General features: G+C 37.4%; 3 protein-coding genes across 3 annotated transcripts; 2 read left to right on the top strand and 1 right to left on the bottom strand.

The window, feature by feature from the left end:
- The first annotated feature begins 5,407 nt into the window (after nucleotides 1–5,407).
- Nucleotides 5,408–27,229, top strand: DDX4 (DEAD-box helicase 4). Its single transcript, XM_070935880.1, has 19 exons — nucleotides 5,408–5,503; nucleotides 6,361–6,424; nucleotides 8,420–8,494; nucleotides 9,665–9,706; nucleotides 11,867–11,965; nucleotides 12,239–12,322; nucleotides 12,655–12,690; nucleotides 18,379–18,414; nucleotides 18,757–18,804; nucleotides 19,024–19,166; nucleotides 20,138–20,290; nucleotides 20,495–20,649; nucleotides 21,326–21,455; nucleotides 22,329–22,495; nucleotides 23,873–24,018; nucleotides 24,459–24,558; nucleotides 25,815–26,085; nucleotides 26,173–26,280; nucleotides 27,131–27,229. Exons 1-19 carry the CDS (start codon nucleotides 5,408–5,410, stop codon nucleotides 27,209–27,211), a joined length of 2,034 nt encoding a protein of 677 aa, XP_070791981.1. The 3' UTR covers nucleotides 27,212–27,229.
- A 14,366-nt stretch (nucleotides 27,230–41,595) lies between these two features.
- On the top strand, nucleotides 41,596–77,477 carry IL31RA (interleukin 31 receptor A). The gene is made up of 14 exons (XM_070935879.1): nucleotides 41,596–41,683; nucleotides 43,998–44,118; nucleotides 45,575–45,741; nucleotides 48,544–48,686; nucleotides 50,284–50,449; nucleotides 52,794–52,870; nucleotides 54,233–54,455; nucleotides 56,791–56,973; nucleotides 59,144–59,245; nucleotides 62,987–63,130; nucleotides 72,968–73,108; nucleotides 73,560–73,653; nucleotides 75,790–75,856; nucleotides 76,998–77,477. The coding sequence occupies exons 1-14, from the start codon at nucleotides 41,596–41,598 to the stop codon at nucleotides 77,475–77,477; spliced, it is 2,196 nt and encodes a 731-aa protein (XP_070791980.1).
- Nucleotides 77,478–86,756: 9,279 nt separating this feature from the next.
- On the bottom strand, nucleotides 86,757–112,816 carry IL6ST (interleukin 6 cytokine family signal transducer). The gene is made up of 16 exons (XM_070935878.1): nucleotides 112,730–112,816; nucleotides 103,657–103,737; nucleotides 102,256–102,567; nucleotides 101,304–101,436; nucleotides 100,778–100,938; nucleotides 100,232–100,380; nucleotides 99,092–99,245; nucleotides 98,214–98,296; nucleotides 96,861–97,080; nucleotides 95,112–95,288; nucleotides 92,103–92,204; nucleotides 91,454–91,600; nucleotides 89,783–89,923; nucleotides 89,308–89,404; nucleotides 89,031–89,112; nucleotides 86,757–88,215 (listed from the first exon to the last, which is right to left on the bottom strand). The coding sequence occupies exons 2-16, from the start codon at nucleotides 103,721–103,723 to the stop codon at nucleotides 87,520–87,522; spliced, it is 2,721 nt and encodes a 906-aa protein (XP_070791979.1). The 5' UTR covers nucleotides 103,724–103,737; nucleotides 112,730–112,816; the 3' UTR covers nucleotides 86,757–87,519.
- Nucleotides 112,817–119,482: the final 6,666 nt, after the last annotated feature.

The following is a 119,482-nucleotide window of genomic DNA, read 5'->3' as shown; positions in this document are numbered from 1 at the left end:
TGTTTAATATATGTTAAATTTGACTGAAGCCTACATACTGTAGAAAGTGTAAATATCATGTAAAGTTCCTGTCGCGATCATTTGTTTGACTATTTCTTTTTTTTGATGTATTGTTTTAAATAAATAAAAAAAATTATATATAAAAAAAGAAAAGAATCCCAGAAGCCATGTTTGGTATGCTTTCCCTGATTTTATTACCAGTATAATGAATAATAATTCCAATTCTGTTGTTTGACAAAAGGGAAGATAAATATTTCCTTGTTATTAATCAGCATGGAGTAGAGGATAAGTCAGTTTATAATGCATACAGCCTAGATAACTTTGGTTTCATAATAGAATCTCAATACTACTATTTTTCCCCCATGACAAGATGCTGGACAAGCAATCAGGCTTAAGTTATCTTTGTCCTGCTTACAAACCTTCCGTGGAGCATTTGATTGATCATTGTTTAAGATAAAACACCAAGAGTTAGGTGATTGGATTTGTCAATTAATGCAATATTATATCTGTTAAGTTTCCAAAATAATAAGACAAATGTGTTAAGTTTCCAAATTGTTTTATTCAGGAACATTAGTAGAATGCAGTGGAAAAATCTGATGGTGAAAATCTAATTTAGTCTGCATCACAAGACTTGGAAAATCCAATTACACCCAGTAAAATTAATATCTGACTAGATTTATGAAATTATAGTGCAAGACATCAGGAGATATCTTAAGTAATAAAATCTATAGTAACCCAATTGTATGTTTACTGTTGCCAAGACTGTGCTACCTAAAGTTGAAAAAACACTTTATTCTGCCAGTGTTGTCCTGAGTCTGACTTACTTACAAGCCTGCTAGAAACTTTCTAGTTTCTAGCCTTCTACAGAAGGCTTCAGTCATGTTCTCCCCTCCCAAATCTTCCAGATTATGTGAAGGCAAGTCACATTGGGATTCTGGGAGGGGATAATATAAAGAATATGGTCCATTACACCACCCACACTGTAAATGTCTACCTGCTACCCCATCCTCTGCAGTAACTGATCCACACAAATCAGGTAACTGATGTTTTATTCTGCAGATGCCATCATCCCAGATCACACATTACAAATAATCCATGCAGTGGATAAGGAGTGCAAAGTAGTGTTTTTAAGAAACCTACAGTAAGACCATCATTATCATTCCATCCCATCATTATCCATAAAATAGAGATGATGCCCATTTTTCCTAACCAGCAATTGGGGAGTAGCAACACTGGGGAGAGGGACAACTACATTCGGATACTAGTTACTTGCCTACTGGTGCCTATTGAGGCAGAATTGAGATTGGCTCCTAGGACAGACTTGATTTGCTTTAGAGACTGAAAGAAAGTACATTAAAGTGGCAGTCTGGATGCGCTTTGGGAAGAAGAAAGAACATTACAAAATGAAGTGGATATATAGCAAGGAGAAAGGGTGGCTGGCATGTGGAAGAAGTATTACATTTAGTAAAAAGCTGTCCCTCCCTCAACAATCTGCTTGTTTGGGAGGTGGGATTTTCCTCTTCCTCACAAGTAAATATAGCATGAGACCTGAACCACTGTTCTCTTGGGGATTGGTTCCACTTCTACTCCTTTTGAAATTAAATTCAGTGTTTATGAACTTGTCAGACTTCTGTCTGATTCAATCCTAGCAGATGGAGAGAACCATAACTAGGCAATATATCCAGGCAATGATACCGGTAACACATTCAGTTTGAAAAGATACTGCCCAGGTATTTGTTCCATTCTTCACCTTGCTTGTACATCTGCAGGTAGTCCTCAGTTTATGATCACAATTGAGCCAGCGGTGGGTTCTAACCGGTGTTACCACCGGTTTGCTTCGTGCACGCGCTTTGCATGCGACTGGCTGATAACCATCATAAATCATGGAAGTCATTATTATTTTTATTTTTATTTTATTTCCAATTTATATACCGCCCTTCTCCCTGAGGACTCAGGGCGGCGTACAGCCAGAATTAACATGAAATACAAATATTAAAAATATTAATATATATATATAAATTTGGCCCAAAAATTAAAAATCACAAACCAATTTAAAACTTTTAAAAATTTCTTCTTAAGCCAGCCCGGCTTGGTGGAAAAAGTGGGTTTTAAGGGCACGGTGGAAGGCACTGAGGTCTTGGATTCTCCTTATCTCTGGGGGCAACTGATTCCAGAGGGTAGGTGCCCCCACAGAGAAGGCTCTCCCCCTGGGGGTCACCAGCCTACATTGTTTGGCTGATGGCACCCTGAGGAGGCCCTCTCTGTGGGAGCGCACGGGTCGATGGGAGGTCATAGGTAGCAGCAGGCGGTCTCGAAGATAGCTAGGCCCTATGCCATAGAGCGCTTTAAAGGTGATAACCAACACCTTGAAGCGCACCCGGAAGACCACTGGGAGCCAGTGCAGCTCGCGCAGGAGCGGTGTTACATGGGAGCGCCATGCTGCTCCCATCACTACCCGCGCTGCTGCGTTCTGGACCAGTTGCAGCCTCCGGGTGCTCTTCAAGGGGAGCCCCATGTAGAGAGCTTTGCAGTAGTCAAGGCGAGAGGTGACGAGGGCGTGAGTGACTGTGCACAGGGAATCCCGATCAAGAAAGGGCCGCAACTGGCGAATCAGGCAAACCTGACAAAAGGTCCCCCTGGTTACAGCCGTCAGATGTTCCTCCAAGGACAGCTGCATATCCAGGACTCCCAGATTGCGAGCCCTTTCTGTGGGGGCCAAAGACTCACCCCCAATAGTCAGTGATGGAGTCAACTGACTATATCGGGATGCCGGGAGCCACAGCCACTCAATCTTGGAAGGGTTGAGCTTGAGCCTGTTCCTCCCCATCCAGATCCGCACAGCCTCCAGGCACTAGACTGAGAATGTTCTGCTCTTTCAGAACTACGGTATTATAAAAAAGGCTGGAAGTTGATATTTTTAATTTTTCTTTCTATGCAATTGTTATAGAATTTGGAGCTCTATTATAAAAAATGCTGATTAGGAAAGTAAACTGAATATAAAAATGCCAATAAAGTATATAAAGTACAGCATACAACACTGTTCTTTACTTCCCAAGAAGACTATTATAGAAGTGAGAAAGATGAAGGAAATTCCCCAAAACAAAAAGTTACAAGGTCATCTTTGAGTTTTTAATCTGTATAATTTGAAGTACAATCTAAACTGGTAACCCAATTACACTGGTGTGAAATTTGCTGTCTTCCTCATTGATCCTTATTTTGCTATTCTTCCAAGTCACTTAATTACCACCCCAAATAATGGTAATCATGTAATCAAGTCTAAACGCTCTGTAGAATTCTCGAAATCTGCAGATGATCAATGAGTCCTTAAAATTAGAAATCCCCATATATGGTACCTGTGAATTAAACAAATATTTCATTGGGATTAGAAGTAAATAAAAAATATAAATTTTAGTAAAATTTATTTAGGTAAAATATAATTATAATTAGCTTAAATTTAAAACTTAGTAACATAACAAAAAGAAAATCAAAATTTAAATCTTTTTTTTAATGGAAGGATGAAGATGCTGAGTTTTGCATAATGTCTGAAATAGCTACACTTATTTTGGATCAGTATTTGCTCTTTATAGTAGCAACTATAAAAAATCTTGAATTTGAAGTTGGTTTGTCCAGAGAACACTTCAGGCTTTCCTCCTCACTTTTGCTCAGACAAGTCACGTACTAACTTGCTCAGGTACAGCAGGAACAAATTTTGACAGGATCCATAACTGCTAAGACTCTGTCAGAGAATGTGCTGTGAGCTTTCCCGGTAACTTTGCTTGAAGATAACAGTTTATGTATTTGCCTGTACAAGTACTGGCTTATCCAGGCAGTAGGAACAAGCATGTGCAACAATCTACCTTTGTATACGTAAAGCATCAGGCTACACAAAAAACTGGAGACCTGTCAAAACTTTGTTCTTCACTTTTGTAATAGTGACCCATATCTAGATGTGTGTTTAGTTCAGATATGGAACCAAAACATGTGTCCAGACATGGGACCAAAGGTGTAGGAAAGAAACACTTTCTAAGCAAAACAGAAAAAATATCCAAGACCATTGAGAGAAGTCTGCCCACTTTCTGCAACCCTTCCCTCAGATAACAATGTTCTGTTTTAAGTGCAGTACAATACATTCTCTTGGCTGATCTCCCCAGTTGCCCTAAAGAGAGATGGCGAAAGGGACAAGTGAGCAGGCCATTATATTAGGACTGAAGCCAGGATCCCAGGCGTGGCTGTGGGAATGTAGGGGAAACACAGCAGTGGAAAAATTGGTGGGCAAGCTGGCCCTCAGCTCTAGAGAAAGAGGCATACCAGTCTTGCCCGAAATAAGTCACCTCTTTAGAACATTTTGGATTTTGGCAGGTCTTCCAAACAAGTGGCTTGCTTTGGATTCATAGCAAAGCAGCTCTTCTATTTTATGTCCACTCTTACTAAAAAGATTTTTTTCCCCAATTATGATTTCATAGAAGCCACTGCTCCACAAACACGGTTGTCCAATCCAGTTAACCTACTTAACCTTTAAATAATTAACTTAATCCTATGAATCCAATTTTTGGTACAGGATGAAACAAGCTTAGAGCAGTAGTTGACAAACAACGATCAGTTAAGAGAATCCAGTTAAGCCGTTATTTCATTAATAAATTATATAATTAATGAATATAATTATGTAATCATGAATAAAACATGCCCGTAAGTATTCCAAACCCGTAAGCAAAGGAAACCCTAGGCCACTCGACGGGCATGCCTTCCTTATACCCCAACGAGGCTCTTGGGAGGGGAAAAATGCTCGAAGGGCGTTGCTCAGAGCAAAATCAAAAACTAACACGCCGCTCACCCCGCTATGCCCCCTCCTCACGCGGCCCTTAGGGAAATTTGTTCCCGGGGCTGCGAAAAGCACGAAAGCTAGGCTTGAGGCCCTACTTGAAACACCCCACCCCCCACCAATCGCCCAGCCGCCTCGGGCAGCCGGCGCAGAGACAACCAAGAGGCCGCGGCGGTGGAGACGGCTAGTTAAGCAACGTCCGGAGCACGTGTCGACGAGGCGCTACGTCGCCTTAAGGCTCGAACGCCGTTAAGGTGGGGTACGCTCCAACGAGAACCAACAAGAGCGAAAGAGATACAGCCCTGCTGCCTTTGGGCGGGTCTCTGTCGCCGGGTGGGCCTCAGAAGGGGGAGTCAAGCGGCCGGCAAGCAGGTTGGCTGGGGTTTTTTTTTTGGCGGGAGAGGAGGCAGCAGGAGTAGATGGAGAAAAAAAAAAGGGGGCCTTCTGTTAAAAGGCAGAGCGTCGCCTCTGACTTGGTGGGAGGTCTCCTTTCGGCCATATTAAGGGCTGCGTTTTGTCTCTCCTCGGTTTGACGCTTCGACTTGTTTTCTCCCTTGGCAGGAAGACGTGGAGTTGGCCGACGCTGTCATGGGTGACGAGAACTGGGACACGGAGTTTACAGAAGGTGTTAGTGGAGAGGGAAGCCGGGCCTTGCCAGTTTTCCAGCCCAGCTTCCAGAAGCCGGTGGGTGCCCTATGGAAGTTTTGAAGCGTGCTCCGTTTTTCCAGTATTTGGGTCAAATGCGCGCTGTCTTCCTCAGGCTAGCTTTTACAACGAATGGGGACGTCGGTTGGAATTTGGACCCCAGTAGAAGGATTACGAAACAATTCAAGTCCTTGGAAGGAATAAATTCTAATGCCTGGTTCCCTACTATAAGTTTTCCTATTAGGGATTCACCTAGTCGAGGAACGGTGGCGCCTAATGTTAATGACATAATTAATCCACTCTTCCTCAACTTCAAAAGGTGGTGGTTTTGCTATAGGCAATATCCCAGCACTCCAAAACCTGCTTTTAAAGAGTTCTGGAAACTTCCGTCCCAAATTCTGGGACTTTGAATGAGTTTGGGTGGCACGTGGTTATATTAGCAAACAAACATTGTTTATTACTCCTTTGTAGTCTAAAGTGTTCTAAATCACTTTGCCACTTGATTCTCCTCCTTTGTTGAACAAAGAGTAAATTTTACACCTGCTTCCTGTTTCAAAACAAGTTGCTTGATTAGAGGTTTAGATTATAATTCTGTTTAATTTGTTTGGAAATGAGCCATGATTACAAGTAAATGACTTTTTTTTTTGGCTACATAAATTGCTGTTTCTAAGCCACTGCATTTGTTACCAGTAATCACAGATGGATAGTGAAAGAGAAACTAATATTAATTATATTCTCCAACACTGCAGTACTTAAAGAAATGTTATTCAAAATGTTAAAAGCCAAATTCTGTTTAAGCAGATGTATTTTATTATATTTACAAGATAACTGATTTTTAGAAATTGCTTCACATAAAACTGTTCCTGTATGGTCTGATTCTTTACTTCATGTTGTAGGGCAGCATATCCATGAGAACAAATGAAACCTTGTGCAATTTCACTCAGGGTATAAAACAGCCAGGTATGTGTCAAAGAATATAATAAAGATGCATGTTTTGAAAAAAAAAAAAAAGATGGTTGCAAATAATGAACTTTTAATACTGGCAATCCCTTATCTCTGATATGGCCATGATAGTCCTTTTGTGACAAGTCTCAAAATTACAGCTGTACACATTATCCCGTGATGGTTGGGAGGGGTGTGATGTTTAAATTACTGGTTAGTATTGTGCTATTTCAGTTTTAAAATGAAATCATTTTGGTTGAAAGAAAATTCATCTGATGAGTTAGGAAGTAATATATCTTTGTCAAAGAAAAGACATTCTGAAATATCACAGCAACATTAGCTTATCAAAATGCTTAGAAGGGCTTTGTTTGATAACAGAAAGAGCAGCAGAAATAGCACCTAATGTCATTTTACATTAGGTGTACCTTTCTGCTGAAGGCATTTGAAAGTTGAGAAGTCACTGCTGAAAAGTCACTCCTGTTCCCAGGGAGTCCCAGAACAGGCCTCTAAAGATATTCTTAGGATATGAGTAAGAACACAGAATTTTAAAGGAATTCTTAATAATGAAGGGGTTTACAGTTTAAGAAACATAATTTCCTCATTTTTTTCTGTGAATATAGTTGTTTATCTTTGGTTTAATAAGTGTTGGGCCTTTGATTTTTCTTATCATGATAGAGATTGGGAAAGTGGGGAAAGGGTTTGAATCAGTAGTGGGTTTCAATTTCAGCCGCTACTAGTTTGCTTGTGGGTACGCACGTGACACTTCTGCTCATGTGCAGAGTCCAGGCGGGTGGGTGGAGCCTCCCGCCACCGCTACTGATTTGCCTGATCGGGGCAAACCGGTAGCAACCCACCACTGGTTTGAATATAAGCCAATGAATGGTGAATCGAAAATTTATGTGCTGCTTCTTTCCATTCCTGTAAACTAAGATAAAGTATAGTGTTAAAGTTTTAGGAGGGAGGGCATGATCTGCGGATTCTAATTCAGTGCATCACAGTAAAACAAAAATACCAAGTTATTACCTGCATCTTGTCTTACCAATTTAGGCATCTTGCCAATTTAGAGACTGCCTTCATGTATGGCTGCATAAATCACAATTGTCCAGGATTACAGAATCATATAAATCATGTTGTAGTATTGCACAGTGCATGAGTCCAGGGTGCATTAAAACATTGAAGTACATCAAATTCAGCTTTACAAGCAAGCTATGAAACAAGTAATACCGTGAATGATTATATAAAGGAAGGAATATATGAACTTGGGATGCTTGCTAGTAATTAGCCAAAGTTTAGTTAATAATGAAAACCAATCTATCTAAATTATGGTTTTCAGTATTTTTTTAAATTGAGCTTTCTATACCCTGCTCACATATTATCCAAAACTTAATGTCCATTTAACGTTGGTTTAATTTAATTTAATTTAATTTAATTTATTCAATTTATATGCCGCCCCTCTCCGAAGACTCAGGGTGGAGTTTACAACAATGTTAGGGATTTACAAGTATAAATCCCTCCACTGCACTTTGCAAACCAGGGTTATGGCACCAGATTGATATAACCAGCTTAATTCAGCATACAGACACTTAGCAATAAATATGTGGAGAAGATGCCTGTGTGTGTAAATATACTTTAAAAGCAATGATATATGCAATTTATATACAGAAAGTAATTGCAGAATCCATTTTAATTTTAGAGTTCCAAGTGGGTCTTATAATGTATATTGACCGCTGCATCAGATAGGAAAATAGGAAAAGTCAGTGTAATTAGTGCAGCAACTAATTATAGCTAGATCCTTCTTTTACCAACATTGAAACTTCATCCATTGAACCCTAATTTACTTGGAAATAAGCAGAAACTAGCTGGTTAACCATAGAACATTGGAAGATGAAACTGAGGCTGAGCAATTATATTTGTGGACCTAACTTGTAAATGATTTACATGGGTAAAAAAACTGACTAAAATGCGCTTAACTAGTTAAAATATTTATTATTTACTTTTTATACTTTTTATTAGGTGTCAGAGAAAACCGTAATGGTGAAGAGAAACAAACAGGTGGATTTGGAAGTGGAAGAATTTTTGGAAACAGAGGTATACTATATTGTAAAACTTTTATTTGTCATTTAAAGAAAAGATTATTGATAGTGTTTAATGTTTAATGTGTTTTAATAATTTTTCATTAAGGCGGCTCCCTTGCTACATTTTTGTGCTTTATTTTTTTTTAAAAAAAAAAACCTAATATGACTGTTGGTATTTTTCTCTTTCCTTCTTCCCTCTCCCCTCCCCTCTTTTCCCCTCCCCTCCCCAGAGTCACTTTTTGTGAGATGGGTGGCCATATAAGTTTTATTTAAAAAAAATCTGTACATAAAAATATTTTAGAAAAGGAAAAAGGGGGCTGATTTCTTAAAGTTTGAGTACTTCTGATAAAACAATAGTGTAAATCATAAATGAAACCTATTTTTGCATTTTACATGTTGTATAAAACTAAAAATACTGTTTCGAATTGTGAAACATTCCATTCCATTGAGTTTGGTGAACTGTTTCAGATTGTCCACAGTTCGACCTAAACAAATCTGCAGGGATCTTGGAAGATCTTATGGGGTGAGCAGCGCTAGGCTGGTGTGTGCCACTCCTGCTTTTTCTATGTGCTGACCATCTTCCTTTCCTTGTCTCCCCTCAGCTCCAGTGACCCATTGGCTCACTTGTCCTCCCTCTCCTGTCTCTCCTCCACTGTTGCCAATGTCCCTGCAGGCCATTTCCAGAGAACCCCATCAGCCTTGCCTTCCTTTGCTTCTATCCCCCTCTTGCATGGAAGAACCATATCAGTCTCTGTATAAAGTAGTTTTGCTTGTGAACACATATCTCATTTTAGTCATTAAACTCATAAAACCAGATGTTTCTGCATGAAATGTTTTATGCTCAGAATTTATTATGTAATTAATTCCTTCTGTTCCATCTAAAAGAACTGACTTTATTTCCCTGACTTAATTTACATGGTTTTGGTGTATATGGAAAAGAATGTAGATTATAGAAAATATTCAGGTTTTCAACTCTAGAAAATATGTCCAAATAAATACACCTTCTGCTCAGAAAATAATTGTGACCTAAATATACAATATACAGAAATTAAGAAGTCAGGAAAAAGAATAGTCAATATGGGTACTACTTTGGAAATCTTATTTCCCATGGTTATTTAATTTTTATATAGTTTGAAAAAAGAATATCATTGTCCGCTATATTAATTTTGTATAACTATACTAGGAAATAGGTTTGAAGACAGAAAATCTTCAAGTTTTGTAAGAGGTAAGAATGCAAACCTGTATCAAGTAATAATTTCCAATCCAGCTAACCCTAACTCTACGGTGGAGTAAAACAATTAAAATTTGAATGTTACTAGAAAACCTGCATCAAATATTGGCTTTATCACAGCTAAAACAGTAAAATTAAAATGGAATTCACGATAATCTATGTTCATTATCATAGGCAGGCATAGTCGTGTTAAAGCTGCTTTATGAGCCACAGGGGCGCAGTGGTTCGAGTGCAGTACTGCAGGCTGCTTGTGCTGACTGCAGTTTGGCAGTTCAAATCTCACCAGGCTCAAGGTTGACTTACCCTTCATCCTTCTGAGGTGGGTAAAATGAGGACCCAAATTGTTGGGGGCAATATGCTGGGTTGTAAAGTGGTATATAAGTCTTAAATGCTATTGCTGCTTTAGCAACCTGAGGGCATTTTCTTCATTATTTTTAAAAACAGGTTAACTAACAAAAATATTTTCCCTTTATTAGAGGTGGTCTTTGATTTCAACCATAATGGAGCCTGCCCACTATGGTCGCAAGTTGTAATGGTTGTTAAGTGATGTGGCCACTTGATCACCTCACTTAATGACTCTTATCCCTGCTCTCCCCTATGTAGTTGTTAAATGGAGAATAGGGTTCTTTGGGTGAGAGAGGCAGCGTAAACCTAGTGCAGGCCCAAGCTCCCCCACATCCTAATGTACCCCTGTGTTCCACTTCCCATCTCTTGGGGTCTTTATAGGCCTAGGGCAGTGATGGCTAACCTTTTTGCCATCGCGTGCCAGGAGAGGGGGGCGCGGGGGAGGGCAGTGCGCATGTGCCCACGCACATGCGCACGCAACACTCCCCCTCGCTCCTGGCACACGATGGCCTGGTAGGCCCGTTTTTCTTTCTTACCTGGTTCCAGATCCTCTCTATTTATGTGGGAAGGGTGAAAACAGCCTTTCTCACTCTCTCGGAGGCCCTCCAAAGGCCTGAAACGGTCCATTTCCCAACTCCCGGTGGGACAGGAAGTGACATTTTTTGCTGTCCCCAGGCTCCAGAGACTCCTAGAGAGGCTTCTAGAGACTCCTAGAGGCTCTGGAGGCTGGGGACAGCAAAAAATGTCACTTCCTGTCCTACCGGGAATTGGAAAATGGGCCCTTTCGGCCTTCGTAGGACCTCCAAGGGAGTGGGAAAGGCTGTTTTCGCCCTTCCCAGATAAATAAGAGAGGATCTGGAGCCAAGTAAGAAAGAAAATCAGGCCTTCCCCACCCCCAACCCCCCGGCCCTCCAGAGGCAGGAAACAGCCTGTTTCCCTACTTCTGGTGGGCCCAGAAGGCCCAAAAATCAGCTGGCTGGCATGCGCATGCGCCCCAGAGCTGAACTGGCATGCCCACTAATATGGCTCTGCGTGCCATCTGTGGCACGCGTGCCATAGGTTCGCCATCAAGGGCCTAGGGCATGCTTTTTTACCCCACTGGGTCGCATACCCCAATACCTGTCACTGATTCTTCATTTAACTGTTTGGAGCTGTGGGGGAAGGAGAGCAGGCTGCTCCATTCCTTGGCATCCATGCAGACCACATGCCTGGAAGCAAGTGCCATTTTCTGAGCGGTTTACAAATGTCAGTATATTGCCCCAACAGTTTGGCCTCTCATTTTACCAACCTCAGAAGGATGGAAGGCTCAGTCAATTTTGAGCTGGTCAGGATTCAACTCTTGGCTGTAAGCAGAGCAAAGTTAGCCTGCAATACTGCATTCTAACCACTATGCCATGATGGCTTAGATAATTAGATAATGATCTCTAATGATAAAAATCTCTGGGGTAACATTGCACTTTATTATAATTTGGTTTTGGTTTTGCTTTTTAGAAGTACATACGTTTTTGACTATTAACTTTTTGCATTTTGCATATTGGGGAGAAAAGTACTACTTTATTAAATGTTTGAAACTGTGCTCCAGGTGGTCCTATCCTATATTGGATAGAGGCTTAGTTCATACACCAGATTAGCATATGATTGCTGTATTGCTGAGTTACCCAGTTACATAGTTTTGAATAATGCTTTTACTCATTAACCAGCCCACAAAGCATAGTTTACAAACTCTAGTTTACAAATTAAACCTGATTTGGTTAGCACTGTTCATTTTTGTTTAGTCTTCCTGAAGAAAATGATTTTCCTCCAAATTAGGTTTTCAAAGAACGAATGATGACATTAGTGTTCTTCATAGAGCTGGGAGAGGATCATTCAGAGGTGATAGGGACAGAGGAGGATTTGGGAAATTTACAAGTAAGTATTATAGTTTGGAATAATTCAAACATTGCCTGAGCCAAAAATGTTTAGAAATGAAAGGTAATTAGTATTGTGCCTAAGAAACATTTACAAATGAATACCTGCTAAAAATATATGTGCTAAAAAAAAGTAGAAAAATATTGGACTGGATTTTTGAGGCTTAATAGCTTGAGAATTGTTGTAACATGTTATGTTAGTTTAAATATTGAAACATCTTTTCCATGAAAAATCTAGTATGTAAGATTGAATAAATCTTTGATTATATTATAGCAGATGATGTAAATGTGAAACAAGATAGAAGACAAAATTCTGTCAGCTTAGGTTTTAAAAGAAGAAGCTTTGGTACTCCATCAGGTAAAAATTCATATGAAATTTTGTTATGTTCATTTTTTCTGACTTCATCTGAATAAGATTATTGGCAATTGATAAATTTAAAAATAGTGGAACAGAGGAGAGATCATAGATAAGTTCAACTTTTTGTGAATTTGGGAAGAGAAATCTGGTATAATGCAGATGTTCTACAACTACAGTTTTCTTTATTCTTGACCATGGATTTTCAATGTATCCCAAAGAAGTTAAAGTACAAAAACATCCCAACAGTGTAGATGAATGTTGTAAACTAATGTTGTAATTTGTTTATCACAGTCATAATCACAGTATTACTAAAATGTATGCATTTTTTTCAGGTGAATTTGAAACTAGAAGAGATTTTGAAGCCAGAGGTAAAAATAATTTGTTTAGTTTACGTACAAACTGTTGCCCTCTTATCTCCTTTTGTTATTTTTTGTTATTTTCAGCAGATATGACCTTTGTTATCTGGAAAGCAACAATTTGGGTGATAAAGATACTCCTTTTATAAAGAACACTTGTGAATTCAGTTTATTCTTTGATTTTCTGAAATATAGAATTAACGCTAGAACTTGCATGATATTTCTTGGACCAGAAGTGACGTCCTGGCGATACCAGTTGCAAGGGAACTGAGTTCTCTGACCCTATGCTGGCTGCTTCTTGTTTGTGGGCTTTGAAAAGAGCCAAAACTGCCTTTGGAGGGGTGGTGAAGCTAAGGTGGAGCATCCTGTGATGTTCCAGGAGAGATTACAATTCTCCTGTAAAGCCCTAGGGCTTTTTTCCTCTATGCCACGACGAAAGAAGAGACAGCCTAAGATGGCTGCCACAAAGCCGGAGACAGCTTAACATCTTCAAGTGGCTAATCTTGAAGCGGATTTGGTGAACAGTGTCTGGAACTGGGTGAGAAGAATCCTTTTTAATTTAAAGTGTAACCCCAAACGAATAATCAGGAAAAAGAGACTTAAAACTATTTTTAAAGCGGCGGCCTAGCCATTTTGAGTAAAATTTTAGAACCTTGAACCGGAGGAGAAAAGAATTAAAGGAAGAAAATAGAAAATCTGTTAAAATACAGAGGATTGTATTTTTAAATTGGAGAGGAGTTGGCATTGGATAGGCATTTTAAAATGCTGGAGCTATTACCAAAGCTTATACCAAATTAAAACTTTGGAGTATTACAGTAAAATTGGATAAAGATGATTAAGATTGAAATCTGATTTAAGAATGCTGCCTGCTGCGGGACTTCCGGCTTGCTGCTTGTCCCCGCTGGACGCTCCTTTGGGATCATCGAACCCACTGCCTGTAAGAGCCGCCTTTTTCAGCGGAATGGCGGCTCGAAAAAACTCCGTTTCCATTAGGAAACGGAGATAGAGCCGGCTGGGGTGGGTAGAGTCCTCTGCCTAATCCCAAAAGTTTTTTATTTACTTTTGGGAGGGAGCGGAAGAGACTCCCCGTATCCCCAGCCGATGCTCCGGGCTCTGGGAAATCTCTGCTACACGCAGAGCTAGGGGGCAAAAGCAAGCCTGTAAATCTGTCAAATAAATTAATTAAAGAAGATATGAGCTGGACCTCTGACCCTGAAGCGCAAGTATTCTTTTTATTCTATTTTGCCTAAGAAGTGAAGTGAAGGGAAAAAAAGTTTTTTTTAAAATGGCGATTGCTGCTGCGGCTTGAAGAGAGGCTGAAAGGGAAACTCCTTCCGTTTTCAATTACAAAGTAGCGGAATGAATATTTTTGGCTGTAACTGAGGCAAAATCTCACTCTCACTTCTGTTTTTTTTTTTTTTTTCTTTTTTTTCTTCTCTTTGAGGATCTGATATTGATCTTGGTTGGGAAAAAGTTTTTTTTTTCTCTCTTTTCCAGTAAATTTTGTCTGCGTGGAAAAATGGCACTGAGACTTATAAAACTAGACAAACAGGCAGTGGGGGGGGGGATTCCCCCATTAATAAATTACATCAACAAGTTTTAACTCTCCAGTCTCAGAAACCTGACTTTAATATAATAGAATTTCTTCTTGAGGAGATTGTAAGAAGGGATGAGATTGTGAATCAGCAACTTGAAAAATTTAAGTTGGAAATCAAAGAAATTGGTGAATTGGTGAAATCTAAGTTTGGCTTTTTGGATCGAAAGATTTTAAAAGTAGCTAAAGGCTTAGCAGACTTTATGACACAGTTGGAAGCAAATACTAACTCTAAAATGAAAGAAACTGAGGAGAATTTGGATGACAAGATCCAAAAAATTAAAAAGGATTTGGCAAACATTCAGGATAATAGTTCAGAAGACAAACTTAAAATGGAGGCTGATCAAAAGTCTGTTAATGAAGAAAATGTACAATGTACAAATGTACAACAGAGGATTGAAAGAGAAGTTTTAATGATCCAATACAATTTTACAGAATATGCAATTAGACTGAGAGGTTTGCAGGAAGATGACAGAGATGATTTAAGGAAGATATCTTCTGAAATTCTGGCTGGGATTTTAAAGGTTCAACCTGATGAAGTGTTTTGTAGGATTGACAGAATTTATAGAATAAACTCCTGGTTGGCAAAACAAAGGCAATTGCCTAGAGATGTGGTGATTTATTTTACAGACAAAGAAATTAGAAATAATATTGTCCAGAATTCTTATGATTCTGTTTTGCAATTTCGTGGAAGAAAGATTTGGATTTTTAAGGAACTCCCGCCCAAGATGTTAATGGAGAGGAAGAAATTTGGTTTTCTAGTGAATGAGTTAAAAAAAAGGAATATTCTATTTAGGTGGGACGTCCCAGTTGGTTTAATATTGAGATACCAAGGAGTAAGATACCAACTGAATACTGTCGAAAAAGCGGAAGAATTTTATCAAAAAAATTTAAAAATAAACTTAACATCTTTAGGCATAACACAGGACAAGCAAAAGGAGTTGGAAATAAAGGGAAAACATCAAATTACAGAGGCTGTGGTAGATAAACTGTCTTTGGACTCTTTGGATACCCCAGCTGGACTGTCTATAAATTTGAGAGCAGTGTCATCTGATTCTAATGTGATGAACTATCAACCTACAGACAAGTGCGTAAATCAATTAGTTGATATACAAGTGATGGATAAGACATATGAGATAATAAAACAAAACCAACAAGATCAATCTACAAAGCAGAATGACAACCGAACAGCTGATACACAACTTGTAGGAAGGAAATCTGGATGGAAATGCAACCCGCAAAAGAAAAAGAAAAGAAACAGATCTCGTAGAAATAGTAGTTTCTAAACCAAGCAACAGTGAAGCCAGGGATTTTAAAAAAAATAAATAAATGAATATGTGAAAAGATATTGGTGGCGAATTATTGTTTAATACTATCTTGAGGAAAGTGGCAGATCTCTGCAATGCCGTGATTTTGGGATGTGGAAAGAGCCTTACACTGTTGGATTTGAACTATCTATTTTGGATTTCTTTTACCGATAAATATATTATATCTATTTTGAGTTACAAGGCAAGAGAGTCATGCTGGGGCATGCAGAAGATCTGGCTGTTACCCACTAAGATGATGGGGATTTATAATCCTGATGAAAACCACAATTACAACTATATGGAATATAATTATAATGTCACTCGGGTGGTGGTTTTTACTTTTATATATACATGAGGATATTCATTATTGATGGGGGCAGAAGATGACTGAAGATTTTGAATAAACTGTTGCACCAGGATGCTATGTTACCCTATTATGGATGACGGATTTAACAATCTAGTGGAAAGACATCAAAGAAGATACTAAATGAATTATACATTTAAAGTTATTGTCTTTTCTTTTTTTTATAAAATGGAACGTATATATAGACATATGTATATTTTAGCAGAGTGGGCAGTGGATTATATTTAGAATTGTAGTGCATGGTAATCTTGCAGGAAACTGGGTTGAAATAGGTTAGTTTAGTGATTGATTAGTTTAAGAAAAAGGATTTTTAAGTTATATATTTCGGGGAGTGGAAGAATTGGATAGAACTGAATAAATGTTAAATTTGGAGAAGGCTGCTTTGAAATGTTAAATTAATATATATAAAAGTAAAGGTCATGTTGTTGTAATAATAATAATTTATAAGTTTGGGGGAGGAGAAAAAGGGTAGATTGTGAAAAGCGGAGCAAATCGGAGTTATAAGAACACTATGCTAAGGGTCAGTATTTTGAGGAGTGAGTAAGGGCATGGTAAAATATTATGTAATTAATTATGAATTAGTTTATTGTTGTGAAGAAGAAGTCACAGGGGGGGGGTGGTGAGGGGGGGTTAGGGAAGAAGGGAGGAAAAGGGGGAAAAACTTGTAAAAAAAAAAAAAAAGAATGCTGCCTGCTGTCAAAGGAAGGTACAACATACCCCTGAAATCCTGGAAAGACTTGGCTTTTTATAACTAAAAAGAACCCTAAAAGCTTCGAAATAAGACTGAACTGGCAGAAATATTTATGAAGGTTCCACTTTTGGACTACCCAGGGGACCAGATTGATTAATTTTGGGATACAAAGACTCTTGGACATTGGATATTGAATCATTTGAGAAGTGGCTTTAGGTTTGAAAATAAGATTGTTGGACTGTTGGACAAAAAGAAACAAAACAAATAAAAATAAAAAATGAGTGGAATTTGGGAAGAAATTGCCACATTAATCCAGGATGTTAAGGACACCTTGACAAGAAGATGTGAGAAGATTATGAATAAAATGCAGAGAATAGATGAAAAGCTGGAAATTATGACACAAAAGACAAGGAGAAACCAGGACAATCAGGAAGAGGAGGCGTTAACCAAAAGAGCAGCTGGAAAAATAGAACAGACAAAACAAGCAAGAAGACACAACAAAAAGGAGATTAAAAAAAATTAGAATGATTGATGAAATAAACAAAGGGCAGAGTATTTTAAGGGAAGTTAAACAGGAACTGGAACTGTAGGAAGACTTTTTTGGGAGAGAAACGGGAAAGAGTAGATAATTTGAAATTTAGACAATGGAATACGGTAGAGAAGGGAGAAATATTTAAGAGGATTGGCCAAACAGTGGAAGCAGATTAATTAAAACTTTAAAGCGGGTGAGAGATGATGGATACAAAGGGGAAATACTTCTTAAAAATAATAGACAAGTTAAAATAGGGTTGGAAGTTAGAGAAAGGGGGATTAATGTAATATATATTTTTAAAGTGAATTAATAAGGGAACCTAGATTCTTAAATGATGATAATTTTGAATATGTTTGAATAATATGGTGGCAGCTATAAAAATAACATATAGAAATATTGAATAAGCAAAAGATTGAAGATTATAAACTTAATATAAATATGTGTACTATTAGTATAACTACGTTAGTTAAAATGTAACAAATATCAACATTTATTAGTAAAAGGTACAATATGTAGAATTTGATTGGCATGAAAACAACATATTGAATTATTGAACAAGATAAAGATAATTCAACAAAACGTGAATTATTAGAATTATATAACTTGTCAAACATAACTAAGATGAACATTGTTTTATTTGTTTTAAAATGTGATTAGAAAAGGTACCTTAAATATAACTGGCATAATTAAAAATTAGAAATGGGAGATTATAATTCAAAACAAAGCTGTATATTACTATTAGAATTATATAAGTCTGTTAGACACAACAAATATGATTATTGGTATTTTATTTGTAGCAAAAGAAGTGATATTGAGAATATGGATATTGGCATAAAATAATATATTGAATAAGAAAAGATAACTCAACAAAATATGTGTATTATTACCAAAAGTTTGTTACTATAAGATTGTTAATTTATTAAATATGAAGAATATTGTATAATTTGTACTAAAGTTTAAGACACTCTGGTCCCACACTGTTCACACAACAATATGTTCATAGAAAAATAAACTTTTTTTATGAAATCCGGGGGGGGGGGGAGGAATACAGTTTTCTTTATTCTTGACCATGCATTTTCACATTATGCCAAAGAAATTAAAGTACAATTAAAGTACAAAAACATCTCAACAATGTAGATGAATGTTGTAAACTAATGTAATTTGTTTATCTCAGTCATAATCACAATATTATTAAAACATGCATTTTTTCAGGTGAATTTGAAAGTAGAAGACAATTTGAAGCCAGAGGTAAAAATAATTTGTACTACCTGTTACCCTCTTATCTGCTTCTGTTATTTTTTGTCATTTTCAGCAGATACGACCTTTGTTAACTGGAAAGCAACAATTTGGGTGATAAAGATACTCCTTTTATAAAGAACACTTGTGAATTCAGTTTATTCTTTGATTTTCTGAAATATAGAATTAATGCTAGAACTTGCATGATATTTCTGAGGGTGTGTGTATGTATTATTCCTGAACATTCCTTTTCAAATTTCATTTAAAATTCTTAATTTGAGAATCATCCATATAGCTCCTATGTAACTTCAAATTTCAGTTCTGTTATATGTAATTTAACAATTCTTTTAACAGGGGATTACAAAGAAAACAATGAAGAAGCAAATATAGCTTCTGGAAGAAGTAAGTGTGCTTTGAAAGTAAACAAGTTTTAAAGTTCCTTCTATGTCCTATTTTTTCCCCCTCCAAATCATTTTTTATTTCATCAGTAAAGGGATATGGAAATCAGATGGTAATGCAGGAGACGTAGATAAGTTATATCAGAAAGAATGAAAGCAGATAGGTTTTTGGCTTCACATACAGAACCTTTTGAGAATCAAAATAACTTTCTTGTATTTGCAGATCCAAAGGTGACATACGTACCACCACCACCACCAGATGATGAAAATAGCATCTTTGCACATTACCAGACAGGAATAAATTTTGATAAATATGATAATATTCTTGTGGAAGTTTCAGGGCTTGATCCTCCACCAGCAATATTGGTTAGTGAATGTTTAAAATTTTTGAGAAAAATAAAGAGCTGAAGAAAATGATAGTAGTTATTTTAAGCGATAGAGACATTGCTCATCAGAGTTTCACAATTTATCAATAAGCTTTGTAATTGATTGATGAACAAAACAAGGTATCTAACTTATACATCAGTAACTTGAAGGTTGTTCATGAGATAGGGAAAAAATTGTTTTAAAACCAAAACCAAATTTTTGCAGCTCCCATCTTTTTTATCTCATTGATTCCACTTCCAGTTTTCTAGTGATGCAGGATCCATCTGCCTAGCCCAAATCTTCCCAATGTTGTCTCTCCTTTTCCTCAACAACTTAATCATCTTACTTCCTGATTTTCACAGTGTCTTCTCTCCCTTTCTCCATGCCAAATTGTGTAGCATAGCAACAGCAACAGCACTTAAACTTATATACCGCTTCATAGTGCTTTACAATCCTCTATAAGCTGTTTACAGAGTCAGCATATTGGCCCCAACAATCTGGGTCCTCGTTTTACTCACCTCGGAAAGGTGGTGGAAAGCTGAATCAACCTTGAGCCGGTCAGGGTCAAACTTTTGGCAATGAGCTGAATTAGCCTGCAATACTGCATTCTAACCACTGCACCACCATGGCTCCTATTCCATATTGCAGTGGCCCATCTGTCTTCCTTGGAGGCAGTACAGAATATACAATACAAAATAGAAAATACAATCAATGACTTCTGATTAAAAATGAAAATATAAGGATATGATTAGTCATATGATTAGCCTTGTCATTAAAATTAACAGATAAAATGGGTTGTTTGTTCTGATTTTGTAAAGAATTTTAGGCTTATTTTTAGCTTGCTTTATGAGGCTATGCCTGGGGGTATGGGTTGATGTAACCAGTAAAACATTTAAGTTACGATATGCTAGTGTTTTGAAATTATACTTTTAGTTTTGTTAATCTAGTTTTCTGTTTAATCCATTTTTTAGAATTTTGAAGAAGCTGGTCTATGTGAAACGTTAATAAAGAACATAGCTAAAGTTGGATATTTTAAACTTACTCCTGTGCAGAAATATAGTATTCCTATTGTGCTGGCAGGACGTGACTTAATGGCATGTGCACAAACAGGATCTGGAAAAACAGTAAGCACACAATACAAGATTCTGTTGAGGTTTGGGGTGGATTTATTACTATTTTATCATTTTTTTATTTCAACATTTAAAGTTTAGTTATAAATAATTTTTTTTATAAACATCTAATATTGGATTAGAAAAATGCACTTTTATTTAACTTCATCATGTACTGGAAGTGCAGCATTCCTAAATTGTGATATATTTGCTTTTTAGGCAGCTTTTCTTATACCAATTTTAGCTCACATGATGCGAGATGGAGTGACTGCCAGTCAATTCAAAATGGAACAAGAACCAGAATGTATAATTGTAGCACCAACTAGAGAACTGATAAATCAGATCTTTCTGGAATCAAGAAAATTTTCATACGGGTAAGTATTTGGGCAAACTAAATCACAAGATTGATTAATGGGAGTGCTTCCATTAAAGAATAAATTACGGAAGTGCATATAGATACCTACTCAGTATGTATCTAAAGTTTGCTTTTAAGGTGTTAAAGTGGTTGCGAACATTGGGAAGTTATCTCAGATTGATACAGTGGGATGCAATTTGTTTTAGTTAAGTGATTTTCCATCTTTCTGGGAGTAACCAAAGTTGTTACTGATCCATGTGCAAATAATCAACATTTGATTGTTATATGTAATAGAAAAAGCTGAAGCCATAACTGTATCTACTTAGGAATCATTATAAAGAAATGATAAGTATTCACAAGTTTATAAAACTGCAGACTGGGCTAGAGAAAGGTACACAAGTGAATCTGTCTAGTAAAAATATTAATTATTATATAATTCTTACATAATTGTACTATATTATATCTTAAATTAATATTAATAAAGGGGGGGGGTTAAGTCCACTACGTAATTTTAAAATTGAACTATCTATTGTTATGGCTTAAATATTTCAAACAAGCCAAAAGGAATGTAGTATTAGATCTGTTATTATACCATATCACAGAGATTTAAGGCTTTGTTATTAATAGTAATACAGTGAGATGTGTTCACTGTTTTTAACTGCATATTTTAATTATATATATTTTTTGTTAACTAGAACTTGTGTAAGACCTGTTGTGATTTATGGAGGTATACAAATGAGCCATACAATTCATCAGATAAAGCTAGGCTGTAATATATTGTGTGCTACCCCAGGAAGACTTTTGGATATCATAGGCAGACAAAAGGTAAGATCTCTGGGTCACCATGAATAGAGTGAAATTAAACTTTATGACTGTTCAAACTTCAGATTTAGCATTGTTTTATTGCAAGGGTTAGATACAATTGAAAACAAATTTTTACTGAGAAGCTTATGGAGATGAATTATTCCAAATTGATTCACAAAAAGTACTTCATATGTGATCAGGCCAGTGATAAAATACAGCTGTTGTTAAGGCTAAAAGGGTGAGAACAGGTTCTGGCTGTTATAACATAGTGCTTTGATTTTTTCAAGCTAGGTAACATGATTATTCATAGAGAATTATCTAGAGATTCTGATTCTCCAGAATCTTTATTGTGCTTGCCAATCCTACCATCCAAGTTCATTTAACTTAAACACTTAAAGAGATTTAATACCTATCTGGAATGTTGAACATGTTAAATTAAAGGGAATGAAGAACCATAGAGTGATAGCTATATGAAGGAAGGGGAGAGCAGGATATTAATTACGGATAAAATGAAACTTTAATTATTAAATACTTTCATTTTTAAAAATATAAATCAGTGTCTCAAAAACCATCAGCAAAGTTTTCTCTACTGCCAGTGTAACTGAAATACGTTACATTGGTTGCTTCATTTCTGTTCTTAGCTGGTTCCTCTTCAATGTTGCTGTGGTATGGTAGTTATGTTGTAGGTGTTAATATAGCAGCATCTATATAATCTAAAAAAATTTGTTTTTGTGAAATTAGACCATATTGTTCTTTAAAGCAGGATATGGGGAAAGATGTAAGGTGTCGCATATAAATTTGGGGACTAATTTGAGTTTGTTCAGCTATCATGTAAAAGTACAATTGTGCATTCTTTTTTCAAATTTTTCTTGTATATCTGACTTTTTCTAAAAGATTGGGCTCAGCAAATTAAAGTATTTGGTGTTAGATGAAGCTGATCGTATGCTGGATATGGGATTTGGCCCTGATATAAAGAAATTAATTTCATCTCCAGGCATGCCCTCAAAAGACAAACGCCAAACATTAATGTTTAGTGCCACTTTCCCTGATGAAATCCAAAGGTATGTATTAGCAATTCATTTTAAAAATACAGTTTACAAGTTGTAAATTTCAGATAATTTATTCAGAGTGAAATCATAAATAACACATGCGACCTTGCTAAAAATTTGAATCTCGATTGCTAAGGTTTTTGCATCTATTTTATTTAATCTTGGAGGAATTGACTCTTCATAGAAAGTAGCTTCTGAGTTAAGTAATTGTTTGGAATGGTGCCTGTTATTTTTACAAGTCATATTTGGACAATAACTGTTTGCAATTTAAATAGTATATATTTATAGAAGTGGCTACTGATACATTTATTTTAGATTAATTTTACTAATTACAAGTAGTCCTTAATTTACAATCATTCATTTAGTGACTGTTTGAAGTTACAATGGCACTGAAAAAAGTCCCTTTTTAGATTTTAGGAGCCATGGTAGTGCAGTGGTTAGAATGTAGTATTACAAGTTAACTCTGCCCACAACCAGGATTTCGATCCTGAGCAGCTCAAAATTCCGAGGTCAATAAACGAAGACACAGATTGTTGGGGGCAATATGCTGAAACACACTGTAAATTTTAGTAAACTGTTAAAGAGTGCTGTAAAAGCACTATGGAATGATATATACTATTGCCATTTTCCACACTTACAACTGTTGCAGCATCCCCATGGTCACATATTCAAAATTTGGATACTTGGCAACTGGCATATTTTTATTTATTAAGAGTTGTGGTAGTAGAGTGGTTAGAATGCAGTAATGCAGACTACTTCTGCTGACTGCTGGCTGTCAGCAATTCGGCAGTTCAATTCTCACCGGCTCAAGGTTGACTCAACCTTCCATCCTTCCGAAGTTAGTAAAATGAGGACCCAGATTGTTGGGGCAATATGCTGACTATAAGCCGCTTAGAGAGGGCTGTAAAGCCTGTGAAGTGGTATATAAAGTCTAAGTGCTATTGCTACTGCTATTATGGTTACATGTCCCAGGGTCATTGCAAACAGTCTGAAGTAGCATTGCAGGATGGGGTGAGCTCCCATCCCTTGCCTCCAGCTCTTGCCCTGCCCACCCAGCAGTTGAAAGTATTGTTGTGAGTAGATAAATGGGTACCACTTTAGTGGGAATGGCTAGCTGCGCAAGAAAAACAGATGCTGAACCTGTTCGAACATGAGGTGAGATCAGCAAAAGAGGCCTGGAAAATGTCATTAACCTGAATGCCATTAGTCAGATGGTACATGTTGGTTTTCCCACATGGCGCATCATGAATAAGTGTTCAGGCGTGAAACCAAACGAACAAGCAATTAGGCTGTCAAGACTACTCTGTAAAGTGTAGATCTCCCTGATATGTGCATGCCATATGAAATATATAAATAAAATAAAACTTAATTTTACTTAATTGTTTAAAGACTCGCTGGAGAATTTTTGAAGACAGACTACTTATTTGTTGTTGTTGGACAAGTGGGAGGAGCATGCAGTGATGTTCAGCAGACCATACTTGAAGTGAAGCAGTATGACAAGAAAGACAAACTTGTGGAAATTCTTAATGAAATAGGTAATTGAGGCCTTATAATTGAAATATACTTTTTTAATATTACTAATTATTAAATTGATATAAGGCTGCCAAATGTGTAGTGTAGCATAATATTGTTCATTAATATAAATATGTGCATTATGGATTCTCCACTATGTTCTTTTTCTTTTCCTGACCAGTCATTGTATAGTTCTAGGGATGATTCATCAGTTTTTAGGAAATAAGCTTTCTGAGCTAAAGAAGGTTGCAGGTTGTTTCAAAACGTCATTAACAATTGTTAATTGTAACAGAACCCTAGGGAACCCTCATTTTATGAAGGATCACTGTAAATGTCTCAGAACAACTTTAATCACTGAGATGAAGTTGCGGGAGTGAAGTTGAAGGGAAGTATGCAATGTAAATATCTGGAGTATTTACATTTTTGAAGGAGAGTAAAATATTACTATCTGCTTTATTTATAGGCAATGAACGAACTATGGTATTCGTGGAAACAAAGAAAAAAGCAGATTTTTTTGCAACTTTACTTTGCCAAGAAAACATATCAACCACAAGTATTCATGGGTGAGTAAATTGTGGGGTAGGCAACATTTTTGTAACATTTAAAATTAAGTTTTGAGAAGAAATTGGTGGTCATGGATGACTTCCAAATTGGCTGCCGAGGCCAGTTATGATAATTCTGCTTTCAGAGGTTAAATTGGTGATTGTGTTTCCTGTCACTTTCCACTAACCATAAAAATATGTTGCCCTTTTCTGGGAAAAGGTGGGGATACAGAGTACTTGGTTGCAGCTATTCATATTTCTCAATTCTAATAGTGCCTAGGCTCTAGATAGAACCCAATGAATTCTTAGGAATGTAGAAAGAAATGTTTTATTTTAAAAAAATTAAAAGAATTTTTAACAGCTGGTGGGTAAGGAAGCTAAGTACCAAGAGGGGGTGTGGTGCCTTCCATTAATCTAAACCAAAAATAAACCATGATCTAGTGCAGTGATGTTTAACCTTTTTGCTGTCGCGTGCCAAAAGCGGGGGGAGTGCGGGGAGGTTTCTCTCGCGTGCCCACACCCATAATTCAATGCGTCCCGCCCCCATCCCCCGGTGCATGTACGTGCGACCCCCCCTGCTCTTGGCACGCGATGGCATGGTGGGCCAAGTAGGCCCATTTTTCGCCCTCCCCAGGCTTTCTGGGGAGGGTGAAACGGCCTTCCCCACCCCCCTGGAGGCCAGAAATGGCCCATTTCCCAACTTCTGGTGGGCCCGAAAATCAGATGTTCCGGCGCGCGCATGCACGCTGGAGTTAAGCTAGGGCAACGCTTGCGTGCCCACAGATATGGCTCTGTGTGCCACCTGTGGCACGCGTGCCATAGGTTCCCCATCATGGGTCTAATGATTTCCATAATATTTAAATCATTCTATTTGTCTTCCAATGAATCATTTCCAAGTCTTAGGGACTCTTAGGGCATGAGGCATTCCACATTCCTTATCTTACCACTGTCACAGGGCTACTGAAATGCTTAACTTGGCATCCCCTTTCTGTGTTTTTAATTAAATTATGAGATTGCTAAAAGGTACAGTCGTTTCTTAAAGGACTGTGTGACCTCTAACCAAAACAAAATACAGTAGAGAAACACAAATTTTGGATCACTATCTACAATACTTCAGTCTGCAGAGGATACCCTTATTCTCCCATTCTTGCAGAGTAGAAATATGAATGACAAATTTATTTTTTATCCAATGCACGTATGATTAACTTTACCGTCCACTTCGATATATCTATCTGTTAAAATTGCTTTGCAAATTAAGATTTTTGTTCTATTTTTAGTGACCGGGAACAGAGGGAGAGAGAAGAAGCACTTCATTATTTTCGTACTGGAAGATGCCCTGTTCTTGTTGCTACATCTGTAGCAGCAAGAGGTCTGGATATAGAAAATGTTCAACATGTTATTAATGTTGATCTCCCTTCCACAATTGATGAATATGTTCATAGGATTGGACGAACTGGGCGTTGTGGTAATATAGGCAAAGCAATTTCTTTCTTTGATGCTCAGGCAGACAGTGCTATTGCACAGCCCCTAATAAAAGTGCTTGCAGATGTAAGTTGTCTTTCATTTCCCAATTTTTTAAAATAGTTTTAAAACAGACAATAGTACATATGTAATAATGCAACTTTCCTTTTTAAGGCTCAGCAAGAGGTTCCAGCATGGTTAGAAGAAATTGCTTGTGGTTCAGGTGGGATTGGTTTTAGTAATCCAAAGGGAAATGTGTTTGCAGCTGTTGATTCCCGAAAGGTAACTTTTAAATAAACCTGATTCTTACCTAAACAGTGGTTAAGTATTGTAATTTTAAAAGACCCCTGACTCCAAAACTTACTCGGAACCTTAAATATTTCTCAAACTAAGGTAGAGAAATATTTGTGGCCATGGATATTGGACTAGGCATAGATGAGGAAGCAAGCATTGTAGAACAAGGATAATAAGCAGAGTGATGTATGTGGAAGTAACTATTTTTAAGGTTCTTTACACATAGATTGTTAAAGTAGTCTGTTAAAATGATAATATAGGATATATAGAATATATTAAGTATTATTGATTCTGAGAAAGAAACAATTGGGACAACTGGACTAGAAGTCTGACGGAAAATAGTAATTTTTAGGGCTTTTATACACAAACCAAATGCATTACTCTATCAGTGGAAGCTAATTGTGAGCATCAAAAGACAGAAATGGGGCTCCATAGTTCCTTGTATTTCAGACTATCTGTGATAAATGTTGAAAGGTTGTCAAGTAGGTTTGGAGAGCAAGGATCTGAAAAGTACTTTCTAATACAGACCTCGGCATTTTAGGGCCCACAGGCCACATGCAGCCAGCAGGTAGTCCCAGTCTGGCTCTTGGCAGGGCAGGGGCAGTATCAGAGATGGGGTGCAGGGGTGGTGCAGTGTTAGTGGCAGGAGCAGGGCAGCAAGGGGGTAGGACAGCAGCAGCCCTCCACAACAGTCCTACTTTCTCATGTGGCGCCTTGGGACAATTAATTGCCCACTCGTGTTCTAATACAATCTTGAAAATAAACATAGCACACTGTTTCCTGGCAATATACAATTTTCTTTGTTTTATCTGAAAAATCTGAATTCCGTTTCATATAGGTTTTCTGTAGCAAAGACAGTCATCACAGTGGAGGATTTGCAGCATCGAATGTACTTGTAGCAGATGAGTCCTGGGATTAAATCTACCCTGACAATAGAACAACGTTGTACTATACAAAATCTTCTAAACAAAGTAGTTTTGGGGAAACCTGACTGGATCCCAACGAAATGTATTTGATTGTCTATAATTTCAGTGGGATTTTCTTCTAAGTATATGTGTTCAGGATTATTATATGTTTAAAAAAACCATTGATGTTGCTGCCTTCCCATGTTAAGGAAAGGTGGATTTCAGGCATTTGAGTTCCTTGCTTAGCAAATTTAAGTTTAATGGTTGTATAAAGTAACACAATTTGTTGTAAAAGACTGTTATAAATGACTGTAGAAATTATTAATAAAAACTTGTAATCATGTCCTGTGCTGTGGATTTTATAGAATTTAGCTCAATTCTGGCAGAGTGTTATTCGAAATTGTTGATTTAATGAATGTTTTTAGGATTACATGATATCAATTCTAAAAATACAAACTTCCTTACATTTACCAGTTTATTGATTCTGTAACCTACACAACATACATAGCATTCACAAGGCAGAAAAGGTGTATTCAAGTCTATTTTGCTTTATCATGCTGGTTATTATAAGCAAACTTATTTCCATTTCCTAGGTCAACAACTTTGCATAGGCCTAAATTGCTTTGTTGATAAGAACTATTCAAATACTTTTTAATAACTGGTAAGTTGAAGGCTACATTTTTGAAATAATATTGAGGAAATGTCCAGACAATTATTGCAGTGCATTTTCCTTCTGTTGATTCTTCAGGGACAGGTAATTTCTCAATAAATTGATGTATCTGAGGCAGAGCACTTGAAAGTGTTTTTTTCACATATTTAAGAAGATGAAAATAGGCTGATGGGGAAGATTGGGGGTAATTGGTAACATGTAGAGTCCCCTTTAAACAGTAAGTGGTCTGCTGGCCAGTTTAGGACTTGACAGTCTATCTTTTAATGAGAAGAGGAAGAGTATAATTCTGAAAAAAGAAATGGGAAGGTATTTTTTCCTTCTCCAATCTTGGTTGAGAGTTCTCAGAAATAAAGAGAATAAAGAATTTAGCTCATTAGTTTAGGAATTAAACCCAAAGCCCAAGGCATTTTATGACAACTGAAGCTAATGAGATTAAAGTTGGCAGGAAACCTACAGGTAGCGAACAAGGTAGCCTTTATTTCTCCCCCTCTTTTTTTTTTTTAGTCCTACTTTGCTCAGTTTTGATGACTTTATATATCAAAACAATTTATTTGTTCAGGTTCATGATTACTAACTTTGGTACGTTTTCAGTGAAACACTGAACTCTTAAAGTTTCTTAGGTTGCCTTTTACTCCAGAGATTTTGTATTTAGCACTATATACCCCCAGACAAACCTGAATCTGCTTAAGGGAAAATCTGGAAATAGTTGTTTGAAAAATGTATTCCTGGATAATGGGAATTTATTGTTCTGTTTCACACCAATATCACTAAATTAAAGGTAATGTGACTACTTGCCAGGTAGAATTTTGAGGCCATACCCAAGCAATCTGGAATTTTGGTGGATGACTATGGTTGGAGATTTAAAAGGGATCTGAAATGTTTGGGTCCCCTGAAAGATAAGCTTCAGCTGTGATACAACTTGGACACCCTTTGGCTGTGGTTAGCATGACCAATGAGATGGAGTTACAGATATTTTAGATAACTGGTTTCCCTATTAAAGAGTTAAGCATTTTTTTAAAAAAGTATGGATTGTATCATGGAGTATTCAGCGTTTGGATATGAAAGTTTGTGTGATATTTCATTAGATTGCTTATTTTTTTTCAGTTTGTGGATGAAATAAAGATGGTTAGCATGGGCACCTATTGGGAGCAGAACCAGTGTGGAAACAGCATTACAGTTCATGGATGGGTAGATCTTGTTGAAATAATCTGAGAAGTGATCTGATTTGCAAAGGAATGGTAAGCAAGGCCGGCTGGTGCAGGAATGGATGCAGTTGGCACACAAGATGGACATGTGCAAAGCCCCTCCTATGCATGGCTGCTACCTTAAGCAGGAGCTGAGAACATAGGACCCCCAGATTATGCACCAGTTCTGAAGGGGGGGGGATACAAACTCCAGAGCCAGTGGTGGAAAATCTCTGAAATCAGGTTGAGAAGATCTAAAACGCATAATCACTCAGGTCTTGCTAGGGTTAAACCAAAGCCTGTTTCTCCCCAATCCAGGCTCCCATAACCCACAGACACTTTACAGTGGCACTTGATATACCCCCATAGCGTCCTGGATTGCACAGAGTTCAGGCCCTGGGTCCTCGACTGATGTTATGTAATGCCAGGTCGGTAATTAAAGCCCCCCTCCTTTGTGATCTTATTATGGAGGGGGGTGCAGACCTGGCTGGGATTACGGAGACCTGGTTGGGCCAGGAGGGGGGGGTCCCCTCGTTGAAATGTGCCTTCCAGGCTTCCGTGCATTTCATCAGCCGAGGGCTCTGGGGAGGGGTGTGGGGGGTAGCGGCAATTATTAGAGAAAGTCTTTGTCTGAGGGAGGCCACTGTTCCTCAGATAGCCAGATGTGAGTCCCTTCTTGTGAAGTGGGGTCGTGGGGTGCAGATGGGTTTGCTTACTATGTACCTGGCTCCCTGCCACATGACAGTGACCCTGCCTGAGCTACTCAACGTGATAGCTGGGGTGGCGGTTGATACCATTAGCAGAAGCATGTGCTTGTCATATTCCTTACCCTGGGTTTCAACCCAGGACAGAGCTGTTAAATGGTAACTTAATATTTAAAAAAAAAACTCCAAAGGAAAACAATAATTTTATATATAGACGGTCCTTGAATTATGGTAATTGGGACCAGAATTTTCATTACTAAATGATGTCATAAAACGACGTGTGACTGCATTGTTTAGTGATGGCAATCCTGGCCTTTCCTGTGGCAGCCATAAACAAATCACACCAGTCGATAAGCAATGATGTACCTTAATCTAAGCCACCCCCATCTTGGTCCCTCCCAGCCCTGAGCTTCAATAAGGGAAGGGATTGCTGTCTTTTCCCTCCCCCTCCTTCCCTCCCCCTCCCATCTCTGCCCTTTTGGCTGTCCTGCGCTCCACTGCTTCTGTTGGCCCTGCAGCCCTCTGCTCCACTGGCCCTGCTTTTGGAAGCATCTCAAAAATGGTTTGCACAATTACGAGAACAGCTGGTGTGTGACTTTCTGCTGTTTAGAAGGCCTCCAAAGCACTGTAAGATAGGCAAGGCTAGCCATTGGTGTGCTGGCACAGCTAGCAACTGCCTTGCATAGAGCCAGGCCTCCCGCCTGGACTATTGTAATGCTCTCTACATGGGGCTCCCCTTGAGGAGCACCCGGAGGCTCCAACTGGCGCAGAGTGCGGCCGCGCGGGTGGTAATGGGAGCGTCATGGCGCTCCCATGTGACACCTCCTGCGCGAGCTGCACTGGCTCCCGGTGGTCTTCCGGGTGCGCTTCAAGGTTTTGGTTACCACCTTTAAAGTGCTCCATGGCTTAGGACCTGGTTATCTACGGGACCGCCTACTACCACCAATAGCCTCCCACCGGCCAGTACGCTCTCATAGAGAGGGACTCCTCCGGGTGCCGTCAGCCAAACAGTGTCGGCTGGCGGCTCCTAGGGGGAGAGCCTTCTCTGTGGGGGCACCTACCGTCTGGAATGAGCTCCCCCCAGAGATACGGAGGATCCTGGATCTGCGCACCTTCTGCCGCGCTGTGAAGACCTTTTTATTCCATCAAGCGGGCTTGGCCTAATCTCCCTCTTTTAATATGTAAATTTTAATCTGTTTTTAAATTATTGGGGTGTTTTAATCTGTCCGGGCCAAAATGATTTAATTTGATTTTATCTGGTTTTTAAATTTTGTGTATTTATGTATTTTATTGCTTGGCTGTTCACCGCCCTGAGTCCTTCGGGAGTAGGGCAGTATACAAATCAAATAAACTAAACTAAACTAAACTAAACAGGCTTGGTCCTCATTGTCAGCAACAAAAGAGTGAAAATCAGCTGAGGGCAGCAGACCTGGTGGATTGCAAGGTGGCAGACCAAGGTGGCTAATCGGTAGTGATAAAAACTACAGGTTCGGGCGAACCGGTAGTAAAAAAACCCAACAATTTTGGACAAACTTAGTTAAAAAAGCTACCGGTTCAGGCGAACTGGTAGTTAGCTATCAGTTTGGGCGAACTGGTAATTTAAAAAACTTTCCAACGATCAGCTGTGAAGTGGGATTTAGTTTTGCTAGAAAGCAGGAAATACTGCTTTCTAACAAAGCTAAATAGTGTGCCACAGCTGATCCCTTGCTTCCACTTACCTTCCTGAGCCTCCTTTTGGCGTGTACTGCACATGTGCGTGTGCGCAGTGCACGTTTGGTGCGCACTGCATTCATGCACACTGCATATTCATGCGCACAGCATGCATTTGGCGCAAAGCACGCATGTATGGCCAGCGAACTGGTAGCAAATCAGTTCAGATTTCACCACTGCCCTAGATCTCTACTTCAGCTGGGGCATTGTGCTACTAAGGATCACCATTGTACAGGGCGGTCAAAAGGGCAGAGATGGGAGCTGCAGATAGGCAGTAGGGAGAGTTGAAGTGCCCATGCAGTCATGAGGCAGGATGCCAAGTGCACAAATTTTGACCACATAACCTCTGGGATGCTGCAACAGACAGAACTTTGAAGAGTGGGCAAAGGTACCATTTATTCAGTGCTTGGTCACTAAATGGTCATGATGGCTACTTATACACACGGACTCTGCATATTGCAATTTACACTGTAAGAAGAAAATTGATATGGATGCAATTCTTGTGCCTTATTCGTTATTGGGCGTTGGCGATCATGTTGGCGACCCTATTTTTATCAACAGGTGCACAAAAAAGTGCTGCTGAGTTTTGTCCAAACCAGTTCCTTAGATTTTAAAGCTATGATGTTGTTCTTCTGCCTGGACTTCGTTTGCCTTCATTTTTTTCCTGGAGGATTAAGTGAAGTATGCTGTATTTTTCTAGGTGTCACATCACATGTCCAAAATAGTCTTAACTTTTGCTTTTTTTATGATTTTGTTGATTTCCTTTGGCTTTCCCAGGTGGTTTATCACCTCATTTCTAATTTTGTCAACCTAGTTTATACGTAACACTCGCCTGTAAATCCACATTCATCCACATTTCAAATACTTTTGGATGCAATGCCCAAAGGTATCTAATAACAGTCTGTGAAAAAGTGTTATTTTTGTTTTGACAGTATTTTGAAATTTATATAAATAATTGTACAAACTCTTGTTAGCAGTAATGAAGTTATATCATTCCGCCATAATATCATTTTATTTAATTTTGCCTCAGTGTACAGTACAAACTTGGTTGTTACAGTTTAGTGTATCATGTGCATCCAGTTGATGACAAAAATAAGATTTATACATAATTCAGTCTAAAGTCAAAAACCTTGGAAATCAATTATCCATCCATCCATCCATCCATCCAAGGTACATTAATGTAATCCCTCAACTAACCTGGCCCCATGCCATGCAGGGTTTTAAGGTTCAAAACCAGTATCTTAATTTAAACTTGGAAGCAGATGCAGCTCATGAAGCTGATGTAATGTGTGCCATTCTAGGAGCACAGATAATAGTCTGTGCTACTGCTTTTTGCACTAATTGAAGCTTCCAGATACTCTTTAAGGGGAGCCCCAATTAGAATGCATTATAATAGTCTATTCAGAAGGTGACTAGGGCATGATTAAAGCCTCCTAATCAAAGAAGCAATCCACATATTAGTTTATTCGGTATACCCAGTGTAACATTTTCCATTTCATTCTTTTAGGTTGTCATGATTAAAGCCTCCTAATCAAAGAAGCAATCCACATATTAGTTTATTTTGTATATCCAGTGTAGCATCATTTTCCATTTCATTCTTTTAGGTTGTCATTTTTAAATCCACTTTCAGATCAGACTCAAATCTTGTCAAATAAAACTTATTCCTTTTCCATAACATCTTTTAAACAGAATCTATCTATAGAGGCAGAAACTCTTAAAATTAATTTTTGGGTCTATTGTTCAAAAACATCTTTCAATATGTATTAGGATAAAATATTTCTGAGTCTTGAGAGCTGAATGTTTGAGAAACACTGCTGTAGGAAGGATATTGCAACATCTGTGCTGATATAAAAGAATATATAGGGTTTGTCCCCCTTTTGTGCCTAGATTGTGTTTTCTATCAATTTGTATTAACCAGACATTGAACTGACTGGCCTATGCTTTTCCTTGGGTTCCTTTTTAAAAATTAAATGTTACATTCGCTATCTCCTGTTTTCTGACTCAGTCCCAAGTCCCATATCTTTTTCTAGCAGGGCAGCAATGTCACTTTTGAATATTTGAATCTTCCAGTGGATGCCATCAAGACTTAAAAGTCAGTAGACTTTTCAACGATTCTCTAAAAGGATGCAAATGACCAGCTGTCTGCAAGGAATATAAATCCTTCCATTCCCCACCATCCTGTCAGAGTTGAAGAAGCTTCTTGGATGAGAAGCAAAAATGTTTGCTTCTCATCCAAGAAATGGAATGGAAATTCTTTCAATTCTTTGAAAGAATTTTCAAAGAAAAACTAAGAAAGTCCTGGTGGTGCAATGGACTAAACTACTGTTAAAGTAGTATTTAGCTGCCAGCTGCCTGCAATTACTGCGAGTTCAGTTCTCACCAGGCTCAAGGTTGACTCAGCCTTCCATCCTTCCGAGGTAGATAAAATGAGGACCCGGTTTGTGAGGGCAATAAGTTGACTTCGTATAAAATAGAACACCGCTGGGGGGGGGGGGGGCAAAAGCCCTACTAAGCAGGTATATACAAAAGTATGGAGGCTATTGCTTAAAAGCATTGTAAGCCGCCCTGAGTCTCTGGAGAAGGGCAGCATATAAATCAAATAAATAAATAAATAAATCCAATTGCCTCCTGAAAAAGCACCTTTGGGAAAACCATCAAGACTTTGTGGACTTCTCATAGTACAATCTCTGAAATGTCTTAGCACGTCTATCTTTGGTGAAGCATCTGAAGCCTCTCTGGGCTTTTGCATGCAGCCAGATACATTCGAGTCATTTCTGAGAACTTTCCCGGGCCGAAAACCTGTGAACCGAAGGCCGTTCACAGCTGGCCCGCACATTGTGGGCAACGATGATGAAACCAGGCCCCGATTTCCCCGAAGTTTAATGACGGGAAAAAGCGCTTGGAAGAAGCGGAAAAAACAGGCGGCTCCTCGCAAGGTTGAGCCCAGAGGCGGAACTTCAGCCGTGGTGGGAAAGTCTCACATTTGAGGCTTAGTCATTTCGCCTGTCGGCTGAGAAAAGTGAAGCCGGCTCCTGCGGTGGTTGGAGGTGAGCAGCCGAAATCGGGACGGTAACTGGTGACCGATGGCTATCCGGGCGCTGTGTGTGTGTGTGTGTGTGTGTGTGATCTTTCACCTGAGTCTTGCAGTTTTCTTACGCGTCCGGCAAGCGAAGCAAGTGCGCTTGTGCGCCTCGAACTCTTAATAGCGCGCAGAGAAAGCGACCTCCCCCACCCCATTTTGACTCTCAGCTCTTCCAAATAATTCTTGCTCACTTCCTGCCTGTTGCTTAACGCCCCACCACCGAGCCAGCCTCCTCCTCCCCCCTCCCCCTGTCTTTTCTTCCGATTCCCCTTTTCTTGCACGATCCCTTTCTGCATATTTTTTCCCTCAGCTTCTTGTTCAAGTTCCCTGGAATTCAAGTTCCCTCGAATATCATCTCTTTCGGAGAAACGGAACTCCAATCTCTTCTCCCTTCTTCTACCTCCTCCTCCTCCTCCTGGACTCAGCCGAGAAAGCCTTTTCCCAGAAGGTGCTCCAAGTTAAATTGTAATGTTGGGAAAGCCTTGCATCTCTTCATCTGGGCGTTTGAAGCGATAGCAAATTAAGGACAGCCTGGCCGTTTCCTTTCAAGGTTGGGTTCTTGATGAATCTTCTGAGGAGGAGAAGGAGGAGAAACCGTCTGAAATCTTTTAAAATTGTAGCCCAAAAGATATTTTTGAAAAATGAAAATGAAAACTTACCTCTAGCTTTGTTCTGAGTTGCCCAAGGTGTGGGTGGGTGGGTGTGTATGTGTGCCTATGTGTGCGCCTGGGCTCACACCCATCTGACTGTCCCTCCTTGGATTTTTCAATTGGATGCATTGCGCAAATTTGAAACGGGGAATTCATTTGGGAAGAATTGGACTGTATTCATGGGTGGGAATTTTGGGAATTATAGGTAGTTCTTGATTTATTGCCATTCGTGTAGTGACGGAAGTTACAGTGGCACTGAAAAACAGTGATGGGACTGTTTTTCGTATTTAGGATCCATCCCCATGGATGAAAATTTGGGCACTTGTAAACTGGCATATATTTATGACAGTTGCATTATCCTAAAGACACATGATCAGCATTTGTAACTTTCCCATCCAGTTCCCAACAAGCGAAGTCAACGGAGGAAGTAGGGGGGAAGCCAGATTCATTCAATGATGCTATGTTTCAGTTAACAACTGCAGTGACTCTTAACAACTGTTGCAAAAGGGTTGTAAAATGGGGTAAATCAGCAGCTGCCTGGAGAAGGAAGCCAGATTCAGTTTTAATGATGGCATGTTTCAGTTAACTGCAGTGACTCTCTTAACAATTGTTGCAAAAAGGTTGTAAAATGGAGTAAAACTCGATCAGCACCTGCCTTGCTTAGCAATGGAAATTTGGGGCTCCCTTGTGATCATAAGTCGAGGATTTTCTGCATAGTCCAGTACAGCTGGAGGCCCTTTCTGTAGAAGAAGGTGCTGTAAGAGATTCTTCTGAAGTTGTTTGCATATTCCATTAATTTGGCAATTCATTTTTTTAACAATTCAAATAATTTTAAGGCCATCCCAGGTCAACTCAAGAATCAACAAATAAGGTATAACCTTTTATCCAGCATTTCCCAATACTATTTATTTCAATAAAAAGCAGCATTTTAAAAAATGTTTAAGTTCTCCAGAAGAATTTATTGAATTGCAGAGTGTGCACTGGCATTTAGTATTCTGTATTACAGTTGGAGGGAAAGCAGGCACATTAAATCATTTTATAAAGTCAGTATAAATCTTGTACAGGTAGTCCTCAACTTACAACAGTTCACTTAGTGACCATTCAAAGTTACAACAGCGCTGAAAAAAGTGACATGACCATTTTTCAGACTTATGATCGTTGCAGCATCCCCATGGTCACGCGATTTACATTCAGATGATTGACAACTGACTCACATTTATGACGGTTGCAGTGTCCTGGAATCATGTGATCCTCTATTGCGACTTTCTGACAAGCAAAGACAATGGGGAAACCAGATTCACTTAACAATCATGTTACTAATTTAAGAACTGCAGCGATTTGCTTAATAAATATGGTGAGAAAAGTCGTAAAATGGGGCAAAACCCACTTAACAAATTTCTCACTTAGCAACATAAATTTTCGGCTCAATTGCAGTCGTAAGTCAAGGACTATCTGTACTGTGCATGCAATCATTTTCTATTTTTTTTTCTTTTTCTCTTTGAAAGTATTTACCCATCTACCAACAAATAGGTAGCAGAACCGATAACTAGATTTGGAAGTGTATTACAATTATTTGATGAGTATTCAACATGTAAATGGGACAAATATTTCAACTCATATTTATATTAATCAATTACCTCACTCTCTGCCAGCAGAAACTTATAAAAACAAGTGACAGCACAGAGTTTTGCTATATTAACCCAGCTACAAGTCTACTCAAAGTTAGGTCATACAAAACTCAGTCTCTTATGAGGGAGTTTCCTTCAAGTAGAACTTAAAGTTGAGGAACAAGACTCCCCTCCCCCCCAAAACAACAACAACAACAACCAGCAATGACTGTGGAATCTGCTTGAGCCAGCACAAAGACATGTCACTGATGATTTGTGGAAGACATGAATGCAGAACTTTACGCTCAATCCAATCCCAGCCCACCACAAAAGCAGCTTCTATCCATCTTTTCCTGCTTGGCTTCCAAAGAAATGTTTTTCCTTTTGGCTGACACAACATAGGTCCAGCAGTTTGTAGTGTAGCCTTTGGAGATCAGCTTGGCCTCTCCTGCCCCAGTTGTCCCTGAAGGTCCTATGAGTGCAGCCCCTAGTCCCTGCCACTGATTTTCAGGACCAGTAGGGGAGCTAGGGACTTGCACTAGGTAAAAAGTCATCCTTCCCATTTCTCTGGGCAAGCCCTGGATGGAGATAAGTGGCCCACCATTCTTCCAGAGTGAAAAAAACAAACAAATAAAAAACACCCTCACTTCCCCATGATAAAGCAGGGACAGTTTTACTGCTGAGGTCCCACAACAGAATCTTCAAGCTAAGGATGCCCACATCCTTCATAAAAATCCCCAAACATTATTTATTTCTAGTACAAAAAGACCTACTTCCTGCATAGTCTCTGTAATTCTGGGGAATTAGGTCTTTTTGTACTAGAAATAAATAATGTTTGAGGATTTTTCTAAAGTTTTCCATATGCTGAAAAGCGTATAAAATCAGCCCTTTATTAAACTATGTCTGAACTTGGTAGCTAAAACAATTCTTTATAGCTAGCAGAAATATAAGAAATATAATAAAAGTCCTATGAGTTTTTTCATTAAACTAGCTTGTCCTTTTTTATACAGGGAAAGGGCATATTAAAAGGGGCTCCTATAAACATCCAAATTTTGTCCTAGAATTAAAATTACTATTAGTTTAAAACAGTGTTCTTCAAACTTGGCAGCTTTAAGATGTGTGTTTTCATTTTGGATGTGGAATTTGTTTTTTTTTTAAACATATATTTACAAATAGATGACTTTGATGATTTCTTATATCCAATTTGAGTTCCTTTTAAAGTGAAATTCGACTTAATTGCTGATATCATTTTATGATGTTCTATTAAGAGGAGAATCTCAGTAAACTTTTCTTTCCATTTCCTAGATACTACTACTACTGCTGCTCTAATGGGGAAATATTTTATATTACAATTTTGTAACATAAATATGTACACCTAGTAAAACATATTATTTGAGATAAACTGCTTAGGTAGTTAGTTAGTTTAGTTTAGTTTATTTGATTTGTATACCGCCCTACTCCCGAAGGACTCAGGGCGGTGAACAGCCAACAATAAAATACATAAATACACAAAATTTAAAAACCTGATAAAATCAAATTAAGCTTTTTGGCCCAGACAAATTAAATTTAAGGTAATTTCTGCACAAATTAAATTTAAGGTAATTTCTGCACTGTTACCAAAGTTCAATGCAAAGAAGTTGAAATAATTTGGCACAATATTACAAGTGGCATACCATGGTTTGTTTTCATGTGGCAAATTAGTATTGTAAATTATGGTTATAATTATAAAGTTAAGTAAGAGATTATAAAGTAAAAACTGTAATGATTCTGATTTGAAATTATGATTTAATGTAATAATTATAGCCGTTCCATTTCTGGAAGACACCGTATAATTAAGCAATTCTAGAAGTCTTAAAGGTAAAGGTAAAGGTTCCCCTTGCACATATGTGCTAGTCGTTCCCGACTCTACAGGGCGGTGCTCACCTGTGTTTCAAAGCCGAAGAGCCAGCGCTGTCTGAAGACGTCTCTGTGGTCATGTGGCCGGCATGACTAAACGCCAAAGGCGTACGGAACACTGTTACCTTCCCACCAAAGGTGGTCCCTATTTTTCTACTTGCATTTTATACGTGCTTTCAAACTGCTAGGTTGGCAGAAACTGGGACATGTAACGGGAGCTCACTCCATTACGCGGCACTAGGGATTCAGAAGTCTTACACTGTATTAATATCAATTCATTTTATTTGGATTGTCTCCAAGTAAAGGATTTGGAGACAATACACCTTCTGAAAGAGGTGGAGAAAAACTGTCTGAAAAAGGACAAAGGGACCGAGGCTTCTTAAGAGAAAATAAAATAGTTTTTCCTGCATATATTTTCTAAGAAAAATCAGTCCCTAAGAGTATTGTTTTGTTTACTCATGACTATAAACATCAGTATTACTCTAAGAACTGAAGGGCAGTGAAAACAAGGGGAGATTATTATTAGCAATTAAAGCCCACATAAAATGTTCTGACTGTTGGACAGAATTTCTGCAAGTTGCATTAATTAACGTGACCTCAGTATGTTCTAATAACCTGTAGAAAGTTCTATTTATTGATTTTGGAAATATGAATTTTTAATTGAATTATCTCCAAAGCAGCTTGTGAAAGCAAGTCATTAAAAAACACTCACAAACTCTAATACCCTATCCACTTTTGCAGCTCCAGAACAATTTGCGTAGAGCTTTCAAACTTAAAAAAAATCTGGAAAAAAAATAGCTCTTTCATATGATACAAGGTTCTTTATGATGTCTTCTGATACTTATCATGTATAGACAAGTTATATTGAAGAGTGCTACTGCCAATTCTCTACCACCCCAAAGTACAAGTAATTGTAACTGGTAAGTCAGGCCCATGGGGGAGTATTTGAAGACTGAATAAGGACTCATTGTAGATAAGGGCTGAATGTGGGGAAAAAAGCTTCTTTCAATAACAAGCTGTGTAAAATTAAAAGTTTTGGGGCAAGAATAGAATAGAGTAGAATAGAATAACAGAGTTGAAAAGGACCTTGGAGGTCTTCTAGTCTAACCCCCTGCTTAGGCAGGAAACCCTATACCACTTCAGACAAATGGTTATCCAATCTCTTCTTAAAAACTTCCAGTGTTGGAGCATTTTGTTGGAGCAATCATCTTTGTGGCTCTTCTCTGCACTCTTTCTCGAGTCTCAACATCTTTTTTACATCGTGGCAAACAAAACTGGATGCAGTATTCCAAGTGTGGTCTTAACAAGACATTATAAAGTGGTATTAACACTTCACATGATCTTGATTTTGCTCTGTTTATGCAGCCTAGAACTGTATTGGCTTTTTTGCACACTGCTGGATCATATTTAAGTGATTGTCCACTAGGACTCCAAGATCCCTCTCACAGTCACCACTATTGAGCAAGGTACCACATATACTGTACCTGTGCATTTTGTTTTTCTTGCCTAAGTGTAGAATTTTACTTTTTTCACCATTGAATTTCATTTTGTTAGATAGCGCCCATTGTTCAAGTCTGTCAAGATCCTTCTGTATCTTAAGCCTATCTTCCAGAGTGTTGGCTATTCCTGCTAGCTTGGTGTCATCTGCAAATTTGATGAGTTCCCCATCTATCCCTTTGTCCAAATCATTGATGAAGATGTTGAAGAGTACTGGGCCTAAAACAGAGCCCTGGGGCACCCCACTGCATACCTCCCTCCATGTAGATGTAGTTCCATTGAGGACTACACGTTGAGTGTGGTTGGTCAGCTAGTTACGAATCCATCTGGTGGTGATGCTATCTAACCTATATTTTTCTATTTTATCTATTTTGCCTATAATTTTTCATTATTAAATTCTTACTGTTTCTGTTTTTCTTGGGCAGAACCTTAAATAGTGTGCCTTAATGTTGAAGGAAGAAGGATAAGTGATATTCTTGATGCCATGTTATTACTGGCCATTTCCATGTAATTTATCATTTGTACATATGTTGTGGCATGTAATGATGTGTGGCTTCTGTAAGACTGCCTTGAGTTATTTATAAAAAATAATAAAGGAGGAATTAAAGAAATCTAAACATGTCAACTAAGAAGTAAAATCAGAAGTTCTGTTTTCAGATAAAAGGACAGCAACCATGACAATATCTTGATTCAAGCTATATATAATTAAATCTACTGTCACCTAATGACTCACCTGTACAATAATACATTCATCTTTAAATGTTCTATAAGATCATAGGAAGCAGGTTTTATTCCTGTGAAGAAGATCAATTCATAATCAGAGCTCTTTTTCAGATTCTAGCCTTGAAATACATGGTATTAATAACAAGTTATTATCTTGCAGGAAAGTGAGGCACAATGTTTATTGTTCCCTCCCACTTGTCATAATTTCAAATTCAATTAAGATGTTTAACTGTATATTAAACTACTTGATTTTTCATTCTAATACTTAATAAAATACTGTATGTAGTGAATATTACAGGAGAATTATTCCAACCTACGAATAAGAAATTGAGGTGAGGGGATTGGAACAATTGTGGTGTATTCTATGCATATAGAATACTATCTTATATTTTATGTGATTGTTATATATAAACTTGGTCTGTTGTGTGGATGTTTGGGTGGTTTAGGGGTGGGGAATTGTGGTGGGTGCGAGTGTGTTTGGGGATTGTTATGTGTGTTCAACCTGGTCTTTGGGTGTTAAGTGAATTTTGTTGTATGGGTATACTGTGTATACACATACAATGACAATAAAGTTACTATTATTAAATGCTTAGGTTTTATGAATTCAATAGGCAGAGAACTACTAACATTTTGTGCAAAAAAATCTAACAAGAAAACCTTATATTTTATTACAGAATGTCCAGCCTTTGCAAAATGAGCCAAATTAAAGGATTATTTTTTGTGCTTTGGAACTTGACAGTACTTTGCAAATTCTGCTTAAATGGTAAATTGAATCTTTTATGTGTTTCTTACCATTGGGTTGCAATGCTAAATAAATTTGCAGAAAACGATTACATTTAATTTTTATTTAATTTTTAGAACTGTTAGGATCAGGTAGTATAAAAGTTGGTGGTATTTCTTTCTAGCAATGATTGAGGCTAATAACACAGGTAGTCCTTGACTTATGACACAGTTGTGATTGGAATTTTAGTCATAAATCATTGCAGTCATAAGTCGAGGCATCACATGAGCAGACTCAACTTTTTCTACTGTTTTATGGCGGTCATAAGTGCAAGGTCCCTCTCCCAAATAGGCAGTTTTGCCATTAACCAACTGGTTGTAAGTCAAGGACTACCTGTATAGGTAGTCCTTGTATAGCCCTTGTGTTCCAAATGTTCAAAGCTGCAACAGTGCTGAGAAAAAATAATAATTTCACAACCAAGGCCTTAACAGTGTGACTTTCAGTCACATGTTCACCATTATAGTCACTCAGTGTGTTTTTGTCCTGTGCCTGATGTGGTCTTTTTCTCCCATCCTCACTCGCAGAGTGGCAAGATTGCTTAAACACTGATGGTTTCCTGAGTTGTTTTTCTTTAAAGCCCAGCACTTCCCCAAAAGTTTCCCCAAAAGTTGCAGATTAACAAGATCAACTCTGTGGCCTTAGTTAGCCCCAATTTACTTGTAATTGACAAGACTATTTGGTATCATACCATTTAGAAGGCTTTGTCTGCCTTCTAAGTGGCTTGGGAACATGCAGTAGATAGGCCAGGGGTCGGCAACCTTAAAAACTCAAAGAGCCACTAAGGTCCTAACCAGAAGCCCCTTTTCAATTCTGGAGCCGACTGGAAGTCTAGTTCCCCCATCATAGTCTCCTCCTAGTGCGGTGTCCTTTTTCTTCTGCTGACTGGAAGTTGGTTCCCCCACCATAGAGTCTCATCCTAGCGTGGCCTCCTTTTTCCTCTATCTGTCCTAACCGAAAAGCCCTATCAATTGTGGAGCCAACCAGCAACAAGGAGCCGCAGCAGAGGGATGAAAGAGCCACATGCGGCTCCAGAGCTGCAGGTTGCTGACCCCTGAGGTAGGCCAACAGCCGGCACTAGTGCATTCCTTTGGATGTGTATTTCTCATTGTGTGCCTGCTTATTTATTTATTTATTTATTTGTAACCCCTTCCTCTCAAATGAATGTAAATGCATTCATTAATTCCCCTCTGGCAAATTATCCCAGGACCCAAGTGAACATTTCAAAGGAGGGGGAAAGGAGAAAAGAAAGCCTAATTGGATGTCATGTGATTTTCCATTTAAGGATCAGATCACTTAACAACTGAGTTGCAGGTCCCATTTGAGGTTGCTAAACAAGGACTGCCTTAAACAGTTTAAATTTTGCAATTTTATTCAATTGAATCCCTGGTAAAGGCTAAGAATATTTTTGATATTTGGAATTTGTTTCTTGGAGCTAATTGGGGCAGAAGGAAGATTTTCATTGGCACAGTGAAAAATGTTTTTGTGTGTGTATCCTTTGTTCTGTATGTCATTTATCCTCTTTAACAGAATACAGATAAATCTTGATATCCAAAGATAATTCAAAGCTGATAGACGTGGAACAATATTATTTCCTAATAAAAACGGTGGGGTTATAGTAGGAGTTACAGTATAATGTAAAAGCTAGTCATATTTATTTTAAAAAGCTCTCCCTTTAGAAATGAAAGGTGCCAGTGTGAAATAATGGTTAAAAACTAGAACTGAAGAGGCTCCCCTCAGTCATGGAAACTAACTGAATGGCTTTGGGTCACTCCTTTTCTGTAGCTCAGGGCTGTCAAACTTGCGGCCCACAGGCCAAATGTATCACATGCTGGCCATGCCCATGCCTGGTTTAGCAAAGGGGAAAAAAGTCACGATATGTCACGTGACGCCATCGTGACGATGCAAGTTTGACACCCCTGCTCTAGCTGAACACACCTCACAGTATGGGGGAAATCTACTTACCTTCCTTACCGGTTTGGAAGCACATGCACATGCGCAGAAGGTAAAAAACACATTACTTCCTGGTTAAAACCAGGAAGTAATGACACCTGGGCGGGTGGGTGGAGCTTCGCTCTTCCATTGCTACCTGATCGCCGAACCACTGGCCAAGATTGCTACCGGATCGGGCGTTCCAGTCTGATCCGAGAGCATTTCACCCCTGCCTCACAGGTTATTATTTGAAAATAAAATGAGGAAAATAACTCAGGGAAATACTTGTGCTTTTAGCATTTAAAGGACCGTAAAGCAATTAAATAATGCCTGATGACAATTTTTCTTTTGTTCCACTTAATTACAGCTTTGCCACAGAAACCTGAAAACATTTCTTGCATTTATCATTACAATTACGATCTTAATTGTAGCTGGGCTTCTGGAAGAGAAATACCCAATGGTACAAACTGCAGTGTTACCATAGTCAAGTAAGTGGCAATTGGATGGTGGTCATGGGGTGGAATCAACTAATGACCATCATCTATACCAAGGGTTTCCAACCTTGGCAGCTTTAAGACTTGTGGACTTCAACTCCCAGAATTCCTCAGCCAGCGAAACTTCGCTGGCTGAGGAATTCTGGGAGTTGAAGTCCACGAGTCTTAAAGTTGCCAAGGTTGGAGACCCCTTATCTATACAGTGTAGAGATTATTCATTTGAGAATTTGCCTTTTCTCTGTTGCTGCTGCCTGTCCTGCAAACAGAATTGGCATGCTCCAGATCCCATTCATTAAACAATGTCATCTGATGAGACTCAGGAGGTGCATTTTCTGTCAGAGAGGCTGCTTTATGGAACATATCTTCCCAGATATGTGACGATTGAAAGCTTGCTGTCCATTAACTTTGCCTTGGAGACCTGATTCTTTTCCCAGACTTTGGGCTGGGCTGAATGTAGACTTCTTCTGGGAGGGCTTTACAAGTTATAGCAGATGTTTGGTCCCCTGGGATGTCCATCTTTTATTGGCTCTTATCCAGCCTACCACTGCAGCCAAACATTGCTTTAAAGTTTTGCACAGCCTATTACTGTATATAATATAATAGAGGTTTGCTTCTGTTAGAAAAATGTCAGGTGACAAGAACCTTCCACTCTTCACATGGAAATATTGGTGGGATCTTATTTACCTCTTAGGAAAGAAAATGCCAAAGGAGAAAAATTCCAGGGGTAACCAGGCAAAATGCCTAGTTAAGAAATAGAACTTCTTGTATGTAATGCTGCATTCAGGAACATATTTCTCATGAGTTAAACCAGTGGTGGGATTCACTTACCTTCCCTACCGGTTCGCAAATGTGAGCACATGTGCCTCATCTGCACATGCACATGGCCTTCTGCACATGCACAGTAGGCATGTATTACGTCTGGGCAGGTGGGCAGAGACTCGCACAGTCGCCGCTAGCGGTTTGCTCGATCCGGAGAGAACCGGCTGAATCCCACCACTGATAAATGTATCTGATAACCAAAAGATGAGTCTTGAAGTCTTTAGTTCCTGTTTGCTCAGTTAGCATCCTTGCTAACCTTCCATGCTGGTCTTGCTTTACTTTCTGCCTGCTACAGTGTTGGACACATAGTATTTGACTTTATTTAGAACTTATTTTAATTACCAATTGCAGTTCTGTTTTAAACAAGATGAAACGATCTTTAGTTAACACTTCTACTTTGACCTTAGCAGATTTGGGGGCATATTATTTTGTATGGAAGAAAAACTTATGCTTTATTTATTTAAAACCCATGGGGTTTCATCACATCTGTAAATGAAAGGCAAAATTTGCCTAATTTTTTTCCTAAATTGTGTCAGGTCTAAAAAACTCTATGATTGGTTCATGATAAAATTCTTGATCTTTGACTTTTTTAATTCAGATTTTTTTAATATAACAATCTACTTTTCTTTAGGTATTTCAGCAATGGGAGCAAAACAGCAAATGACAAAAATGGTACAATGAAAAATGGTTCATGTATAGCAAAATACATTCCATCTATGAGTTATGTTACACAAGTCAAAGTACAACTCTTTGGAGAAGAAGCATTCAGCTTGACTCCCCAGCGTGTGAACCACCTATGTAAGTCAACTCTTGACTTAATAAAAGATTTATTTATGAGGAGTCCTCAGTGCTCTCTGAGCTTGTTTTCTTGTAGACATTTCATTACTCAAACTAGATAACATCATCAGTGCTAGTATTGAGTGGCACTTGCTCTCAGTTTATATTCCAGTGGCTTACTCTGTCAGTATTGATAGGGGGGGTCTTGGATGTTCTTTGGTTGAGCTATTTATTGTTAGTGTGTTTGGCCATTCCTTGATTGGGGGTATTTTTGTTGGTCTGATATTAATCTTGGAGTTAATCTATGCTCATCTGGATGTTGATTGCTGGTGGGGGAAGTATTTTGGGTTTTTAGTTCCCTTTTTGGCTTGTTGATTGTCTCTTTTGCACAGTATGTAGAGATTGTTTATGTCTATTGATGCTTAATTTGTCAGAGTGCCAGGCTTCTAGAAATTCTCTAGAATTTCTCTTTTTTGGTCTTGGCTTGGTCTAGGATGGTCACAATTTCTCGGTTAAAATTATTGTTAAGTCAACAAGCCAAAAAGGGAACAAAAAGACCAAAATACTTCCCCACCAGCAATCAACATCCAGATGAGCATAGGACAGATTTACTCCAAGTTTAACATCAATCCAACAATCAACAAATAAACGATTTCCCAAACAGAACTGCCAAAAAAAGCTAATAGCCCCAAAAGACCCTCCAAGACCACTCCCACCAACATTGACCCAACACTGACAGGGCAAGCCACTAGAATATAAATTAAGAGCAAACTTACTAGCACTGATAATGTTATCTAGTTGGGTAATGAAACATCTGCAAGAAAACAGTCATTGTCAGAGAGCACCAAGGACCCCTCATTTCAAACCTGACTACAAATATTCTCCTTTATTAGACTTATTCATTCATTTAAAATATTTTTGTGTTCCCTCTTCTTAAACAGAACTTTGGTAACTCTTAACAACAAAAGCAATAATTATAAAATCAGAAACCATAAGAACAAAACTCAGCATCACAAACATCCCCTTGGGATGCCTTACAACCAGTTCCAGATATTCTCATTCTATCTCAGCATATGGATAAAAAGTCAGGACTTGATGTGAAAAGCTAAAATGTTGGGGGAGGTGGGTTTTCAAATCATTATGGGTTTCCATAAGGTAGTATATCCACAGAAAAAAATATGCTTCTGGAAGTTGGGGCTGTCACTGCGTTTTTATATTTACCAGCTGAGCTCATATTTCTGGACTGTCAGACTTTCCGTAGCTTGCCAAAATTTCTTATCAGTAACTGATACTACACATATCCGCATTCCTTTCTTTCTACTTCACACTTTTCTTTGTTCTCTTGCCAAGAGAAGTCCGGCTGCTGAGAAGTAGCTGGTAGGAACTTTACCATAATGTAACACTTTAATTATTTTAGATTAGTAAGATGTTTTATTTTCTTCTTTGCAATAAATATGAGTTTAATTAGAAGATGTATTCTGGTTTTATTTTTCAAGAGTATACACAAGGAAAATGCCACGATCCAGGCAATTACCCAGGAAGGTAACGGGGCTAATTGCCTCTGACAGGGGCAGATCCATGATCGGAGGTTTTCAAGAAGAGACTGGACAGCCATTTGTCCAGAACCGTATAGGATCTCCTGCCTTGGGCAGTGGGACGGTAGCACTAGAAGACTTTCCAATCTTATTATTCTATATTCGAATTTGCAGTGCTTCCGTTAAGTTTGTAATTTAGGGAATACATATGTGATGTTCAAAATATGTTAAATGTATTTTTTGTCCCCATAGAACAGAGGTCTCCTACCTTGGCAACTTTAAGAATTGTGTCTTAAACTCTGGGAGTTGAAGTCTACAAGTCTTAAAGTTGCCAAGCTTGGAGAGCCCTGCTATAGAGGGATTTGATAGTTTGTTGTTGTTACAATTGTGAAATGAAGGAGCTGATGCAACACTTCCTACAAAAGGAGTCTGTGATGCAAGATCTGTCTCTTGGGTATGGGCACCCATTTGCCCATTCAAATGGGACAGGGTTTATATTGCAACACTCCATCCACAGTCTTGCCAATTTTTACTTCATTGCATTCTCTAGTTGCTGTTGGGATGAAGTATGATAATTCATTCCTGGATATCTGTGCACCCTGGATATCTGTGCAATAAGATGATTTCTAAAACTCTTGAGTGGGATTTAACTATGGATTTGAATGGCATTTCTCTATGGATATCTGGAATACTAGGCAGAACACAGATAAAAATATTGCAGTCCTTCATTGATACAGCTTTGTACTAGGTGAATTTGGTCACTTTGTATAGTTCTTAGGAATGATTGCTACAGACCTGGGTTTCCCATCTAGTTGTTTCACCCTAAATTAAGATGTTTTCTATTTATTTATTTATTGATTGATTGATTGGTTTGTTGGTTCGATTTATATGCCGCCCTTCTCCAGAGACTCAGGGCGGCTTACAATGCTTTAAGCAATAGCATTCATACTTTTGTATATACCTGCTTAGTAGGGCTTTTGGCCCCCCCAAGCAGTGTTCTTTTTTATAAAAAGTCAGTTTATTGCCCCCACAATCCGGGTCCTCATTTTACCTACCTCAGAAGGATGGAAGGCTGAGCCAACCTTGAGCCTGGTGAGATTTGAACTCGCAGTAATTGCAGGCAGCTGGCAGCTAAGTGCTACTTAACAGCACTTTAGTCCGCTGCACCACCAAGGCTCCTTGCTGACTATAGTTAAATTGTAAAACTGTAAAACTGTTAAACTGTTGCTGACTATAGTTAAATTGTACATTAACCTCTGAAAGTTTACCACTCATTTCTCAATTCTAGTGAAACCTGATCCTCCTGAAATAGTGAAAGTAAAAGGGATGAAGGAAATGTTAAGAGTTGACCTGAGAAGAAACCCAGAAGAACCAAATTTTGATCCTTTTATGTGCCAGATTTGGTACCAAGCCACAACAAAAAATACTTCTGTAAGACAAATTTTAATTGATATAAGTTTTAACAAATCAATTAAAAATAGAGTAAGAAGTTTCTTGGATGATGGCAGAAGTAAGTAGTTCCTTAGATGATGGCATTGAGAATGAGGCTCCCAAGTATTTTAATTTCATCCCCAAGTGAGAATAAAGATAGTGGTGTCCCGAACAAGCTAAATGAGGTGATGTGTATATTTGCATCATTTTGCATCATAATATTTAACACAAGTATATCATGATGAAGATGTTCGTATTTCTCTCTTTCTCCCCTCTGGATGCTTTTGAATGAAGATCAACTCCACTCAAATATTAGATGAGGAGACATTCAGTGTTTAGCATTTGTGAAGTGATAATAGGCTTATGGTAGTAAGCTGGAAACTAGATTATCATAGAATGTAAAAGTAGGAACCACCTTGGAAATTATAAAGTCCACCTGTGTCAACTCTAGTGAAATCTATTGTGGATGTTTGACTGTGCTCCAATTTCTCTGTTGCCTGTTGAATCCCCAAATAATGTAGTCATTTCTTTCCACAGTTTTTAACCTTTACAACAGGGGTGAAATGCTCCTGGTTCAGACCCGATCTGGTAGCGATGGCGGCGGGTGGTTCGGAGAACCAGTAGCAAAAATCCCTGCCCCTCCCATTGCCCAGCTGAGCTGCGCAATCATCAGAGGCTTTTTTTTATTTTTAAAAGCATTTTTTCTACAACTTCTTTGACAGAAAAAATGCTTTTAAAAGTAAAAAAAAAGCCTCTGATGATCGCGCGGCTCAGCTGGGATCATCAGAGGCTTTTAAAAGCATTTTTTCTGCAACCTCTGAAGAGGTTGTAGAAAAAATGCTTTTAAAAGGAAAAAAAGCCTCTGCCGATCAGGCAACTCAGCTGGGGTCATCAGAGGCTTTTAATATGGAGAGGATAATTAAAAGATGGAATAAACAGAAAATAAGAATGAAATATTCGTGCTAAATGTTGTAAAATAAAGGAAAGTAATTGGAGTAATTGGAAATAGGAAAAAATAGTTTGAGGAATAAATAAATTTGGAGTAGAGTTTGAAAATAAATTAATGGGAATAATTAATTTGAATAGTCATCAGAAGACACCCAAGCCTGGATGTTGATGATTGTACAGCTCAAAAGTGTTTATGCCTCCAGCAGAAATCTGTCCATAGGCAAATCTATCAGTAATGTTTGTACAATGTGACAAATGGCAAGGAAGAGCTTCAGTTCTTATCATTCAGGATAAGAAAAAACCCCTCCTCCACTACCGGTCACTCTCAATTAGTGAAGTAAAAGCTTGTCTTATATAAATAGAGACCATATTTTCCATTCCCAACTGGACTGAGCTTTCATCGGCTGGAAAAAAAAAAAGCTGTGTCTAGGGAAATCAGGATGTATGACAATATTTATTCTTTTTTATCATGGTTATCGAAACAACAGTTTTGTTTATTATTAGGTATATATCCACATCCAGTTGAAAGAAGATAAAAGAAATCAAACTTTAACTCTCACTGACCTGTGGAATTTTACAAATTATACAGTAGTAGTTCGGTGTAAGCTTTTACCATGATAATTGAAACAACAATTCTATTTATTTTTAGGCCTATGCCGATGTCCAGCTTAAAAGAGTAGAGAAGGAAAAATCTTTAAATCTCACTGGCCTGTGGAATTTTACAAATTATACAGTTGCTGTTCGGTGTAAGGTTAATGGGTTTGGTCAATGGAGTGACTGGAGCAACAGAGTAACAAAGATAACGGAAGAACAAGGTAAGAAAAACAGAGCTAAGTTTGGCAAAGTGATTTCATTTGCAGATTTAAACATCTCTAGCCATAGTTAATAAAGGTTAAAGAACTATCAGTCACCTCCTATTTGAATTACTTTGGATTAAGATCACCCAGAAACTTTGACTAGTCTAGAATGGAGCAGCATACACAGTAATGCAGGCCCCTAAGGTTGCCCATGTAAAAAACTCAGTTGTGTGAACAGCATTGGATTCCAATTTCTTTCCAGGTGCAGGTCAAGGTGTTGGTCATCATCTTTAAAGCCTTATATGGCAAAAGAGCAGGTCTCCCTGTACTATCAAGTCAGAGAGTGTGGGCATGCTCCTTCTCCTAAATATTGACATTTGTTGGGAGCTGTCTGCCCCTGCCCTATGGAATAGTCTTCCCCTGGATGTTTGGCAGGCTCCTGTTGTGACCTAGGCTTACTGAATCATTACCATACACAATTAGTCCTAAGCAAACCTATTTTATTATAACAGCTGAGAATTACGTTCATTCCCAGCTGAGTCCCAATTAATTGCAAAACAAGTCCTTCGGAAGAAGTCCTTCGGGATAATCACCAACCTTTATCTTCTTTGACACCCTGCCAAAGGCCTTACTTGGCAAAACCCCATGAAGTTCAGAAACAAACAAGAGATGCCGACTAGAAACAGAGTTAGCAACATTGCTTTCCTACAAAAGGCCCAAGTGCCTTTGCTTCTCTTTTAAGCATTATGGGAGGTGCCAGTCATCTCCTGGCCTTACTCCCGAGTTGTCCCTTTTGCTTTAGCTGTTCTTGCCTTCTGGCAGCTCTTCTCATGCGTGCACTAGGAACAGGCTCCTCCTGTTCCTCTGCCCCTCTGCTGTCTGACTCTGGGGGCTTCAGAGTCCGCGCATCACTCCCAGATAGCCCTGGCTCCATCTCTGCCTCCGACGCAGAGCTCTTGTCCGGGCCTTCCCCAGACTCCAGGACTGACCCATGTTCCTCCCCAGCCTCCTCACTGTCCGACTGCTGCCAGCTCCACAGGCTGCTGGCAGACCACCACAGCTCCTAGCCTTCCATAAAGCTGTGAAGACCTGGCTTTTTCCTCATATGCTGGGCTAAGATCGGATAATTACAGATTAGATGTTTGACTTGAAGCCGGGGTCTTTATTTATTTATTTATTTTATTTTATTTTTATTAGTCATATTTCTATGCCGCCCACTCTCCGAGGACTCTGGGCGGCTTACACCAAAGACAGTATACTAAAGAGCATATTGCCCCCTAACAATCTGGGTCCTCATTTTACCCACCTCGGAAGAATGGAAGGCTGAGTCAACCTTGAGCCGGTGAGATTTGATCCGCTGATCTGCTGAACTAGCAGTCAGCTGAAGTAGCTGCAGTACTGCACTCTAACTACTGCGCCACCTCGGCTCTTTGTTGCTTTTAATATTTTAACATTGATTTTATAGTTTTAATATGGTTAAATATATTGTTTTAACTTTTCCTTGGGAGCCATCCAGAGTTGATTAGAAGACTGGTGGCTATATAAATGTTTTCAATAAATAGAAAAATAAACTATAAATTATTTAAAAACCTGCATGAATAATGGTATATATATTGTATATTTACAGCGAGCACAGCTTAATTGGGTCTTAGCTGAATAATACACCCACCCACACCCACACCCACACCCACACCCACACCCACCCCCACATATATATTCTTCAGCTAAAACCCAACTAAGCTGAGTTCACTGTATATATACAATATATACAAACGTACATACATACACACATACAAACGTGTGTGTGTGTGTGTGTGTGTGTGTTTATAGAGCACTTCTTCCCAACTGACTACCTTTAGAGCAACTTGTTTGGCAGATGAGATGTAGCTCTTTCGCAGAGAGGCACAGAAGTGACCTTGGAGAAAATATGCAAACGCCATTAAAAGAATATGGGCTCAGAATGGGGGGGGGGAACCCAGAAGAAATAGACCTAAAGTAGCTTTGCCTTGATTCTTTCTGGTATGAAAGGAAGTCAGGGAGAGATACCATTAGTTTTCAAGAGTTCTAGTATTTCTTCTGGTGTCACCTTGTCATCACCTTGAAGAGCTAACATGAATCTTGAAAGATCTCTTTTATTTGGATTAAGTATTTCCAGTTATTCAGTCATGATGGTCTGACATATCCAGTTACTAGAATAACTGGAATGGAGTGTCATTGTGTTCTTGTTAAGTGCAATGTCTGTTTGCTGTTAGAGAAGACTAAGCATTACTTAACCTACACAAGGAAATGATACCAATCCAAGGGATCAGAAAGAATCAGTTCTTTTCATATTTTACAATTCTGTTTCATTTGTTTTTAACAGCTCCTTTGAAAGTAGACTTATGGAGAGTAATTGAAACTTATCCTAATGGAACCAGAAATGTGCATCTTTTGTGGAAGGTAAACAAATATCAAGACATTTAAAGATCCAGTTTCTTTTCTATGAATATTCTGGTTTATTTCTCAGTAGACCTTTAAAACTATATATGTAGAAGTTTTAAACTCAAAGTCTAGTTTATCTCCTTGCTTGGATTAACTTTCCCAGTGAAAGCAAAATTCATATCCATTGACTTTGGAAAAGGAATGAATTTAAATGTCTTATTCTAAATTCCTTTCAACAAGTTATTGGTTTATTTTAAGAATCAAGAAGGGAAGAATTGAGAAGAATTATCTAAGAGGGTATTCATTTCTCATAGAAGCGTACAGCTTTTTTTTTTTTAAAAAAAATGAGAAACAGGAAAGATAAGGAAGATACAGATGGTATTCAAGGTTTATCAAAAGCAGAGAAATCCTGGTTATTGGGATTTCTTAAAATGAAATGATGATATTCACAGTATCATGCTTTAGGCTAAAAAGACTAAGATAACATTTTGTTTAAATAAAAATGGTTTAAAAAGATCCTACACTGATTAATGTTTTAGAGATTATGTAGTTTTTCTGCAATTGCTGATGAGAATATATAGCTACCGGTAGTAGCTACTAGTCCTGGAAGCTGGTGAAGGTGTGGTTGTATGTAATGTTGTAGATACAAATTGGCCTCATTGGAAAACCTGATGATGTTGATTCCTAAGATTCTGGTCCTTTGCATAATTCTTCCAAAGGAAGCTTTAATTTTTTTATTTTTTTTTAAATTAAGGTTTATTATAAAATACAAGGAAACAAAAATCAGAAAATAAAGGGAAAGGAAAAAAGGAAAAGAGCATAAGGATAAAGAAGGGGGAAAAAAGCACTGACCTGATTTTTTTTTCAGTGCAGTAGACTACAAAAAACGTTTCACTTTCAACTTTTTGTTTTACATTTCTAGTAGATACCATTTCTATAACAGCAAATTAATCAAAACCTACAATCAAAGTTTAATTTTTTTTTTCTGTTTCAAGCATAAAACCCAGAAGCGGTTTATCAATTGGAAACAAATTGTTCTCTTTAATTAACAAAGCTTTCACAGGATCTAAATTGACTTCCTAAAGACACCGGAGGGAAAAAAATCCAAATGTTTGTCTTTTAATTTATGTTGTTTAACGATTTAGGTTTTAACGGTTCTGTTTTTTTAAATGTTTAAATGAGTTTTAATCATTTGCACATTTGTACGGTACAAAATTACCTGGAACTGTGAATAACTATAATTCTGCACCTAACATGTGAATACTTTTCAAGTGCCTCTTTTACTATTGTGTGTATTATTCATGCATTATATCTTCAGGAGTCCAGTCCTATACACGTTTAATCGTTTATTCTTCTTAATTGCTACTATGTACTGACCAGATACATAAAGAATTCCCATCTTCAGGAATAATAACTGGCTATACAGTAAAATACATTGCAGAACGTGTCAACACTACTTTTGAAAAAAAATACAATCAGAATGAGCCTGTCATTCTCAGCCTGATGGAGGATGCCTATACTATCAGTTTTACTGCTCATAACAGTGCTGGAGATTCTCCTGAAGCTACTATTAGAATTCCATCAAAACATGAAGAAACTATAGGTATGTTTATGCAAATATACACAACACACACATATATACACAGACTCAGAAAGGGCTTTTTAAATACTGTATACTACATTACTACTTATGTGCTACTGGTGCTTTGTTGCAGTGCAGCAGAGAGAGGGGGGGAGACAGTGGTGGGTTGCCCCCGGTTCGGTTCGGTTCTATAGAACCGGTAGTAAAACTGGCGGGAGGCTCCGCCCACCCACCATGACATCATCACGGGTGATCTGCACATGTGCAGAAGTGTGCGCGCTCCCATTGCAAACCAGTAGTAAAAGTAAGTAGAACCCACCCCTGGGGGGAGAGGAGAGAGGGAGGGAGGGAGAGAGAGGGGAGGGGGGAGGGAGGGAGGGAGGGAGAGAGAAAAAGAGAAAGAGAGAGAAAGAGAGAGAATGCTTGCTAACTATATGGATTCTTATCAGAGAATGACAAACCACTTCTGAAAAAGCTTGCCAAGAAAACTATACAGACAGACTCCAGGAGTCAAAAAGTCAAAAATAAAATAGTAAACTGAAATATATGTATGTATCTCCCCTCCCCAAGCCTCTGTGCGCGCCCTGCACTTACCTGCATCCAAAACGGGCTGTGTGGGGAGGGGCAGGGCGGGATGGGTGTGGCCAGCCAGGACTGGGATTTGGGGGTTCTCCGAACTGCACAGAATCTTAGCTAGAAGTTCTCCCGAACCCCTGCAAACCCCCAGCAGTCCATCCTTGAATCTAGTATATCTTCTTGGCTAAATGAAGAGTAAAGACACCCCATTTGGTGGTCTCTGAGCTTGGTTTCTTGCAGATATTTCATTACCCAAACTAAGTAATATTATTATCTGAAAATAGCCAATGTCAGAGACCACTTAGGACCCCTCATTTCAACCCTGGGTTACAAATATTCTCCTTTATCATTGACCCATTTAGTTTTGCAAATCAGGTATACCCTTCAGTTGATGCTTCACCATGAGTATGACAGAGAGTGCATTCTCATTCAGTGAGGTCCCCTGGCTATTTTTCTATAACTGTGACTACATCACACAAGTTGGTTTCTTATCAGGAGCTAAAGTTCTTTTGATATTGTCTTACGCCTCTTCCTCAAGATATCAAGATCGTCGGTGTCCCTCTTGCTATCTTTTTAGTTGTTTCTTCCTATGTGGTTTAGAAAGAACTTGGCTCTCCTTGCAAAATTTGCAAAAGATACAACGTTTCATTTGGGAGGAAGTTGTTAACAAGTCTAATTCTCTGAACAATATTCAAGGAATATCTGTAGTAGTTTTGTGTGCCTCAGTGTTATTGACCCACAAAACCTCTAGGGAAAAAAGTCACTCGCAAAATTGTCTCTTTTCCTGCTTACTGGGGAACAATTGAATGACCAAACATTTTGCCTTAAGTATTACATTAGTAAAAAGGCTAAAAGAAATTTGTGACTTAAAAATCTGTGCCAAAGAGATATGCAATAGCTTAATATCCTCATCTGAGAGATCAGCTGAGTTGATTTTTTTTAATTTTAATTTTTGCATTTCCCATTCTTAACTTTGGGGTTGTTTTCACCATCAGGATTTGCATAGATTCTGTATGCATGTAAAATGTTTCCTTCCCATTAGATACGAGCAGTCTTGAGTATTTAGAGAAAGATCTCGGTGAAATGCTGTAATCACCTCACTGTTGTTCCGTAATTGGAACATTTTTCACTCTGTAATTGGAACATTTCACTCTATTTACTGTTTATTTTTGCATCCTGTAGTGATAATAAGTACAGGTAGTCCTCAACTTACAACAATTCATTTAATGACCATTCAAAGTTACAACGGCACAGAAAAAAAACGAGTTATGACCATTTTCCACACTTACAACCGTTGCAACATCCCCATGGTCACGTGATCAGAATTCAGACACTTGGCAACTGACTCATATTTATGACGGTTGTACTGTCCTGGGGTCATGGGATCCCCTTCTGACAAGCAAAGTCAATGGGGAAGCCAGATTCACTTAACAACTATGTGACTAGCTTAACAACTGCAGAGATTCACTTAACAACTGTGGCAAGAAAGGTTGTAAAATGGGGCAAAATTCACCTAGCAAATGTTTCACTTAGCAACATAAATTTTGGGCTGAATTGTGGTCCTAATTCGAGAATTACCTGTATTCCAATTTAAGTTGCCACATTTTCTGTAAGGAAACATGAAACCCTTTCTCAGTATTTTAAAATGTATATTATCACGCTATAGTTTTCTGTTTCTGTTTGCTGTAAATCACCCCTGCCATGCATTGCCAATTAACAATCATTGCTTAAATTGCTGTCATTTACTCTACCTAGTTAACTTTGGCAATTATTCTTGTAGAACAAAAAAGAATTACTCGTCTGAAGGCTTCTGCTTTACAAGACAAAATGTTTTTGACATGGGATTCAACAAATTCAGGAATAAACAGTTATATTATAGAATGGCATGATGCGTTGGAGAAAGGTGCAAACAAGCGATCTTGGCATAGGATAACAAATGTCACAGAATGGACTTCCCCCAAAGGTATGATTTTAAGGCTAATTGCGCATACTATGGGAGGTAGTGCTTCTAAATGTTGTCTTTATTTACAGTATGTTTTTTCAATTGTGTCCTATCTTCCCTTCTCATTTTTCTGATACTAAAAATTGTAAGACATTGAGATTTATTTGGGAATTAGCAATGCACAAACATATCCATTGTGCTACTTTTTTTTTTTAAGAGCAAGCAACCTCACCTCTGCCAAGTACAGAGAAGGAGTAAGAAATTAAGAAGTTAAAGGCATGAGATAGGAAAAATGAAAATAAATATAGTTAAGTCTAATTTAAACCAAGATCATCCACTATGCAACTCTATATTTGCAAACCATCCTTACTTTTGCCATGTCCTTCCTCTGCCTTATACCTTGCCTTTTGTTCCTTAAATTTCTTAATAAACTTGTCAATTGTAAACACACCTTTCTCTTGACCAGTGGTCAGATAAGTTAATTCTGCCTAATTGTAAACTTACATTAACAAATTTTGCAAATCTGAAAGTACAGTTCTTCCACTGTCACCTTTACAGCCTGATAACTTAGGGAGAATCCCCCAAGTTTCTTGCTATGCCCATTATGCTGCCTCTTATTTGACAATTCCCTAGACAGCATCTCATTGCTCCATCTCCCAAGGTCATTTTCACATTCCATTACGTTAAATGATTGTTCAGAAAAGAAAAACAAAGAGCAACAAAGATAGAGGGCTGGAGGCTAAAACATATGAAGAACGGTTTTAGGAATTGGGTACGTCAAGTCTAATGAAAAGAAGGACTAGGGGCGACATGAGGCTCTGATATTTCAGAGGCTTCCATCTCAATCTATTTTCCAAAGCACCAGAAGGCAAGACAAGGATCAGTGGATGGAAACTAATCAAGGAGAGAAGCAACCTAGAACTAAGGAGAAATTTCCTAAGAGTGAGAACAATTAACCTATGGAATGACTTGCCTTCAGGGATTGTGGGTGTTTCATCGCTGGAGGCTTTTAGGAAGAGACTGGACAGCCATTGTCTAGAGTGCTTGAGCAGGGGGTTGGATTAGAATATCTCCAAGGTCCCTTCCAACTCTGTTATTCTGAAGTATTCTGAAGATTGAGCAGATTGTCCTCCATTGCTGCTTAAATTAGGTTATGCCGTTCAGTAGACACACAATACTTTTGGCATAAATAAATGGCTGTTTTGAATGTATTGCTTCATGTAATTATATTCTGCTCCACTGCCAAGAGAGTTCAGCAGTTCCAAAAGTGTCTTAGATATCAATCAAAATGGGAAGGACTCTCTGAGTCTGTTGATAGTCTCTTTGGCTTGGGATTCACTTTCCACAGCAGGCATTGCTCTTACTTAGTTCCAGGGAAAAGATAAGGTAAACATCTTCCCAGGCTGTTGTCGATTCTTCAGAAGCTAATAATAGAAGCTTTTGACCTGGTTTTCTCTCAATTTTAAATGCTTTTGGCTTAATTGCAGCTACTTTTGTATTTAAGGATTTTAGCCTTCCATATATCATTTACGAGATTTCTGCTTATCTGCTGCTTGGGGCTGTGGGAACAGCAAGTTTTGGAAAATATGCCTGAAAATATGCGTAAATGCATACGCATATGAATAAAATTAGTAAGAATATAAAGTTAGTCCTAAATGTAGCAACCTAGTTTAGAAGATTTTTCTTGGAAATGGCTTGTTCATCTTGATTCACGCTGCATATTCTACTTCTACCATATTCAGCAGGGAAATGAATATTTGTAAATCATTTTTATGCTAGATTGGTATGTTAACTTATCTGTGTGGCAGATGTAATACAGAGGCAAATTGCATCGGGGGTGGGCAGGAGGGGTCAAAAATACCCTGGTGGTTGCAACTGCATGATTGCAGTTCCTCCACTTTTTACATGCTACGGCACATTTTATAGCATGTATAAAAAAAGCTGTGGCTTTAATTACACAGACATGGCTGCCATTTTGATTCCCCTCCTCCCTATGGATGCCCCCTGGATTTGGGAATACTTATTAGGTACAGTACAAGGGTAAAAGCTTTACTAATGATTTGAAGCTCTCACTCACATGTTTTATTTTTCTGCCTTTCTTGGCAGTGTAGTGTGAAAGTAGCAATTAATAGAATTCTTGCTAGCAACCTTGAAAGAAGGGTAACGTTCTCTTATGTCTGTTTTCTTCCAGGAATCTTTAAAGACTATAGATACTATACTTTTTCAGTATACCCTTTATGTAAAGATGAAATAAAAAAACCAACTTCCATCAGTATCTACTTCCATGAAAGTGGTACGTATAAACAGTGGTCCTGTCAGCCCTGGAGCCATCTTTAATGGAGTCTTCAGGGCTGCCACAGCGGTGGCTGGGCAAGCTGTGGGAATGGGAGGGAGGAAGTGGAGATAACATATGGTGTATAATCATAACCACATTCTTTCCCCTGGGAATCAAGGACGTCTTGCCAGCACCTGGGGAGGTGTGACTGGAAGTTGATCTTGTTATAGTGATCTTGCGAGACCCGGCCACAAATTGGAGTGTATGTGTTTTAACGTTTTAATGTTTTAATGTCTTCTTTTAACTTTTGTATGGGATATTGTTGCATTGTTTTATTCTCTGTTGTAAGCCGCCCAGAGTCCCTTGGGAGTGGGGCGGCATAGAAATGCAACAAAATAAATAAATAAATAAATAAGTTAACAGAGTTGGAACACTGACCAGATTGGACCACTGGACACACATGTGGATTGAGGGGAAGGAACTTTGACTTTACTTTGGGTGGGGAAAATGTGGGGCTTTCAGATTCGGGTTTTTCCCAGATGTGCCAATATGACATCTCTAATAAATCTATACTTTGAGGAAGATGCCTGCCTCGGAGTTTTGATTTTGTTACTTGGAACCCTGACAGGTCCTGGGTTGATATGGTGTGAATTCGTAACAGCTTTAGCGAAGAAGCTTGCATGCATATGTTGTTCAGCAGAAATATCTTTTTCCTATTTTATAATAAGGGATTAACAAATACAAAGGAAGTCTGAACTTGCTTACCTCTGAAAATAGTGGAGGATCACTAGGCAATCAACGCCAAACTGAACTTCTGGTATGGCGCTGCTGCGGGACAGTCATAGTGAGCAGGGCTCTGCGAACCTAGGCTGAACCCTCCTCGTTTGGGGCCCCGTAAAGGGCTAAAGTCACCCTGAAGGGTGAAAAAGAAAGGAGGAGCGCCTTGTAGGTTGCAGAGAGTGGCAACTCTCCTGCTTGATCCAAGGCTTACCCTCCCATCCGACAGCAAAGAGGAGAGGTGGCCGTTATGGCCGCCTTGAAGCTGGGACAACTGAAGAAAGAAATGTGTTGGAGCAGTGTGTGAACAGTGGACTGTCATAACAGATAACACATAACAGATTAACAGAGTTGGAAGGGACCTTATAGGTCATCTAGTCTAACCCCCCGCTCAAGCAGGAGACCCAACACCATTTCTGATGTAGGCAGTCCAATTTCTGATATAGAAATGGCAGTCCAATATTTTCTTGAAGGTCTCAAGTAATGAAGCTCCCACAACTTCTGAAGACAAGCTGTTCCATTGGTTGATTGTTCTCACTGTCAGAAAGTTCCTCCTCATTTCTAGGTTGAATCTCTCCTTGATCAGTTTCCATCCATTATTCCTTGTCTGGCCTTCAGGTGCTTTGGAAAACAGCTTGACTAGATCTGAGTGAGGTGATTTTCAACTTCTATACTAGAGATTAACCCCAAAGAAAAGAAACTCCAAAAAGATAGACTCTTTAAAGTGGTAAAAAAGCAGCAAACAAATACTTAGAGAACGATTACAGACCCGAAAGAAAGTGAACCTAAGAGAGAATATAAAATTCTTTAACATACAGAAAGACTGAACTTGAATACTCTGTTGGCAATATTTTGAAAAGGCATTTTAAAATGCTGGAAACATTTGGTTGATTTTTGGGAAAAAATTGCTTGAACAAAAACAGAAATAGGTTTCTAGCTTTTAAATTGGATATAGCTTTGAAAAGGCGATGGTGCCATCTTTTGGTGAAAGAAAGAAACTACACTATATTTTTACAAGTCTGGAAATGTCCTTGAAGTAACATCTGGAAGATTGTTTTGCTTTCTTTTTTCTTTTTTCTCTTTGCATAATGTCTGATATCTATTTGCTTCATGGCTAAGAAGGAGAATATTTTTGAGACTTTTGAAGATTGCTAAGTAAAGTGGCTTACAAATACCTGGAATTATCATTGAAATCAAAGAGTTGACTACATGGCTTATGAAGACATGGCGAAACCTGTTGGATCATTTAGGACTATAAATGTTGTCTGATAACTGTATAAAGAGGTGAAAGAAGGAAAATTAAAGGAAAAAAAAGACTTATTGGGAAACTTGGAAGAAGTAAACTGACTGGTGGAGAACTACAAAGAACGATACATACTGTGTATCCTGAGGAATGATTTTGAAACTGAGAGAATTGTTTTAATACTGGCTTTTTGGTGTTACAGACAATGGAGAGTTTGTTAGATTCTTCAGTAACTTTGTGACTTAAAATAAGACAAAATGCTTCAACACGGAAAAATAAGTATATTTCAAAAAGAAATATTATTGATGTTTCAAAGTATTCATGAAACCATAACAAAGAACCACAGGGAGATAAAGGATTTGATGCATGATATAGTTGAGAGACAGAAAAAGCTCAGCAATTGAAAAAATGAACAGGTAACCCTGGAAATAGAGGAGAAAATAGAAAAAACAGAGGAAACGATAGAGCTGATAAAACAACAAATGAATCAAAAAGACAAGGAGAAGAAAGAGATAAACAAAATGGATGAAATAGACCAGGCAGATTACACATTAAGAGATCCAAAAATAGAATTGACTAAACAAAAAGACACTCCTGAAGTGAGGATAGAGACACTGATAGACATAGTGAAGGTTTGACAGCGAGAGATAGAGGTAGACACATAGGGAATACTTAGATTAAATATGAATGATGCATGGAGATACAAAATACCAAGGGAGGAGTATGGAAAGCAGGGCAAAAAAATCAACAAGAATTGAAATACTAAAATGAGCAAGAGATGATGGATAGAAATAGAATACCTATTAATATAATTTTTTTTTTTTAATTTGATTTATATGCCGCCCTTCTCCGGAGACTCAGGGCGGCTTACAATGTGCTCAGCAATAGCCTTCATACTTTTGTATATTTTATACAAAGTCAGCTTATTGCCCCCACAAACTGGGTCCTCATTTAACCTACCTTAGAAAGGATGGAAGGCTGAGTCAACCTTGAGCCTTGGAGAGATTCGAACCAGCAGTAAATTGCAGTAAATTGCAGGCAGCTGTGTTAATAACAGGGTGCTTTAAACCACTGTAGTACCAATTTCTGCTAATAAGATTTAAAATAGAGGTAGAAATTAAAAAGAGGGAAAAGATTGGTAAATATAATCTTATATAATATTTTAAAATCAGTAGGTATATGAATAGATTAGAAGTTGAAAGATGATAGTATTATGTATATTTAAATAATGTTATAGTTTTTGGTAATGTGTATTAAAATGTTGAATAATTAAATGATGGATTATATATATGGTGGAGCAAATACTACAATGCTAACAATTTTAATCGTAATATTTATAATGTTACTATAATGATATGAGTTTGATTAATGTAATTTATATAAAATCCCAAGGTGGAAATATGGAAAACATTCCAAAAGTCAACAAGAAATATTAAAACGGGCAAGAGATGATAGAAATAGAACACTTACTAATATAAGATTTGTGTTATTAAGATTTAGAATAGAGGAAGAAATTAGAAAGGGGGAATATTTTTATGCATATCTCTATATAATATTCTAAAATCAGTATGTAAAGGAAAGGATCAGAAGCTGAAAGACGAGTGTATTATATATAATGTTACTATAATGATGTGCGTATGATTAATGTAACTAAGATTACTAAAATTTGTTGGAAGAACTATTTCCTAACCAACTGCTAAGTTATTTTGAAATTGTTAAAGTTACTCTGTATGATTTAGTCCCATCTACAGGCCCTCAGGCTGAAGTGAAAAATACCGGTAAAGATTATGCTATCATAACATGGAAAGAAATTCCAGAAGCAGACAGAAATGGTGTGATTATTAACTATACTATAATTTATGAAGAAGGCAACAAACGTTTTGGTATGTATACAAACTGAAAAAAGAACAACTATTACCAGTGCTTTAACTTAAAATGTATGCTTCCTTACTCTGAGATAGCCTTTATTTAACTTGGTACTATTTTAAAATCATTTCTCGTAGTATCTTTGTCTCTGCCTCTGTCTCTTTGTCTCATCTAGCTATCTTTGTTCAAGTTAATCCTACTTAATCCTAAACCTGTTCTAAAGATACTGTATATTCTGCTTTCTCATCTCTACTTAACATAATGCAGAAAGGGCTGTACATGAACCCCCACTAAGACACATTATAGCCTGGAATAATTTGAGTCAGCTTCTTCTAATTCTTTTTGGTCTTATGTTCTTTGCTTCCATAGTATATTTTTTTGGTTTCCTAATTTTTTTCTAAAGCTTGTAGGAAAGGTGTTTGTGGTTACTCAAGGATGGTCCTGGGGATGTGGTGGCTCATTGGCTAAGACACTGAGCTTGTCGATCAGAGAGTCGGCAGTTAGGCGGTTTGAATCCCTAGTGCCGTATAATGGAGTGAGCTCCCGTTACTTGTCCCAACTTCTGCCAACCTAGCAGTTTAAAAGCATGTTAAAAATGCAAGTAGAAAAATAGGGACCACCTTTGGTGGGAAGGTAACAGCATTCTGTGTGCCTTTGGCATTTAGTCATGGCTGCCACATGACCACAGAGACATCTTTGGACAGCGCTGGCTCTTTGGCTTAGAAATGGAGATGAGCACCACCTCTAGAGCCGGAAATGACTAGCACGCATGTGCGAGGGAGCCTTTACCTTTACCTTTAAGGATGGTCCTAGTTTACACTAAATGACAAACTGAGAACCTCTGCTGAAAAAATATCTAGCTTTATATCCTCAAGGTGCTTTTTCAAAAGGCAAATGGACTTTGTTTTTTGGGACAACCATGACCTGGATTGTCAGATGTAAATGCCTTATTCTATAATGTGTAAATAATATATGAACGGGGTATCAGGGGTTAACTTATTCTTCACTTCTTAATGTATTCATGATTCACCACCCCTCCACATCTAGCTCCACCCATTGTATATATAAGGAGCTGTTTGCCCCCATTTACTTGCTTCTACCTATGAATATTCAGTGAATATAGAATGCCTATTGTAAATAAAAGGAGATATATTTAAACCTTTAACTCTTACTAAATTTATTGAGTCTGATCCTGAAAAATATTGCAACAAGCTGGTAGCAGAGGATGGTTGATTGACTCAATAAAAATTAAAAATGTCTAAGAAAGATAGGCCCAACACCAGGGCATACAGCAAAGAAATAGAAACAGAACAAGAAATAATCAAATGCGATTTCGAGAGAATCTAAAGAATACACCACTGAAGACGAAGAAATAATAGATGAAAATGATGATGAGGAGGAAATCGAAATAGAGAATAACGAACTCAGGTCAGAAATATTAAAACTATTGAAAAGCCAGAAGAATGATGAAAGCCTCATCGCGAACCTCCAAGATATGCTGAAGAACAGCGGAGCAGCGAGAGAGAAGCACATCACTAATGAAAAATCAAAAGACACCAAAATAGTGAGTGATATGACTACAGAAAATATTGTTGTGAAGAAGAAAACCGGTGATCCCGCGCGAAATTTTGAATGGCAGCCATCTTGGTTTCAACAGACCTCCAGGGTGAGCGAAGCAGAGCCAATCAGAAAGCTCAATTCAAAATTTCTGGCGCGAAAAACATCAGACAACGAAAATGAAAAAGAAGACTCTAACACCTCTGAAGAATCAGAATCGGAAAGTGAAGAGGATTCAACAAACAATCAAATAAAATCAGCAATGAAAACGCTTTTTGCTGCCTTTGGACCAAAACTAAAAATAACAAAAAAACTAACGAAGAAGCGAGCGGGCAAGCCAATGCCTCAAGACCTGCCCGCTCCCATTCTGACTACGAGAGCGACGACGCCCGAACCCAGAGAGCCCTGCCGATACCGTCCCACGCCACAGACCGAAGCAAGCACCAACGCCGTCAAAGGAAGAAGAAGAGCAGCCGCCATCGTCAAGACTCCCAAAATCGAGCCAGAGACCAATTCGTCTGAGGAGGAGCAGAACGAGCGAGCCGCAACGAGGAGAACCTCTCACGACGACTCCGTGGAAGAAATGAACAACGCGCATGCGCAAGACTACGCAGACGGTCCGGGAAGACATGAACTGGCGAGGAGACCGTGCAGGCTCGTTGCGAGCATCCCCACGCCGTTTTGTAACTTTCTGCATTTGCGAGACCACGGACTACCTCAGGTTGTAAGTAATGGACCTAATAATGTCGGAAATTTACCCAGTGACTTCCCAAAGCTAAGGGTAGATGGCATTAATTTGCAAGAATGGTATCAGCAGCTCCAGGTTGTCTTTATGAAGGAAAACTTACTGTTTTTTATCACTAGTCCCCCAAAAAGACCTTGGACTCTAAAAATAGACTGCTTACACCATAGAGCATTTTTCTTATTAATATCTAGCGTGTCTCCTGCAATGTATCATAGCATTAAGCAAAATATGACTGTGTCAGAAATTATTCAATGCATGTTCAATTTGTTTTACAGTGACAGTGTAGCTACCACCACAAGGATGTCTAAAGATTTCTTTTCATCTAGGATAAAACCAGGGGTTTCCATAAGTGAGCATTTAATATCTTTAAACAAAATAAGAGCTGAGCTGCATTTAAGGGGGGAGGTGATTTCAGATCAAACAATGAAAAGTGTTATTATCAACTCACTTGATCCATCATGGGACAATTATATGTCACATTTAGACACAATCAATCTAGGATACTTATCCATAGAAAGTCTATCCAATAAATTAATAGCAGAAGACAATTCAAGAAGGAATCGTTCTAACAATCACATAGAACACAAAACATATAGGAAAGTAGCTTTCCAAGAAAAATATAATGAAACATTTAAATGTCATAACTGTGGATCCAGGGAACACAATAGAAGGGATTGCCCCAAAATTTCAAAAGAAAGACATAGGTCAGAATATAGAAACAAATACAATTATAGACAGTCTTCCATGGATAGACATAGATACAGAAGCCCACCAAATTACAAAGACAATAGAGGGGGCAGAGATAATTCAAAGGATAGAAAATCTGGTTCATTGAATGGATTAAATAAACAAGACAACACTAACACACAGCAGAATGAAAATAGTAATTGGCTTATTGATTCTGGAGCAACTAATCACACCACTAATAACAAAGATATATTGTCTTCATTTATAGAAGATAAATTTGTAATAAAGGTAGCTAACCAAGAAAAGGTTCAAGTATTAGGCAGAGGGAATGTAATACTGCCAGGTCTAGGAAAAATAGAGGGGGTATTGCTAATACCTGAAATACCTCATAACATACTAAGTGCCATAAAACTAAGTAGAGATTCTGATATTAACATAGTTTTTTCTAAAGGAAAGGCAACTTTAGAGAAAAATAAAATAGATATAGGCACTGTAATAATTAAAGGAGGCCTACCTTATCTGATAACAAAGGAAAAATGGTTACACAACATTGATTCAAATATGGAAGATTGTATTGAAGTAGATGATGGAAACATTAGCAACAGTGACAATGATGAATGTAAAATATCTCATGATCACAAAGATGTACACAATAAAAAAAAACCAAAAATAGGTAAGCCAATTCATGATGAGTGTGCTCACATCTTACATAGGAAGTTAGGACATGCCAGTTTTCCTGTAGTACAAAAAATGACTGAACACGCAGAAGGTGTCAAAATAAAAAATTGTGAAAACTATTTGGAATGCTCAGTATGTAAATCTACAAAATTAAAGACTAGCCCCAGACCAAGAAAATCCATCAGATCAACCAACCAAATTTTTGATTTAGTACACATGGACTTAGTTGGTCCACTAACTCCATCAATCACTTATAGAAAACGTTACTTCTTAACCATAGTAGACGATTATAGCCGTTATGGATTTGTCTATACATTAAAACACAAAGACGAAACCTTCCAAAAATTTAAAGAATTTTATAAACGCATAGAAACACAACACAATATCAGAATAAAACAAATTATGACAGATAGGGGATGTGAATTCATGTCTAAAGAATTCTCCCAATGGTTAAAGGACAGAGGAATGTTACATTACACGTCTAGTCCATTTTCTGCGTTCCAGAACGGGATTGCAGAGAGGAAGAACTCAACATTACAAACCATGATTAGATGCACATTGGAAGATGCTGGCTTAAGCAAACAATTCTGGTCAGAAGCCTTACATTATTCCAATTACACACAGAATAGAACCTGGTCCAGCATTGTAAATAAAACACCATATGAAGTAATGTATAATAGAAAACCAAAATTGGCACACATGCACATATTTGGGGTCACTGCAGACGTACACATACCTAAGCAACTGAGAAGAAAGGGAGAAAACGTGTCCAGAAGACTCAGATTTATGGGATATGAGACAGGTACTAAAGGGTACAGATTCATTGATAGTAATAACAAATTTATAGTCTCCAGAACAGCTGTATTCCATGAACAGGCCAACTGGTCTAAAATACATCTTAATGAAATATTTCCAAGTGACAACAAAGATACAAAATCTCAAGAGAAAGGGACCATAGAAAAGCAAAACATCAACAAATATAAAAACAAAACCAAAACATGGACAAATAGCCAACACAAAATAAAGACAGACACACTAACTAAAAAGGAAGCAAGATATTTGCATGATAACAATAGTAAACCTGAAAAAACAATTAGAAACACCAGAAATCAGATGCCAAATAAATATAAAGACTATATAATGCATATGGATGATGAGTCAAAGACACCTAATACATATGAGGAAGTGTTAAAACTCCCTCGTGAAGAAAAAGAAAAATGGGAATTAGCAATGAAAAAAGAAATGGAAAGCTTACAAGGACTAAATGTATTTACACCTGCAATCGCACCAAAGGATAAAACAATTATTGGTACCAGGTGGATATATAAAATTAAGAACTTAGAGGGAGGCAATACCCTATACAAAGCTAGACTAGTTGCACAAGGTTATGCACAGAAATATCCGGAGGATTACACTGACACGTATTCCCCCACAGTAAGAACCGAGAGTGTCAAAACAGCTCTAGTGGTAGCATCAGCACTTAATCTCGATGTATTCCAATATGACATACAGACAGTGTACCTACACGCAAAACTAGATAAGGAAATATATGTAAGAGCACCCCACAGTCAATACACAAACAGAAATGAGACTTGGTTGTTAAACAAGAGTTTATACGGGTTAAAACAATCTGGTAAACGATGGTATGATTGCTTAGTAAAAGTACTTAAAACCATGGACTTCAATGCCACCACTGCTGATAACTGTTTTTTCGTTAAAAAGGGTGATGATTACATGGAATTTGTATTGATCTATGTGGATGACATTTTATACATAGGAAAACATAAAGAGAGAAGAGAAACCTTTGTAACTAAGCTAAATGAACATTTTTCATTGAAATCTTTAGGCAAAGTAAACAAATATCTTGGTGTTCAAATTAATAAAACAAAAAGAGGATTCAAACTTACTCAGAGAGATAAGATCATAGAGCTTTTAAATAAATGCAATCTAAGTAATGCCAAACCTTGTGATACTCCTATGCAAACTGACTTTCTAAGAAATACTGATGAATCATCCCCTGAATTCAAAGATAACACATTTTATAGATCAGTCATAGGTTCACTTCTTTATATATCTAATTGGACAAGACCAGATATCGCTTTACCCCTCAATTTATTATCCAGACATGTCAGCAAGCCAACAATGTACCACTGGGAAGCTGTTAAAAGAATATTAAGATATCTGAAAAGTACACTAGACTTTTGTTTAATGTTGGAACCTAACGATAATAAAGAACCAAAGCTTACATGTTATGCAGATGCAGACTGGGCTGGAGACACATCATGTAGAAAGAGTACATCTGGTTATATATTCCTCTTAAATGACTGTCCAGTTTACTGGTGTACTGGTAAACAAGAATTAGTGGCCACTTCAACGACAGAAGCAGAATATGTTTGTTTATCTAAAGCTGCAAATAACCTTGTATGGTTTAATGATTTGATTTCAGATGTTTGGAAAAAACCTGCTTTACCTTTTATTATGCGTGAAGATAATAAAGCAGCTATCGAAATATCCAGATCTGACGCCATTGGACAAAGGTCCAGACACATAGATATAAAATTTAAACATGTGAGACAATTATCTCAGGATGGATTTATTAAAGCTGTGCATTGTGAAACTTCAGAACAATTAGCTGACATATTGACAAAGCCTTTACCTGCCAAGCAGCATAAATACTTAACTTCTAAATTGTATGTTTTGTACTGTCCTGAATCTGAATGTAATTGGTGTTGTATAACGAATCGGCATTTAGAGGGGGATTTGTCAGATGTAAATGCCTTATTCTATAATGTGTAAATAATATATGAACGGGGTATCAGGGGTTAACTTATTCTTCACTTCTTAATGTATTCATGATTCACCACTCCCACATCTAGCTCCACCCATTGTATATATAAGGAGCTGTTTGCCCCCATTTACTTGCTTCTACCTATGAATATTCAGTGAATATAGAATGCCTATTGTAAATAAAAGGAGATATATTTAAACCTTTAACTCTTACTAAATTTATTGAGTCTGATCCTGAAAAATATTGCAACATGGATGACTGAGAATTTCCATAGAACCCTGGCTTTATAGTAATGTCATTATACAATGATGTGCTTTATAGTTTTGGCATTATTTTACCCTATGGGTTGGCTGCTTTTCCCAAGGAATGCCCAGTAAAAAATAATTATAGGAGGAGGCTGTCATTAGTCAAATCTGCAAGGTTAGACAAGGATACCCTTGTGTGTTTAAAATCAAAGGTTTTTGATGGCTCACAGTGTTTATAATAGATGCAATATGGTTGCATATTATTGCAATGACTTAAGCAGAGCAGAAAGGAAGCCTCATTCTAAACTATTTCTACAAACAGACATTCTATCACGAGCTTGGACCTTTCTCATTCTTGGCTACAGCAGATATTAGGTTAATTTTAAAGAACGGGGAGAAAAAAGGCTGTTTACTGATTCTAAAGAAGCCAAATTTCTATTTGACAGTTAGGATGGTAGATATTTTAAGTAGTTTTTGATTCTGTAGCATGTATCAGGAAAACCGCATCAGAAAAAGGACCTTTTGGATGCAACAACAAGCCACTCAATTTGCCACCACACAAAACAAACATAATTAGCAATCCCATCCATGAAACAGTTACTGCAGGGGAAAAAGCTAAGTAGTTTCAAAGGAGAAGGCAGTTTTATCCCAGCAACTTTTCTGTAGCTGAAAATTCTCTTCTCTTTGCTACTTGAAAATTACAGGGGTACACCAATGGATCAACTTGCAGATCTACAAATTGCACGGGCATAGAATAATAGAGTTGGAAAGGACCTTGGAGGTCTTCTAGTCCAACCCCCTGGTGTCCAGTCTCTTTTTGAAAGTCTCCTGTGATGGAGCACCCGTAGCTTCTGAAGGCAATTTTAGTTGTATTTTAAAGCAGAATCAGCAAGGTGAACTGGTTTTTGTCACATACTGTATAAAAATCAGAGAAGTTGTTTTAAAACATGGGTGTCAAGCTCGATTTCACTGAGGGCCGCATCAGGGTTGTGTTTGACCTTGGGGGGCCGGGGTGGGTGTGGCCAGAGTGGGCATGGCCAGCATGACATCACTCATGTTGGGGGTGCCTGTGGTGGCCCGAGCGCTCTGCCTGTGAAAACAGGTTCCCAAGCTCCGTTTTGGTTGTGATGGCCTCCTGCAACCTTCTGACAACAAAAATGGAGCTTGGGAGAGCCACCCGTGGCCCTTGCAAACTTCATTTTCGGCCACGATGGCCTCCTGCAACCCTCTGCCAGTGAAAATGGAGCTTGAGAGGGCCTCACACAGCCCACCTGAGCTCCATTTTCACTGGCAGAGGCACTGCGGGCCGGTCTTTCTCTGTTTGCAGGGCGGCCCTGCGGGCCAGATCTAAACACCTTGTGGGTCAGATGTGGCCCCCAGGCCTTGAGTTCCACACCCCTATTTTAAAAGAAGGTTCAAGGCATAAGGTTCCATATTAAGCACCTGTGAGTAGAATACTAGATCAGCTGAAGCTGAAAATGGACCACTTGAAAGATCTGCAAAGCTTCTGATTAGAATGAGGATTAGATATCATACTTAGATCAGAAAAAGATAAGCTAAATTGTCAAATTCAGGTAATGATGCAGAAATATAAAATTAATGCTGGAGTGCCTCAGTGCTATGTGAAAGTGTCTCAATTGTCACTTTGTTCAAACACACAATATTAGCATACCAATAACATCTCCACCTTTGCAATCAGCAAATTAACAAATCGTGTGGGCAATTGAATTTAATTTTCTGAATCTTTTTGCTCTATCTAACGGCTAACTAGATTTTTTTAGTCCAGCTCTTGAAGCCCAAATATGGCTGAATCCATTTTCCCAGGGATGCCACAATTAATAGGCATGATATCAATATTCCAGTGAAGATAATTGCAAGGACAGCATCTGTTATGCCTAGAGGAAGGGGCAAGAAGGGCAAGCAAAATAAATGTCAGATTCCAAATATTTTAGGACAAGATTCCTAGTGAGCCAACAGTTAAGTGACAAGAAGCTGACTAGTTCTAAGCCATGATTTTGTGAAACTATCTTATTTTGCAGATATCTATTGGGAAATAAAATAGCTCTGAAGGAGTCTGTAGGATTGGGGTATTTAAATTTATTGGGGTTTTAAATTTGAGCCATTTATTTAATTATTTTAAATTTTATATCATTGTTTTGTTTGTGATTTTAAATAGGCTGTACACTGCCCTGAGTCCTTCGGGAGAAGGACGGTATAGAAATAAAATTATTATTATTATTATTATTATTATTATTATTATTATTATTATTATTATTATTATTATTATTATTATTATTATTATTATCCAGGTCATGGTTATCCCAAAGGTGCTTTTTCATGAGGTAACTGGACTTCCTTGTTTTTTTGTTTTTGAAGATGTTTTGCTTCTCATCCAAGAAGCTTCTTCAGCTCTGACGGGATAGTGGAGAAGGGATATCCTTCCATTCCCCACTATCCTGTCAGAGCTGAAGAAGCTTCTTGGATGAGAAGCAAAACATCTTCAAAATAAAAAACAAGAAAGTCCAATTGCCTCCTGAAAAAGCACCTTTGGGACTCTGAAGGAGTCTTATCAGCCAGCCTGAGGGGGTGCTATTGATCATGCTCAATTTAGTGGAAAGGCAGGGTGTAAATAAAATCATTTTTTAAAACGTATGTGTGTTTGTGTGTGCGTGCACATGTGCATCTTCCAATTAAATATCATGGAAGAATGGCTGAAGCGATAGCAGTTGTAAATATCCTGCTCCAGTGTAAACTCAATAGGATATTACTTACAGCACTTAAGTGCTGACAATATGCTTTCCTAATCTGTCCTCTAAACAAATGCTCTTTTCAATAGCCGGGAAGCTGGAAGCTATGCTTCACACTACCTCCCTGTTGATTAGCTTTATACTCCAGAGCTGTTCAGATATGTTTCAGAGAGTGGTGGTTAAAAGGAAAGCAAAGTGAAAGGCAGAGCAAGGAAATGGCCTGTAGAAAGAGGTTTTAGGCATAATTGCTGAGGGAGTTTCCCGTGCCTTTTATTATAAATCACATAGATATGTGAAGTAGCATAAAAGCACTTGGAATGAATGAAGGATGAAAGAGGCTTGAACGGATGGCAGCTCTTCTACGCTGGGTGAGATGACCACTTAACCTTCCATTTATGTCTTAATAGAAGAAACTGTGGACAGCAGTATCCTGAAGTACAACCTGAAGTCTTTGCAGCCCAACACCAATTACAGAGCTTGGATTAAGGCAAACACCATCATTGGAGGAACAAAGGGAAATGAAATGTACTTTTTTACTAAGCTACTTAGTAAGTTATTCAAGGCAAATAGTTTTTCCTCTTCATATATCATTTTTACATAAGACGTGTTTGTGTTGTTTTTAACTAGAAAGAATCCAACGGCTTAAGATGAGTGAAAATGAGACAATGTTAATCTTCGTCTCCAATTGGAAAAGCTAGAAACATTAAACAGCCTGGTGTTTTTAATGTCTTGCTTTTACAGGTTAATGAGCGCTAAAGATTGTGTAGAATAGTTATATTTTAGTCACGATAACCAGCTGAACCAGTTCAAAGTAAGGAGAAGCCAGAGCCATATTCTTAGCTCAGTTATCTGCACAAATATGTATTTCTCTCTTGGATGTGACCTCAAGGGTTCAATCCCATTGGTTTCATTGATTCCTGTGTCTAAAATGTCTCTAGAAAGTTTTGACCTAAAATATTTGGAATTTTGACATTTTAATTTGATTGCCCACTCCTCTAGGTACAACAGACATTATTCTTGCAACTGTCTTCATTGGAATATTCATGACATGCTTTTTAAGTTTTGGACTATTATGGGCTCTAAAATATAAAACGTGAGTATATTTTTAAATGATTGAAAACAAAATGTGAAAAAAACAATAATATGGTCCAGGCCTCTACAAGTATTTATTTTGGCTATTATTTAATCTAATATATAATCTCAGTCTTCAATAGTTCAACGCTGTTTTTTTTTTGTTTTTTTTTTTACTTTTCTTTCATCTGTGAAAGTGCTGCAATTATTTTTCACTTATATCACTTTGTGAAGTGAGCACTGCTTAAATTACTAGGTTCAGATGAGGCTATGTGGCAAAGCTTGTTGCAAATCACAATCCAACTTCTTTGCCTTTTCCCCTTTCATTACTTACATGAAACTCCTTCTTAAACACAATCTAAAGTGTTCATTTTTCTCCAGATGGTTGCAGTTTTCAACTGAAGGAGCTTTGAATGATTCAATACTTTATATTTCCCAAACATAGCTTTCCCATATCCAACTTCCCATGTCCAAATATTGGGTTCCATGGGTTATATACAAAATAATTTTAGGAGCTAGCTTTAAGCAGGGACCAGGTGAAGTCTCCCCTTCCATATTTATTGATACAGTACCTTGAACGAATTGGAACTTCTTCAGAATGTTGGACGATTGTATACATGTCCTCCAAACACCAAGTGAAATATTATATTACATTAATTATATATTATATTACATTAATTTATTATATTATAATTTATTCTATTTATTATATTATCAAGAAGGGAATACCAGTACCCAAAGTTCCCTCAGAATAGTAACAATACCCCAAATATTTCAGTTTAGGAGGACCAAATAAAATCTTTATTTATTTATTAAAAAGATTTATATGGATACTCAACTCACAGTGACTCAGAGTGGCTTATAAAAATAAGATCTCAAAACCCCAAACAATCCCATCTCTCTCCCCTCCCCCCATGACAACATTCAGATAAGTTACTTGATGGGCTCCGTATCAGACTGGGATCTCCAGGCGCGCAGACAAATAGCCTTTCAAAAGACTAACAAGGTTAGGGCCACTCTTATCTCTGAAGAGATAATGTTCAACAGGGAGAGGACCGTTATGGAAAAGAATCTTCTTTTTGGTCCCACTAGATGGACCTCCTTAATGGGGGAACCCATGATAGATCCCGGCTCCTCAATTTGCTGGGAGGATGTAACTGGGAAGAGACAAATAACCTGGCCCCAAGCTCATAGGGCTTTAAAGATGATAACAAAAACCTTTAATTAGATCTGGAAGCAAATCAGCAACCAATGCAGCTTCCACAAGAGGGCAAAGGGTACAAATCTAGACTTGCATGCAGGCCATTGCATTTTAGACCAACTGAAACTTCCAGATACTTTTCAAGAGTAGCCCCATGTGAACCACATTACTCATCTTCATTTAGAGCGTCATGTAGATACAAGCAACCATCTGAGTAGTTACTCTTCTTTTTGTTGTTGCCATTTCCATGTGGACAGTAAGAGCAGTAGAAATATTTGTTTTTCCCTCCCCCCACCATCTACTATACATTCTGTTTGCTGATGGTTATTTCCATTTTCACTAGTAAAGGAAGCTTACATTCTTAGAATCTACATTTTTCCCATCTCCAACAGAAAGAGGTGACTAGGGTATGGATGAATGTGAGCAGGACTGTTGGTCCAGGAAAGGGTATAATTGATGACAATCTGCAATTGTGCAAAAGCCCTCCTAGCCACAAGTGCCACTTGCTTCTCTAGCAGGAGTTGTGAGTCCAAATTATGCACCAGGAACATCTGGGGCAGTGCAACTCCATCAAGGATCAAAGATGACAATTCCCTATAAACCAGAACCCAGTCCCCAAACCATTCTGTTTTGCCAGGGTTCAATTTCAGCTCATTGCTCCTCATCCAGACCTTAACAGCCTCCAGCCTAAAGAGGGAAGTTGTGGCATCACTTAATTCAACATGGTTCGAGATATTCAGCTGAATATCATCAGCATACTGATGATATGTCATCCAATGGTGACGGATGATCTTACCCAGAGGCTTCATGTAGACATCAAATAGAAATGGAGAAAGTACCAAACCATGTGAAAACCCATAAAGCAGGGGTTGAAGATCAAGCCTCTTGGTTCCATTCTTGAGACGTCATCAAATGCAAGTATTAGAGAGCTAAATCTGTTTGCTTTTGTTTTATCAGGATAAAACGAATATGCTGGCCTCAGATTCCACATCCTGTAATAGCAAGTTGTCCTGCTATATCTGAGGTAAGGATTGATTTTTGCTGGGCAAACAGGCTGTGAGAAAATGAGTGTGATGGCCCAGAATTTTCCCTAGTCCTAATGCAACGTGAATGTTGCAGCCAAGGATTTTACTTTGTCAAATCTTCTTCATCTCTACTATTGGAGATAATTGAAAAAAACATGTGCAATTTTGCATAGAAAAAATAGCTAAGTGTAATGTAAACTGTACAGCTAATAGCTAAATGTAATGTAAATCACTGTAAATGATGAGCCTCCAATTCATTTTTAGCCATAACTGTCACAGTCTATAAGCCACAACATGTCTCATGTCAGCCCTTGAGATGTGTAGCCATGAGATTGGATCAGGGGTGGGATTTAACAGGTTCTTACCAGTTCTGAAGAACTGGTAGCCGAAATTTTGAGTAGTTCGGAGAACCGGTAGTAAAAATTCTGACTGGCCCTGACCCCATCTATTCTCTGCCTCCCAAGTCCCAGCTGATTGGGAGGAAATGGGGCTTTTGCAATAACCTTCCCCTGGATTGGGGAGGGAATGGAGATTTTACAGTATCCTTCCCCTGCCATGCCCACTAAGCCATGCTCACCAAGCCATGCCCTGCCCACCAAGCCACGCCACAGAACCAGTAGGAAAAAAAATTGAAACCCATCACTGGATTGGATCAATTGAGGAAATAGCCTCTAACCATTGCATTGGTTGTCCTTGGTAATGCTGCCACCTCCCATTCTTCTTTCTCTACCTTGCCTTCCTTCTGTAAATACAACTTGCCTTGAGACCCAAAGAGTGAGCTTGCAGTATCTTCTGTTCTGGCCACATTAGCTAAATTGCATACTGAAGCTGGTGAACACATGAAGGAATGACCATATCATGTACAGTAAGTAATTAGAGGGCAGAAGGTTGCCTGGGGAACCTTCTTTGCTTGCCTGATGGAATGAAGAAGCAATGGCTCATAGGATACACAAGCAACCATCTGAGTAGTTACTCTTCTTTCTGTTGTTGCCACAACCATGTGGACAGTAACAGCAGTAGAACTATTTATGTTTCTTTTTGTTCTCCTATCTACATCCTCTTTGCTGATGTTTTTTTCCCCTTTTCACTAGTAAAGGAAGCTTAAATTCTTAGAATCTGCATTTTTCCTGTCTTCAACAGAAAATCATATTGGGGAACTCATCTTCTGAGGATGACATCAATATTTTGAAACTGGATACTTGCAGGGAGAATGAGTTGCCACTGCTGAATCCTGAAAACTGCTTCAAACAAGCAAATGTTACTGCAAAAATTGCCGTTGCTGGTCAAGAGACTTTCTACACTGGAGAATACAAAGCTCTAGACTGCTTTCCTCCAGGATCATCGTTGAACCATGACTTCAGCAATCAACCACTTCTAACTATGAAAAGGGATTCTGAAAGTTCCGCAAAAGAAGAAATGCAGTATCAGGAAAATTTTCAGGAGAAAAATGAATTTAATTCATATTTGAAAAACTCTGTTTGTTCAAGAGAGTTCCTGGATTGCGAGACTGTAGGACAAAATACGGAAGAACCTGAAACCAAAGCTTCTTCTTTGGCCTGTTGTAGTGCTGGGGGTCCTTATGTAGCACCAGATACAGTTAAATTACTCTCAAAGTGTTAATTACAAATTAAAAAAAAAACAACTTATGGGACATCCTGCTTGTAACTGCTGTTTTATTAAATAGTAAGCATGTAAGTCCTGCATGGTTTTTTAAAATTATTGCATAAATTTGTTTCAGACTTGATTATTAGGAGGTATAAAATATTCACAGCATGGGTCCATGTTTCACGTTTGCCCTGTTTCCTGATAAAATATAATGATGTTGAAAAGGAAAAAAATGGTCTAAGTAACTTTGGATATAGAGGAAAATGCTGTTAGGAGTTGAATAATATCCACACATCCTTACTTTCTGACCCAAAAAGCTAGTTAACCAATTGGTTAAGGAAACAGGCTAAAAGCTAAGAGACCATGAGTTCTAGTCCTGCCTTGGGGCCAGTCATTCTCTCTCAGCCCAGCCCATCTCAAAGGGTTGTTGTGGAGAAAATAGAAAGAAGGAATAATAATAGGTATGTTCACTGCCTTGTGTTATTTGTAAAGGAATAAAAGCAGAATAAAATCTAATAAAAAAATAAAATATATTTGTTGCATATGCTTTTGCTGCAAATACAGTCAAAGCTATGCCTTCTTACATTTATTTTGTTTCATTACTCTGATCTAGTAAAGAGCCTTGGTGGCGCAGCAGACTAAAAACTGCTGTTAAAGTAGTACTTAGCTGCCAGCTGCCTGCAATCCTGCGAGTTCAAATCTCACCAGGCTCAAAGTTGACTCAGCCTTCCATCCTTCCGAGGTAGGTAAAATGAGGACCCGGTTTGTGGGGGCAATAAGCTGTCTTTGTATAAAATAGAACACCGCTTAGGGGGGGGCCAAAAAGCCCTACTAAGCAGGTATATACAAAAGTATGAAGGCTATTGCTTAAAGCATTGTAAGCCGCCCTGAGTCTCCGGAGAAGGGCGGCATATAAATAGAACTAATAAATAAATAAATAATTGCAGATCTCAAATATGTCACACATGGAGGGGAAAATGAAGTCACACAATTGTCAACCAAAACTATTGAATGTGTTGTACAGATTGATATAAAGGTGATGTAGAAATAAAAATAAATGTATAAAGGCTTTGTATCATTTGTATTTGTATTCAGTGGTTGAAATATTTTTAACCTATCAAAACCTATCAAAAAAAATGTAAAACTAAAAAGGTCACTTTAAAGAGTTCATATTAAAGAAATACCGAGATGACACATGGAAGGACTGATGTATTATTATATGTTTGTTTGTCTTAAAAAATAAAAAAAAAACTTTTTATTAAAAAAAAAGAGTTCGTATTTCATATAATGTCAGAGTTCAAGATTTCTTGGGTAAACGTTGTTTCTAGTAATGCCATAATGCTTTTGCCTGAATAGGTGATTCTCAAAAGTGTCAGTCTCTCTGAATGTTAAACTACTACCCAGTATTGTAGTTTCTTGAAACAGAAAGATTAGAAGAAAAAAATGTCAAATGGTTGAAATGAAGTGATAAGGGTGTTTAGAAGCTCTGAAGTAGCTAAGAAGCCACTATCATATCTTGCTTGTTCTGTTTTTCACTTGACAAAACACTTCCTTATTTTGCATATTATTTACTGCACTGCTGGACACATCTAAATTGAAGAACTGTTAATAGCTTTCAAATCTATGGAATTGTGACCGTGAGATAAATATGACTTTCTTCCTGATAAGAGGAGAAAGGATAGGATCTGAATTCTCCATCTCACAGATGCTGAATGCACAAAGCATTGCAGAAATGTTCAGTGCGGCAAGTAAAAATATCCTTACTATCTGCCAAGGAACGATTCATGTATTTTAGATTACATATTTGTGCCAATTTTTGTTGAGCACAGAAATGCTGATTTTGACTAAATGTATTTAATCTTTTTTTCTCCTTTGGCTGACATTGAGGAACCCTTGTGTTTTCTGGGTAAGTGTTCTGTCCCCGTTGCATGCACACACACAAACAGACAGCCAGGAGTTAATGAATCAAACAGTCAGGAATTCCTTTAAGATAACAGTCTTGGCAGCGACCCATGAACTGCCTGCCAAGAGATTTTACTCACTAAGGGCGGTTTTTTCTCCTCAGTCCGATATACCACAAAGCAAAGAATTGTCAAAGTCCAGTCCGAAGAAATCCAAAAAGAGATTCTAACAGGGTTCTAGAAACACAATATGACTTCTGAGCTTTTCAATTTGTCTGTCACAAGGCCTGAATAGCCGACACACCCCCTTTTATCCCTTATGGGGTGTGGTCCAGTGACTCAGCTCAATCTCTGGCCCGCCCACGCCTCTTTCTCTGCTGCGCACACTTATCCTTCCGACGCTGTCTGGGATCCAGCCAAAACTCATACCGCTTGCTCTCTATCTGTGGCTGCTCCGAAGTGCCTTGCTCCTGGCATATCTCTTGGCCTTCGGAGGAAACCTGAGGCATTGCCAGAGAGGAGGGTCCTGGAGAGGGAGGCCTTGCCAAATCCTCTCCTTCACCTTCTGGGTCCTCTCCCTCTGTTAGGACAGGCTTGGAGTCACAACAGGAAGCAAAAGATGGGTTTGACACATACAAAACAGTATGTGAAGCGGTATATAAGTCTAAGTGCTATTGCTATATATTTGAAAATTATCTATTTATGAAGAAGTCTGGATTTATTAAGCTTGGGCTATGGTTAAATGTGGAATATAGTTCAGTGGAAGACTGCCATACTACCGTATTTTTCAGAGTATAAGACGCACCTTTTTACCCCTCAAAAGGGGGTGAAAATTTAGGTGCGTCTTATACACCAAATGTAGCCCTGCCCACCCACTGGCCCCCACCCTTTGGCCTGTTCCTCGCAGCACTTATCTCCTTGCAAGCAAACAGCAAGAAAAAACAGCCCCTTTCAGCTTCAGCATAGGTTAATTAGCACAAGTTGATTAGATCGGCCTCCCGACTCTCAGCTGATTTGCTCTCAGCTTTTTTGCGCAGGGCTCTCCTGCTTGCTGCAAAGAGTGCTGGAACAGATTTTTCCCCCTAGCTATGCTGAAAAAACGAAACTGAAAGTAAAGCAGGCTCTTTGTTGCAACATGATAAAATGAGGCAGAGAGAGATTTCTCTTTCTTTTTCCTCACCAAAAAAGGTAGGTGCAAACAATGGGAAATTTAGGGCAAAAGAGGAGAGTTCAAGATTTTAAAACACAAAAGAAAAAAAGCTCTATTTAACTAGGGAATTGTAATAATTGAGATACTATTAATTGTATATTGTGTTGAAAGCAGAAATGGTTAAGTTGTGGTTTGGAGGAATATATGGGGAAAATTATTTGATTTATTATTATTGGTAAATATAATTAATTGATTTGTAAGAAATTGGATTGCATGAAAATAATTGGAATATTCATGTTCATATTGATTAATATACAAAAAAAGATAGTTATATAACTAATTTATTTATATAAAAATGTTGAATTTGTATTAAACAACTGTAATATTACATAATTAAGCAATGTGAGGATGGATACAAAAATAGATGACAATGGGAAGGGTATAATATAGAGGGAGAAGGGAGAAGGGCGGTATATAAATTTAAATAAATAAATAAATAAAAATATAGAAGGGAAAAATGGAATTTGATTAAGATTAGAGATGAGAATGAAGGGTAATATTGGCTTTTTTAAAAAAATAGATGAGGAATAAATATGGCAAAAAGGAAATATAGAAATTGTAAATTTAATTGAAATGACTAAACACTGTTTAAATCTGAGAACCAGCCAAATACTCTGTTCAAAGAAAATACATTGTATGTTTGTATGTGTGTTTGGCTAAATAATAAAAAAAAAAACTTAAAAAAACAACAACCCAAAAAGGTAGGTGCGTCTTATACTCCGATGCGTCTTATACTCCGAAAAATACAGTAGTTTAAAATTTTGCATTGATGAAATGTTGCAGTTTCCACTTTTTAATTGTTTAAACTCACATTTTTCTTAAGTATATTACTTATACATGTATATTATTTTACTTTGTTAATTTTTTCTTTTTCAGTTTCCTTTTCTTGCTTTGAAGCAAAACAAAAATTTAAAAATACTTTAAATTTACCATTTTCCTTGGTAATCTCTTGACTATGGAATGTCTTCCTTGCTAGTTATGATAGGACTATGCCTGGTCTTTTTCATTCTCCCAGGCCTTTTGGTAATGTGCTAAATGTTGATTTTAAAAAATGCCGTTTTTTCTTTGATGCTGTTTTATTTTGTAAAACACTTTAGTATGCTTTAACCAACTGTTTAAACTGTAAACCTGTTCCTTAAATGGGAAGTAGTATCAAAATAATTTAAATAAAATAACATTTGTCATTTGGTATAGTAGCATTCAGTGCATGCTTTTGGATATTATAGAAAGAAGTTTTGTACATTGTTTAGAAGCTTTTCCAATGTATCTTGATACATGTATGCAGCCTTAATCCCACCCACTGATTTGCAAATGTATAATTATTATATTAGTAAAAGTAATTCTATTAGTGTAACAAAACATCTGAAAAGAAAGCAACAATAGAAAAATACATGGCATTAAATGACATTAATTTTTTATTATTTTAAAAGCAATAAAAACATAATAAAAAGGCCAACAATACAAACAACGTAATAGCTCTTTCTTCTAACAATTTTGTAATTGTTTATAGATGGATTTCAAAGAAATACGCAAATGGCAACTCAGGGAAAAGACTGAAAGCTATAAATTTAAATGCCAATAAGTGTTTTCACATTTATACAGTAACGAACATGCATTCACATTATGAGGAAGGGGTAATAGGACAGCTTTCTGGAAAGATCAAAGGCCTTGATTACTGGTATATTATTCAAAGTGAATTGGCTATAAAGACCAGACTCTCCAGATTTCTCAGATCAAATAATGAATAATGAATGTGTACATCTTCATTGCAACAGCAGCAGCCTGATTGCCTTATTCATACTTTTGAGATGTATTTTGGTTTCTTTTTAATTTAACTCTTAATTTCTTAGCTATCAGAAGACTACTTGTACAATAGTTAAACTTAGGTCACTTAGAACCGTTCTCTCCGATTCCCGGACAGAAATTCAATCAGCACCATATGTCCACTGAAATTGTTAAACAAGGTGAAGCAACAATGTCTGGCAATGGCAATGTGATCTCTTCCTGGTATAACCAGGTAGTAGCGGCACGTAAACAATATGTGCCAGATAAATGTACTGTAGGCTCTTTCACTTCTTGCAAAAGGAGTGCAAAGAGGATTTTGGCTGATGTAAATGTAAAATAAAGGTAACACACATTCTGTGAAAACATTATGGCTACTTTCAGTAAATTGCACTATTAGTAGATTAAACTGCAAATCAAATACAATACTTTTTAAAATGAGTAATTTCCTATTTCCTTAGTCTAAATCTAGGACTGAATGCTCTTTAACAATATTTGATAAATGCAAATAGTGTGGTTTATAAGCTTCTATGAAGTATGTCCTGAGTACTGCCCTTGTCCTTTCACATCAACCCAACCCCTCCTCATTTCTTGAAGGAAACAGATTTCTCTTCTGCCTTTGGCTTCTTTTGTTTGTTTTAAAACTATTTTTAAGAGAAATCTTTTCTTTTTGGTTTTATGCTTTTCAGTTAAGAGCTGCGTATAAAGGCATCTTCTTTTACAGTTCCATTGTCCATAGAGAAGGAATCTGTTACGTGGAAGGACCAAGAAATAAATCATAAAGATTAATCTAATCTTTCAGTTTACAATACCAGTTGGCTGGATATGTATCTAGTGGATAGAAACAATAGTATAGGAAGCAGGTCTGCGGAAGGTATATTGATCAAGATAGGTATCTACTGAATTAGTTTGCAAAAGTCTATAGTCCTAAATCAGCGCTTCTCAACCTTGGCAACTTTAAGCTGTGTGGACTTCAGCTCCCAGAATTCCCCAGCCAACATGGGTGTTGAAGCCTACACAGTTTAGTTGCCGAAGTTGAGAAGCACTGTTCTAAATGCTACTTTGTCATACAATGGACATTTCCTAATTCCTTTCATCTTAACAATTCCAGATTTTAGCAACATACATGGTCAATTATAATTTACAATTATCAAATCATTTTAAGTATTTTTTTTGTACAATTGGTAATTAGGCAAAAAGAAATAGAAAGTTATCAAGCAGCCATTTTAGGATTTAATACTAATCAAAAGCCCAATGCACCATTTTTAATGAGGCACAGTGATATTGGGATGATATCACAATGCCTCACGGCATGGTGGTGCAGTGGATAGAATGCAGTACTGCAAACTAACTCACTGCTCACTCCAGGTTCAATTCTCACCAGGTCAAAAGTTGACTCAGCCTTCCATCCTTCAGAGATAAAATGAGGACCCAGATTGTTGGGGACAATATAGTGACTCTGTAAACCGTTTAGAGAGGGCTGTAAAGCACTGTGAAGCAGTATATAAGTCTAAGTGCTATTCCTACTTCATGTCACAAATTAGCCTCTTATTTTTAATTAGTTATAGTCATCAATTATATAGGAAACCATGAGTAAATCCATAGTTGTCATCATTGGGTTGTCCACAGGGTGTGATCAAAAAAAGTCAAAATGATGGCCACAATACATATAAAAAAAAAGGCATTGCATTTGTTGTGGTCAACATCGTGTCTTTTTTGACCACATCCTGTGAATAGTCCTACCTGATAAAAGATTTTTTCAATTCTTAATGGATATTTCTGTAAGAAAGCAGACTCTACATTTATTAATAACTGCTTTGATATATACTAATATTTAAGTTAAATTGTTGGTTTCACCTGAGGAAAAGGTCACAACAAAAAAGCAGAAGACCCTTAAAAAGTCATCGTAACTTTTCTTGGATTTTCTTCCTTTCCTACTAATCTACCTTCAACCTTAAAGCATTAAGAGCAGCGTTCCGATTGACATGCAAGGAAGCTGTAATTATAAATCTCAAGACAAAATACTTTCCTAATCATATGAATTACTTTCAGATGTAATAAAAATAAACCTAGAATATTTGCTTCTTCATTGTATTTAAAAAAAAAGGTACAGAATTAAACTATTTTAATTAAAAATGTTATATATGTTATTCTGTACCTAATTTATTCAGTCACAGGCAATTAAGTGTTTTACAATCCAACATTCAATTTATTTGATGAATTTTATTAGCAGAACTGAATACCAAGTCGACTCGAGTGGATGTTCACAATAATGGTAAAACCAAGGGCTAGGTATCATGAGGATATAAATTGCTAGAAAAAGAATTGTTTTCCAGTTCCAACACTGGAGTCAATGCTCAATTTAAAAAATAATTGGCCTGATAGGTAGATTAATTTGTTTCATAGTAATGAAGAAATTGAGGCTTAAAATGTGACTAATAAATTGAATTTGTAAAAATATATTTATGCTGAAATATGTTCCGTGACAGCCTTTTCAATGTTTTTCCAGCTTGGCAACTAAGATGAGGGGACTTCAACCACAGAATTCCCCAGCCAGCATTCCATTCATCAGAAAGCTGCCAAGTTTGAAAAAAATTCTGTTCCAGCAGGAGTCATAGGGCTTATGAAGGGTTAGGGTTAGGGTAGACTGAAAACTTCCTCCTTGGAGATCAGAAAAAACTCCAATCTTGAAGGAACTGAGGCTGACTGTCTCAACTTCCATGATCAAATCTTTCCATCGGGTAATCCATCTTTAGAAAACAAAGTCCAATATTCTGAGCCTTGCTCAGATTGAAAACCTTTTTGGGGAAACTTGGTTTGATGGCCATTTAAAAAAAAAATTAAGCCAGCTTGAGAGCTGGTACTTAGAACCAGTCCTTTTTCCATCCCTTTGCTAGGGGGGATTTTTGAGACATTGTCATAATGTTCTACCCATTTTCCAGATTGAGGTAGTAATTGTGAATTTGAGAAAATGCTCTGCATGCTAGCAATTATATTATACTGTATACGCTAAGTGAGAATTAACAATGCAAAGATTTTCCATCTAAAAATCTATGAGATTAATTCAGGTGGTCAAAAGGTTGGAGAAATTATAAGGAAGTAATACAATTCTGAGCACCATTCTTATATATTTGAAGTTACATTGTTGGGATGTAATTTGTTTTTTGAGTAACACCTTGTCATATAGCATTCTCCAATTTAGATAATAGTGCTTTTGTATAATGTTAATGAACACTCTTGGTGCATTCCACAATTAGAATATAGGAATTATAAAATTAATTGGTGACTTTTAGCTGCTGTATTTAAGAGGAAACATGTTCAAAATGCTTTGTTTAAATGATAGACTGAAAACTTTCAAAAATATAAAGGTTCAGATATGTAGCTAAGAACTGCTATTACAAAAAAAATTGAAAGGGGTTTTCACCTAAAGCAATGATATTTAATTTGATGTATAGAAATATAAAATAATGGACTGGCTACTCCATACGATAGGGAGTCAAATTGCTCTATTATGCTTGGAAATTCTTCCTCCAAGATTTGAGGACAACTTGGCAAGAATTGTGGATTATGTTTACAATTCATTCCGTTTTCATCAATTAACAATTTCTGCTCATAGGATAATTTCAATGATAGGCATTAAACTGTTAACTTTCAAAAAATGATTTGAATTCCTGAGAAAGCAAAAACAAACTGAACAGCCAAATCATAATACATTTGTGATTAACTAGGTGTGCATTGACTTCATTTCCAAGCATGAAAATATTACAATGACAGATGCAGAAAAAGCAGAGTAAGATCAGGCCATTTAAGCAAGAATACATCCATGTTCCGAGCCAATTTCACACTTGAAAACTTTGAAAATGATTAAATGTATTTGTGGTTATATTTTGAGCTTGTGTTGTAAAACTTATCAGCTTGTCTACTGTATAAATGTCAGCTACTACTGATAATATGCTTCTGGAGAAAAAGAACATCATGAAAATGGTCATGGTGATGATTTATAAAGTTTCAATATATACACATACTGAAAATTATCTAAAAAAAAACAATCGAATATGCTTTAATTTTTATACAACTTTAGTGTTCCTGGACTGCATCAAAAGACATTCAAGCTATTAATGCATTGTGGAAATTATTTTTAATAAACTAGTATGACCCAAAAGAACTGAATAAATTTCTTCATAGGTAGGAGAGAACCGAACTGAAAAACAAAGACCACAGCTCAGCATGGTGTCTTCAATAACCCAGCTGCGTGGTTTCCAGCCTTCATAATTATGCACAGGATAGAATACCAGAACCTGGCATTTTAGCAGTTAACAAAAGAACGGTATATATTCCTCTTTAATAACAATTAACCCCTAATTATGATTATATGGTAATAAAAATAAGCATACACACAAATTTAACTTTAGAGGATTGAGTTCCAAATGTTGTATTTACATTTCTGCAGATATGGCTCAAAGTGCAAGATACAAAAGGCATGAAATACTGGTAGTCAAAAGTCAACATGAAATATTAGCAGTCAACTTTTGGACATAATCATGATTCAATTAGCTGATCATTCACTCAATTAATACAGTCCTTAGCTGACACAAATAACATGCTACAGTCAAGAGAAAGAGCCCAAGCAAACAAAACATTTTTAGTTAGTTAATTATGAGGCTGTCCTAGACCCATGTAATGTTTATATTCTGCCTGAAGCAATTACGTTTGGCCAGATAGGTAGTAAACTATTTGCTTCTGCATAATTCTCACAGTAGTTAAAACACTATTTTTGAAATGTCGGTGCTAGACAATCACAAATGGAGCATTCATAATGTACAATTTAACCTCTTATGGTCTTAACTGCAGAGAAGTATTTGCAATTACCAACTCCTGGCCTGTATGTCTTTATGAAAATGAATGTAGCTTTATATTCTATATTAAAAATAAAGTGGAATGCCCAGGACAAAACTGAAATGTAATATAACAAAGTTGAATATATGTAGTGCTTGAAGGAAACATTCAGTAGAAGTCTAAAGTCTTTCCTTTAAAAGTCTATTCAAATTTCCCAAATTCGATGTTGTCCAAATTAGCTTCCATAGATGACTCTGATTTTCACCTGAAGCATGGTTTTTAAAAACTATTTAACTTATCAAAGCAATGGCACAACAGTATTTTCTTTTCACTGGGGCATATAACCACCTTGCCGTACAGTCTGAGGAAGGTAGCTTTTGGGCATCTCTTCACTGGTTACCATATCTGTGTTGTTTTCAAGCTTCCCAGCCTGTTCCATTAGGTTAGGAGAAAATGCACCTATGAAGTCCATTCCCTGTTGATCTTTTTCTGGGCCAGATTCACCCATTTGTGATGCTGGAAGCCTGGTAGTATCTTCCTCACTTACTGGAAAAATCTGTTCCTCCTTTTCAAAATCTGTGGCTGTGTCATCCCAGCTACCATTTTGCTTGAAGTAGCGATGCTTGGGCATTGAACTGTCATTTCCAAGAATCTGTTGATCCTCTGGCCTCTCTTCTAAATCTAAGAGAGGTTGTGTAGATTCAGACCTGGAAAAGACTTGCACTGAAGGAGTTTGATCCCGGTAGCCACTGGGTATTACAGTTGAGTACTGCACGGTGCTGGAAGTGTTCTGAGCAGGTTCCCCTTCATCACTATCTGAAACACTTTGTCGAGGAGAAGACATGCAGGATGAGCCTCCTATACCACTGCTGTGACCTTCTGAGGCATTCTTCTCTTTTCTAAGCAAGTCAAAAGGCTTCAGATCTTGATCTGAAAGGGATTTCTTGTCCTCGGCTTCAATTTCTACAACACTGACATCAGTAAAACTGCCCTCTGGATATATTTCCTCTTTTGAATTAAAATGCTTTTTTAAAAAAAAGACAAAAATGTCATTATAATTATCTGTGATGCAATTTGATTTTAAATCAAAACTACATTCATCTGATTTTTTTGCTGTAAACTGCCGAGAGTCCCTTGGGAGTTGGGCGGCATAGAAATGCGATAAATTAAATTAAATTAAATTAAATTAAATTAAATTAAATTAAATTGTGATCTTTAGTCTGCCCTCATCATTTTCTTTCTGTCAGAAAATCAAGCTTCTTCGGTAGTAAATTAATGCAGTGCCTCCTTGGGCTTTCAGATTGGTCTGTATCTCACTTTAATCTGCATTACTAAAAGACATGATTTGAGAATGCAACTTTTCACATACAGATCATACCAGATGCTCTGCTGAATTTACATTATATTCCGTACATCCTATATATATTTGCATAATATATAGGATTTGTCCGTTTGATTTTTTAAAAATTAGGTTATTATATACTTCTAACATATTAGGATTGGTTTTTTTAAAAAATATATACCATTTAAGAAACTAATTACATTTTTGCATTTAGTTGAAGATTTGGCCTGGATTCCAGTCAAGTTCTTCATCAAGTACAACAGCCTCTTTTCTCCATGTAAACTCTAATTCAACATTAGGTTGACAGAGTGGAAAAGGAGGAGATATTTTGCTCTTTTTCAATTTCCCCAACCAACCCCAACTATGTAGCCTCCATAAATCAACCTCAGGGAATTATGAAAGGATGCCACATCTGGAAATTGCCATTGCCATTCCTTTGTTATGTTTTTGTTAATTATTTTATAATCTCATTTTGTTTTTTTTTGTTTTCCTTTTACCTTAGCTGGTGTCTGCGGTGACCATTGAGCAATTACGCTCTTTGAAGGATCAGGCACATTAGGCCAGATGTGTTTCTTAATCCTGGAGAAAAATAATAAAAAGACAAGTAAAAAAATAACAAGTGACATTCAGCTCAGAATTATTATATGTATAAGCACACACACACAATAGTACATTAGTGTCAATGCAGCGCTCCTTCCTTTGCTCAATCAAGAATGACACGCAGTGTGCTGAATATGTGGTGCTGTACAGGATAGTACCACTAAGGATACTTACATATCTCGTTTGCTGAAGCAAACTAATACACCAAATAAAGTAAATAGAAGAAATGCTATGCAGACAGGAACAACAATTGCTTCTATTTCTCCATCCTCTGAAAAGAAAATGCAAAAGGAAATCAGCACATTTTCTTCAAATGTTTATTAGTTTACCTCAAAATAATTTTAAAAACTCTAAAATCTATTAACTGATAATGAAAATAACAAATGAATCATACCTATCCTTTTGGATCATGCCTATCCTTAATCATTTTTAAATTCACATATTGTGTTAAACAAACAGACAAAAACAAACAAATCACCCGATTTGTGAATTATGCCACATTCCCAGGGTACCTAATACAGAACAAAGTAACGAAATCATCTATACAAGACTTTCAAGTGGTCTAAAAAAGGAGGAACTCTAATGGGTACTTGGGAAGTATCCCAAACTGATTCTTTTCAAAATTGGAATATTTACATACAAAACTTACCAAATCTATTTGTAGAAAATGTAAACTGAGAACCAGCTGTTCCTCCACTTTCTGTGTATGCTGTCATATGCACCATATACAAAGTGTTACTTAATAAGGATGATAGTAGGTACTCTGTTTTTGAAGGATCCACAGTCACAACTAGAAATTAAAAAATGAATTGACAATACTTTACATTAAATCTATCCAAACTAGTTTTTTCTAACCTTAATTCAAATAAGAGCATTTAGATCTGAACTCAGTATAGTCCAACCTTCATTTCTAATTTTATTAATTCTGTCAAAATATTCTGTATTAATATTATTGCATATCATAACACGTACATACTATATTGGATGAAATACAGTGGCACCTGGGCACCTGTTGATAATTTGTTCTGGAAGACGTGATGAACACTAAAACTAATGAGTACGAAGAAAACCTCATGACTTACCACATGATCTGCTATTTTGGTTGGAAGAAATAGCAAGTCATGGGGTAGCCGATGTCAGCAAATTCTCCCTTGCACGTTGACTACTGGGAGAAAGCCAAGTGCTGGGACAAGATTTCTGCTACAAAAATGCATCGAATACTGAAATAAATGAGTTTTGAAGCAATCGAGTACCGAGATATGACTGCGCATATTTACTACAATTACTTTGCGTTATTTCATTTATTTATTAAATTTATATAGCTGCACATCTCAATGCATAATTATGGGCAGGTTATGAAGTTTTTAAAAAAATATGAACACAGCAAAGCAATGGAATAATTTCAACAATAAAACCAATATTAAGCCATATAAAAACTGTATCAGGAAATCAAAGTTTTGAATCACACTTCCATCCTTACAGTCAATACAGCTACTGTGCAGGCTCTAGAACATTCCTGGGTTTCCATGCCCATCACAAAAACATGTTTTCAGGCCTTGCCAAAAGTTAACAGGATCACTATGGACTCTGAGGTGGGGGAGGGGGGCAGGAAAATGATGTTCCATACAGTTGAAACCACGACAGAGAAGGCTCTCCTTCTAGGCTCCACCCAAAATATATACTCCCTGGCTGACGGGACCTAAAACATGACACTGCTCCCAGATCTGACTGGATTACAGGTAATTGAAGAGAGGCCGTCCCTCAGATAACTCAGTCCAGTCCCATGGCATGAAAGGCTTTATAGATTATCACTAGCATTTTGTATTATACCCAGAATAAAATTGGCAACCAAGGCAGCCCACAGAATGGAGGTATAATATGTGCTGATTGAGAGGTGCATATAACTGCCACATTTGCAGCAGCTGAAGCTTCTAAATACTGTTCAAGGGCAGTCCCGGGTAGAGTAATCTATATGAAAGGTGAACAATGCATGAATGATAATGAGCCATGAATGCCACAACATAGTACAGGACTGTTTATGAACAAGGGTCTTTGTGTACAAGAAGCAACTAACAAGTAAGATTCACCCACAAAAATCTAGATGAATACTAGGTGGCAGCTAGAGTTAGTTTTCTATATCCTTTTGCTGCCATGTAGTGTTTTGTGTGTGTGTGTGTGTGTGTGTGTGTGTGTGTGTGTGTGTGGTGTTTTTTTTTGGAATTTCTGCCAGCCTGGATCTGGTAAAGCCTAAAGTAAAGTTAACTTGGAAACCTTGGGCTAGGATATCATTCAAATAACTAAAAATTAGCAACACACTTACCTCTTTCATCTCCAGTCGCTGTTTTATAAGAAATGGTATAGTTTTTGATAAACCCATTTTGTTCTTCCACTGAAAGAGGATCCCATTCTAAAATAGCTTCAAACTTTCCAAGTTTCTTTGTTCGAACATTGGGTCCTATAGCAGGCACTATAAACAAATAGTACTTTAAATGTTTTTTTTGCTAAAGATCAACAATTAGTTCTCTTATTTGGGGATTTGTCTGTAGCTGCAGTAGAGCAAAATGAAAGGCAGGGACATCCTGCTAGAACTATATTAACTTTTATGAAGGAGCAGCACTACTTGCCACTATACCATCAAGCAATTCCAAGTTCTTTTGGTAACTCATAAATTGCCTATATTTCAATTCGCCAAAAGCATTATAGTCTAATAACCTTGCTCAATCTTACCTGGAGCATCAATAGTTCACCTAGGCTTTTGTTTTGAATACATGTTATGGCATCCCATTTCTTTCTCTCATTACTGTCATATTTTATAATTGTAGCTAATATAGTTCCTATAGTTTTACTGTTTTGTACTCCACTTTCATATCAATTTATTATGAAAATTAGGCAATATTTTATGAATATCATAAACCAATTACTGCATTGTGGCATCCTCAAGAAAGCACTTGCAGTTGTAGTAAACTTACCATCTTGTTGAAGATAGGCCTGTGTTGATTCTCCTTCTCCTTGACCGTCACTATATAATGGATATACTGTTATTATGTAACGCTTGTATGGCTTTATGGTTCCTAAAAAAAGAATTTTACAAGTCCTATTTACATAAATTAAAAATGCTAACACTTGTGTTAAGAAACAAGAGATACCCTGTTACACACCTATTTCGTCATAGAAAGAAATTTGACTTAATTTTGTAGTAACTATTTTCAGAGACATTTGAAAACAATTGAGATATTGCTAGGTACAGTATCAAGAAGTTGCTGGTGCATTAGAAATGCTTGAAAACTTTCTACTTTTTTTGCAGTTGTTTAATATTGCTTACAAACTGCTTTAGGATTATTGCTATCCTGAAAGGCAAGCTATACTGTAAATACTTGTAATCAATGTACATAAAGCTTGAAGACAATTTGCATTTCTCCAAATTGTCAGAATTGGTGGTTCAGGTAGTCCTTGAGTTACGACAATAATGGTCATAACTGCCTTTTATTAGAACACCTGTTAATGAGTAGGTGATGTGACAACTTTTTTGCATGTTGTTAAGCATTGTTGTTAAGTGAATCTGCAGTCGTTAACTGAACAATGGTTTGCTATGAGCACAGTTTTCCTGAAAAACAGATGTAATTATTGATTTGGGTTTTTTTTTGGAAAAACTGTCATAAAATAGCATCATATAGCCATGGGACATTGCAAATAGCCATACATGAGGCTGTGTTGTTGAGCACCAAAAGTGCAGTCACACATGACTATAGGGTAGTGGTGTGGCTGCCCAATCCAAGTTCCCCTTTTTTGAGCCTGTCGTAACTTCTAATGGCTGTTAAACAATCGGTTGTAAGATGAGAACTACCTGCCTGTGCCCCATTATAATCCACCTACTAGACAAATATATTTTCATGCAATGCCCTTTTTCTGATAAAGAAGGAAGCATGATGGAAAGCAAATAGCAAGAGATTGTTCAGTGGAAATCATTGTTGGATTTTGATGAAATAGTGATCATAGAAATAAGCCATTAATACATAAATGAGTTTCATTTGTCTCTTTTCGTTGGGGAAACAGAAAATAAAACATGATCAGAACAGCAGGATTACTCTAACACAGGGGTGTCGAACTCAAGGCCCGGGGGCTGGATCTGGCCCGCAGGGTGCTTAGATCTGGCCTGCAGGGCTGCCCTGAAAACAAACAGCGAAAGACTGGCCCGTAGTGCCTCTGCCAGTGAAAATGGAGTTCCCTCCCGAGCTCTGTTTTCACTGCCAGAGGGTTGCAAGAGGCCGTCATAGCTGAAAATGGAGCTCGGGAGCCCGTTTTCGCTGGCAGAATGTTCGGCGACACGTGTACTCTCACATGAATGACATCAAGCTGTCCACGCCTACCCCGGTTATGCCCACCATGGCCCCCCGAGGTCAAATACTATGCTGATGTGGCCCTCAATGAAATCAAGTTTGACACCCCTGCTCTAACACATATATAAAAATATAGAGGTGGATTAAAAAGATGACAATAAAAAGATGCCTGATTAAAGTAGTAATGCCTTTACTTATAAAATCAACTTATAAACCTTTCAATTTATAAGTAATCTCTGATTACTTATCAGAGTTGCTAGAAGAAAGAAACTGCAGTTGATGGCATTCTGCTAATGCAGAAGTACAATTCTAGCTTCTGTCATACATATTTTAAGGCTCTCTCCTAATATTAAAAACAAAATTGTGGGATTGAACTACATCAACACATACACAACCACATTATCTTAGTTTGTCAAATATTTTGAATGTAGAAAATGTTCAAACATTTGGGATTTTCCCTACTTTTCCATTTTTACTTGTATTGGGCTAATGGTCTGTCAATAACTGATACCGTTCCTTTGTATAAAACAAAATCCAACAATATAAATTAATTGGAAATGTGGATTTCAAGGATTTATCACTTGGCAGTATCAGAGAAGGATACAGGAATATTCGTTAAAAAAAACGTCCACACGAAAGTCTCTCCTTTACCAGCTTCTTTACTTAAAAGCTAAAATAAAAGGAATGACATCCTTAAAACTAAAATCTATTCTGGCACCCTTCATGTATAACAAGCTTTAAATGACAGTCTGCTGAAAAAAAAAACCATATTTAATCTCTAAAATTCTAAATCAATTTCCAAATCTGCTCCACAAGAAGTTTCAAAATTCTAGGACACAACGTATTTTATTAGTTTGCCCCCAATATTATTTTCTGAGCACACTGCTGAGGTGGTATCTGCAGTAAACAATCAAAACAAAATGTCTTTTAGATTTGATGAACTGCAAAGTGATAGGGCAAACAGTGGGAATTTGAACAACAGGGGAACATATTACTTATGTCATAATTAAGTCACATCCTCTCAGGCAACAGAATAGCAATTTTAGTTGTTTTGTCAAAATGATGTCATTCAGGAATTATTGTATTGAGGAAAAAAGTATTTGTAGCATGAAAATTCTTGCTCCCCTGCTGCAATTTTATTTATTTATTAACTAAATTTTTATGCTGCTCATCTCCCCCTACAAGATGACTCTGGGCAGCTTTCAGGCTATGAAAAAAAGGAAAACACAAACCTTACTAATTTCCAACTCTAAAACAATATGATGGCTTGCAGGTTGTCTCCAGGTTAGAGCTTAGCTTACATGGAAAAGTGGTATATTGGTTCAAAAATGCTGAAATGTTAAAATTTACCTTTACTGTTAGTTAGGAATACTGCTTATGTATGACTAAGGCCAGTAACCTAAGAAGCATTAGATTTGATTTCTTTTTATAATACATCTTATAAATTTATTTATATTATTTATAAATGTATATTAGTTCTTATTCCTTTTTTGCACTTTGCATGTGTTTTACCTTAAAAGGTATAGCATAGTGAACAAAGCACATAAATAAGAAGAATTGGATTTATTTTTAAAGGAAATAAGAGCATCTAAAGAATTCTTCTCTTCATTGTATAAATAACAGATTATTCTTTACAGTTACCTTTTAAAAATGTTCTCCGTTTTGAGCCAAGTTCCTGCTGCCATTCAGTAGGGCAGCTTAAATTGCTACAAGCTTCTTGCCATTCAATTATGTATTTACTAACTGACTCTCTGGGAGGTGTCCAATTTACCCAGAGTTTGCCATCTTTAGGAAATGCAAGAATATTCTTCACAGGAGCTGAAATTAGGAAAAAAAAAACCTTAATTCTGCAAAAGATATAAAGTGAAAATTCTAGCGTTCTACAAAGTTCCTAATTTTAACACCAAAATTCAATTAAAGATTCTTGTTTGAAATATAACACCGCTGGTCATATGAACAATCGAATCCCAACGTATTTATGACTAAGCCAAAGTGGATGTCTACAGTCACAGATAAGAAAACATTAGAACTAGAATCACATTTCAAGGATTTTTTTAACACGCAAGAGATTTTTTAACGCAAGAGAGAGAATTCAGATATTAAAACACTTTTACTATTCTCATCTGACAGGCTATGTTAAATAGTTTAAAACATTTTTAAATTCTCATATCTGGCATTCCTATAGCAGCAAATGTATTTTAGGAAAAGAAAAGAAATTTTAATATGTATTGTACAGAATATCTACTGAAATTTTATTTATTAAATTTCTATGCCACCCATCTTACTGATAGAACAACTTTGGATGGCTTACAATGTAATAAAAAATAAAATGTACTAAAAACAATTAAAATTAGAAAAACGTAATTAAAAAAGCTAAAAACCAAGATGATGGGCAGTCTGGGGGGTAGAGATTTTCTCTAGCTGGACAGTCACCCCCAACGTAGCAGGTCTGTCAGGACCTTTGGCTAAACAGCAGAGGTAAGCTTTGAGACTCTTCTAGAAGGTCAGGAGTGTGGGGGCGAACCTTAGCTCCGACGGGAAAATATTCAATAGGGTGGGGGCCACAAAGGTCTTTTCTTGAACCCTGCCAGCTGGCATTCTTTGGCCAACAGGATCTGAAGGCCTTTTTCACTGGAACAAATGTGATGGACTAGTCAATGGAGGCGAGACGGTTCTTCAGATATCCTAGACCAGGAGTGTCAAACTGGTGGCCCACAGAGGCCTCACCCACCCCAGCTCCGTGAATGGGAAAAACATCATGAAATGTCACATGATGGCAATGTAACACGGCAAGTTTGACACCCGTGTCCTAGACCTACACTATATTACTATATCATAAGCCAGTTGTTCAACTGAAACATTAGAATCTAATTGAGATAATTGTATATGCAAGAAGCATATTTAAGATACCTTAATGGAATATTTTATCTATTCACTAACAGAACTAATCAAAGTAATTACTACAGCTATGTTGTTGCAAGAAAGATGAACTTTTTCCTTAAATGTATTTATCTTTAAAGAAAATTGAAGACAATTTTTTAAACAATCAATTCAAACAGAAGAAAAATCTTTTCTAAATTACAAATCAGTTTGAATAACTAAAAGTACCAAGTTCCTCCTCTTATTTTCCTTACAACAGCTACTCTGTCACAAGAACTGGGCTTAGAGTGAGCTTAGTTTAGCGTAACCCAAGGTCACCCATCTGACTTTCATAACTAAGACAGGACTTGAACTCACAATCTCTTGCTTTCTAGCCCGGTTCCTTAACCACTAGACCAAATTGGCTTCAATAAGAATGGATTGCTCTCCATAAGAAAAACAAAAGTGGTCTATTGTTAACATTAATATTTAGATTTTCCCCCCTTCATTAAATTATTTGAAAAACTTTACCTTTTGAATTAGTTGCTGGAATAAGCAAGTGTGATGTAGGAGATTTACCAATTTTGTTAAATGCTATAATGCTCACATTGTATGTCCCATTTTCTACATTTAAAATCAGTTTGGTTGTATTCAGAGTGTAATGTCTAGTTGGAAAAGAAAGTGGCGGTCTTCTTGAAATAGATACTTCATATTTCAAAATTACTCCATTTGCTTCAGAAGGACTCAACTCCTGTTGAAGAGATTTATTTTATTCAGAGATGATATATGAAGAAAAGAAAATGTTTTATACACATCGAGATGTTCATTCAACTAACCCAGCATTTCTGTTTCAAACTAGCAGTAGATTATAATAAATTAAGAAAGCCAATTCTCAAACTTTTTATCCCAAATCCTTGATAAGTGCATTTGTCAAGAAGAGAATACGGAACCTTACTGCATGAAAAATTAACTTAATTTATAGGAAATGCTCTCAAAGGCTTGTCGACTGGATCTAGGATTTTTATCTATTTTTCTATTTTAGGAAAGATCAAATTAGTTAAAAAAGAGAAAGAATGTCACCTAAGAAATCGAATGTATTGTTTATCAGAACGGAACTCAATGTATCAAATGGAGAGTGTACTACAGACTGAATGGGAATATGATAACAGGATATCCATCTTTGAGGTACTCAAGACAAGAAACTCACCCAGAAGTAATAGCTCTACTTTACTATAAAGTTATATTAACAGTATCTTGCAAGTCTGTTTTTCTTTTCAGTTGTTTTTGCAGTACAGAGGGTCCCTTCTGAGACATTTGCCATGCCCTCATTTCTTCTGTGGGCTAAGTTGCCTCTTAACCAACCTGTTCTACCTGTGCATCTTTGCCAAAAGTTTACATAACTTTTCCTATCTTTTCCTATCCTCCAAAGAGGGGTGTATATAAGTCTTGGAAAGCTTTTAGGGAAGGGATCTCCAACCCCTGGGCCACAGACCGGTATCGTGTCGTAACTTGTTGGAAACTGGGTCACAGAGGCAGCAGGAGAGGGCATGAAGGTTCATTTGCGCATGCGTGGGGTTTAGGTTGCGTGTGCTGCCATTCTCCTCAAGCTGCCAAAGCCAGTCCAGAGAACCAAAAGGGTTGGGGACCCCTGCTTTAGGGAGTTATTAAAGTTTCCCCACCCTCTCGCAAGTTCACTCATTTGTTAATTTTATAGTTAACTGAAGAAAATGATTAAATATATGGGAAGTAGTTAAATTAGATCAAAAAACTAATTGTCCTGACCTTAGCTACTTTTTTGAGCATAGTTTCATGTCATTTAAAAGCCAAGTATAGTCCTCAGATCAATGCAAAACCCTTATACCATGATATATAGTTTTTTCCTACCTTCCAAAGAAGGCCTAATGTCCAATTTCCTGTTGAGCCAGAAGTTTTAATGTTACGCCAAAGAACTGGTCCTTTAGATGGTTCTAACAGAGGATAAAAATTCAAACATCTAGATTTTAGAAAATCTCATTATTCATTTTATTTAATGCATATTTATCAAAATTAAAAAATCTGTTTTAAATTGTTTTAATCAATTGACACATGCTTCATTATAATAATGCTTAGTAATAATGTCAGATACAGATTACATATTTTAATCTTCTATTGGTATTAAATATCCTATAGTTGCACTCAAAAATGTTCTAGACTTCAACAATACTGTGCACTGAACAGCCATCACCCAAGAGTCCTTTTCTCTGCATAATTCGAGGATTATTTATTAGTATCAGTTTTCAAACTAAAAGAAAAAATGTTGTATAATTTATAGAAGGTGGAAAATCTCAGCCTCTATAATTTTTATCCATAATATCTGAAATATTATTATCCTGTAATATTGTAAGATTTTTTGTTATATGTCCTGCATTTTTCCTGTTTCTAAAAATCATTTTAATCCTTTATTCAGGCGGTCAGAACCCTCTTGAGCTCTGAATTTGAAACACATAATTCTCAAAGGAATATCATGATTAATGTTTTTTATATAACCAATGGAGATTGTTGAAGCAAAGATAATTACTAATTTCAGAGATATTAATAATTTTTAGTATCAGACTTCCCATGCTTGACAGTAGTTGATCATCCATTTTCAGGCTCTTTGCTCATGGAGTTATAGATCTCCTTTTATGTTCTTTTTAGGTTACAGGGTAACTTGTGTAGACATGTAACTATTTCATCTTTTGACATTGTGAGGCCAGATAAACAAACAAACAAACATTGCTTACTGTCTTCAGCAGTGAATCCAATTACTTCATTCCATTCACTCCAGTACTTTGATGAATGAATTGCACAACACAGTCTAATTTGATATGCTGTATTTGGCCTGAGTTCCTGGAGAGTAAAGGAAGTTCTCGACGAAGCTGTATCTACAGGTGGAATCTGAAAATAAAGCTTTCATAAGTGTTATGATACTCACTCACTATGATACTCATACAGATTTTAAAATTGCTGTGTATGTTTCTCTTTAAAGTCTTAAAAGGGCATTTACAGCCGTTTGTGCCATCTTGTAGCTTCACCATGTTTTAGGATGGTTATTTTGCCAGAAACAAGCATTTATTTCCAGTTTCTGGCAAAAAACATCCATTGGGGAAAATGGTTTCGCTTAACGTCTGCCACAAAAAGGCAATAAAATTGGGCAGTCAGATAATGACCCACTGACTGACCGCCACAATTTAGGACCATAATTCCAGGCTCAACTGCAGTCATAAGTCGAAGACTATCAGTACAGTCATGTGAAAAAGTAAATATACTGCATATAAACTTTTTAAAAAACATATCAATATTGGATATTAAGATTTTATTTTCATCCAAATAGTAAAACAAAAATAAAGATGATATAACTGAACATTTCTTTTTGAGCAAAAGGTAAATATACCTTGGTTCTAATATCTGGTAGAAGTAGGCATTTCTTATAACTGTCTACCAGCTTCTGATATTAGCCAGATTTTTTCCCCCAGACCTTCATGCAGAATTGTTTTTAGATGTGAAGTATTTGTGGAGTTTCTTTCATTCATAACTTGATTCTATGACCTTTTTTGAAACAGTCGTTAAGTGAACCAATTGTTCACTACAAGTTGGCTTTGCCAAAAACTGGAAGTAAATACAAGTTATCAACCAAAATATTGCCAAATATGGTCATGTGACCATGGGACACTGCAAACAGCCATAAATGTGGGTTGGTTGACGAGTGTCTCAAATGTGGTCATGTGACTGTGGGAACGGGAAGGATGGCCATCATAACTTCAGAATCATGTCACTAGTACCCCAGGAGGTCCACCATAACTTTGAACTGATCAGTTGTTAGTTGAGGGTTATCTGTACAGTAAAACAGAAATTGTCATAATAAAAAACAGCCATAGGATTACCTCAGTCCAATCATTGCTGTTCAAGATCTTATATTGAATTTTATATTTCAGTTCTTGAGGTTCATTAAATCTGTTTTCCCATGACAGCCTTAAGATACTAGGAAATTCTCCTGAATTTAGGGACAGCTTGTGTGGAGACAATGGTTTCACTAGGAACAAAGGAAGAAAAATGTTTTGTTTAACATACAGATTCAATTAATTTCAACCCCAACGTTTTGCATTTAGAGCTATATACTTCTTGACATTTTAAGATTTGGAGTATGCACCAAAGTGCTTAAGGACCCTGTTGGCAATTAATTTAATCAAATGATTTTTTTAAAAGATTAAATGAAGCTGCATGAGCCCAAGAAAAACATTCAGATACTGTAAGACATTGTACATAACATTTTTGACAAATGTTATGTACAAAAGGCTCATAAACTCTGATTAATATTCTTCTTCAAATCCAGACTATCAAGACTAATTCAGAGGAAGAGATTTCAAATATCAAGTGAAAAAATTAATGAGAGTCCTCTAACATTAGTTAATGGAAAGGAGCATAGTTACCACAAGATATGGGATCAAATTCAATGTGGTCAGATTCAGCTACTCCAAGTTCATTTTTGGCTTCTACCCACATTTCCACGGTAACAAAAAAGACGACAACAGGAATGGTACAAGAATTATTACTATCTTGAGGTATACAATCAGGAAGTGCTGCAGTTGGCCTACATAAAGAAAAGAAACATTAAATGTATTAATATCTTGATGTCATAGTAATATCTACAAGGGCACACTCACATAATCTGAGGCATAATTAATCACAAGTAAATATCACAGAACTAAATGAAATTTACTCTAAGAAGTAAGCTTAACATTGAATTAAGTACTCCTTTACTCAAATTGGAACACTTCTTGGAACAAACTGTTAGAACTGCTTACAGTTCACAGGGTAACTGACCCCACAATTTCTGGCTGCATAAAATATTTCAGGTTTGCGATATGAAAGTATTAATTTGAGAAGGTGAGGAGTTCCTTTAAAAGTAATCGAACACATTAAAAAATTAAGTGGTTCATTTTAAAATATATTTACCACCTATGCTTTAAAGTATAATTAGTGGTCAATAATGTATCTCTTCCAGGTTCCCAGGAACATCTTTGAATAAAGGATGTTGCTTGTGTCTGAATCACAATACAGCTCAAGTTTGTAGGTTTCTCGGGAGGAACTGGAAAAAAAAAAACATAGCAGAAACTAGTCCAAAATTTGTGACAACAAAAAGATACATGCAAATATATGTTCCATCCCTCTTCCTTCATTTACCCTTGTCAAGCTTCTGTGGAATGCTTAAAGTCACTTCTGTAAACAGCATGGGCTGGAATATTATGGATAATCTGCAATTGACAAGTCCCATTTCTTTCTTCTATATCAAAATCACAGCTGGGAACTTGATCCAATCCAAAAAGGAAATACTTTCCAGACTCCCTTCTTTATATTTTCATGCATGAGCATCTTTTCATTAATGTTAAGTCCAGCACATCCAATACCATAACTGAATTAGAGTAATTACAGCAAATCTATGGAAATTTTCCATGTGTTTAAAATATTAAATTACATACCCAAACCCTGAAGTAGTGATTTTTCATTAACAATTATAAAGAAAAAAAAATAATTACGTGCCCGTCTAACCACAAACGCTTTTGTACGTTACTAATATTTCAATCTTTTTCAGAAGCTTAAGATAACTTGAAAATTCCACCTTTTTAAAAATGTAAACACATTTTCTCAAAAAATACACTCAAATTGTGTAAATGGACAAACATTATATTTATATGTTTATATGGTACTTAAATAAGTGAAAAATTATTTAGACTTTGCCATTACATTTGCCAGAATATTTGTTATACTGATTTGTCCTCTTTTGAATTCAAGTATAACTAAAATTTTAAGAACATGCAAAGGGAAGATCTTAAAAAGATAAGTAATTTAATATATCCCAGCATTAGAATTTTCTCCAGCCAAAGAAAAATTAAAGGACATGACTTACAGCCCAGTTGAATTTGAATTCCATAGATGTTCTGTACCAAACCGCCAGGTACTAAAATGTTGCAAGTCAGAGGAGAAACCAATGTAGAAGTATCACTGAATGTTACACTAGAAACAGTTTCATTTATTATGCTATATTGTTCTTTAGGGACAACTGTTGTTTTTGTTTTCCAGATAACTTGCTCAGCACGAATTTTGCCATAAGAACAATTATTATCGAAAATGCAAAATGCTGTAAAATTGGAACCAATGGACAATACTACCGGTGACTCTGGGATGATATAGCCACACATGTTCATAAGCCCATCTGAAACTGAGAGAAATGATTACATTTACTTTTCCATTGGAGAACATATTTATTATTGCTATAAACAATAAATAAGATAGAAAACAACAACAGCCTTCTCAAAACTACACTAGAAAAGTCAACTTCTCTCTTGGGGAGGGGGGGGAGGAGAAGTGTGATGTCTGACATAAAACACTAGTCACTCTCAAAACATAAACGACCAGAAATTTTACATGGTCTTGAGGAGAAACAGAACATTCCCCTCCCAAATTATTGAGCTTTAAGCTTTTATTGATTTATTTTAGGCTTTAAACTCAAAGAGAAGCTTGATAATTGCTATTTGTATTGATGTCTATTTAAATTTTAGCATTATGCTAGGAATTAATGTTTTCTAGGAACAAGTTCTTCTAGAACTAGAATAGTACAGTTTTATTATTATAGAATTAGAATAGGACCAGTAATTAAACAGTGCATTGAACCAACTGAATAGAAGTGTTATATTTCCTTTGAGATAACTAGAGCAAACATCTTAAAAGGAGTAAACCTACTGACACTGAGGTAAGTGTAGCACAGAAAGACTAAGCTAAAACTTTACTCGATCAAATCTACCAAGGACAGATACAGATTTTCAGTGGTATTTTCTGCAAATGCCATCATATCACTGCTGTTGACAGCTCATCAAAACATGACAAGATTGTTCTTAATTTGGGGGACTCCAAATAAAATTAAGAACTACTAGAGTCTCATGGGCTTAAACCAACCTGTGTGGTTAGTCCCCCATCATTCTTGGATCACTAATTCTTTTATTGTTCCCTTGCTAAATCCAAGTCATAAATCAGTTAATGTCCTTTGAGTCAATTATTAGTCTGTTGCTGCTTCATGTTGTTACATTTTATGTTTCAATAAATTTGAATTAGTATCTATTCAAAAGATTTTAATCCACAAATAACCAGCACATCAGTAGAAAACTCTGAACCTATACAGAATTTTGTTAATACCTACATTCTTGTTCTATAACTTAAGTTTCAAACTAATACTCAAAATCACTAATGTAATTTAAACACAATATTAAATCAGTCTCATTCACCAGTACTGTAATTCATCATTACGACTTACCTCCAAAGTAGTAAATGCTCAGGAGAACGTAGACACCTTGCATTGACATGCCCCATTTTGAAAACATTTTGATCCAAGTCACTGTAAAACAGTTATGCAACCTCTTTTTAGAATGGTGAATCAGACATTTATTTTTATGCAGGTACTGTATCTCTAGTAGGTAAGTTCAGCTATCTTAAGCATGATAGAAAGTTCTGTCAAAATCAAACACCCATGGACAAATACAGGAAGCAGTTAGTTAACAACCACTCATTTAGTGACTGTTCAAAGTTACAATGAATGAGTGCCGGTTATGACCTGTATAACCGATAATTGTAAATATCTGAAAGTTAATACCAAAAAAAGGGGAAGATTTCCTTTTAAATCTAAAAGAAAAGTTAAATTTTCTTGAATCTCTGTTGTTAAAATTATGGCTTTTCTTGGACTTTAATTTTCCATAATGCTTTTTTTAAAATTCTAACCAACTGATTGGTTGGTACAATACATCAGAATATTGTAACAGGATTAAGCTTATTTATAGTGGATGTATTTTCACTGACATCTTGCTGACACTTGCCTGTACCTACAACTGTAAAGCTTTTGAGTTTTCTGAGGGGTCATTGGTGCTTTCTGAGCTTGCTTGTTTTCTTGCAGAAATTTGATTATCCAAACTGGGTAAAATCATCAGTGTTATTAAGGAATGTTGTTTGCTGTCAGTTTATATTCTGGTGGCTTGCCTTGTCAGTGTTGGTTGGTGGGAGTTGTTATCACCCATATTCCACCAGCAATCAGCACCCAGATCAGCATAGATTAACTCCAAGGTTAACAGCAGACCAACAATCAAGTAAACAATACCCCAATCAAGAAACTGCCAAAGAGCCAACAATAAACAGTTCAACCAAAGCATCTCTAAGCCTTCCCCCACTAACACTGACAGGAAAGCCACTAGAATATAAATTAACAGCAAACCCCCCTCCTTACTAACACTGATGGTGTTATCTAGCAAGCTCAGAGAGCACCAAGGACCCCTCATTTCAATCCTGAACTACAAATATTTGTAATAAATATCTCCTTTATTTGAGTTTTCTGCTTGCGATACAATAAGGCAGTCAATCGGAGTAGTCTCTAACTGCGAGAAGAGTATTTCAAATATGTTCTAGAAATGTAAACTTCAAGAAGGGACTTAGCATTTTTGGTAACTTGTAAAAAAACTAAAGAATTATGGATTGAACACATATATTCAGAAAATTAAAAAAAGATAAATGTACAGTCAAAACCAGAGATATTTCTGCAGGTTGACCAATAAAAATTGGAAAAATGATATAGTACTTTGTTCTTATGTATGATGGTTGGCAGAGATGGTGACAGCCTTGATTAGAGAAAAGACGCTAATTTTAGTGCTAACTGGAAGTCTCCTTTTGGACTTTTTGGGGAAAACAGAAAAAAAATGAAATTCCATATTTTTGCACAAATTCAAATCTCTGTGAATCAAAGCAGGGCAATAACCGAACAAGCCCATATCATATGAACAAATGTCCCTTATCCATTTTACTCTCCCAACATAATGAAGTTATGTTCAATAAGTAAATCTTTTACTGAATTAATAAGATCACAAGAAACAGTTAATATTATATCCTTAGCTACATGGATTTGTTAATCTAGGATATTTCAGCTACATTACTGCAAAATTTCAATTCAACAGACTTTGCAAGCAACAGACCATGGTTATATACACCATTTGCATCAATTATCTTGGCTGCTATATATGTTTCATTTGGATGTATTTCTATTTTTTGTTTTAAAATGTTTCTAGTATTTCAATATAATGTTATAATTTATAGTTTATAAAAACTATAATTTTTTAAACTGTAAGCCACACAGAGTCACTGACTGAGATGGGCTTGTTCTATTATTGCACCAGTTTGATTCAAAGATTTGAATGTATTTTTGAATTTGTGCCAAAATATGGAATTTCATTTTTTTCTGCAGAAATTGAATCTAGTCCTTGATTTACTATGGTTCATTTAATGACATTTAATTACCAATTGCACTGAAAAAAAGTAACATGACCATTTTTCACATATATGACCGTTGCAGCATCCCTATAGTCACATGATCAAAATTCAGATAACAGTACTTGCCAACTCATTCATATTTATGATGGTTGTAGTGTCCTGGGGTCATGTGATAACTTTTTGCAACCTTCTGACAAGCAAAGTCAATGGGGAAGCCAGATTCACTTACAACTATTCCTAAAATAACAATTGCAGTGATTTATTTAATAAGTGTGGCAAAAAAAATGGGGGGAAATTCATGTGTTTCACTTAGCAACATACATTTTTGGCTCAATTGCGGTTGTAAGTCAAAGACTATGCGTAAATTATATAAATGATGTAAGTTGGATAAGGTACCCTGTTTCCCCCAAAATAAGACATCCTCTGATAATAAGCCCAATCGGGCTTTTGAGCACATGGCAATAAGGCCAAGTGCTTATTTCAGGGTTAAAAAAAAATGAGACAGGGTCTTATTTTCAGGGAAACATGGTACTAACATATACAGTTTAATAAAAAATTGGAAATAACAGCAACTCATTCCCCAATTGCTGTTAATTCATGTTTTCAGTAGAGTACTTTTCTATAACAATAGGTATTTGATGCCACGTATCCCCTCTTCAGCCTTCCACTAAAGTACAGTAGAGTACTAAGTTTTCTCTGTCTTGTAGATTTGGCAGGAGTAATATTATGGTATAATTATAATTGTTAATTCTGAATCATAAAGTTTGGTGAAGTAGATTTATTCTCTACCGGTAATGAAATGCTTCCAAGAGATATGACACAGATCAGAATGTTTCAAGTATACAACTGAAATTTTTGCCATTATTTAAGAGGCATGACACATTCTCAATTCATGGGAAACTAGCATTTCCTGCAGTGTGAGTAGTTACAACCAGCAGAAGCTTCTTACATGCAAACCAAGTGTCTGTCTAGAGAAACGTTAAGACTGTTTTGCACATCACGGTAAACAAGCTTCCATAGATGTAATGACCAAGCATCATTGGCATGTTTGTTTCTCCTCAGCATGCCAAAATTGCTGAAAATTCTGATTTGCATATGAAAATGCTTCCATTGATTCATGGCCAACCTCAGCTCTGAAACTGATATTTTTATTTGACAATGTAAACATCTATTCCTTTTTTAAAGGGCATGAAAATCTCTTTCCAGGGGGAATAAATGAATATTTATCATCAATATTCAGATCAATATGTGAAGAATGTTTATTATAGTTAAAGAATTTTACATAGGTCTTATGGATACTTTATAGTAAATTATTACTAAAAATTCTTAAAAGAAACAAAAAAGGGCAATTAGGTTGTTAAGTTGCAAACATAATATAATTTCAAAAACCCAAATCCTAAGCAGAATTGGATGTATCTGAGCCATTTTTTCAATCCGGTTAGGCACAGCATTATATTTGCATAGGTATGCATATACACCTAGTCCCTTTCAGGGCCAGCAACTTTATCCAAAGCACAGAAAAGAATAGTAAGCAATTAAAATATAGCTAAATCTAGTTTGCATGAAAATTCTTCCTATCTACCTTTGCAAATCACAATTGCTTTCACCTACCAATGCTCATCCACCAATGCTGTCATTGCATTTTGTTCCTTAAATTTCTTACCTCTCTTCTGAGGATCTTCACACCATAATTCATATCTTCTCTTTACTCTTTCCCTTATAATTCTCCCCCCAATTTCCCAACTTCATTAAATATTGCAACCATAGACTTTTTTTTTTTTTTTAAAAAAAATGATTTATGCCGCCCTTCTCCGGAGACTCAGGGCGGCTTTCAAGGCGTTAAGCAATAGCCTTCATACTTTTGTATATTTTTATACAAAGTCAGCTTATTGCCCCCACAAACCAGGTCCTCATTTTACCTACCTTAGAAAGGATGGAAGGCTGAGTCAACCTTGAGCCTGGTGAGAATTGAACTTGCAGTAATTGCAGGCAGCTGGAAGCTAAATACTACCTTTAACAGTAGCATTAGTCTGTTGCACCACTCAGGCTCTTATATCTCCATAATGCATAATACAGTTGCATCTAAAATATTTCTCACGGCATTATATGGTTTAAAATATGCTGCAAATCATGTCAGCCAAGATTACATAATAATTATACAAAAGGTGCACATTCACATTCCTAACCTGAAAACCTCCAACTTCACAACAATTTCTTATACCTTTATCTATAAATACATTAAATGCGGGCTTGTTTGTTGGTTTATAAGGTTATCCTGAAGAGGGGCTACAAGGTTGTAAAAAGAGAGTACAGTATTGCTAAGTTAGATATCCTATCTTGCACAGAACAGACTGAATATTTATTTGTTAATTTTATTTGCTGCCAATCTCACCGTGGGGCTACTCTAGGCAGTTTACAACAATAAAAAGGAAGAAATGAACAAAAGATAATAGAACAATAAAATAAACAATGAAAAATAATACAACAAGAAATTCAACTATAGGATATGATTACCAAAAAAGAAAGATGGATGGATAGAGAGCAGAGAGTAATGGGAGGGGAAGTCGATCTGCCATCAATCTAGCAGTTACCACAGTGTGAAACTCTCCTATTTGGATCCTGGGCCAACCAGCAGAGCCAGGTCTTTAGGCTCTTGTGGAAGAATAGGAGGGTGGGGAGGGCAAAGGGTGGGCGCTGAGGCAGAGAAGGCTTTTCTTCTGGATCCCGGCAAATGGAATTCTTTGACTGATGGGATCCGAAGTAGGCCCTTCCTGTTGCAGGAGTATGCCAGGTTTGTGTAAAGCTGTTTTTTTAAATTTCATTTGTGGCATACTGGCTAAAATGTGCCAGCATTGACTGATGTTGTTCTTATAGTTAGCAGGGAATGCTGGGTGTGGCATGGGAATGGCTAAGACAGTAGTCTTAGCCAGTAGTCTAATCTTCTATACTGAAAAAAAAGCTACATGAAATTTATTCCATTTATTTTTAGAAGCCAATCCCATGTTGCAATGTTTGATTGCCAATACTTTTTTCCTTATATTGACTATAAGATACCTCTTTCCTAAATATTTACATTTGCAAGCATTCAAGTGGGAAAGGAGTGACTTTGCAAAAGATGCTTATTAGGTATTTTATAATTTCTGTGAAAAAGTAACAAGATGTTATATGACACAGGAAAACAATAACAACAAAGACTTCCTTGGTATGTGTTTGAGAGCAATTGAGGAATTTCCTTAAGAACATAGTTCTGGCTGCTGCTTCTTCTTTCTACTACTATTTATAGAAAAGTATTAACTTAAGAAGGTTAACGGGCATCAAAATGCTAGAATATGTTTTAAAGAGTACTCAACATACAACTCAAAGTTGCCAAGAAATATGCATGTAGGAAATTATGTTCACATATGTGACAACACTACATTCTTCTGCGGACTGGGCACACAAACTCTGCCCACATGATGCAGTTCAACTATTACATAAAATAAAAAGTACTGTTCAGTTATAATTTGTCAGCGTTTGTAGCAGCATTCACTTCCATAAAGCACACACAAGTAAATGATTCAGGATTCCATTTTACATATAAGAAACTTGTCTTTATATATAACACATGTATACTTACATGAAGTAAGTATACAATACACAAGCAGGTTCTCCAAGTACAAGCAAAGGAGTTAAGTTTCAGTTTCAGTTCAGAGCTAAGCAGACTTGTTTCAGTTTCAGAGCTGCAGAGCTAAGCCACGCCCAGACTCCAGACTGTTTCAGTCACCAATCAGCTCCCATTGACTGATCTGTTGCTATGTCTCTTTCAGTCTATGAACTCTCATACACTGACATTAGTGCTTCAAAGTTTATTAAAATTGGTAGATATTATATACAGTACTGCCAATTACCAATCTCTTTGTGAATTACAATACATAGTAGCTATTTACTTGTAACTTTTCCTATATTGATATAAAAAACAATACAGAATTTTTTATAAAGAATTTAATTGAGAGTGGGAGACAGAAAAAAAGGAGAGGAAGAAGAGAAACGAAGGTAAACAAAGATACAATTAAATGCAATTATAGGTATAGGATTGTAAATAGTGTGAAGTACAGATGATACAAACATTGTACAGAACTACATCATAACTTTATGATAAAGCTTATACAACTGGGAAGAATGAGCAGATGCTTCAGCACACACAGACATACACACACGCACAAAAACACTTCCTAAATATGGAACACTGAATAGTAATTGATAAGAATTCTAGACATCCTTTCTCTGACATCCAGACTTTATACATACAGATAGTCTTCAACTTACAACCATTCATTCAGTGACCATTCAAAGTTACAATGGCCCTGAAAGAAGTGATAACCAGTTTTCACCCTTACAACCAATGCAGCAACCCCATGGTCACAAGATCAAAATTTGGGTGCTTGGTAACTAGCATGTATTTATGACAGTTGCACTCTCCTGGGGTCATGTGATCACCATTTATAACTTTCCCAGCTGCTTCTGACTAGCAAAGTCAATGGAGGAAGCCAGATGCCATTAATGACTGTATGACTCATTGAATAACTGCAGTGATTCACTTAACTGTGGCAAAAAAAGTTGTAAAATGGGGCAAAACTCACTGAACTGCCTTATTTAACAATGGAAATTTTGAGTCAAATGGTCTTAAGTTGAGGACTACCTGTACCTTGCAGCGCGTATATCTAATTATATATTATTCCATGTGGTCCTATGAGATACAGTCCCAAGTCGAGGTTTCCATTTGTACAAGACCATACAGATACCAGAAAAGCAGATCACAATTCAGAGATTAGAATTTTAAAGCAGTTTAGGAGGACAGAAAGATAGGCAGAACTACAGACATATCAGAGTTCGTTGCAAAAAACAAATCCAGAAGCACACACGGATAAACTGATGCAGCAGGATTCAATAACTTCTTTATATACACAATAATACATGACGTTTACAATACAAACAGCAGATTCAGAGTTTCATTTCAGCTCAGATCAGCAGACAAGCTCACACACGCTGGTTTCAGTTTCTCCTTCTCAGACTCAGAGCTGAGCCATGCCCAGCCTCCAAAACTGTTTTAGCTCCCATTGGCTGACTTAGTTGCTATGCCTATTCATTGGCTGACCTTGTTACCATGTCTTCCCAGTCATGAATATTCTGACAAGATAGCCATAAATGAATTCATGCTATTTGGGACCATATGACTACAGGTAAATTTCAACTATCAATCACAATTGAGGCCAGAATTTATGTTGCTAAGCAGGGCAGTTAATTGAGCTGTGTTCAATTTTACAATCTTTTTTGCTATATGACCATGAATCACATTGGTTACTAAGCAAATCTTGCTTTCCCTATTGGGAAATCAGCTAGGAAGGTCACAAATGGCAATCTCGCAACCCAGGGGCACTGCAACCATTGTAAACACATGCTGATTGCCAAGCACCTAAGTGCAAGGAAGGGTTGCAAGCCACTTCTTTCAGCACTGTTTTAACTTCCAGCCAAAAGGTTGTAAATCATCAAACACCTATACTTTATTTTGCAGAACAGATGTTGAAAGGATGTCAAGAAAGGAGAAATGAACTGAGGATAACTTAAATATTCAGAATAAATATTAAGAATAAGAGGAGCCTGGATAGGTCAGCAGACTAATGCATTGTAATTTAACTCCAGCTGTCTGCAATTAGTAAGTTCGAATCTTGCCAGGCTCAAGGTGGGATTCACTTTGTGCGGGCAATAAACTGACTTTGTAAAAAATATACAAAAGTATGAAGGCTATTGCTTAACGCATTGTAACCTGCCCTGAGTCTCCGGAGAAGGGTGGCATATAAATCAAATTAAAAAAAAAAAAGTTATTCCTTCCAAGCCTGTCGCACATCAAATCTAGAGTGGCCCCAGGTAGATAAAGGACAGCCTTTTATTTCAGAAGCCTTCCTTTAGATTTTTTTCAAAAATTTTCTTTCCTCCTTTATTTTAGTCATTTATCTTTTACTGTACCCAACAGTGCCTTTTAATGCAGATTGCAGAAACGCTTTTTACTATTTGCTTCTTGTGACTTCGAACCTTGTCACACTTTTCAGACATTATTAGAATACCCTTTTGTCAAGTTTTCCTGTCCTTCCTGAGCTCTCGAATTTCCTTTGGCAGAGTTATCAACCTAAACGATTACCGTTTTTAATCTTTATGAACCAACCAACCCCCCCCCCCCCCCCCAAATCTGCCTGCGTTTCAGGCTTGTCCTTTTATTTCATTTGTATTTCAGGAAAATATGATCACCGCAATCGTACCCAGGACTCGGGCTTGTTTATTTAAGTCCAGATCCAGGGTCATTGCCCGACTCTGTTCCGAACACAAGATAAAAAAAATAAAGAGTGTGGGGTGAATAATCCCACTCCCCCAACACCTCTCCCACACACACACACACACACGTACACATCAGAAAAGCACACGGGCGAACAAAAAGCGCTGGGAAATTCCCCTCTCCCCTCCCCGCCCCCAGCCCCACATTTTTGCTCACAAGGCTGCAATCAGAAGCGGATGGCGCCAGCCTGATCCGGAGAGCGGAAAATGGGCTCCGCTCTTGGACCGACTGACAGAAGAGGTCTATATCAGGGGTCTCCAACCCTTGGCAACTTTAAGACTTGTGGACTTCAACTCCCAGGATTCCACAGCCCACAATTCCACAGCCAGCAAAGCAAAGCTGGCTGTGGAATTCTGGGAATTAAAGTCCACAAGTCTTGAAGCTGTCAAGGTTGGTCTATATAAAATACAGCAGAGGCTGCTCCAAGGCCGGCGGTCCTCGTGGACGTCGAGGGCGATTTTATGGACTTCCTTTGGGCCCTGCGGCGGCCCCGAAGGAAGTTTCTCATCTCCAAGGGCCGAAGGAGAAGGACCAGAGTCGAGGAAGGATGGGCAGCTGCCAAATCCTCCTCCTTCTTTCGGCCTGGCTCGGCGGCTGAGCTTCTTCTTGCGCCTCCCCCCCCCCCGCCCCGCTCCGCTCTTCCCAACGGGTTAAAAGGAGCGGGGGTCGAGCTCGTAACGCCCTCCTCCCCACTCCACTCCATTCCACTCACCGCTTCGCCTCTCGTCTCGTCCCGGCTACTTGCGCAACCTCGGCAGGCCGCGAACCATCGCCCTGGAGCCCAGCGGCGGAGACTCCTTCGCTACCGACTTCTCGGCTGTAACTGCAGCGAGGCGGCCCAAAGGGAAGGAGCCATTCGGGCCGCCATTGGCGGACCCGGTGGTCACGTGGGGGTTATGGGCGTGGCAAACGGGGAGGAGGCGCTTCCCGTAACGGGTTTTTTTGGCTGCCTGATGCCGGGCAGTTGGTCCCAAAAGGGAGGAGGAGGCGAAGGAGCGAGGGGGGGGGGGCGAGGGGACGGGCGGTTGAGGGGATTGACCGTAGAGGAAAGAGGCCCCGGAGTGGGGTCTGAGGAGATCGAAGCGTCCCTTCGGTGCGGCTACTTTATAGTTAATATGATGGGCTGTAGTAATATACACGGTTGTACGTGCGTAAAGAGAGTGCGTTCCCTTCATCCGGCGCTATATGGGAAGAAACAGCCTCCTTGAGCCCCATTGTTAATGTCCAATTAACGGTATGATTATTTGCACAGGACTGGCTTGGTGCAGCTAACAAATTGGCTGCAAATAAAAATAGCATTCGAAGGGAATAAATTGCTTTATTTAAATAAAAGAGAAATTTTCTGACGAAACAATCAACGGCTTACCTTCAGAAGTTGTGGGAGCTTCATGGCTGGATGCTTTCAAGAAGAGATCTGTCAGAAATGGTATAAGTTTTTCCTGCTTGGCCAGGGGGTTGGACTAGATGACCTACTGCGAGGTCCTTTCCAACTCTGTTATCCTATTCTATTCTGCTTTATCAATGTCCTAAAAGGAATCTGGCTATCTTCAGAACAGAGAGAAAGTGGGCAAAGGAGGTTCATAGGTGCAAAAGAAAAGAAAAAGCATGTGTTTGGTAAGGGATTTGTGGCAAATCAAGGAGGAAGCATTTGATCTGCAATTAAATTTTATGGCATTAATAAATCTCAGTATTTGGGAGGAGGGGCTTACTGCAACTAATAGTGTACCACTAATTAACACCTTAATTAAGGCTTTATATTACACTATATTTTCACAGAAACAAGTGACAAATGGAGCAAAGAGCAAAAGGTTTTACAAATAAAGGAAGGTACCGAAAGAGGGAACAGATGTTTTCAGCTGTCATCCTCCTTACAAAAAAGGACAATGTGGGGGAAGAGAGAAATAACCTCATAGAGGTTTAGTGTGTTTCCTGCAGTACATTCTGGAGCCAACAGATTTTATCCTTGCTAAACAGCAGGCAGGCCCAAGGGATATTTACAGACTCAGACCACACAAATTCTGGGCTAGTTGGTCCTTGCTGCGTGGGGAAGAACAGGCAGCTTGAAAGAATTGGAGGCTACTGTACTACCTTCCTACTTGAGCCTCACATAACAGAGAAATCTGCCTTTTATTTTCTTACTGGTTTCCAAGGAATCCTAAAAAACATTGCTAGAAGTTAAAAGGTCTCTGATTTGCTCCCCCCCCTCCTTTTAGCACCTCACTGGCTTCATGGGGAGGCAGGAATCCCCTTATGATAAAGGGAGATGCCAGAGGGGGAATCTACATATCAGAGGGTAAGCTTCCTTTTTGGATTTTACACGCACCTCAGGATCAAAGCTCAGGAAAGAGCATCCCAATTTGTACATCTTCCTCCCCCCCACCCCAGTTCACACCAAGGACCAGTTCTCCTATAAAACCTTGTCTCTGGACTCCCATTTCCTCTGTAGCTACCCCTAAAACAATCTTTTTGTTCTTAGAATAACATGAATCTCCTTTCTTACAGTATGTCTGGATTTCATTTTTGATTTGTTCTTATGCATCCCAGCTCATGGAACCCCAAATTATTCTTCAAACAATGTAGTTGTATTTTCAAATAATTGTTCAGATAGGATTTATCAGGGGAAAAGGGGTTCACGGGTTCCTGGTTCTGTTTTGAATGTGTTGCTGAAGTATTGTTTCACTTGCAACTCCGGCTAAATAGCAGTTGAGAAGGCTTTATCCATTCAGAAGATGGCTCTCATGGAGAAGATGGCTCTAACCAGTTATAAAGTTTATATTTACCAACATGTTTCCTGATATTCTTCCTAGGCTACTTCTACTGGACTCTTCTCATTTCTACATTGACTTTCCTTCTTACAGCCATAGTTACGTTTTAAGAAACTTGGGAGCAGGAAAGTACTCCTGGAAGTGAAATGTAATTCAGGGTGAAGATTCATTCACAGAGCTTGTGTGTTGTTTTCCAAATGTTTCGTTTCCAGGCTAGGTAACATCTTCAGCGGAGTTTAGGGGATATCAGTGTCAAAGTTCTTCTGTTTAAGGGCTTCAGGTGTGGGTGTGTCAAGTGAGGTTCTTGTGATGGGTCTTGTATGAGTCACAAGAACTTCACTTGACACACCACACCTGAAGCCCTTATAAACAGAAGAACATTGACATTGACATCCCCTAATCTCCACTGAAGATGTTAACTAGCCTGGTAATGAAATGTGTAGAAACCAACCCACAAGCTCGGAGAACGAACCTTCACCCTTATCCTACACCAGAGCTACAAATATTCGCCACAATTGAAAGGTAATTCTCAATGTTTTATTTTCAGCATAACAGCTTCCCAATTTTTCAACATTTCAAAAATAGAAATTAATGGGAGCAGATCCCCTTCTGGAAATGTTTGGCACCTCAATCTGCCTTGTTGGGGGCCCCCAGTTGTTTTTTAAGATTTTGTTTGCTGCAAGCATCTGTTATGTTTTAGCAAAAGTAAACTAATCGAAATAAATTCCTAAATTACTTTTCCAGGTACATTAAACCTGGAGATGTATAGGCTGCCTGTGCTTCTCTAATCTTGCATCCTTCTGAAGATTTTGACTGAATTACCATTTTGCTTGGTTTATTTTATGTATATCCTATCTATTTGGAAATACTAAGGGCAGGTAACAAAACTTACTTTTTAACATGACCAAAATTCATTAAATTCTTGGAAACAATTAATTTACATGCAACAACATTTAGATTAAAATGAAAATAAAACAACTCTATTATTTTGGGAGTATGATCTTTGGCATGCCACTCAGCCAATATAATCAACATAATCTATCTCAAAAAAGGCTATGAAGTTTTAATTTAAATGCATTTCCTCAGTTCCACCTGAACTTGAGATCTTTAGTCATCTCTATGTATGTAACATGGTGCTTCTTTTCTTGCTGCTTTGAAAGAAACATACTAGGAACTGGCTAAATTTCTTGGAGAGAGTAGCCTTCCCTCTACTCTAAGGATATATATACATAAGGACTAGGTTTCATTTCTCCCTTTTTGATGCTTCTCTAGAAGCAATCTAGAAGCTGACTGCAACTTTGTGTAAGAAGCCAGAGCAAATAGTTATAACATGAGCTAACTGAAAACTGAAGATTGCGTGTCTTGCCAGTACTTTTTCAGCTTTTTGCTAGATTTTCATAATTCTATAGCTAACATTATCTATTAGGCTTCTCAGGTTGGTTCCTCTAAGCATGGTGAAGTACAGCTCCCTCAGTCAGCATCATGGGAGCTGAGGCACTTCTGGAAAAGGCAAGGTTTGGGAAGGCTGCACTAAAGCTGCAACTGGGATGACTGAATTCAACTGAGGACCTTCCTTTGTAGTTTCACTTGTTGCACAGCTACAATGCTTGAAGTTCCCTCTTTTGCATAGCTTCCAAAGGTTGTTGCCACCTACATTGCCTATAAGTCACTTCAGCTAGCATACTGTAATGTAACTTTAATCCTGTTGGTTACACACAGAAGGTGCTACAAACTCCTTATGATTTTTGTATTTTTTTCCTGTTTTCCTTGTTCAGTCCCAATACTATAGCAGTTACCCTCACTTGACTAAAAAAAATAGCCCACTGTTATTCCAGTAAGGTATCCATTTCCTGCCTCCTTTACTGGATGCTCCTGGCAGCATACATTCTCTTTGTTTTTGTACCATTTTGAGTCCTATTTGTTGTATTTGGATCTTTCCTATTCTTGGTCAGAATATGCCTTCCATCTCATGTCTACCCTACATGGTGTGATACTCTGATTTCCAATTTGTTTATTAAGTTCTGGTCATGGATTCCCAAAGAAGCAACTATTGTCTGGAATCTGTCATTGCTCTAATTCCCTTAAATCTATTTTTGTCATCATTGCTTAGGGGTTTCTAGTGTATGTAACAAGCTTTATAAATATCAACTGTCTCCAAACTAATTGGGAAATCATTGTTTTTGAGAACACAGAATTGGGCAGAACATTTTTAAAGCTTTAGAGATAGTGATGATAATACAGATACATGGACAATCCACATGTGGTCATTCCTATCCTGATTGTTTCCCATCCATCTGCCAATAGAAAGTATCCAACAGTCACAGAAATCATTTCATTAGAAATCCAGGAGTATGATTTTGATTCTAGTTCATGATATCCAATTATTAAGGTTTTCCTAGGATAGTGTGCCTCCCTAGTCAGCCTTTGGAGGGATTTGGCAGAAAGTTTAGAAGGATGAAGGAGAGCAGCAGATAATGAGGAATGAAGCATGAGCTAGAAATGAGCAATTCCATCAAAGTTGATTCTTCCTGCTTTGATCCCTTACCTGCCAAAGAAACCAAATAGTACCTAATTTAGAAAGAAGCAAGAGCAGCTTGAAACAATAATTAAAAAGTCAACATGTGTAATTTAATCAGTTTAAATTCTAATTGCAATTGTGTGCTTTTATAACAAGAAATGGTGGTCTATTATTCGCAGCTATAATCTGTGCTTCACTGCTATCTCACTGAGCCACTGAATTTTAGTAGACTCCAGGTTTTAGGAAGTACTGGGAGAGGAACAAGCTGCTGTAGTGGCCACATAGACAATTGCAACAAAACTGACTCTTGTTCCCATGGTATGGTGTGCTTTGATTTGTTCCTTATGTGACTTCTTAGAAACGCTAACCTTTGCCTGAGTCTAGGAACATTGTGGTGTTCTAAGTTCTGGACCGGACTTAGTCTAGAACTTGGTTTGTCTTGGCCTGGATCTGGCTATGCCTTTGCCTAACAATTTCACTGTAACACCTTCTTGTACTATAGACCTTGGACCTTTTGGCTATTCATAATCAAATAATCAAATGCTACTCTTGCGTCAACTCCATTTACAAGAATTCTTCAGGGTCCCATATATTCCACAGGCAACTCTTAGAAAATGTCCCCTCTTCCCCCCTATTTGGCAGACATGCCCATTATAAAAATTACTTTATGTGCAAGCAAATTTTTTACACTAGTCATTTTGTAGCTTTTTACATGTTACAAACAAAAACTTGTTAAAAAGTCCCATAAGTGTCCACTTAAAATTATGTTTATTCTTGTTTTATAGTGTGACAGCTCTGAAGTCTCCAGTCTGTACATAACAAATTGTAGGACATAACATCATGTGCAAAAGGCACTTCTTTGGAAGTGAAATGGGTGGATGTTGTTGACTCAGAGGCAGTGGTTGTCTTCTGCTTATAAAGCACAGTATGAGTTCTAAGTTAAATGTGATAAGTGAACATATTAATATGTATGAAGGTGAATTGTACTAGCATTAATTAATGCAGACTTCATTGTCAATAGTAAGGAAATAAGCATTTGACTCTTCTTCCTATTTAGTGTTAAATACCATGCTAAAGATAGATTATGCCCACTTAGCAATTCAACTTCCTTCTAAGAGAAGTTTAAAACTGAATGTGTATGTTATATAGCAAACATTCCACATACAGTACATATTGTAAGATGTTTATTTTGCATCAAAAGGACAGTTTTTATGTACTGTTATTACTATTAGAAATCAGATTTTTTGCCAAGCTTTGGAGTGATTAAACCTGGCCCAGTTAAAGTTACATAAGGCACAAGATTTTTATGGCTATGCAGGGGTTTCATGATATTTCAAGAGGAAAAGAGAAACTACCTGGAAGTATAGGTAATCCTTGATTTATGACCATAATTGGGGCCAGGACTTCTGTTGCTAACTGATGAGGTTAAGTGAGCCGTGCTCAATTTTATGACCCTTTTTCCATGGTCATTAAGTGAATTTGGCTTCTCCCATTGACTTTTTTGTCAGAAGGCCAAAAAAGAAAGGTTGCAAATTATAATTGTGACCATGGAAAGCTGCAACTATCACAAATACATGCTGGTTGCCAAGCGCCCAAATTTTTATCACAGGATTATGGGCAAGTTGTGCCAATCATAAGTGCAAGGATTTGTGTTAAATGATTTATTTTCAGCACTCTTGTAACTTTGAACAGTTGCTAAACAAATGATTGTAAGTTGAGGATTGCCATTAAGGCAAAGCTACAACTCATGAACAATAGGCAGACTTGCTCTTGCAAATGTAAACTAAGCACTTAATTTTCCCCAGTATCCCAAATTCTATGCATCTTTGTACACGTAAAAACTAAAAACCATATCTGAGAGAGAAATGAGAAGATAGAGTTACGTATGAGGATCTCCTAGCAGAACCAAGAGTGTGAATTCATCCATTTGATGTGTCCTAGAGTTGATAAGTGTGATTTAGTTAGTAGTTTTTCTTTGGTGGTTCTTATGTTTTCCCCAGCTATTGCCCACCTGAAAGGAAGGCAAAGACTGTAGCTCCATCAGAAAGTTTTGCCCCATCAGAATGTCGTCAGCAACATTTTCATATACAGTTGGAAGGAGTCCCAGTTGCTCAACAACAATCCCTGCATTACCGAAGAGTTTCTGTTCCTTTTGATTATCAGTCCTTACACATGCTAGTCT

Source organism: Pituophis catenifer, unplaced genomic scaffold, assembly GCF_029215685.1.
Source record: "Pituophis catenifer annectens isolate HBS135680 unplaced genomic scaffold, rPitCat1.0.hap2 SCAF_2, whole genome shotgun sequence".
Lineage (NCBI taxonomy): Eukaryota > Metazoa > Chordata > Lepidosauria > Squamata > Colubridae > Pituophis > Pituophis catenifer.
Note: the sequence above shows the minus strand (reverse complement) of the source record. Positions and strands in the feature narration are given on the sequence as shown.

What these genes read in the sequence shown, in the direction of transcription:
- DDX4 (XM_070935880.1), top strand. Translation starts at nt 5,408, where the DNA reads ATGGGTGACGAGAACTGGGACACGGAGTTTACAGAAGGTGTTAGTGGA. An exon ending in ATCTTCAAGTTTTGTAAGAG is followed by an intron (nt 9,707 to 11,866) that starts GTAAGAATGCAA and finishes CCTCCAAATTAG; the next exon opens with GTTTTCAAAGAACGAATGAT. An exon ending in AAGAGATTTTGAAGCCAGAG is followed by an intron (nt 12,691 to 18,378) that starts GTAAAAATAATT and finishes GCATTTTTTCAG; the next exon opens with GTGAATTTGAAAGTAGAAGA.
- IL31RA (XM_070935879.1), top strand. Translation starts at nt 41,596, where the DNA reads ATGTCCAGCCTTTGCAAAATGAGCCAAATTAAAGGATTATTTTTTGTG. An exon ending in CTTTTTTACTAAGCTACTTA is followed by an intron (nt 73,109 to 73,559) that starts GTAAGTTATTCA and finishes CCACTCCTCTAG; the next exon opens with GTACAACAGACATTATTCTT. An exon ending in TGGGCTCTAAAATATAAAAC is followed by an intron (nt 73,654 to 75,789) that starts GTGAGTATATTT and finishes TTGTTTTATCAG; the next exon opens with GATAAAACGAATATGCTGGC.
- IL6ST (XM_070935878.1), bottom strand. Translation starts at nt 103,723, where the DNA reads ATGTTTTCAAAATGGGGCATGTCAATGCAAGGTGTCTACGTTCTCCTG. An exon ending in ACGGAGAACATTTTTAAAAG is followed by an intron (nt 92,205 to 95,111) that starts GTAACTGTAAAG and finishes TTCTTTTTTTAG; the next exon opens with GAACCATAAAGCCATACAAG. An exon ending in ATTTTCTACAAATAGATTTG is followed by an intron (nt 89,405 to 89,782) that starts GTAAGTTTTGTA and finishes TTTTCTTTTCAG; the next exon opens with AGGATGGAGAAATAGAAGCA.